Source organism: Chiloscyllium plagiosum, chromosome 15, assembly GCF_004010195.1.
Source record: "Chiloscyllium plagiosum isolate BGI_BamShark_2017 chromosome 15, ASM401019v2, whole genome shotgun sequence".
Lineage (NCBI taxonomy): Eukaryota > Metazoa > Chordata > Chondrichthyes > Orectolobiformes > Hemiscylliidae > Chiloscyllium > Chiloscyllium plagiosum.
The window spans coordinates 60,057,006-60,201,184 of NC_057724.1; the positions used below are offsets into that span (position 1 = coordinate 60,057,006).

A 144,179-nucleotide genomic window follows, 5' to 3' on the forward strand; every position below is an offset into this window, starting at 1 on the left:
CTCCATGCACAAGTTCCCTATGTTATCCCTGACCGGCCCTACTTTCTCCCAGATCATTCTCTTATTCCGGGTGTAGGTTTGCTCGCTGAGCTGGAAGGTTCATTTCCAGACGTTTCGTCACCCTACTAGGTAACATCTTCTGTGGACCTCCAAGCGAAGCTAGTAGGGTGACGAAACTGTTGGAAGTGAACCTTCCAGCTCAGCGAGCAAACCCACACCCAGAACCTCATCCTGAGCTACATATCTTCTCAAAACTCATTATTATCTTTTTCCTCATGCATGAGTAAAATGCCTTTGGGTTTTCCCTAATCCTTCTTGCTTAGCCTTTTTCAAGCCCCCTCCTGGCTCTCCTCAGTAATCCTCACTTCCAAGGTTTATCATATTGACTTCCCAAAACATTGTGCCACATACATCATCTCATAATCTCGTCCTTGGTGGGGGCTTAGAGAATTTTGTTTGGGTGTAGTCAGTATCCCAGAATTTATGAGGAGCCAGCTGAATCAAGCTCTGCCGAGGTCTACCAAGGTAGGTTAAAGAATTTATGTGGACTTAGCCTACTTCAAGTCCTGCTGAGGCGAGCAATGCTTTGACCTTTGTTAGAGTCTTAACTGGTGTTGTGTCAGGCAGCTCTTGGGTCGTACAAAGGACAGTCAAAATGTATGTTACAAGCAGGGGTTTGCCAGTTTTCCCATCATGCAATTATCTGTTCCACACAATTCCACAATATTTGCTCCTAAAATATGAAATCCGTATGGGAAAAACTGAGAAACACGAAGGGACAAAAAACAACATTAGTGTGGGTTGTATATAGACCCCAAAACTCTAGAGGTGATGTTGGAAATAGCATTTAGCAGGATTTTACAGATGCAAGCAATGGACCTTATGGATAACAGATTCGATGGCGGTTATTTTCTAAGATTCTATAGAATCTGGAGCAATTCCTACAAATTGGATGGTAGTTAATTTAACCCTTCTATTTAAAAAGGGAGACAGAGAGAACATTTGGAATTATAGACTAGTCAACCTGACTTTGGGAATGGAGAAGATGCTAAAGTCCATTATAAGTAAAGGAACATTGTAATTGTGTATGACCTTAACCTGCAAATAGCTTGGGTAAATCAAATTGGTAACAATACCATAGAGGAGAAATTTCTCAAGTGTACACGGGACAGTTTCCTGGACCATAATGTTAAGAAACCATCTCGAGGACAGGCCATCCTAGACTGAGTATAGTGTAGTGGGAGAGGAATAATTTGGCAAACTAGTTGTTTGAGACTACCAGGGGATAAGTGACCACAATAATATAGAATTCCTTATCAAGGTAGAGAATGATGTAGTTGATTCCGAAACTAGGGTCTTGTATCTAAAGAGAGGAAACTATAATAGTATGAGGCACCAGTTGATTCTGATAGATTGCAAACAATTACTTAAAGGAATGATGGATGTAAGTTTGCTTGCTGAGCTGGAAAGTTCATTTTCAGATGTTTTGTCACCATACTAGGTAATGTTATCAGTGAGCCTCCGGTGAAGCACTGGAGTTGGTGACCCGCTTTCTATTTATGTGTTTGGGTTTCCTAGGGTTGTTGATGTCATTTACTGTGGTGATGTCATTTCCCGTGGTGATGTCATTTCCTGTTCTTTTTCTCAGGGGGTGGTAATGGGGTCCAAGTCGATGTGTTTGTTGATAAAGTTGCAGTTGGAATGCCATGTTTCTAGGAATTCTCGTGTGTGTCTCTGTTAGGCTTGTCCTAGGATAAATGTCTTGTCCCAGGAACTGACTTCACCAATGGAAATGACATCACCAACCCAAGGAAACCTAAATACATAAATAGAAAGTGGGTCACTAACACCAATGCTTCACCGGAGACTCACTAATGATGTTACCTAGTTTAGTAGTGAAACATCTGAAAATAAACCTTCCAGCTCAGCAAGCAAACTTGCATCCAGAACCTCAACTTGAGCTGCAAATCTTCTCAAAAAGGAATGATGTTTAAAAGCAATGGCAAACATTCAAAGAGTGCACAGGTGATCTGCAACAGTAGTTCATTCCTGTGTAGCACAAAAGTAAAATGGGAATGTAGCCAAATCATGGCTTACAAGAGAAATTAGATTTAATATTAGATCCAAAGAAGTTGCATACAAATTGGACTTTAGAATTGAGGTGAAAGAAATTTCTTCAGCCAAAGCGTGGTGAATCTTTGGAATTCATTGCAGTGGAGGACTGTGGAGGTCAAGTCTTTGAGTGTATTTAAGACCGAGATAGGTAGGTTCTTGATTATTAAGGGGATCAAGGATTACAGGGAGAAGGCAGAAAAATAGGGTTGAGAAACATATCAGCCATGATGGTATGGCAGAGCAGACTTGAAGCCTGAATGACCTACTTCTGCTCCTGTTTTTATGGTCTAAATAAATGCCAAAAATATTGGGGATTACAGGGTTTAGTGAAAGTGAGGTAATAAGTATTAGTCATAAATGGTATTGTGGAAATTGATGGTGTTGAAGGCAGATAAATCCTCAAGGCCCAATAACCTAAAGCCCAGAGTAGTTAAGAAAGTGGCCCTAGAAATAATAGGTTCTATAGAATCTGGAACTATTCCTGCAGAATGGATGGTAGCTAAGTTTCCCCCTTTATTTAGAAAGGGAGTCAGAGAGTTAGGAATTATAAACTGGTCAGTCTGACTTTGGTATTGGAGAAAAAGCTAGAGTTCTTTATAAAATATTCAATTGAAGAGCACATGCAAAACAGTGGCAGAATCAGATGGCATCAGCATGGATTTATGAAAGGGAAATCGTACTTGACAAATCTATCCAAATTCTTCAAAGATGTAATTCTTAGAGTTGATCAGGCGAGCCAGAGGATGTGGTTTATTTGGACTTCCAGAAGGCTGTTGACAAAGTCCTGCATTAATGTGTAAAGTGCATGGGATTGGCGTTAGTGCATTGAAATGGATAGACAATTAGTTAGCAGACAGGAAAGAAAGTGTAAATAAAAGAGTAGTGCAGTATTTAACAGGTACCCGGGTTTGATTTCATCCTCGGGTGACTGTCTGTGTGGAGTTTGCACATTCTCCCAGTGTCTCCGTGGGTTTCCTCCGGGTGCTCTGGTTTCTTGCCATAGTCCAAAGATGGGTAGGTAAGGTGGATTGGCCATGTTAAATTACCCATGGTGTCCATCAATGTGCAGGTTATGTGGATTAGCCATGGAAAATGCAGGGTTACAGGAGTAAGGTAGTGGTTGGGATACTCTTTGGAGGGTCAGTGTAGACTTGATGGGCCAAATGGCTTGCTTCTACTCTGTAGAGATTCTATGATTTTAAATGGGTGTTTTTCAGAATAGTAGGTAGTGACTAGCAGGATACCACAGGGATCCGTGCTAAGATATTGTGGAAATTGATGGGGTTGTTCACAATATGAATTAATGATTTAGATGAGGAAACTAAATGTAACATCTGCAAATGACACAAAGCTAATTAGGAGGGTGAGCTGTGAGGAGGACGCAAAGATGCTGCAGTGTGATTCAGACAAGTTGAGTGAGTGGGCAAATGCGTGACAAATGCAGTATAATGTGAATGCAGGTGAAGTCATTCACTTTTGAAGCGAAATCAGGAAGACAGATTATTATTTGAATGTTTATAAATTGAGGGTGAATGTACAATGAGAACTGGGTGTTCCAATGCATCAGTCACTGAAGGTAAAGTAGGCGGTGAAAAAGGCAAATGCTATGTTCACCTTCATGGCAATATAATTCAAGTACAGGAGCAAGGATGTCTTACTGCAATTATACAAGGCCGTGGTGACACCACATCTGGAATATTGTGCACAATTTTGGGCTCCTTATCTGAGAATTTAGAGTCATAGAGTCATAGAGATGTATAGCACGGAAACAGACCCTTCGGTCCAATCCGTCCATGCCGACCAGATATCCCAACCCAGTCTAGTCCCACCTGCCAGTACCTGGCCCATATCCCTCCAAACCCTTCCTATTCTTATACCCATCCAGATGCCTTTTAAATGTTGCAATTGTACCAACCTCCACCACTTCCTCTGGCAGCTTATTCCAAACACGCATCACCTCTGCATGAAAATGTTGCCCCTTAGGTCTTTTTTACATCTTTCCGCTCTCACCCTAAAACTATGCCCTCTAGTTCTGGACACCCCCACCCCAGGGAAAAGACCTTGTCTATTTATCCTATCCATTCTTGACATTTTGGAGTGCAAAGAAGGTTTTCCAGACTGATTCCTGGAATGATGGGACTGACTGATGAGGAGAATTTGCTGGAGTTCAGAGAATAGAAGAAGGGAGGGAGGTGCTGTCACAGAAGCCTACAAAATTCTAAAGAACTAGACAGGGTTGATGCAGGAAGGATGTTCTTAGCGACCTCGAGTCCAGAACAAGGGGTCATAGTCTAAGGATATGCAGTAAACCATTTAGGACTGAGATGAGGAGAAATTTCTTCATCCAGAGATTGATAAGCCAGTGGAATTTGCTACCATAGAAAGCAATACCTATCAAGGATGAAGTAAACATTTCTGCAAATGATGACACAGTAGAGCAATGACAATATCAGGATCATGGCTATTGCCATAAGGTCAATGATAGTGCAGGATGCCCTTTATGGACAAGATCATGTTCTGCACAGATTGACAGGAGGAGGACAGCAATGGTATTTGCTTTCTCTGATCCTTTGTTACCAATCAATCCCTTCTGGAGATTGAAGTTCTTCCTGACTCTGCCATTCAAATTTGTTACCTGTTGGGACTCAGGCTAGGGTTTGGTCCAGGTCAATGTAGAATGCTTCCCTCATCTCCGTTGTTGCAAGAGGGTATATGCTAATAATAATGATGTGCTGATTCCTCCTTTGGGTGAGTAGGGCAGTCATGGGACACTCACTTATCCTGGGGAGCAGAGTTGGTTGGGGGAGTCACTGAAAGTTCCAAACAAACTGAATGTTGATAGCAAAGCCTAACCTTTACTGTGTGCAGTATTGGTCTCCTTGACTCAAGGAAGATACATGTGTCATTGAAGGAGCTTAGTGGATGTTCACCAGGCTGATTCCTGAGATGGTGCAACTGTCTTGTGAGCAGAGATTGAGGTGACTGGGCCTTTATTCTCTGGAGTTCAGAGGAATGAATGGTGATCTCATTAAAACTTACAACATTCTTGAAGGTACAGAGTAGATTCAGAAAGATTACTCCCCTGGCAGAAGAGTCCAGAGCCAGGTGACACAGCTTCAGGATAAAAAGCAAACTCTTTAGGACTGAGGTGAGGAAGAACTTCTTCGCTCAGAGTGTGGTGAATCTTTGGGATTCTCAATGCCAGAGGGTTGTGGAAGTTCAATCATTAAGAAAGTTCAAGGGACAGAGACTGATAGATTTCTAATTACTAACAACATCAAGGAATATGGGGATATTACAGAAATATGATCAACCATGATCTAAAATGACAGGAAGGCTTGAGGATCTGATTGCCCTGCTCCTGTCCCAAACATTATTTCAATGAATGGGAGATGTCTGTGTAAAAACAATGACTGCAGATGCTGGAAACCAGATTCTGGATCAGTGGTGCTGGAAGAGCACAGCAGTTCAGGCAGCATCCGAGGAGCAGTAAAATCGATGTTTCAGGCAAAAGCCCTTGTCTGTGTATGCTTGTTTATAATGTGGGATCATTGTTACAAGCCAAATACCATCCAGAATGGGACCTTGGTCTGTTATGTTATGTCTCATGGTCTATATGTGAGTACACCTTTAAAAGATATGCTGGTGGTATCTTTGCTGCATCATAGGATGTGACATAGGTGTGTAAAGATCATCCATTTGACTTCACCTTGTATTACTTGAAGCACAATACTCTACTGGAAGGAGATTGCAAATTATTAGCTTAATACTCATCCAGGCATTATGCGCTTGAGGAATGTAATGTACATTTTTAAAATTCATTCTACTGTACCACTACCTCCACCTACATAATAGTTGGTAATAATAGATATTTGTTGAATTATTCAAAACGAATATATTGATGCTCAGTTTCCTATGTTAACAGAGATAACATAAGCATTGCCACAATACCTATTGAAGACTAGCTCACACCATGTTAGTAGAAGTGGTCGTCTGGAAAAGATTCTAATAGCTTGATGGTAGATATTTGGAAAACAAATTGAAGACCAACCAGACAATAGTTGTGGACAACAAGAGAACTTGAACAGTGGGAGAAATGCTCACCCTTAAGCCGCATCAGTTTCTGTGAGGAGGGTTGAAAAGTGTGGTGCTAGAAAAGTACAGAAAGTCAAGCAACATCCGAGGAGCAGGAGAATCAATGTTTCGGGCATAAGCCCTTCATTGGGAATTTCTGTGAGTACAGACAGCTAAACAAGATCTGTAGATAGGGCAATAATCACTTGAAAAACCAAACTAATTTCTCTTTGATTAGAATATAAGTTATTTCAAGACAAAAGATACTTATAATATTGTTTTAATTAAAAGAAAGGAAAGGAAAAATTAAAAGACTGCAAGGACCTTTGAGCTGAAACACAAAAGTCAGCTGGAGGCTAGAACACTCTATTCCTACCAATTGACATGTAATAAACCAAGCTCTCAGACAACAACTTCTGAGTCTTGGCTTAAAAGTATAATTCAGCATTTTTAAGGCAAGACAATGGATAGCAGAACTCTAGTAAAGAATGGGCATCGAGTGATCCTTTACTGAATTATAACTATTCACACAATGTATGCAGTTTTATTTTACAGATCAAGTAATAGATACAACTGAGAAAAGAGCTCTAAAAATCTTGCTTGCACTTGGCCCAGCCATTGTGAATAGTTTCAATTCACAACCACCAAAGAAGATCAGTGATAGGATTTGCAAAAGATCATTATCCAAGGATGCCCTGACAGTATTAAAGAAATACCTAAGAAGATTTATAAATTTTGACCATACAAACTTGATATATCGTGATAAAGGTGAATAAAACCATGCCAAATGTCATGTCATGTTTCCTCAGGGACATTTCAGCATTGAACTATTACAAATGACATAAGAGATACAGTGATAGCATGGGAATATGGCATTGAAGTAGATGATCAGCCATTATCTAGAATCACAGAGCAGGATCGAGTGGTTGAGGAATGTAATGTACATATTTTTAAATTCATTCTACTGTACCACTACCTCCACCTACATAATAATTGGTAATAATAAATATTTGGTGAATTCTTCAAAACTAATATTCCTGCTCTTATGATCTAATATTCCTATCATCCAAACCTCATTTTGACAAATGGAAGATGACCAAATATCATTTGTTTTAATGTAGAGTAGTCATTGCATACCAACCATCATATGACCTCAGCTGAGCAGAGCCTTGGAATCCAGGCTGTTCTGGAAGACATGAGCACATTCATGAATGAAGCTACAACACATAAAATGCAGTAGTTCAAGAAGGTAGCTCACATGACTTTCTCAAGGGATAGGCAATAAATTCTTGCCCCGTCAGTGAAGCCCATTTCCTGTGATCAAGCAAAAACGATTAAGGTTGACACTATTTGCTGCAGGTTGATGTTGGTGTCTCAATTTCAGCTGCTTCAGGCTCTGTTAGTGCGGTGGAGGTCTCCAGCCACTTCTGCTGGTTTGTGGGTGGTAAGAAGAATCATAAAACAGTGGAATTGTTCCAATGGGCCTGTGTCATCTCTTTCAAAGAACAATTCTGTTCATTCCGCTTTTCAAATGCTGCTAATTTCCCTTATCTCAGCAAATGTTTCCTGTCAAGTTTCCTGTGGACGGCACGGTGGCACAGTGGTTAGCACTGCTGCCTCACAGCGCCAGAGACCCGGGTTCAATTCCCGACTCAGGCGACTGATTGTGTGGAGTTTGCACATTCTCCCCGTGTCTGCGTGGGTTTCCTCTGGGTGCTCCGGTTTCCTCCCACAGTCCAAGGATGTGCAGGTCAGGTGAATTGGTCATGCTAAATTGCCCGTAGTGTTAGGTAAGGGGTATGGGTGGGTTGCGCTTCGGCGGGGCGGTGTGGACTTGTTGGGCCGAAGGGCCTGTTTCCACACTGTAAGTAATCTAATCTAAAAGTGTTTATCAATTTCCCTTTTGAAACCTCTTAATAAATCTGTAGCCGCTTGGAAGTAAGTTCCAAGTCCTAACCATTAATTGCAAAGAGAAAGTTCCCTCATGTTACCTCTGGTTATTTTGCAGTTCAACTTTAAATCTTGGTGTCACGGTGACTGAGTGGTTAGCACAGCTGCCTCAAAGTGCCAGAGATCCATGTTCAATTTCTATCCTTGGATGACTATCTAGGAGAAAGTGAGGACTGGAGATCAGAGTCAAAAAGTGTGGTGCTGGAAAAGTACAGCAGGTCAGGCAGCATCCAAGGAGCAGGAGAGTCAATTTTTCCAACATAAGCTATTCCTCAGGAATGAAGGGCATATGTTGGAAATGTCACCTCTCCTGCTCCTCGGATGCTGCCTGACCTGTCGTGCTTTTCCAGCACCACACTTTTTGACTTGGGTGATTATTTGTATGAAGTTTGCATGTTCTTCCTCTGAGTGCTCTGGTTTGCTCCCAAAGTCCAAAGCTGTGCAGGTTAGGTGGATTGGCAACCCTAAAAGGCTTCATAGAGTCCAGGGATGTGTAAAGTGGGTGAATCAGCCATGGGAAATAGAGGGGTGGGTCTAGGTAGGATGCTCTTTGGAGAGTCAGTGTGGACTGAATGACCTGCTTCCACAATGTAGGGATTCTCTGATCTCTGATTTCTGAAAATCAATCCTCAAGCCTTAGAAATCAGTTTTTCTTTATTTCCTCTGTAATGATCCTTTATGATTTTAACTCATCTATTAACTGTCCTTGGAGCCTTCTCTGCTGTAGGGACAACAACATCAGCTTCTTTGTTCTTTTCATCTCACTGTGATCCCTCATCACTGGAACCATTTTAGTAAATTTTTTAGCATCGTTTCAAAAATGTCTGCTGCCTGTCATTTTCAGTGCAGTGTAACAAAACATTCAAAAATGACATTCACAACAATTTTATCACAACAGAATGTCTGTACCATACAAAATAATTGAAGATAATCATGTTGAAACCTCTGAAACAATAGGGAAAGTAGAATTAATAGCAACATACAATGCCACTTGAGAAATGTACAAAGTTAAAAATCACTCAATACCAGGTTACAGTCCAACAGGTTTATTTGGAAACACTAGCTTTCAGAGCACTGCTCCTTCATCAGGTGGTTTGGAGTATAAGATTGTAAGACACAGAATTTATAGCAAAAGTTTACAGTGTGATGTAAGTGAAATTATATATTGAAAACGACACACACACATGCACACATACACATGTAGGTTTGTGGGGTGAACTTGTACTTGCAGGATTACATTGCACTTTGCTCAAACACTGCATGAATCCATGGAAGATGGAAGATTGTTACACTGCACTGAAAATGACAGGAAGCAGACACTTTTGAAAGGATGCTAAAAGATTTACTAAAATGGTTCCAGTGATGAGGGATCACAGTGAGATAAAAATAACAAAGGAGCTGATGTTGTCCCTACAGCAGAGAAGGCTCCAAGGATAGTTAATAGATCAAGGTGTGTGTATTGGGGTGTGTGTTGGGGAGTTGGGGGGCGGGGTTATGAGTGTCTGTGAGAGAGTGTGTGTATGTGTATGTGAGTGTAAACAGGTCTAAGTCTTTGAGGGGGTCTACATGAGTGTATGGGTCTGTAGGAGAGTGTGTGTGTCTGTAGGAGTGTACATGTGTGTAGGAGTGTCCATGTGTCTGTGTCTGGCTGTGAGTGTGCATCTGTCTATGTGTGTCTGTCTGTGAGTGCGCATCTGTGTTTGTGTCTGTCTGTTAGTGCGCATCTGTGTGCGTGTGTGTCTGTGTCTGTCTGTGTGTGCGTCTGTCTGTCTGTGAGTGTACGTCAGTGTGTGTGTGTCTGTCCGTCTGTCAGTGTCTGTATATGTATAGTGCGGTGGGGTCACCTGTAGTATGACATGAACCCAAGGTCCTGGTTGAGGCCATCCCCGTGGGTATCAGCCTCTGCTCGGCCACTTTTCATTGTTCCCTGTCCCCAAGTCCGCCTTGGAGGACGGTCATCGGAAGGTCCGAGGTCGAATGTCCCGGACCACTGAAGTGTTCTCCGACTGTGAGGGAACACTTCTGTCTGTTGATTGTCGTTCAGTGTCCATTCATCCGTTGTCATGGCCTCTGCTTGGTCTTGCCAATGTACCATGCCTCAAGGCATCCTTGCCTGCAGCGTATGAGACAAACAATGTTGGCTGAGTCGCATGAGTACCTGCCACGTACATGGTGGGAGCTGTCCCCACGTGTAATGGTGGTATCCGTGTCGACATTCTGACACATCTTGCAGTGTCTACCGTGACAAGGTTATATGGTATTGTCCTGAAAGCCGGGCAGTTTGCTACGAACATGTCACATGCACAGCTAGACGCACACACACAGACACTCCTACACACACACAGACACAAACACTTTCCTATAGATCATACACTCATGCAGACCCTCTCTCATACTCTCACGCATACACCCCCACACCAACAAACGCACTCTCTCACAGACTTATACCCCTTTACACTCACACTCACACACACACTCTCTCACATACACTCATAACCCCTACCCCCAACAACCCCACCCCCACCCCCACCACACACACCCACATGCACACATACACATATCAGTTTGTAGGGTGAACTTGTACTTGCAGAATTACATTGCACTTTGCTCAAACACTGCATGAAGCCATGGAAGATTCTGTAAATCCGTTTTTTAGATTAGAATCAGTCTGACCATTGTGGGACAGACAGTCTCACACAGGGCACCTCACACCTTCAATGCATTACCTGGGCCGACATGACACCAATTGTTAAAGTTCACTTGAGAATGTAACTTGTAAAAAAGTTTTTCCATTTACATATGAAAGAACTGAAACCAACATGGTCATTCTAAAAGATGAGAGACTTAACAAACAATCCAGGTCTTTTTCAATATATAATTTCAGTTACATCATACTGTAGACCTTTGCTATAAATTCTGTGTCTAACGATCTTATACTCCACAACCACCTGATGAAGGAGCAGCACTCCAAAAGCTAGTGTTTCCAAATAAACCTGTTGGACTATAACCTAGTGTTGTGTGATTTTTAACTTTGTACACCCCAGTCCAACACCGGTATCTCCATACCTGAGAAATGGTGTCAGTGGAATTACAGCACATAGCAGTGGAAACTAATTTATGCTTTCTATTTATAGTTTCCTATATCACTTATAGAGTCATATTTAACTCATCGTTTCAACAGAACATAGGAGGGCCAACTTTAATAAAAAACATTTAACAATGAGATAGGCCAAATTATACACTTCTGTACTGTAATATGATTCTATGAATAAAAAATTATAAAAACCTTTTGTTTTCAATTAGTGACAGTACAATTGCAACATTTAAAAGACATCTGGATGGGTATATGAATAGGGAGGATTTGGAGGGATATGGGCCACGTGCTGGCAGGTGGGACTAGATTGGGTTAGGATATCTGGTTGGCATGGACGGGTTGGATCAAAGGATCTGTTTCCGTGCTGTACATTTCTACGACTCTATGATCATGAAATTTACAGTAGTATATCACATACAAAAAAAGATATACACTTGGACAAAAAAACCCCTTAACACAAAATTGGTCCTAGTCAGATGGAACACAACTTTTTTCTGCTGTTCTATATTCTAAAACATTTCTAAACTTCAAATAAAATTTGAATCACAACAAGAATGATACAGTAATGAAAATTATCCAAACTAGATGCGAGGACTAAAAGATTCATTCTCCCTAAATTACTCATTTGATGTAGGTCAATAAGTGGCACAAATAAACTAACAAATAGATACTCGTGTCTTTTGTTGCTCCCATCAATTGGTTGGCATGAAAGTCATGATCATGTCATCAATAAGAGAACTATTATAAGAGCACACGTAAAGATCTGTGCATTTGATCCTCAGGGGTTTTACCATAGAATCATAGTGTCATAGAGATGTACAGCATGGAAGTAGACCCTTCAGTCCAACTCATCCATGCTGACCAAGTACCCAAAATTAATCTAGTGCCATTTGCTAGTACGTGGCCTATACCCCACTAAACCCTTCCTATTCATATACCTATCCAGTCTTTTAAATGTTGTAATTGTACCAGTCTCCACCACTTCCTCTGGAAGCTCATTCCACAAATACACCACCCTTTGTGTGAAAAAGTTGCCCCTTAGGTCCCTTTTAAACTTTTTCCCCCTCACTGTAAACCTATTCCCCCTATTTTTGGACTCCCCCAACCCAGGGAAAGGCATTGTCCATTTACCCTATTCATGCTCCTCATCATTTTATAAACCTCTATAAGGTTTATAACCTCCTCAGCCTCCGATGCTCCAGGGAAAACAGCTCCAGTCTATTCAGCCATATTGAAGATTTGTTAGAAAATGCAGGTCAGAGTACAAATCTGTATTCAGTCACAACAACTAGTCATCTTCCTCCATTAGTCCCAAATATATTCCCTGATTAAAAGTATAAATGCCTTTCTCATTCTGTATCTCCTCCCATTATGTTCCTAATCAGCACGTTAGTCTATCTTAAAAGCTAAACTAACCATTTCTGCCACATTCTGATTTAATTCCACGTTGACAGCTTTAACTTTCACTCTGGGCTGATAATACCTTCATGGACAATGCTTGCTGTGACACATGGCTCACTGACTGTGGTGCTTCGGTTCACAGTTGCCACACTCAGCCTGCTGCTGGTTGGTTTTAACCTTTTACCATTGCTTGAAACAACTTGTATTTATATATTATCTTTAATTATAATAAACATCTCCCATGTTGTTTGTTGGGACAGAAATTATAACACTATTAGCCATATGAGGTGATTTTAGGGGTGATTGTGAAAGCTTGACCAAAGAGTTTTTTAATAAGTGTCTTAAAGAAGGAAAGTGAGGTAGAGAAGGCTAAGTAGAGAATTCTAGAGTTTATGACATATATAGACAACAGCCAGTTTTGGAGAAATTTGGGAATGCTCAAGATCCCAGAATTAGATGATGCAGATATCTTGGACTGTTGTGGGATTAGAGGAACTCACAAGGCCAGCACTAAATATATAAAGGCTCATTCACCCAGTCTATTCTTTCAACCTGCACTTGAACATTGGCCTAACTCCCACCAACAATCTATGAATCTGTCTTTACATGATCCATTGGGGGGAGGGGGCGTGTGCAGCACCTAACAGCCTTTATGAATGATAAAGTCAAAAATCCTGAGTTTTCACGTGCCTGAAGAACATGAGTGATGCTTGATTTCACTTTGAAACCATCTTTCACAATAAATGTGAGAGAGTTGGCATGTCTGAATATGTGTGTTTGCTAGATGATTAGCGCTAATGCTGGATGAGTGTTTTACTTCTTATCTATTTTGATTTACAAACCTTGGCTTTAAAATGTGAGCTATTTTTATGAGTGTCACTCCTGCAAATGAGCACAGCTCCATTTGTTTAAATGACTTCACTCTCTGTTTTACCAATTGGGATTGAAAAAAAATGATTGTTAACTTTCAACTGTCAAATTGCCAGCTTGGGTTCTTAAAAAGTTATATCCAAAATGGAATGTTAACTCTTTTTCTGTTGCCATGTCATGACCACATCACCAAATTTATGTTATGATTTGGCTGGAGGCCAATGACTTAAAGTAGAGAAAGAATGAGATTCCAGATTTTTATTAAAAGAATAAAGCTACAAAATTTCATGGCTTTTAAACAAATGACAATAAACTTTATAATTCAAAGCTGTAAGTGTAATACAATGTGTAAAATATATGCAGTATTGTTAATACTGTATTGAGATGTTAGAATGAGGCAACAAGGGTGTAAGCTCTTTGCTTTCACCTTTCACTTTAACTTTAAATGCAAGATGTAAGTAAATTGCAATGATAATTGGACATGTTCTGACAGACTTCTAGTAGATGGGACTAGGATGTGGATCTTCTGGCTCAGAGATTAGAACACTACCATTATGTAACAATACCCTCTCAAGTACAATTATATGTTGAGTTGACAGAGCTAGTCTAAAGGTTTACGATCCAGATTAGTTGTAGGACCCTTTTCAGGTGCAGTCGCTTAATAGTTTTTTTTGCCTAGCCCAGAGTTACATTCACTTGAATCATAAACCATATAAACTTTACTTTTAACCCAGGCCATTTTGCTATTCTTCCTCATAAAAGCAAATTTAAATAGAATAAAGTTTAATATTAAAGAAATGGTGGAGGAATCGAATAGGTACTTTGCATGAGTCTTCATAGTGGAAAAAAACCCGAATCATATCAAAACTTCAAGGTGGCAGAGTGAATGTTGTGGCCATCATTAAGGAAAAGGTGCTGGGAAAGCTGAAAGATCAGAAGGTGGGTAAAACACCTGGACCAAATGGACCACACCCCAGAGTTCTGAATGAGATAGCTGAGGTGAACATGGAAGCATTGGTGGTGATCTTCCAGGAATCACTGAAGTCAGGGAAGGTCCCAGAGGACTAGAAAATAGCTAGTGTAATACTCCTGTTTAAGAAGGGAGGGAGGGAGGAGATGGGAAATTATAGCCCGGTTAGCCTGACTTTGGTTGTTTGTTAGATTTTAAAGCCTATTAGTAAGGATAAGATTGTGGAGTACTTGGAAGTGCATGGTAAAATATGGCTGAGTCAACACGGATTTTGAATGAGAGGTCATGACAAAAATCTAATGGAACTCTTTGAGGAGTTAATGAGCAAATTAGACAAAGGAGAGGCAGTGGGTATGAATTTGAATTTGGATTTCCAGAAGGCCTTTGAAAAGGTACTGCATGGAGGCTGCTCAATGTGGTAAGAGCATATTGTGTTAGAGGCAATGTGCTGTCATGTATGGAGGATTGGCTGACTGACAGAAGGCAGAGAGTGGAGAGAAAGGGCTCTTTTTGAGAATGGCAACTGGTGACTAGTAGAGTTCTGCAGGTGTTGGAACAATTGCTCAGTTTGCAGATGGCACAAAGATAGGTGGAGGGACAGGTAGTGCTGAGGGAGCAGGGCGGCTGCAGAAAGACTTGTACAGGCTAGGAGAGCAAAGAAGTGGCAGATGAAATATAATGTGCATTTGGTAGGAAGAATAGAGGTGTACGCTATGTTCTATGTTGATGTGATCTATTTTGACAAGGTTCCACATGGTAGACTCGTTAGCAAGGTTAAATCACATGGAGTACAGGGAGAACTAGCCATTTGGATACAGAACTGACTCGAAAATAGACAGAGGGGTGAGGGGTTGTTTTTGAGACTGGAGGTCTGTGACTAGCGGTGCGCCTCAAGGATTGGTGCTGGGTTCACTGCATTTTGTCATGTATATAAATGATTTCAGTGTGAACATAGGAGGTATAGTTAGTAAGCTGGCAGATGACACCAAAATTGGAGGTATAGTGGACAGTGAAGGACGTTACCTCAGAGTACAACTGGACCTTGATCAGATGGGCCAGTGAACCAATGAATTTAACTCCAGAAGGAGTTTAATTTAGTTAAATATGAGGTGTTCCATTTTTGGTAAGGCTAATCAGGGCATGAGGGATACACACAATGGTAAGGTTTTGGAGAAAGTTGTTGAACAAAATGACCTCGGAGTGCAGGTTCATAATTCTTTAAAAGTAGAGTCGCAGGTAGACAGGATCGTGAAGAAGGCATTTTGTATGCTTGCCTTTACTGGTCAATACTGTCACAAAGCTAGTCCCTTTGTTTTCTAAAAGCTGCTCCTTGGCTCAAGGATACTCTGTTCTTGATATTTTTCAGAGGGGTAATAAACTGGGCTGGGCTCTTATCAGTCTGGTTTGGTACAGGGAAGAAAAGGATTTTGAGAGGCCTTTTGTTTATATGTAAACAGATGAGACTTCAGGCCAATGTGGTCATGTTTTAGAAGTGACCTGTATAAAGAAAGGGAATTGGTCAGCTCTCTAGCTAACTGAGCTGATCAGTTTTAGTTAAGTCTTGAACTGGTTGGATGTTCAACAGGGAGCTGTGTGGAAACTCTCTCTCTCGCTTTTGTCCTTCAACTTCAACCTGTAAGCATGCGTTCCATTTATACTGGTTTTTAAAGGGAGTTTGTTTATTGGGACTGTTGTGTATATTTGGAACAGCATAATTAAGTTGGAGAGGTTGAGTTCTGTGGAGTTCCTTATTCTGTTCTTTGTGTTTCATTGTGTAATTTTGTGAATATATTTTTATCTGTTTTAAAATCTAGTAGTCAACCTAGCTAACTTAATCCAGGTAATTTTCAGTGTACACTTAGGAAAACAAAATGCAAAGTTATGGTCTGAGCTGCTCTTTAAGAATGTTTAGAGTAGTCTGGCTTAGTCCATAACAGATTGGGGGCTCTTTCCGGGATTTTAAACAGTAAGTGGTAGGTGTTAATGTCTTTATTTCAGGTTTTGGTTTGGTTAGATAGACAAAGCTTGGGATAGTAATGGCTCTTTCAGACGACAGAAGTTTTCTGGATGTGGATGTAGTGACTTTGGAACTTGTAAGACCAAGTTGCAAGACTTAGCAGAGAAGCTGGAATTGTAACTGCCTGCTTCTGTGAGGAAAGGAGAGATAATTATAGCAGTAGCTCAGCATTTAAACTTGCTGGAGAAACCATCAGAATCTATGGAGATGGCCAGAATTCAATTGCAAATGAAGCAGCTTGAGTTAGAGACAAGAGATAAGGAAAGGGCAGCAGAAATGCAACAGTTTGAGTTACGATTAAAAGCAGATCAGAGAGAAGAGAGAGCTTTTGAACTTCAAAAAACTGACACTTAATAAGGAAAACCAGCGTAAAAGGCTGGAGGTAAAGGCTGAGGGTAAGCTTAGTGAGGAAGAGAGTGAGGATGAGCAAGCCCCTGATAGTCAGAAGCCTAGTGAGAAACTGTATGTGTAGCCATTGCCTAAATTTGATGAGAAGGATGTGGAAGACTTTTTAATCTCATTTGCTAACCAAATGCAGTGGCTAGTGGTAATGTGGGTTTTGTTGATCCAAATGTAACTTGTAGGTAGGGCTAGTGAGGTATTCACATCACTATCAGAGGAGGTATCTGGGGAGTAAAAGAGGTGAAAAAAGCCATTTTAAGTGCATATGAGCTTGTACCAGAAGCCTATAGACAACGTTTCAGGAATCTAAGGAGGGACCCTAGTTAAACCTATATTGAGTTTGAAAGGATCAAACAGAGTAATTTCGATAGATAGATAAGAACTTTACAAATCAAGCAAACCCTTAGAGAGGTAATTATTTTGGAGGAATTCAAACTTCACTGCCTGAAGTAGTCCGAACTCATGTGGAAGAGCAGAGAGTTAAAATAGCAAGATTAGCAGCTAACATGGCTGATGATTATAAGCTGGTCCATAAAACTCGGTTTGGCTTCCAGAATCAACTTCAGTCCATTAGGGATAGAAACTGGGGCAAAGAGAAATCGTCACGTGGAAAGGGCAAGGTAGATCTCAGTGAAGATCATAAGGAGAACTTACCACGGGTTAAAAAAGAAACCCTTGAGGGGGACAAAGAAGTTAAAAAGCTCCAGTGCTCTCATTGTAATAAAATGGGCCACAAGAAATCACAGTGTTGGTGGGCTAGGAGAAAGTCAGGTGTAGGAAAACCAGGCAAGCCTGGATGCTTTGTTGGACTAGTAACAAAAAGCACAAGGAAAGATAGACAACTGCCTCAGAATGTACAAGTTGATCAGAGGTTGATTAAGGAGGAAGTGCCAAATCTGCTTAAAAAATATACATGCAAGGGTAGGTTTTATTCACATTGACCAGGAGTAATAGGTAAGGAAGGACAATATTAAGGGACACAGGATTCTCTCAATCTGTAAAGCTGAAGGATGAGGAGATATGCACTCCTGAAGGACTATTGCCAGAAAAGGTACTGATAACAGGAATTCATGATGAGACAGAAAGTGCTCAATTATATAAAGTGAGGCTACAGAGTCCAGAGAAGAGAGGAGAATTTGTGGTAGAAGTACTGGACAAACTCTCTGCTCCTGGAATACAATTTGTCCTTGCAAATGATATAGCTGATTCACCAGTAGGCGTGCTGCCTACTCTAGTTGAAAAGCCAGTGGTGACGCATGCAACTGAAAACATGAAGAGTATTTATCCAAAAATTTTCCCTGATTGTGTGATCACAAGATCACAGAAGCACAAGGTGAATCAGGAGAGATCAAAAGGCACAGACAAGGAAGATGACATAACATTATCTGAAACTTTCTTTGATCAGATAAGTGGAACAGAGAGGGAGCAAATAGGTAAACATGCAAATATCTTTAGCTCTACTAAGCTGATTGAATTACAGCAGATAGATGAGGAGTTAAAACAGTTATATCAAAAGGCATTTACTGAGAAAGAGAGCGAATGCATTTCTGTGTGTTATTACTTAACAAATTATGCCTTAATGAGGAAATGGAGACCAGCACACATTCAAGCAGATGAGAAATTGGCAGAGATTCAGCAAATTGTTTTGCTAGTAGGGCATAGAAAGGAGGTGCTGCGAGTGGTGCATGAGCTACCACTTGGAGGTCATTTAGGGGTGAGGTAAACACAGGCTAAAATACAAAGACATTTTGTTGGCCTGGACTACTCAAAGATGTTTTTGAATTTTGCCAGACTTGTCAGACATGTCAGCTAATCGGGAAACCACAGGCAGTAATAAAACCTGCACCTTTAAAACAATTCCAGCATTTGAGGAACCTTTTACAAGAGTCTTGATTGATTGCATAGGTCCCCGACCTCAAACCAAAAGTGGGAATAAGTATTTATTAACAATAACGGATGTGTTGACTAGATTTCCAGAGGCAATCCCATTACACAACATCACAGTTAAAAGGGTTGTAGAAGAATTACTTAATTTTTTTACTAGACACAGACTACCAATAGAGATCCAGTCAGATCAAGGATCAAAATTCACATCCAAACTATTCAAGGAGGTTATGGATAACTTGGGGATAAAGCAATTCAGATCTGTTGAGCACCATCCAGAATTGCAGGGAACGCTAGAGAGATGGCATCAAACACTAAAGACCATGTTGAGGGCTTATGGTCAGGATTATCCAGATGATTGGGATAAGGGAGTTCTGTTTGTACTTTTTGCAATCAGAGATGCATTGAATGAATGGACTAAATTCAGTCCATTCGAGTTAATTTTTGGCCAAGAAGTAAGAGGACTGTTAAAATTGATTAAGGAGAAATTAATAAGTCAGAATTCATTGACCACCCATTTGGACTATGTGTCAAATTTTACAGAACAATTAAATAGAGCTGGAGAGTTGGCAAGACAGCATTTAAACATAGGACAGCACACAATGAAACAAAAACTGCATAAGAAATCACAAATTCACAATTTTGCAATTGGGCTTAAGTTATTGGTGTTACTTCCAGTAACAGGTGAGCCTTTAAAAGCAAGGTTTAGTGGACCATATCAAACTGAGAAGAAATTGAGTGAGGTGAACCACTTCATAAGGGCTCCAGGCAGGAAGAAATCTCACAGTGTGCCATGTGTATATCTTCAAAATGTATTTTGACAGGGAAGGAAAGCAAGAGGAGAAGGTGTTAATGATTACAGCACAGAAGGAAGAGCCAAGCTCAGAGGATTCTGAATTAGACATTCCTCACATCAAATTGGACAATGAGCAAGTTGTCAAAAATTGGGATAAATTATTGAGTTAACTTCCACAAGAAAATCGAAATGACCTGAAAGAGTTATTACTATCACATGGGGAGATATGCGGAAATAAAATGGGAAGTACTAACCTAATTGTGCATGATATGGGAGGTGCTGTTCCAATTAAGTAACATTCTTATAGGCATAACCCTCTAAAGTTGGAACAAGTTCAGAAGGAGATAGAGAGCATGCTCCAAGATGGCATAAACGAAGTGAGTTTCAGTGACTGGAGCTCACCCATAGCCATGGTCCAAAGCCAGATGGTCCCCAACGGTTATGTGTAGACTATCACAAAGTCAACGCCATTACAAAAACTGATACATATCCAATTCCACGGTTGGAGGACTGTGTCGAAAAGGTGGGACAAGCAACTTACATTTCTCAGTTGGACTTGCTCAGAGGCTACTGGCAAGTACCTCTGTCAGAGAGAGCAAAGGCAATTTCGGCTTTCCTAACGCCAAATGGACTATATCAGTTCAAAGTCATGCCATTTGGTATGGAAAATGTTCCAGCCACATTTCACTGTCGGATTACCCAACTATGTGTTGTATGTTGATGACCTAGTGATTTTTAGTCACTCATGGAAGGAACATTTGCGGCATTTATCGGACTTATTCGATTTACTTTGGAAGGCAGGCTTCGTGATAAATCTCGCTAAAAGTGAATTTACCAAAGCCCAAGTCACCATGGGCAAATGGCCCGACGGGATGTGAGAATGAAAGTAATTTGTGAATTTTCCATACCATCGACTTAAAGCGCAGTACTACGGTTCCTGGGGCCGACTGGATTTTATCAAAAGTTTATGCTGAATTTTAGCAGTGTGGCTGTTCCACTCACCGAATTGTTAAAACAGGGCAAGAAGTTTCAGTTGACAGTGGACTGTCAAAAGGCATTTAACAGGCCTAAAATCTGTGATAATGACTGCCCCAGTACTAGCCACAGAAGATTACATGAAGCCGTTCAAGGTGGCTATCGATGGCAGTGATGGTCGGTGCGGTTCTCCTGCTGGAGGATGATGAGGGGGTAGAAAGACCCATCGGGTATGTTTCCAGAAAGTTGAATGTTTGTCAACAGAAATATTCAATGGTGGAGAAAGAAACTTTAAGGTTGGTGTTGGCATTACAACATTTCAGTGTTTATATTACCGGCAATGCAGCTGAGTCAATCGTATACACTGATCACAACCCATTGACATTTGTGGAAAAATTTATGGACAAAAAATGCCAGCCTGTTTAGATAGAGCTTGTTGTTGCAGCCATTCAGTTTGACAATTGTACATGTGGCAGGTTGTGAAAACATGATTGCCGATGCGTTATCAAGGCTAAAATGAGATACAGAGGCGTTCGGTGGTGGGTGTACCACAGCCTGAATTTGCATGTGGTTGTGCATGTTTGCATGTTTATTGTTAGTATAGCGTATATGTGTGTTCAGACTACTAGCCTGGTTTTAAAGGGTTAAAAATGAAGCCATCTTTTGGTATTGATGGTTCTTTATTTTAAGGGAGGAGGTGTCACAAAGTTAGTCCCTTTTTTTTCTAAAAGCTGTTCCTTGGTTCAAGGATATTTTGTCTTTGATTTCTTTCAGAGGGCTAATAAATCAGGCCAGGCTCTGATTTGTCTGGTTTGGTACAGAGTTGAAAAGGATTTTGAGAGGCCTTTTGTTTATATGTAAACAGATGAGACTTCAGGCCAAAGTGGTCAGGTTTTAGAAGTGACCTGTATAAAGAAAGGGGAGTGGTCAGCTCTCTAGCTGAGGTAAGCAGTTTTAGTTCAGTCTTGAACTGGTTGAAAGTTCAACAGGGATCTGTGTGGAAATTCTCTCTCTCTCTCATTACTGCCCTTCAACTTCAACCTGTAAGCTTGTGTTCCATTTATACTGGTTTTTAAAGGGAGTTTGCTTATTGGGATTGTTGTGTATATTCGGAACAGTGTAATTAAGTCTAGTTGGATAGGTTGAGTTCTGTAGGGGTTCTTTATTCTGTTCTTTGTGTTGCATTGTGTAATTTTGTGAATAATTTTTTGTCTGTTTTAAAATCTAGTAGTCAACCTAGCTAACTTAACCCAGGTAATTATCACTGAACACTTACCAAAACAAATTGTAAAGTTATGGTCTGAGCTGCCTGCTTAAGAATGTTTTGAGTGGTCTGGCTTAGTCCATAATAGTACATTGAATATAAGAGTTGGGAGTCATGTTGCAGCTGCACTGAATGCTGGTTAGGCCACGACTGGATTACTGCATTTAATTCTGGTCTCCCCTGTGTAGGATGGCTGCTGTGAAACATGAGCGTCTTCCGAAAAGATTCACAAGGATTTTGTCAGGTTTAAAGGATTTGAGTGATATGGAGAGGCTAAATAGTCGAGCGCTATTTTCCCTGGAGCATTGGAGACTGACGTTATAGAAGTTGATAAAATCATGAAGGGCATAGCTGGGTGAATAGCCAAGGTCTTTTCCCTGGGGTAGCAGAGTCTAAAGCTAAAGGGCATAGGTTTAAGGTGAGAGGGGAAAGATTTAAGAGACCCAAGGGGCAACTTTTTCACACAGAAGGTGGTTTGTGTATGGAATGAGCTAGCAGAGGAAGTGGTGGAGTCATAGAGTCATAGAGATGAACAGCATGGAAACAGATCCTTCGGTCCAACCCGTCCATGCCGACCAGATATCCCAACCCAATCTAGTCCCACCTGGCAACACGTGGCCTATATGCCTCCAAATCCTTCCTATTCATATACCCATCCAAATGCCTTTTAAATGCTGCAATTGTACCAGCCTCCACAACTTCCTCTGGCAGCTCATTCCATACACGTACCACCCTCTGTGTGAAAAATGTGCCGCTTAGGTCTCTTTTATAGTGTTGCCCCAAAGTGTTAGGTCAATTAGTCAGAGGGAAGGAAATGGGTCTGGGTGGGTTACTCTTCGGTTACTCTGGGTCGGTGTGGACTGGTTGGGCCAAAGAGCCTGTTTCCACACTGTAGGGAATCTCATCAAGCACCAGATCCAGTGTGGCCTCCCCTTTGTGGGTGGCACGGTGGCACGTGGGCAGCACAGTGGCACTAGTGGGCGGCACGGTGGCACAGTGGTTAGCACTGCTGCCTCACAGCGCCACAGACCTGGGCTCATTTACCGCCTCAGGCGACTGACTGTGTGGAGTTTGCACGTTCTCCCCGAGTCTGCGTGGGTTTCCTCCGGGTGCTCCGGTTTCCTCCCACAGTCCAAAGGTGTCCTGGTCAGGTGAATTGGCCATGCTAAATTGCCCGTAGTGTTAGGTAAGGGGTAAATGTAGGGGTATGGGTGGGTTGCGCTTTGGCGGGGCGGTGTGGACTTGTTGGGCCAAAGGGCCTGTTTCCACACTGTAAGTAATCTAATCTAATCATATCTTTCCCCTCTCACCTTAAACCTATGCCCTCTGGTTCTGGACTCCCTGACCCCAGGGAAAAGACTTTGTCCATTTATCTTATCCATGCCCCTCATAATTTTATAAACCTCTATAAAATCATCCCTCAGCCTCTGAACCTTCAGGGAAAACAGCCCTAGCCTGTTCAGCCTCTCCCTATAGCTCAAATCCTCCAACCCTGGCAATATACACTCCCTAGGACCTTACAATTTAGTGTATAAGTCCTGCTAAGATTTGCTTTCCCAAAATGCACACCTCACATTTTCTGAATTAAACTCCATCTGCCACTTCTCAGCCCATTGGCCCATCTGATCAAGATTCTGTTGTAATCTGAGGTAACCTTCTTCGCTGCCCACTACACCTCCAGTTCTGGTGTCATCTGCAAACTTACTAACCATACCTCTTATGTTTGCATCCAAATCATTTATATAAATGACAAAAGTCTGGTACAATTCCAACATTTCAAAGGCATCTTATGGGTATATGAATAGGAAGGGTTCAGAGGGATATGGGCCAAAAGCTGGCAAATGAGGCTCGATTAATTTAGGATATCTGGTCAGCACGGACAAGTTGGACTAAAGGAATATGTTTTCATGCTTTACAGCTCTATGACTCTATAACCATGATCAAATGTGAGCAGATTCAATGGACCAAATAGCCTGATTCTGCTCCTATAACTTATGGTTCTAATATAAAATTAATTCCTCACTTGCTTAATCGGGTCACAATAACTGAAAACTAACTCAAACCTAAATAGTTTACGGATTGTGGTTGAACATATCATGTGGCAAATGCAATCAGATTTCACAGATTCTCAGCAATTTTCCTCCTCCCAAGTCAAGGTAAGTGACACTGAAGAACGGCAAATCTCATTCAAATTTGTAATCTGTATTCTAGCACTTGATATCAGGATCAATTCCAACTTTTCAGATAGTTGGTTTCACTAAGTTTGTATTGCTCTTGAAAATTTTTGTCTTTTATTTTTGCTCAGATATGCAAGGTAAATACTACTTCTGAAGTTTTCAGACACCATCCTCCGGCAGAGTGAAGTATTAATTCATTGCAGATTTCTTCTGAGGTTCTCGGTTTCCTGGACTTTCCAGAGCACTAACTCCAACACAACAGACAATAGACAATAGGTGCAGGAGTAGGCCATTCTGCCCTTTGAGCCCACACCACCATTCATTATGATCATGGCTGATCATCCTCAATCAGTATCCTGTTCCTGCCTTATCTCCATAACCCTTGATTCCACTATCCTTGAGAGCTCTATCCAACTCTTTTTTAAACGAATCCAGAGATTGGGCCTCCACTGCCTTCTGGGGCAGAGCATTCCACACACCCACCATTCTCTGGGTGAAGACGTTTCTCCTCATCTCTGTCCTAAATGGCCTACCTCTTATTTTTAAGATGTATCCTCTGGTTTGGGACTCACCCATCAGCGGAAACAGGTTTCCTGCCTCCAGAGTGCCAATCCTTTAATAATCTTATACGTCTCAATCAGATCCCCTCTCAGTCTTCTAAACTCAAGGATATACAAGCCCAGTCGTCCAATCTTTCAACATAAGATAGTCCCACCATTCCAGGAATTGACCTTGTGAACCTACACTGCACTCCCTCAATAGCCAGAATGTCTTTCCTCAAATTTGGAGACCAGAACTGCACACAATATTCCAGGTGCGGTCTCACCAGGGCCCTGTACAGGTGAGAAGAACCTCTTTGCTTCTGTACTCAATCCCTCTTGTTATAAAGGCCAGCATGCTCTGTCCAGGTCACCCTGTAATCTCCGAACATCCTCCTCACATTTCACCCTGCCACCCAGCTTTGTAGCATCAGCAAATTTGCTAATGTTACTATTAATACCATCTTCTATATCATTAATATATATTGTAAAAAGCTGCAGTCCCAGCACTGATCCCTGCGGTACCCCACTGGTCACCGCGTGCCATTCCGAAAGGGAGCCGTTTATCAATACTCTTTTGTTTCCTGTCAGCCAACCAATTTTCAATCCAAGTCAGTACTTTGCCCCCAATACCATGTGCCCTAATTTTGCTCACTAATCTCCTATGTGGGACTTTATCAAAGGCTTTCTGAAAGTCCAGGTACACTACACCACTGGATCTCCCTTGTCTGTGCTGCTCAAGAGTTATCCAATGTTTGTGGGACTTTTCCATGAACCTTACTGTATAGAAACAGCAGCATTCTCAACAACAGATTTCTCATGGAGCCTGCGTTTGGCTCTCTTACTTACTCTCCAACCGCATGTAACTCTTCGATTCTTGGGTCCCTTGAAGTGTTCTGAGTAACTCATTGAAAACCTTGCAATAAACCTGATCTTGTTCCTTGGCAGGACTGAATTTTAAATAGTGGAACTCAAATGCAGTAAGTGCTCATGTCTGTCTGTTCCTTCAATGTTCACAACCTGCTAGGGTTCACTGGGAATAACAGGGCTCTTATGCCAGGACACCCAGGTTTACCTGCCACCTGCTCCAGAGATGTGTCTCTGAACAGGTAGAAAATATTTAGACGAGAAAAGAGGATTTCATCATACTCTCTATCTCTGCAGCTGCTGTCTGACCTTTTTCATTATTATTATTCATTCACAGGATGATGTCACCTCTTGCTTAACTAGCATTTATTATCCAGGGGGCAGTTCAGAGTCAGCCAGATTACTGTTGCTGAGAATTTCCTCTATGTTTTTTGTTGTACATTTAAACATCTTTACTGTGGCAGTAAAAATAATCAAATGCGTTTGGATATGAACTGAAGTACTTTTTTTCAATATCTGCTTTGATTTATTCCTCTTGCAGGGGCAATGAGGCGCTGCCCGGAACCTTTCTCCAGGGGCTGAGCCGCTGCGCTGGGGAGGAATGGTTTCGGTCGGCCGTTCCCACTTGCCGGGGGACAGCAGTAGCGGCGGGACACTTCGCTGGTTTCCGGTTTCCGCTTGTCTCTCCCACTCTAACAATGGTGGTAACGGTGTGAGCGGCCTGACCCGGCCCGGCCTGGCCCCGAGCGGATCGAACTCGACGTGAGCAGGTGAGGGCGCCCGGGGACGGAGCCGGGGAGGGTCTCTCGGGCGGAGCCGGGGGAGGGGGCGCCGGCAGGTCGGAGCTGCCGGGGCCTTCTTCCATTTCTTCCCCGCCCCTTCTGTCTCCTCCCTGTCCCCGGTCGTGCACACCCTGTGGAGAACGGCGGCTGTGAACAGGCCGGTGGGGACCCGGCCTCGGGGAAAGGCCCAGGCTCCGCGGCCTAGTGCTGCAGCCGAGTCCCAGGCAGAAGGGGCAGGGGATTCCGCTGGGCCGGCCAGGGTTTAACCTATCCATCTCTCATCTTCTCCCCCAAACTCCGGGCCGCTCATTCTTCCCGCCGGTTTACAAAAAAAAATCCCCTTTTCAAGAAAAAAAATCAGCACCTTTTGAAATAGCCTCCTTCTCAGCGCAATTGTTTTATATTAAATCACCAGGTGCGTCCATGTTTTTAAAGCTTGATCACTCCCAGGTTTGTTTTTTTTTGGGGGGGGGTCACTTTCTCTTTTGTCTTGATGAAATAATTTGGAGCTAATTTAGTATTTTCTTCAGTGTCACTGCCTGGCCGTTAAAACTGGGAGGGAGTGGTGGAGGGAAGAATGAGTTTTTGTTTTAGCTGGCAGGGTTCGCCAATAGGTTCAGTTTCGTGTCTTAGTGCGAATTTATTTTTGTTCCCTCCTTTTGCCCCATTCTCTATCGCCCTGGTAATAGTCACCAGTTGAACTACAGTTGAAATCTGGTGCATCACGATCTTTGTGATTGCGTAACTGGCTTTATGTGGGTCAGTAGTGTGATATAGCGGAAGATAAAAATGCACTGGTACTTTGAAACCAATAGATGCTTTTGGACGATGTGTTGAAGTTTCCTTCCTTATCAGGTTGGTGTACGTTTTGACTTAATGTTAATGGAGATTAGACTTCTATGAAACAGAGGCATTCGTTACGTTTGGTGCGAAGTTTACTGATATTACGAAATGCATTGCAATATAATTAATTGAGAATCTGTTTGTTTGCAAAAAGAAAACTTCAGTGCAGATTGAGCTATTTTATTGAACTATTTTTCCAAGCTTGAGAATACAGTGAACGGCTAAGATTGATATGTACAAGAAAAGTGGAGCAATTTGGTCATGTACTGTGGAGTATGTCAAACTTCCTGATTGATAGCCTTTGAATTTATGTTAAATGTCTTTTTTAAATTATCTCCCTTTTACACATACTCATTGTTACAGAGGTACCAAAGATTTTTGTCGATTTCTGTTGCCATTTCTTCCATCATAGTTTAGTGGCTATTAACATTAAGTTAGGTAATCAACAGAGGCAGCAGACTTGCACATAGGGTGATGAATATACAGTACTAAAAATTCTTTATTTGGAATAGGTGTAATATACCCAAGTGTGTGCATATTGATATCCTTGTATCTGGTCAAAAATGCCTAGTGATTCTTATTGTTGTAAATCTTTACAAATTTAACAAGCTGTTTTTGTGTCTTTCAGTAGCCTGCAATAAAGGTGCACAATGTTACATGTTATTCATTGGTATGATGTATTACAGGCTTTCTTGACAGGAAATTGTTCATCAAGCCTTTGATTGGTGAATTTTTCTCTGATCTCAGTGACCTCTTCTGATTCTTCTGTAAATCAAGATAATCAAGTGCAGGTGTAAGGTTTTCGTGCTAATTTGTCTGCCTTGGAATTTTTAGCATTCTTCCCATTTCTGTTGAAATAGAATCACTGTCTATGCTGTTGGGTAAGGGATTCTTACAGGATACTGTGTTCTGACGTTTTAATATGAGACAGAATAAAATTGGGAAATGCAACACAAAATTCAATAAATTGGTAGATTTTTCTTCCCTTTTAAAAATGATTGAAAAATTCCATAATTGGTGAACTGCAAAAGAAAATAAAACACTTTATTGCAGATGTCGCAGTTATGAAACAAAAACAGAAATTTTTGGTGAAACTCAGCAGGTCTGACTGATTACAAGTTCAGATACAAAACGTTAACTCTGCTTTCTTCCCACAGATGCTACCAGACTTGCTAGGCTTCACCAGAAACTTCTGGTTCTGAACTAGAAAAGAATTTGGCAGCTAGGGCAATTCAACACTTCAGTCGTAGAGCTATACAGCATGGAAACAGACCTTTTGGTCTAACGTGTCCATGCAAGCCAGATACTCTAAATTGATTTAGTCCCATTAACCAGCATTTGGCCCATTTCCCTCTGAACGCTTTCTATTCATATACTCATCCAGATACCTTTTAAATGTTGTAATTGTACCAGCTTCCATCACTTCCTCTGGCAGCTCATGCCAGACACGCACCACCCTATGTGTGATAAAGTTACCCCTAAAGTCCCTTTTTAAATCTTTCCCCTCTCATCTTAAAGCTATACCCTCTAGTTTTAGACTTGCCTACCTTGGGTAAAACACTTTGGCTATTCACCCTATCTTTGTCCCCATGATTTTATAAACTTTTATGAGGTCATCCGTCAGCCTCCAATGCTCCAGGAAAATTAGCCTATTCAGCCTCTCCGTATATTTCAAACCCTCTAACCCTGGTAACATCCTCGTACATCTTTTCTGAACCCTTTCAAGTTTCACAGCATCCATCCTATATCAGGGAGACAGAAATGCATGCAGTACAGAAGAACCTCTTATCCAGCATTCAATTATCCGAATTTCAGATTATCTGACAAGATTGCAAGGTCCCGATGCTTGGCTAACATTTCATCTGGCATTCGATTAACCAGATGAAATACTCCCTGCCAGTGTCTTTTGGATAATCGAGTTTCCTCTGTATTCTAAAAATGGCCTAACCAATGTCCTGTACAGCTGCAACATGACCTCCCAACTCCTATAGCAATGCACTGACCAGTAAAGGTAAGCATACCAAACACTGCCTTCACTATCCTGTCTACCTGAAACTCCACTTTCAAGGAACTATGAGCTTGCACTCCAAGGTCTCTTTGTTCAGCAACACTCCCCAGGACCTTAGCATTAAGTGTTGAAGTCCTGCCCTGATTTGCCTTTCCAAAATGCAAACTTCACGTTTATCTAAAATAAACTCCATCTGCCACTCTTCGGCCCATCTGATCAAGATCACTTGTACTCTAAGATAACTTGCTTGGCTATCCACTATACTCCAGTTTTGGTGTTGATTTACTTGTGAGGGGTTGGCAACATTTGATTTTGTCCTTTCGTGAGATGGTGAAAACATAAGGATATTTGAGCCTCCTTTCTTGATGGTTATGTGTTGTCTGTGTTCAACAGCTCATGCAACAAGATGCTGAAAGAGTGTATATATTAAAAATAGCTGCTTAGTCCTATGAGTGTGAACTTGCTATTATTCTATGTAATTTGTTTTGAGATGCCCAAAGATAGGAGCTGTTTTCCCTATGGTATATAAAGTTTTGCATCAAGGCAGATTTTGTCACCTGTGGGCCCGAGTTAGCAGAATTTGTTAACCAGTTTCAGCAGGGCATTTCATCCAAGTATGTTGGCATTAGACAGAAGGATTTTGGAAATTGGAAGACACATTCCCAAGGATGTTTTGGTATCAGAAGTGACTGGAGCCAGAAGATCAGCAAGATGCCCAAAGCTGTCCTTTTAGAATTCTTGCAAGTGTGATATGGTGGTCACAACTTGGAGTCAGAGGGAAATGGCAACTTTACTGGTGAGCTAACATATCATGAAGACACAGTGGCTACCACAACTTGGCAACAGGCACCAACACAAAATGATAACTTATTGACACATCTGATAACCACTTCATATGTGGCACTTGGGACAGAATCTGTCTCTTTCAGATTGGCTTCTGCTGCTGTTGACAAAAATATACTGTATAAGGCTACCCCACTCCAACGCTGAATTACTGCATGTCCGTTGTCTTGCGTAGATGGAAGGATGCCGATGGTTACAAAATTGCATTATCCTAATCAGTTTGCAACATTGTACAGAAAGATGAAGTACAAGTGGAGAAGGGTACAGCAAGTCAGTAGAGAATGATGAAATCAGTCCAAAGTAAGAATGAGAGATGCGCAATACGTGGTTGGCTTCCCTTGTGTTGTTTAATTTTGTCGTTGTCCTTGTGAGTCAGGTTCATCTAAGATGCACTGTAGAAAGTCGCAAAATTTCTTAGCCCTTTCCATGCCCACGACTGCCACCATCGAGAAGGACAACGTCATCGGGTAATGGGAATCCCACTGCCTGCGTGCTCCACTCCAACCTACTCTGCTCTGTTTTAGAGCATGGACAAACAATATCTTGTGCTAATTTGGACTGGATGACTGATTACACTTCTTAAGTACTGCTATTTCACCCAACATTGAAATCTTTGGATCTAGTTCTCCAGTTGAAATTTGTCATTGTCAAGAATGGAAACTTCCTGGTTACAGTGTTGGTAATGCTGACTTCGCTTGAGTGATCATATCCTTTATCCTTTAACTACATAGAAATATGTTTTAAAAATTGCAGAGTAACCCATTTGGCTCCTTGAGCTTGCTCCATCACTCAATATGACGACCATAGCTGTTCATTCAACTCTGAACCTTGTTCCCACTTTCTTCCTGTATCCTTTAGCCCTAAGAACTATGTTGCGCAACTCCTTGAAAGCATACAATGTTTAGACTCAGCTACCTTCTGTAACAGAATTGCACAGGCTCATTATTGTCTGGGTAAAGAAACTTCTCCTCGTCGCAGTCTTAAATGGCCTACCCAACATCCCTAAACTGTGACCTCTGGACTTGGGAATATGCTTGCTGCATTTATCCTGCCAAGACCTGTTAGAGTTTTATAGATTTGAGATCCCCGTATTTTTCTAAACTTCAGTGAATGTAGTCCTAACCATTCCAATCTTTCTCCATGTCAGTCCTGCCAAACTAGGAAGAAGTCTTGTAAATCTTCGTTGCAGATAATTCTTCCTCCATAGGGAGACAACAATGCATACAATGCTCCAGCTATAGTTTCACCAGTGTCTTGTACAAATGTAGCAAGGCATCACTGCTTCTGTGCTCGAATCCTCACTATGAAAGCCACCATGCTATTTGCCGCTTTCACTATCTGCTGGACTTCCATGTTTACTTTCAGTGACATGTATACGAACACCAATTGCACTCCCCACCCCCCCCTTCCCTGTTTGCTTTCCTATTTTTATTTCAAAGGTTGATATCATGTTTAGTCACAATGTACTTCATCTGTCGTGCATTTACCCATCTAAATACATTAAGGACAAAAGGGTAACTCGGGAGAGAATAGGGCCCCTCAAAGATCAGCAGGGCGGCCTTTGTGTGGAGCCGCAGGAGATGGGGGAGATACTAAACGAGTATTTTGCATCAGTATTTACTGTGGAAAAGGACATGGAAGGTATAGAATGTAGGGAAATAGATGGTGACACCTTGGAAAATGTCCATATTACAGAGGAGGAAGTGCTGGATATCTTGAAATGCATAAAAGTGGATAAATCCCCAGGACCTGATCAGGTGTATCCGAGAACTCTGGGAAGCTAGGGACGTGATTGCTGGGCCTCTGGCTGAGAAATTTGTAGCATTGATAGTCATAGGTGAGGTGCCAGAAGACTGGAGGTTGGCTAATGTGGCGCCACTGTTTAAGAAAGGTGGTAAGGACAAGCCAGGGAGCTATAGACCAGTAAGCCTGAAGTCGGTGGTGGGCATGTTGTTGGAGGGAATCCTGAGGGACAGGATGTATATGTATTTGGAAAGGCAAGGACTAATTAGGGATAGTCAACATAGCTTTGTGTGTGGGAATTCATGTCCCACAAACTTGAGTTTTTTGAAGAAGTAACAAAGAGGATTGATGAGGGCAGAGCAGTGGACATGGTCTATGTGGACTTCAGTAAGGCGTTCGACAAAGTTCCCTATGGAAGACTGGTTAGCAAGGTTAGCTCTCATGGAATACAGGGAGAATTAGCCACTTGGATACAGAACTGGCTCAAAGGTAGAAGACAGAGGGTGGTGGTGGAGGGTTGTTTTTCAGACTGGAGGCCTGTGACCAGTGGAGTGCCACAAGGATTCGTGCTGTGTCCACTACTTTCAGTCTTTTATAAAAATGATTTTGATGTAAGCATAAGAGGTATAGTTAGTAAGTTTGCAGATGACACCAAAATTGGAAGTGTAGTGGACAGTAAAGAAGGTTACCTCAGATTACAACAGGATCTTGATCAATGGGCTGAGAAGTGGCAGGTGGGGTTTAATTTAGATAAACTGTGAGGTGCTGCATTTTTGGGAAAGCAAACTTAATGGTCAGGTCCTTAGGAGTGTTGCTGAACAAGGAGACCTTGGAGTGCAGGTTCATAGCTCCTTGAAAGTGTAGATGCAGGTTGATAGGATAGTGAAGAAGGTGTTTGGTATGCTTTTCTTTATTGGTCAGAGTATTGAGTACAAGAGTTGGGACATCATGTTGCAGCTGTACAGGACATTGGTTAGCAACTGTTGGAATATTGCATGCAATTTTGCTTTCCTTCCTATCGGAAGGATGTTGTGAAACTTGAAAGGGTCCAGAAAAGATTTACAAGGATGCTTCCAGGGTTGGAGGATTTGAGCTATAAGGAGAGGTTGAATAGGCTGGGGCTGTTTTCTCTGGACCGTCTGAGGCTGAGGAGTGACCTTTATAGAGGTTTATAAAATTGAGGGGCATGGATAGGATAAATAGACAGTCTTTTCCTGGGATGGTGGGAGAGTGTAGAACTAGAGGGCATAGGTTTATGTTGAGTGGGGAAAGATATAAAAGAAACCTAAGGGGCAACCTTTTCACGCAGAGGGTGGTGCCTGTATGGAATGAGCTGCCAGAGGAAGTAATTGAAGCTCGTACAGTTGCAACATTTAAAAGGTGTCTGGATGGGTATATGAATGGGATTGGTGTAGAGGGATATGGGCCGGGTGCTGGCAGATGGAACTAGATTGGGTTGGGATATCTGGTCGGCACGAGCAAGTTGGACCGAAGGGTCTGTTTCTATGCTGTGAATTTGTAACTCAATTCATCCAAATCATGTTTTCGCATCTTTGCATTGTCCTTGCAGTTCAGCTGCCCAGTCAGCTTGATGTCATGTGCAAATGTGGAGATATTACATTTAGTTCCCTCATCTAAATTATTAATATTGTGAATAGCTGGTTTCCACGCATTGATCCCTGTAGTACCCACTATTCAGGGTTTACCATTTAGAAAAAAATGTTTTGTTTCCTGTCTGCCAACCAGTTTTCTATCTATATCCATACATTAGCTCCAGTTCCCTGCACTTTGATTTTATGTGCTTATCCCTTGTGTGGAACCTTATCAAAAGCTTTTGGAAAGTCCAAGTAAAGCACGTGCACTAGCTTCTCCTTATCAATTCCAATGCTTACATCCTCAGAAAATTTTCAGTAGCTTTGTCAAGAAGGATTGCCCTTTTCATAAATACATGATGACTTTGTCCAATCCAGTCACTGTTTTCCAAGTGCTATGCTATTAAATCTTTGATAGTGGATACTAATATGTTCCACACTACAAATGTCAGACTAACCCATCTATAATTCCCTGTTTTGTCTCCACTTCCTTTTTAAGTTTTGGGTTTACATTAGTTATCCTCCAACCCATAGAAACTGTTGGAGTATATAGAATCTTGGAAGGTAAACACCAAACGCCCACTGTTCCTAGGGCCATTTCCTCAAGAACTCTAGGATATGGATTATTGGTCCCTGGGGATATATCAACCTTTAATCTCATCAATTTTCCCAGCATTATTTCTCTAATAATATTTATGTCCATTTGTTCACGTGTCTTACTGGGTCCTGCGCCCCCTGGTACTTGTACAAAGTGTAGTTTTGTGAATGCCCGCCATGAAATTAGGTTCAGATTGCCCAAAACATATTTTACTTAACAAAGTTATACTCATTGGAACCTTCCATTGTATTCTACTTGGCTAATTTATTGTTAACATAAGTCTGGAAGGTGAAAGGGCTTTGGGTTGGATATCCTATTCTTTTGATGCATTGATACATTTCTTTGGAAATATTTTGTATTCTGTTCACAGCTTGCTTTCCAAACTTTTTTGTGTCAACAGTAAATTTGCCTATGATACAAATTGTTTCTTTGTCCAAGTTATTAATAGTTTGTAACTAGCTGAAGCTCCAGCACCGAACCTGACTCAGTCTTACTGACTGCATGATGCTTTTGCATTTGCTTGAAGCTCCATTTATAGAGATTCGGGACCTGTAGACAAAAGGAATTTGCACATACACCACAACTGAAAAGAAGGGTCATGGATTTAGCTGAATCCGCACTGCATCCCCATGGCAACACCCTGACCAATCAGAATCTAGCTGACATGTGAACGAAGATTGACAGCTAACTGTTTTTGCTGCATCTCCAAGTCAATGATGGCCCAAACAATCAGGTGCCCTCATACTGTAGAATGTCCCTTATTTCAAATTTACTTCTTGTCCTAGTTCTGATGAATGCAAGATAAAAAGCTGCAACTTGTTTTCTTTTCGCAATGTTTGAGTCTACGAGCAAGCAATTATTGACATTGTCTTTTAAAGTAAGCAATACAGAAGCTAACCACTAAAGACAACACACAAATACAAAAGATAAGTCATCCACAGCTTACAATTAAGACTTTGAAAACGGTCTGTGTCAGAAGAGCTGTCCATTTTTTCTGGATCAGAACTCTATGTACATTTCTGGAGATTATCCATAGTTCACACCAAGCCAAATAATCTGGTTGAATAATGGCTTGTGATGTTACCTAAGCTGGAGGGAAAATCTTAAACTATGAGCACTGTATTCCATCTTTTATATAGCCACCATTTTTTTGATACATAAACTGGAAAAAATAACAATTCCTTTAAGGCAAATTCCAAAGTAACAATTAAAGTCCACAGCTTTGCAACGTGAAATTCACAGAAGATTTGGTGACTGAGCTATTTACATATTAAGAATAGAGAATGTCGTTGCTGTTCAGTTTCTTCATTGGTTGGGGTTCACTTAAACATAGTAGACAGCAAATAAAATGAAACTCCCTGTTGCGATTTTAAATACAGGTACAGCCAGCATGGGTGATTATTTCCTTGTAAGCCGAAGAATGTGCTGTTGTCTGTTACCAAAGCAGTTGTGCTCATGTGCTGCTTCTGCACTAAACCTTTCTGAAATGTTGCTTCCATGAGATCTATGGCTGTTCAATGCAGGGTTTGGGGAGGGGGAGGTGGGGGAAGAGAGAGAGAAAAGCATAATTTTGATTTTTCTCCTTTCTGAAAACAAAATGGGAAAAAATACAAGTGCCAGTAACCCCCTTGTATTGCACCCTAATTACCATTCTTCAGATTTTTGAATCTAGATGGTGAGAGTCACCATCTAGCTCAGTCCTTATACACATCAATGTGCTTATTGGCTGGATGTCATTCGGACTCTGACTTGAGCTTTTTAAGTAAAAAGAAAGAACTACGAATAATGGAGTTGGAAAGAAAGGTCATATCATATTTAAAATGGTAACTTTGTTTTTCTCTCCACAGATGCTACAAGACCTGTGTTTCTCCAGCTCTGTTTTTAATTTAGTCACTTTTTAAATGTTTATCAGCTTCAGTATACTGAGACACACCTCCATAACTGCTAGTCCCACAGAGATATCAGGTACTTTAACCTCCAGAAAGCCAACCCAAGTTGATAAATTTTTACTTATTTTTCCTGTTAGTCTGTCAAACTGTTTGTGAAATGGGAAGGGACAGGACAGATTTCAGAATGCAAGAGTATGACAGGCACATTCCCCCTCAACTTCTCAAATAGACCACAAAAGATTGGCACGTGCACAGATATCGTAGTGAGAGTGGGAAATTGAAGCATTTGATTTAAGAAAGTGAATTTGGGGAGAAACAGAATCTGAATAGTGATTGCAGCTCATCTAAGCACAAGTTCCCTTGCTCTCATTGCTCCTCCAGCCATGCAACTTAATAATTGAAGGAGCAGCAAAGGTGTGCTAGAGGAAACCTGATTGGAGTTCAAGGAAAGATTATCGTGAATATCAATTCCAAACTAAATAAAACCCGAAAGCACTGCAGATATTGGAAATCAGAAACAAAAACAAATTTGTTGGAAGGGCTCAGCAGGTCTGGCAGCATCTGGAGAGAAATCAGAGTTCATGTTTTTGGTCCAGTGACCCCTCCTCAGTACTCATATCTACCCCATTTTAATTTCCCGTAAATCATGTGTTGGTGAGTGAAGAGGCGATCTTAGTTTATTTTAATTAAGGAATTGCATTTGGGTGATTATGAGCAGTGATTTTTATAAATAACAACAGGCCCAGGTATAGCTGACCATATCAGCAATGGTGATAATCTGGAACCGTTTCTACAATTAGGTTTGTAGAATCAAAGAACCTTAAGATCAGACTTGCTTCTTAGATGGCATGATCTCTTTACTAATAATTACAACTCATTTTGGTGTGTTTTCCAAACTCTGCAACATATCTCTTTCTGAAATCATGATCATCATCACATTCTGTCCTCACCTTTTGAAGAAGGAGCCCTCAATGGAATGAAGCTCAGTAGTTTTCTTTTGCTCAAGAAGAGCCCTTAATAATTTACTTTGATCCTAGGTTAGGTGAGAGCCAAAGTCGTTGATGTAGAAGTTTTTTTTAAAGATGACAAGGAAGGAAAAGAGAATAACTTTCAGGAAGTGTTTATAAGTGCAGAGATGTTGGCTCTCATTTAGAATGGGGGAACAACATTGAGCACTAACCTGGGTGGATTGTGGTAGTAGTAGATTATGGATGAATCCAATAGCTAGAGGAAATTGTGGTGAGATTTGGTAACAAAGACAATGCATTTTAAAATCAACACAAGATAAAGGTGAATAATGGATTCAGAAAGGAGTGGTGTGTTAAATGAAGGAGGATACAGTTTTTATGAATTAAATTGTGAAAGAGGACACTCAACAGGGTAATGCATTTATGATGTTGCTTTAGATGCCTCATTGGTTCCAAAGTGTAAGGAAAGCTGTAGGAGTATGAGCTAAGGGTTTGGAAGTGGAGAATGATATTTTGTTAACTATTATAATTGTTAAGAGAGTCAAAATACATGGTGCTGATAAAGCACAGCCAGTCAGGCAGCATCAGAGGAGCAGGAGAGTCGATGTTTCAAGCATAAACTGCTCATCATTCCTGATGAAGAGCTTATTCTCAAAACATCAACTCTCCTGCTCCTCAGATGCTGTCTGACCAGCTGTGCTTTTCCAGCACCTCACCTTTTGACTCTGATCTCCAGCATCTGCAGTCCTCACTTTCTCCTAATTGTTAAGAGAGCTCAGGCTCAAGTTGCTGATTTTGTGTATCACTGTATTCAGTTCAAGCAGGTGGGTGGGGCGATTTTTGAACAGGAACTGAAGAAACAAGTCCTGACATGATTGAAATGGGGTGTCAGTGATCCTGTTGACATGAATATTTCAAAACGTGGTATTGACTGTGCGTTTCATGGCTCAGTGCTTATAGATGATGACACTAAAGTGTAGCTCAGTGTTGAAAGTGGAAACCAAAGCTAAAGCCCAGTTATGTTGCAATGGCCATAAATGCACAGATGAAGTCATTTGAGTTGGTGTGACTATAAGAATAGCGAAGAATGGCTTTAGAACATGTTTTACGAAAGTGGAATGTTGGGTATAAAGGGATAATCAGTGGGGAATGTATTGCAAACATAGAAATGATTACCAATGAGAGCAATGTTCCCTTCTCAGTTTCTGTTTCTTGTGACTGTTTTCAAATATTTCTGTGTGGCGACCTCCCAACAATTTGTATACCTCAATGACCAAATTGATACATTTATACATTTCCAGGAGTCCTCTTCTCCTAACTACCAGGCCAGTGTTTCCCGTAAGGAGGAAAAGCTGCCTTAAGTTAATAAATATAAATTTTGTCCTTGCTTAGATTAGATTACATTACATTACATTACAGTGTGGATACAGGCCCTTCGGCCCTTCCACACCGACCTGCCGAAGCGTAACCCACCCATACCCCTACATTTACCCCTTACCTATCACTACGGGCAATTTAGCATGGCCAATTCACCTGACCTGCACATCTTTGGACTGTGGGAGGAAACCGGAACACCCGGAGGAAACCCACGCAGACACTGGGAGAACGTGCAAACTCCACACAGTCAGTTGGCTGAGGCGGGAATTGAACCCGGGTCTCTGGCGCTGTGTGTAACTTATAAATGTTTGCACACACAACCATTTTAATTCAAATGCTGATGATTGAGTCATGGGTTACCTGTGTTCAGTATCTGCTTGGCATGATGGGTAAACCAGAAATTGTTATTGAATGGTCTGCAGTAGTTTGGAGCTCTAAATTGTAAATGTTGTCAGTGTCCCATTCTCTCCTGGCAAACCAAAATGAAGGTACAAGGGCAATTACGAATTTTATTAAATTATCTATTGGAAAGTGCAGAAATTAGACAGATTTGGGGAGTTTCTAAGTTGGTAATTTCGACCATTTTTTTTTGAGGATGCAATTTTTGAATCTGCTAGTTAAGGTTACCTGTCCCAATTACTTATGTGATTTAAGATTTTGCTGCATTTGAACAATGGTGTCTGAATCTATGTTGTATGAACTGGAAATGCTGAAAAGACACAGTTTAGTCAGGATCTATGAAATCCCAGAGAATGGTCAAATGTAGAAGAAAGGAGTGGAGAGTCAACTGGCAAACAATTTGCCAGTTTTACATTGTCTGCAGCTTGACTTTGTTTTACTTTCTTTTCCTATTTTATTTCACTCTTGTTGGTGTGGTTGTTTTCAGTGTCTCTGCATTATGATGATCTTTTTGTCTTTGTTTAACTGATCTTTTAACCTTACATTAAACAATTAACAGATTATTCAAATTATTTACTCTGTCTTGAGATTCTGGTATCGAGGAGAAAGTGATGACTGCAGATGCTGGAGATTAGAGTCGAGAGTGTGTGCTGGAAAAGCACAGCAGGCCAGGCAGCATCCGAGGAGCAGGCGAATCGATGGTTTGAGCATAAACCCCAATTCCTGAGGGGGAGGGTTTATGCTCAAAACATCGATTCTCCTGCTCCTCGGATGCTGCTTGGCCTGCTGTGCTTTTCCAGTACCACACACTCGACTCTAATTCTAGTATCTGGTGATTTTCACTTTGTTAAAATGGTTTTATCAATGTGCTTGTCTTTGATTTTGTTAAAGTGTTCATGTCCAAAAAAATCATCATCAGACAATTGTTCATTCTTGATGCAAACTAATCTGCAGTGTATTTCTAACATCTGTGGTTTTGCTTTATAGTGATTTGTTATTTTGCTTTGTATTTAAGTGCCATTTCTGTATCTTTGGTATTGCAACCCCTGTAGAGACTGATATTTGGTTAAAATATGACCTCCGTCAAGTCAGTCAATAAAAAGATAATAAGATTTAAGGCTTTGTGCAGGGAAGGTCATCTGCCTCAAACTTGATTGAATTGCTTGAGGTGGTGAAAAAGATAAGATATATGGTCTTAAGGAAGGCCTTTGACAAGGTACTATTAGGTTCTTTTCCCAAGGTTTCACACATGAGATGCAATTTGCACACACCAACCTCTGCAAAGAGTTAAAGTTTATTAAAGCTTGTACGAGCTAGGTGACCCCTTTGCAGCCATGCAAGGTTGAGTCAGCGAGGTCCTGAGCAAAGAAAACACATCCCCTTCATACAGGTCAGTTGGCCTTGCCTGCAGGTCCTCTGGCCACTCCCCACAGTCACATGCCACTAAAGACAATCACCAGTTACTCAGTCACATGTTACCCCCGGTACAGTGGCAGGATGAGATCATCCTCCGAGATAATGCTAATGCCCTAATCCTGGGGAATCGTTATGCAGATGATTTCCTGGCTTAGTGATTCCTCAAGACAATACAAGCACGACATACCTTTGGCCAGAAAGCATTCCTGGATGGAAGAGATTGATTTAGAGTTTAACTTGACAATAGCAAATGACTGTCTAGATGAAGTGTAAATTACAATGAATAGTCATCCACGTTCATTCATGATTGTAGCAAGTTTTGAGAAGATTTGTAGCTCAGGTTGCGGTTTTGGATGTAGGTTTGCGTGCTGAGCTTGAAGGTTCATTTCCAGATGTTTCGTTATTTTACTAGGTAATATCTTCAGTGGGCCTCAGGCAAAGCACTGCTGAAAATTCCTGCTTTCTATTTAATGTTTGTGTTTCTTTGGGTTGGTGATGTCACTTCCTGTTCTTTTTCTCAGGGAGTGGTAGATGGGGTCTAACTCGATGTGTTGGTAGAGTTCCGGTTGGAACACCATGTTTCTAGGAATTCTCATGCGTGTCTTTGTTTGGCTTGTCCTAGGATGGATGCATTGTCCCAGTCAAAGTGGTGTCCTTCCTCATCCGAATGTAAGGATACTAGTGACAGGGTCATGTAATTGGAAATGACTGCCAGACTATTCGGACCACTTGGCATCATGGTAGCCCACAACCCACCAACAAACTAAAACAACAACTAAACTTGAAAGACCCTGTACAGACAACAAGCAAAACTAATGTCATTTACAAAATTCCGTGCAAGGACTGTAACAAACAAGCAGAAAACTGGTCACTAGGATACATTAACACCATCTAGTCACAAAAAGACATGACTCTCTCTCACTAGTATCCTCACATACGGATGAGGAAGGACACCACTTCGACTGGGACAACGCTTCCATCCTAGGACAAGCTAAACAAAGACATGCACGAGAATTCCTAGAAACATGGCGTTCCAACCGGAACTCTATCAACAAACACATCGAGTTAGACCCCAGCTACCAACCCCTGAGAAAAGGAGCAGGAAGTGACATCACCAACCCAAAGAAACCCAAACATACAAATAGAAAACGGGAATTCTCAGCAGTGCTTCGTCTGAGGCCCACTGAAGATGTTACCTAGTAGGGTAACGAAACGGCTGGAAATGCACCTTCAAGCTCCGTGCACAGACCTATATCCAAAATTCATGATTGTCCCACCCAAAGACAGTGTAGTTTAACCCTTTAATGTACCCCCGGAGAAAAGGAGCAGGAAGTGACATCACCAACCCAAAGAAACCCAAACATACAAATAGAAAACGGGAATTCTCAGCAGTGCTTCGTCTGAGGCCCACTGAAGATGTTACCTAGTAGGGTAACGAAACGGCTGGAAATGAACCTTCAAGCTCCGTGCACAGACCTATATCCAAAATTCATGATTGTCCCACCCAAAGACAGTGTAGTTTAACCCTTTAATGTTACATTGATGTCTAGAGAGGTTCCCATTTTAATCTTTTAACGTTACAGTACCTCATAGCAGGCAGATACAAAAATGAACTTGCATAGCAACAGACAGAGAAACAGCACAAGTCAGGCAGCATCTGAGGAGCAGGTGAATCGATGCTTCGGGCAAGAGCCCTTCATCAGTATGCATGGGCTCTTAGCCGAAACGTCTGTTCTCCTTCTCGGATGCTGCCTGACTTGCTGTGCTTTTCCAGCATCACTCTCTCTGCTCTGATCTTCAGCATCTGCAATCCTCCCTTTCTCTGAGGGAATAGAGGGATCTGACAGCATGAGATAAAAGGATTTTAGTTTAGGAAGGCATTATGTGTCAGTGCGGTCTTGGTGGGCCAAAAGGCCTGTTCCTGTGCTGTACTATCCTTTGTTCTATCTCTGGATTTCCTAGTGCTACACATCAAGGTGAGAAGGCAAATCCTTCACAGTAATCTCAGCTAGTACGGGAATTGAACCCACATTATTATCATACTTTGCATTGCAAGCCAGTCTTCCAGCCTAGGAAGACTGTGCTGAGGGGTGTTGATCTAAAACTAACTTTAAGAGGTTGTGAACATCAGGAAGAAATATCAGAGGAAAAACATGGTGCTCAATGAACTAGGAGAGACAAATTGCACTAGTTCAGAACTAGGAGGGGTCAGGCAGATTAAGATCCAAGTGTATTTGTGTAAGTGCAGTTAGTGTAGCAAATAAAATTGCTAGAAAATAGGCGTATGTCACCGCATTGGTCTGTATTAGAATGGGACAAGAGACCTGATTTCACCTCAAACAGTCCATTGAAAATGTAACGTTCCTCGATGTCAAGGCATTTGGGAAGACTAGGTTAGGTAAAGAGAAAGTTGCATTCTACTGTGGCAGGGTGAGCAAGTCCTGGCAAAATATTTAAGGGATGCATCAATGTTTGAAGGACCCGTAATGGAGCACAGTAACTATTGGCAAGGACAGAATTGCGGGCTAAAAAACATTAGGGGAATACCACTGCCAGATGACCTGTCATGGATCAGATAATAAAGGAAGGGAGGGGTCAGGCAGAAAAGTAGCTTTAAGTCTACAATCCGATCTGCCCTGACCTTATTGAATGGCATAGCAGGCTTCAGATGCTGATTGGCCTCCTCCATATTTTGTTTCTTGTTTTTGATGTCTTTTGCTTTAATGATGCCAGAGAAAGCTTTGTCAAAGCAGAGAGATTGGACAAGATAACATTGTTTACTTTGGAGCAGTGAAGGTGAGGGGAAATTTGGTAGGTCGTCATCTTGAAAAGCTCAAATGGAGTAAATAGTGAGTAGTTCTATCCACTGTAAGAAAGGCTGTCAGCAAGAGGATGTGGGTTTAAGCTGATTTACAAAAGAAACAGAGTAGCTGAGGAAACAGAGGTGATGATAAATTAATGGCTTTTTCACTGATTCCAAATCTCATAATGCCTTTTCAAAATCAAAATCCTTGACTATTTTAAAAACCTTTTAAGTTGACCTCAATGGACATAATCTCAATTTTTGAGAGCACTCGTCAACTGTAGTTGCTCGTCTGAGATACCTAAAACATAAATCTTCTTGTTTTGGTGGCGCTGTTGAGTGAGATGATTGACCAGGATCTTGCAGAATTCACTGCTAGTTCTCACATGTTGCAGAGGTATCTTGAGCAAATGTAAGAAGAATTTGTTTTAACATCTTAACTCCAATATTGCAGCTCTTTTTCTAAATTGATGTTGTAGATTATTGTTTTAAGAATCTGTGTTGAGCCTACACCCAGGACCTCTTGACTCGGGTGAAACCAGTATCAATTAAGCCAACTTGGTACTTGAAGGATGTACACACCTTGTGTTATTTCTCCAATTGGCTAATTAAAATGAAATAAATATATTTGCAACTTTTAGTGGAGTACATTCAGGACATCTTGATCGTCTTTATTGTCTTGAAATCATAAAAGAAATTCCTTCATTTTTCTTGAACTTACTACAGGTTTTTGCTTATTGTCTTATTGGAAAGGTTTGTTAAGGCTTGATGGTCTCTTCTCACCTTTTATCATCTGCTTATCAGTGGTGCGCAGTGTGTTCAAAGGTATATTGACAATTTCAAATTATAAACCAATAAAACTTGTAGTATCCTAAAAAAAAGTAGTATCTTAATTGAATAAGGTAACCTATGTATTGCTGTGATTGCGAAAGGCAGTTACCTGCTGGCTTGTTTTCACCAAGTGAAGATGCTAGTTGCACTGTTATTGACAATGCTTGCAGGAATTAAACAGTTGGAAAGAAAATCTTGTAATTTAAGCTTCCATTATTTGTCAATTCCCTCCACAAAAATCATGCTCCAGATGTCACAGCTGACAGCAACTTCACTGCTGCAACTCAATAACTGTTTTCGGTGTCATTGGCACCAACTTCCTATTTTATTCTTGTAGACCAAGATAGGGGCAGCCAGAAGATCTAGCTTATTCAACATACAGAAATTGTGGCATTTTTGATAAAACTGTTCTAACATTGACTTTTATTGTGTTAGATATCTTAGTTCATAGGTCAAATTGCTAATAAACAGAACTCATCTTTTTGCAGCAGAGGAACTGTTAATCTTTGTTTGTGACTAGCCCCATTCATGTTATCAATGATCAAGCTGGTGTTTGAGGTGCGCCTGAGTTGTCTCAGTATCAACCGAAAATATTTCTTCATGTCTATTATGAAATGTACTCCATATAATGCAGCATTCTTTTGCACACCCTAAAGTCAACACAATTGCCAGCAGCATTTACCCATATTAATACACTGCATACAGCAAAATGACACATTCTGATGTGTCATTCTAATCTGGTGACATTCTAATCTGGATATAAAAACAATTTTTTTTTGTGTAGTTATAGTTGACTAATGTCAATAGAGTACTTAATATATAAATGAAATTTGTATTGACAGTTTTGATCACCGCTTCTGGCATTTTAATATCATAGAACCAGGAGCAAGTGAGCCATTTGATCCTTTTGAGTCTGCTCTGATGTTCAATATGATCATGACTGATCGTCTATCCCAAACCATTTTCCTGATTTCTCCAAAATCCCTTGATGCTTTTAAGATCTAAAAATCTCTCACTCCAATGGTTGGTTTCCACAGCCTTTTAAGGTAGAGAATGCAACAGGATCGCTACCTACCACTGCATGCGTGTGCACACATTTCAAAACCCCCTGCCCCGTAACTTGAGATTGTCACCCTGGTTCAAGACTGCCCCAACCAAGAAAACATCCTCCCAGCCTATAGTGTGTCCAGCCTTATTAAAATTCTACATGTTTCGATCAGCTCTCCCTCATTCTTCTGACCCTTGCTGATTTCAGACCCAGTCGAACCAATCTCTGCTCATAGGTAAGTCCTTCCATCCTCTGTATCAGCCAAGTGAATTTCTGCTGCATTCCTTTGTTTCTTCGGTGGGAAGACCAAGCCTGCACACACTATTCCAGGTGTAGTACTGCAGTAAGATATCACTACTTCTGAACTATTTACCTTTTCTAATTGCTTACTCCACCTGTCTGAATACTTTTATTTGACTGCAGAAACACCCAGATAGATCCCTCTATATGTCCACCCTTCCCAATATCCCATCACTGAAATAATACTCTCCTTTCTTTTTAACATATATATAACTTGCCATTGTATTAAATCTGCTACATGATTTGAGCAAGTGGGCAAATACATGGAAATCTCCTTGCATCCTCCTTTGATCTCTCCATTGTGTTTGAATAGAAAAGATTCATGAGGATGAGTTCGAAGTTACAAGAAAATTTTGCATGAGCTTGGTTGTTTTTAGCCTTAGTATCTGGAAGGCAGTGTTGTAAATAAGAGTAAAAATGTTATTGCAGGATAAAAATAGAGGTTAAATTGTTTAAACAGTGAGAATAGGATTTGTGTGCTGGCTAGTGAAAGGCAAGTCCAGAGCTGATAATAGGCATTCTTCAAGAGCACTTCAAACTATTAATGCTGAGACTGATTAATTGAATTGACCAGTATGCTCCTATGTAAGTTCAATGTATTTTTGAATGTGGTAATCTACTCAATATACAGACATAGAGAAGCTCGCAACAAAATGCATCTTTGGGCCTTTTACCTGGAGGAATTGTTCCCATTACCGCAAATTAAACCAAGTTTTTAGAAGATATGAAAACCAGTGCAAAGCTGTCATGCACTGTTGCTTACAGCAGTTAAGATTTTATCCAGTTGCTCTTTGCATTTGTAGAGCCTATTTGAATGTAAATTTAGGCTAACTACTTTGACTTCAATTCTGAATTTTCTACACTCCTGAATTCCTAACCAAGTTTGCACTCGTTACTCAGTGGTTCATCTCCCAAGATCCTTAAGATATGAGACCTGCAGAATTTACTACTTAATTCTTCACTGTAAGCAATTATTTCAGTAAATAATATTTGAAGAAGCTTGTCCTGACTTAACTGAAGAATACATATTATTTTCTGCTTCGTGTTCCAGAAAATGTAGAAATTGGCAAATCATATTGAAGACTGTTGAGTCTAACTTGCATGCCAAGCAAGATGGTTAGAATTTTTGAGTGGAGCATGAGGATATGCATCAATTTTGAAAAAAAGTGAAGTCAGGAGCAAACACTAAGAGCACAAAGTGATTGGGAGCAAGACCAGTACTCCTTGGACAAGATGAGACGAGGAAAATTGATTTTGACAGAAATGTCTCATTTCAAATAATCTGTTCTGTAAATATTGCCTAAAACCCAAAATAAATTATTTGGATACCTGTTGCTTCAGAATTTCATATACGCTAGAGAGTTCATAAGATTGATCTTTAAGTGTGGCTACAGTAGTCTAGACTGAATGTTATGCATAGTGATGGATGAGACGACTTGACACAAAAGTTTCATTTTCTGGTTTGAGGTGTCTAACCACAAACATAAAGCTATGTGATATGTAAAATGAAAATAATAGACTTGTGCAGTACAACTAATTTATGTAATATTTCAGACAGTCATTGTGTTTTCTTTTGATTTCAATCTGAAGTAAGTAAGTTTTGGTTACAAGACTGTACAGTGACCGATCAAGATATAATGCTAGGCCATTCTTTTTGAAAGCAAACCCATTTTATCAGCTGTAAGACACTGGGGAGTCCTGATCAAAATTCTTTCAGGTAGACGTTCATACACAATTGCCTTTTATATGGACATCGATCAACAGTTTTGAAATACAAAATAAGTGAAGGGGGAGGTTTTGATCTTGATTGGTGCATTCTCTTCGATTACTAATGGGAGCTTTTGGTCAGAACAAAATAACCTTTTGCTCTTATCACTGAAATGTGAGTGATCAGTTTTGGATGCATTGAAAATGGAAACATTGCTAACATTGCTGCTTTAGTTTATACTAAATCAGTGCATATACATTCCCAGAGGACACAGTTTAAAAATAAGGGGTAGACCACTTAGAACAGAGTTGAGGAGAAATTGCTTCACCCAGAGAGTGGTGGGTGTATGGAATGCTCTGCCCCAGAAGGCTGTGGAGGCCAAGTCTCTGGATATTTTCAAGAAAGTGTTGGATAGCGCTCTTAAGGATAGTGGAATCAAGGGTTATGGGGCTAAGGCAGGAATAGGATACTGATTGAGGATGGTCAGCCATGATCATAATGTATGGTGGTACTGGCTCGAAGGGCAGAATGGCCTACTCCTGCACCTATTGTCTATTGTCCAACACTGTTAGCCTGCAAAGTAGTGTGGAGTTCATATTTTGTAAAATCTTAAAATCCAGGCATTTTGAGGATTTCTTTTTGCGAATGATGCAGTTTGTTTTCTAGTCTCAGATATATCATGTAGCAAACAGATCCAGAAAGATGTTCAGTACTGAATAGTTGGTGTAAATAGAATTCTGAGGGTGAAGATGGATTTGAAAGAAGGGGTCTTTGGCAAATGTTGAACTAAATTGCAAACACCAGCTACAAGAGTTTCTTCTTGGGGGGGGGGGGGGGATCCCTTTTCTAGAAAATATTCTTTGCTTTGCTTTGAAAGGAGATTCCCTTGCTTTTGTTGCAGCTTGATAACCCACACTTTCCCCTTTTATGTTGGATAGTTGTGTGGCTAATCAAGTGAAGTCCAGACTATGAATTACATTCTTTTTGAAAGCAAACCCTTTTCTAGAAAATATTCTTTGCTTTGCTTTGAAAGGAGATTCTCTTTGAAAGGAGATTCCCTTGCTTTTGTTGCAGCTTGATAACCCACACTTTCCCCTTTTATGTTGGACAGTTGTGTGGCTAATCAAGTGAAGTCCAGACTATGAGACACTGTTTCCTATCTTTAAACACCATTGAGCTGCTTAGGTCTTTAACAATTTGTTGGCTTCTTGTTTTCCCCTTGTACTAATTTGTTAGCCCATGAAAGTACTGTGACATTAACTGAATTCTACTTAATTATTTCATGGGATAATTGAGAGCTTCTCGAATTTGCTACTCCAGAAAGTTGAGGATGAATATATCCAAGACTGACATTGGTTAGACTTTTGAGCACTAAGGTAATTGAGAATTGTGGTTAAGGTGGGCGAATGGGAGTTGATGTAGAACTTCAGCCATGATCTTATCAAATGGCAGAACATTCTCCTATATGGCCTACTATTTCTTATGTCCTTATAGTAGGATTTGAGTTGCTCCAGTACCATCACTACCTGTAATTGTCAAATGTATATTCCTGCACATTCTCCACCATGCCATGCATTCAGATATCTAAAACCCAAGGTATATATCCTTCCCCAAAGCTCTTCACCACCACTTTCTGTCTTTGTGTATTGTGCACTTTCTCTCTCAATTGCCATGCACTGAATGGGCATTGGTGACTTTGTGCTTCTGTATTGGTCCAAGATTGGCGAGGGACTACAGTAGCTTATCATTGTTTTTGCAGGTGGCTGGTCTGGAATCTCTTAATTACCAAAGCCATATCAGAAGATTTTACAGGTTGATAACCTGTTTGGCAACATTATTAACTCTGTTTTTGTGGCTATTAAAGCCCTGAAATGTAACTTGAACCCAGTGCTTATGATCCAGGAATACTACCACTGCATGACATGAATTTACCCACAATATGGGATTTAAGTAACGTGATGTGAACGTAGAGTAGAGTGTCTGTCTGTCTCAGGAAATGTGTATACTATATCACTAAATCAAGGCTGGAGTAACAATTACATTGCGAGTACTTGGCTTTGTTTTTGTGTTTTATAGCATTACTAGGGAATTAAAGTGCTGACAGGAAAATGTGAAATTGATAGCTGGGATCAAGTATAATATTAAAACATATACATTACAACCCTGTTTTCACACCGTTCTCTCTAGGTAAAATCTGTTTTATCTCATTATGGAAAATGCTGCTAATGAAGATGGAGGAAATGATCAGGCTGGTACTCAGTCTTCTAACGAAGATCAGCGCAGGCGTCAGTCAGACCGCCTGGATCGGGAGGAAGCCTTCTATCATTTTGTCAATAACCTGAGTGAAGAGGAGTACAGGCTGATGAGGGATAATAACCTGTTTGGTACACCAGGTGGGCAACCTTAACAAAAAATGAATATCCGTATTTTCTGAGAAAGCTTATTGAAGATATAAAAATATGTCACTGCCTCACTGGGTTTTGTGCTGTACAGTGATATCCAGGCAGGAAATGTAATTTTAGATTTTGTTTTTATTGAAACACTCAATGGAGGTTGAATTTCCTCTATTATTGAATTGTTATCTTATATTAAGGAGGTTTAAGTATAGGCTGGTACTCTTGTTACAATAGAAAGAATCACTCAATCACTTTGTGAATGCTTTTGTTAATGGTCAATAGATGTTGAGAGTAGCTAGCTTTGTAGGTTTGCATGTGTTCCTCGCAAAATTGTAGGTTTTTTTATCAGTAACAGATTCAATTTTGAATACTTTGAATAATCAAAAAGTTCTGAGAATTTTCAATTGGAAGTTGACTTGTAGAATGCTTTAAAATTTCATAGTTTTGAAGGAGAGCTGGTACACTGCATTGGTTTTTTTATCAGTAACAGATTCAATTTTGAATACTTTGAATAATCAAAAGTTCTGAGAATTTTCAATTGGAAGTTGACTTGTAGAATGCTTTAAAATGTCATAGTTTTGAAGGAGAGCTGGTACACTGCATTTTATTGTCGTGTCTCCCCCCCCCCCCCACAAACCAAGTATTGATTTGTGAATGTACAATACCGTCATTTCCAAGCTGGCTTTCCATGCCATTGCTTGTGTCAGAGTGAACATTGCAAAGAAAATAGTAGAGGTTGGATAAAAAGGAGATATAACTGCTGGAGAGTGATTTTCCTTTTGTCTGGAAAGTAGTGTTAATGGAAGGCAATGGCCTGGTGGTATGATTGCTAGAATGTGAATCCAGAGACCCAGGTAATGTCCTGCGGTTCCAGATTCGAATCTCACCACAGCAGATAGTAGATTTTGAATTCAATAAATTCTGGAATTAGGAGTCTCATGATGTCCATGAAACCATTATCGGTTGTCAGAAAAACGCATCTGCTTCACTGATGTCTTTCAGGGAAGGAAACTGCCCTCCTCACCTAGTTTAGCCTATACGTGACTCCAGACCCAAAACAATGTGGCTGTCCTCTGGGCTATTAGGGATAGGTAATAAATGCCGGTGTAGCCAACAGTGCCCTCATTCTGTGAATGAATTTTTAAAGTATTTTTCTTTTATACATTGCAGTTAGATAGACCTAAAATCATTTTGATGGCTTCGACCCAACAATTGCATAAAAAATCTGCAGAATTGGGAGACAATACTTTCACTAAAGATTGAGCATTTGCTGTTCTATAACTTTGCTAATATGTTTCCATTTCTTTTCAAGTTTTTCTTTCATACAAAGGCTCTTACACTCAAAATTGAGTTGAGTGAGTTATTAGCTGCAATGGAATAACTTTTACTATTGTTGCAAATATTGTTTTGTCACAGCCAAGAAATCATAACAGTTAAGAGATCAAATTGATAACCATAAATTGTGTCATCCTCAACCTACACCGCCAGCTGGCTGTAGCTATGTTATCATTTAAGGCATGATGTTTAGCGTAGAGGTGCCCAACTTAGTTTGCAGATGACATGGTCCTCCAGAGTGTTTCATACACCCTGACATCTGTTTTGACTGATAGACTAATTTACAGCCCATTCATAAGATTCTCTATTATTAATTGCATGCCCTTACGTGAGAAGGGTAATAATCAGGAAAATAATGATTTTAAGTGAATGTTAATTGTTCTTTGCATTGTTTTTTTCTGTCTTGTGTGTTGTTTTGAAGCCAGAGCATACTATAGATAAGAATGTGTGGAGGATTTTGCAAAGTGCTGCTGCTCCGATCAGATGGCCTTTCCCTTAATGTGCATTGTTGCAGGCTTACTGGTAAACCTATCAGGAGCAAAAATGGGAGAGAATCTGTCTGTGATTAGAGGAGCAGTGAGCAACCCAAAGTGTTGATCAATGCTGTTAAATCTGCTGTTAGGTCTGGGAATGGGTGACTCTTGAGGACTTTTAAGGAAGATGGGAAGGTGATGAATGTCATATGATGTGGAAAAAACAATGACCGTCTAATGGCAGAGGGATACTACGATTGTTCTGTGTATAGGACGTTGTATACCTGCTACAGGTATATCCTGTAGACAAAAAGCAGGACAACGCCTACCTAGCCAATTACCATCTCTTAATCTGCTGTCAGTTATTCATAAAGTATTCGAAAATGTCATAGTGCTATCAAGCAGCACCTGCTAAGCAATAACCTGTTCACTGACCAGTTTGGGTTCCACCAGGGCCACTCGGCACCTGACCTCATTACAGCCTCTCTATAATCGTGGACAAAAGAACCGAATACCCAGGGGAGATTAAAGTTACTGCCCTTGCCATCAATGCGGCATTTGACCAGGTCTGACATCAAGGAATCCTACCAAATTTGGAGTTAGTAGAATCAGGAAAAATTCTCCACCAGTTGCACTCATACCTAGAACAAAGGTAGATGGGTTTTGGTAGTTGGTTAATCATCTCGGCTCCAGGACATTTCTGCTGGAGTTGCTTAGGATAAATATTTTCTATTCAGCCCGTTCAAAAATGTTATGACATACTACTGGAGTAGATAAAAGTTGAATGTACCCTTCCTGGCTCAAAGGTAGGGACGCTACCACTGTGCTACAGGTGCCTTCAGTTCAGTGGTGTACATATTGTTAATCATCCTGTTCAGAGGTACTATTCACATCTAGAGCAGATGGAACCTGAACCTGAGCTTCCTGGATCACAGTTGGGAACACTACAACTGCACCACAAGAGCTCTTAGTTCCTCAGCATTGTGTCCTAGACCCAACCATCTTCAGCTGCTTCATCAACAATCTTCTCTCCATCATAGGGTCAGAAATCCAAAGATGTGCAGTTTTGGTGAATTAGCCATGCTAAATTGCCCATAGTGTCCAGGGATGTGTAGGCTGGATGTATTAGTCAGGGGTAAATATAGGGTTGGGGAGTGGGTCTGGGTGAGTTACTCTTCGGAGGGTCGGTGTGGGCATGTTGGGCCAAAGGGTCTATTTCCACATTGTAGGGGTTCTAATTCTAATTCAAGTGGGATTTTTCACTTATGATTATGGAATGTTCAACACCGTTTGCTACCCATCAGATACTGAAGCAGTTCATGTCCAAGCTTGAGCTGAAAAGTGGCAAGTAACATCTGTGCTGTATATATGCCAGGCAATGGCATCGCAGTTAAACACAACCTAACCAATGTTCCTTGATATTTGGCATTACCATCATTGAACACCCCACTATTAACATCCTGGGGAGGGGGGGTTGCAATTGATCAGAAACTGAACTGGACCAGCTATATAAATACAATGGCTGCAAAAGTAGGTCAGAGGCTGGGCATACTCCAGCGAATAACTTATCACCTGATTCTCCACAGCCTGTTGACAATTTACAAGGCACAAGTCAGAAGTGTGATGGAGTGCTCTTGTTTGGATGTGTGCAACTCCAACAGAATTTAAGAGACTTGGGAGCAAGCAGAACAAAGCAGCCAACTTGATTTATACCACATTCACTTCCTCGACTGCTGACACTCAGAAGCAGCATATTCCATTTACAAGATGGACCGCAGAAGTTTACTAAAGCCCTGAAAATAGCACTTCCAAACCCATGACCACTTCTATCTAAAAGGACAAGGACCAAAGATTCATGGGAACCATGCAACTTCCCCTCCAGAGCCACTCGCCATCTTGGCTTGGAAATAACTCATTTGTTTCTTTAATATCACTGTCAAAATCTTAATGCCCTCTCTCGTGGCATTGTGGGTCTACTGACAGCCCTTGGACTGCAGCAGTTCAAGAAAGCAGCTCGCCACTCTCTTCTCAAGGACGCTTCGGGGTAGACTAAACTCTGACCAAGCCAGTGTTGCCCATATCCCAAGTGTGAATTAAAAGAAAGTCAGGCCATGAAGGTGAGCAGCGTAGGGAGAAATGATAGTCAGGCCGATGGGTCTCTGCCACAAATTATTCTTTCTATCTATTAACTTTTTTTTTAAAATAGTTAAAGAATAATTATTAAGTCTATATTTAAATATAGTTTTGGTGGATGGGGATAGTGTGATGTTTGAATGTGGCTTGGTCAACCACTTTACCACTTCACCAGTTGAGATTAATGATGGAAATATTTGAAGCACAGTTCCCCATGAATTATTTTCTTGAAAGTTAAAGGAGCAGAATAAGCCATACAGAAAGAGAGGCATAAGTGCCTGTGTGTTAGGAGGTGGGGTGGGGGTGGGGTGACATGTAGAAGTGAGCGAAAGAGAGGTAAGTGAGAGAGAAAGATTAGATTACTTAGTGTGGAAACAGGCCCTTCGGCCCAAGAAGTCCACACCGACCCGCCGAAGCGCACCCACCCAGACCCATTCCCCTACATTTACCCCTGCACCTAACACTACAGGCAATTTAGCGTGGCCAATTCACCTAACCTGCACATTTTTGGAGTGTGAGAGGAAACCGGAGCACCCGGAGGAAACCCACGCAGACACGGGGAGAATGTGCAAACTCCACACAGTCGGTCGCCTGAGGCGGGAATTGAACCCGGGTTTCTGGCGCTGTGAGGCAGCAGTGCTAACCACTGTGCCACCGTGCCGGGGGAAAGGAAAACAGACTTGAGTGAGAAGGAAACCCTGGACTGAAATTCAACTCTTCTTTAACCTCCACTTATCTGTGCATTCTGCAGAGGCCAACTTGAAATGTGCCCTACCAAAATCGACCCAAGGTCAACATTTTTTTAAACCTAACTCCTTAGCTCAACCCCAGTCAATGTGCTTTCCCTCGTGATCATGGCAGGGCTGTTTTGTTTTTCTCTAGCTCAGCGTCTCAACGAAAAAATAAAAATTCACTCTTTTTATTGAGCTTTTTATTGAGCATTTCCAATAATTATTCATTTAAATGATCAATTTATTATTGTTTTTGAATTTTTTGATGAAATTTATGTTTAATATTGTGACAAGCATTATCCCTCTGAAATTTGTTCACGCGCCATTGTCGGAAGAGAAAAATCAAAATGTGACCGTCCCCACAAGAATCGCCCTGTTCTGGAATTAGGTCAGACTTCTATATCTAATTTCTTATGTGCAAAATGTAGATAGTCCCAAAATATATTGCTAACTTAAATCTAATAGCCACTGCTAAATGTTATGCAAGGAACACAGCTACTTCCCAACAATCCTTTTTGTTATAATTTGAACAGCTTTCTGTTTGACTTTTTGTTTTAAAATATTTCCAGGTATTTGGGGATTTCTTCGCTTTTGGTAGCTTGCCATTGTTGAGGGTGATGCTTATAAATAGCAGGTCTTGATGGGCTTTGTGAATGGCCAATCTTGCTGTCAGTAATTAAACACCAAGTACTGGGATTTACAGTAATATTGGTTTGTATTTTAATTTTGGCTTTTATTCAGGTAATAATCACTGTGGAAAGTTCCATGAGCTTGAGTCTTAGTATTCCCATGAGGGCCTTTGGACTCTGACAACACTGACATTTCAAGCAGAGCTTCACAGTTACCCATTGTGAATTTTGCCATTTTTATAATGTGTTGCAAGAAATATTCCAATTTTTTAACTGTTTATGCAGAAAGTGAAACATGGTCGAAATCATTTGCAAAAATATTTGAATTGATATTGTTTCTTTGTTTTTTTTTATTAAACTGGTTTTTGCAAGGTTTGTGAAGGTTTGTAGCTCAGGTTGAGGTTTAGGGTGTAGGTTTGCTTGCTGAGTTGTAGGTTTGGTATCCAGACGTTTCATTACCTGGCTAGGTAACATCATCAGTGGCGACCTCCAAGTGAAGCGAAGCTGTTGTCTCCTGCTTTCTATTTATATGTTTGTCCTGGGGTTTGCGGTGATGTCATTTCCTGTTTGTTTTCTGAGGGGTTGATAGATGGTATCTAGATTTGTTTTCTGAGGGGTTGATAGATGGTATCTAGATTTGTGTGTTTGTTTATCGGCGTTGTGGTTGGACAATTCCTAGAGGCCTGGCACTCCAACCACAACGCCATAAACAAACACACAGATCTAGATACCATCTATCAACCCCTCAGAAAACGAACAGAAAATGACATCACCACAAACCCCAGGAACCCCATCCAGGACAAACCTATAAATAGAAAACAGGAGAAAACAGCTTTGCTTCACTTGGAGGTCGCCACTGATGATACTTAGCCAGGTAATGAAACGTCTGGATATCAAACCTACAGCTCAGCGAGCAAACCTACACCCTTAAACTGGTTGTTGGCTCCTTTTTGATTTGATCCTTTTAATAAGCCAATCTGGTAGCATCTTGATCTGTGTATAACAGACTGATGTGCAGAGCATACGTGCATGTATTGATGTTGAAACTCTTTCATTTTAATACAGAAAACTGTAAGATTTTCATGTATCTGAGTGTAAAATATCTCTCGTTCTGCAAGGTCTACTAGTTGGAAGTACTTACCTTGTTTTTAATTATACTGAGCTGTTTGTAAGCTTATCTGCACTGTGAATTAGTTCTGCAATTTGGTATCACTGGGAAATTGTGAAATTCATCAAACTACTATATTTGTGCTGAAATTTGGCAGCAGTAGGATAGAGATAGTGGGACATTAGAATGGAGAGAGGGTTTTCAGCTATTTGCAGGATCAAAGAGCCTTGTATTGCATAGAACTTTTAAGGCCTAACTGATTTAAAAAAAAATGCTTTTCATCCAACAACTTGAGCTGAGTTTGTAAATGCATTTGGTGTTGATTTGTGGATTCTTCGAGCTTATCAAGTACTGTCCAAGCTTCGTAGCACGAGGTTGTGTTTTATTTTCATATGGGATGCTGGTTGACCAGCATTTATTGCTATCCCTAGTTGCCCTTGAGAAGATAGTGAGCTGCCGCCTTGAACTGCTACGGTGTACGTGCTGTAGGTAGGCTCACAATACCATTATCGAGGGAATTCCAGGATTTTGACTCAGTGACAGTGAAGAAACAGTGATATAATTCCAAATCAGAATGAGAAGTGGCTTGGAGGGGAACTTGCAGGTGCTGGGGTTCCCATGAATCTGCTACCCTTGTACTCCTAGGTAAAGGTACTATATAAGGATCTTTGAATTTCTGAAGTGCATCTTGTAAATAGTACATATTGCTTCTGAGCATCAGTGGTGGAGAGAGCAGTTGCTTGTGGATGTGCCAATCAAGGGTACTGCTTTGTTCTGGGTGATGTTAAGCTTCTTGGAGTGTTATTGGAGCTGCACACATTCAAGCAAAAGGAGAATATTTCATCCTACTCCTGACATGTGTCTTGTAGATAGTGGACAGACTTTGGGCAGTCAGAAGGTGTTACTCACTGCAATGTTCCTAGGATCCTTGCAGATATTAAAATCACTGTTCTTGTGTATATCTATGTCTTGAAGCTATCATACGTAGGAATGTTTCCAGTTATCAACAAAAAAGTTAAGGATCGCCAGTTCTTCTTTGTCTGACAAGCTTTTGAAAATCAACTTTTAATCTGAAAATCATGTATGGTGACAGGATACAGTAAGTCTGGGGTCAGGCAAAGTGTGTGCTTTCTCAATACGTAGGGCAGTTTCTGAAATTTACACTCTGAGAAAACTGCAAGAGTGTAATTTGTGCAAAAAAGTACACCTGAATGAAACTTGAAATTTGGCCCCTGAGAAATGGTTTTGAAATAAGCTGGTGCTAAGACCTTGAAGATAGATGGCTTTACTTCCACTCCTATGTCTTATGGTCTTCTATCCAATGGGCATGAAGTATGACAAAAAAAACAAGCTTCTCAAAAAAATTAGATCTTTTCTTTCTCTTTCCCAATGTTGCTCACGTGTCTGAGAATACACTTTCTATTTTTGCTTTTTGTTTGTGTGTGCTGCTTTCTTCTTGCAGCCATCCCTTTTACGTGTGCTAGTTTGCTCTTTTTATCGGCTCAGCTTTTTGTCTGTTTTGTTTCCCTCTGTCTCTGTTCTCTGATTCCCTCCACAGGGGGTAGCTTTTAGCTCACAGATCAAGAGAGTGAGCTGACCAGGGCACAGTTCAACTTTCAGGTCGTGTGAAGAGTCTGGCCAGGGCAGTGGGTCAACACTGGATAGTGGGAGGTGATCAGTATGATACCACAAAATTTTAAGTCAGGTGGCTGGCATGTGGAGCACAATATGATATGTTGAAGAGTGAGAGGATTGAAAGGTAAATATGTATGGTAAGTATGCATGCTGACATCTGAAAGGTTTAAGAGTAATCTACTGGATGTAAAAACTTGAAAGTAAAAGCATTTCATGCAAAAATTTATGTACTGATCTCTCATTCTGTTCTGTATTCTTCAGTGTGATCTTTCATATGCTTGGTGCTGCCAGTGGAGGCAAGGAAGAATATTTACCCCTGCATTTTTAAAGGGAATAAAGTATATTCTCTTTGGGAGACTACAATCTTTATTGAGGTTTCTACTGTCATTTGGAATGTTTTGGTACATTGGGGTAAAATGAATTGTATGCTTGTGTGTTAAGTGTTAGTCACTGCATCAAAGTCAGTTGGTCTTTAAATTTGAAGAGGTGATACCCTCATTGTCTATAATATTGTTTTGGTGCCTGACTAGGTACTATTTTACAGCGAAAGTAAAACTTATTTCTTCATTCACCATTTGTGGTGAGTGTTTGAAATGCTGGAATGACTACCTCAATTCTGGCAGGACAACAGACACTAGCTGCTTGCAATCTACAGAATGTGAACCAAAATGTTAACTGTGTGAAGTAGCATCAAGTTTATTCTAACACATAAAATAATCCATTTGCAGTCTTTGATTTTTAGCCAAGGCATATTCTTTATGAAAATGTAAGAATGTTGTGTGAGATTATATCTGTGTGCAAGCTGCTTTAACATCATTTGCTGTAGACATAATGCTTGTTTTCACAAGGCAAGCCTATTTTCTAGAGTTTCCAGTGTATGTAGTTATGATGAGAAGTTTTGCCTGGGACGGTACTTGTTAGAGCAGAAAGATTTAAGTGGCTTAGAGAGATATTTAAACGTTGAAAGAGTTTAAATGGGTAAGTAATAAAGAATGGCATTGTTGATCAGTGAATCAGTAATGTTGAGTGTTCTTAGGCTAAGGATTAATATGACAACCAGTAGTTAGAAGTGTATTCTCAAAAGATCTTACTAGAGTAAGATTAAGGCCAATCAAAGATAGTTGTGTATGGAATCTGATGACATAGGGAAAGTGCTTAATGAATACTTTTCGTCAGTATTCACATTAGAAAAGGGCAATGTTAGTGAGAATACGGTGATGCAGGCTACAAGATTAGATGGGATTGAGGTTGACCAAGACGAGGTTTTAGCAATTTTGGAAGATCTGAAAATAAATAAGATCCCTGGGCCAGATGGGATTTAACCTCTGATTCTTTGGGAAGCCAAGGAGAAGATTGCAGAGCCCTTGACTTTGACCTTTGTCATCATTGTCGCCAGAAGACTGGAGGATAGCAAATGTTGTTCCCTTGTTTAAGAAGGGGAGTCGGGACACCCTGGTAATTATAGGCCAGTGAGCCTTACTTTGTTTGGGGGTAAGGTGTTGGGAAAGATTATAAGATATAGGATTTATAATCGTCTGGAAAGAAATAATTTGATTAGAGATAGTCAACACGGTTTTGTGAAAAGTAGGTCATGCCTCACTAACCTTATTGAGTTCTTCGAGAAGGTGCCAAAATAGGTTGATGAAGGTAGAGCTGTTGATGTAGTGTATATGGACTTCACGAAGGCATTTGATAAGGTTCCACGTGGTATGTTTTTGCACAAAGTACAGAGTTTCGGGATTGAAGGTGATTTAACTGCTTGGATCAGAAATTGGCTAGCTGAAAGAAGACAGGGTGGTGGTTGATGGGAAATATTCATCTTGGAGCTCAGTTACCAGTGGTGTGCCGCAGGAATCTGTTTTGGGGCCATAGCTGTTTGTCATTTTTATAAATGATCTGGATGTGGGCGTAGAAGGATGGGTTAGTAAATTTGTGGGTGACACTAAGGTGGAGTTGTGATAGTGCCAAAGGATGTTGTGGGTTACAGAAGGATTTAGGTAAGATGCAGAACTGGGCTGAGAAGTGGCAAATGGAATTTAATGCGGAGAAGTGAGAGTTCACTTAGGAAGAAATAACAGGAATAGAGATTCGGCTAATAGTAAAATTCTTTGCAGTGTAGATGAACAGAGATGTCTGTGTCCTGGTGTATAAATCCCTAAAGGTTGCCACCCAAGTTGATAGGGTTGTTAAGAAGGCATATGATGTGTTGGCATTTGTAGGGGGATGGAGTTTCAGAGCCACGCGGTCATGTTTCAGCTGTACAAGACACTGGTAAGGCCGCACCTGGAGTATTGCGTGCAGTTCTGGTCACCGCATTATAGAAAGGATGTGGAAGCTTTGGAAAGTGTTCAGGGGAGATTTACGAGGATGTAGCCTGGTATGGTAGGAAGGTCTTATGAGGGAAGGCTGAGTGAACTAAGGCTGTTTTTGTTGGAGAGAAGGTTGAGAGATGACTTAATTGAGACGTACAAAATAATCAGAGGGTTAGATAGGGTGAGAGCCTTTTTCCTCATGGTGAAGGCTAACACAAGGGACATAGTTTTAAATTGAGGGGTGATAGATTTAGGACAGATATTAAGGGTGATTTCTTCACTCAGAAGAAACAGCGTGGAATGGCCTGCCTGCAACAGTAGTAGACTCGTGAATGTTAAGGGCATTTAAATGGGCATTGGGCATAACATATGGATAATAATGGAATGTTGTAGGTTAGATGGGCATCAGATTATTTTCACAGGTTGACGCAACATCGAGGGCCGAAAGACGTTACAGCGCAGTACAGACCCTATGTTCTATGATGTGGCTACTGATGTCTAATCTTTTGAGAAATTTTAAATTTCACAAAGCTTAGTTCCTGTAGCAGAACATAATAAAATGTGTTCCTGAGATGACTCTGTTTTAAAAAATTTCTGTTCTAGTTAGAGTAAGAAAGCAGAAACTAGAAGGCTGCTCAGCTACCCCTCTGTGTTAATCCGAGTGTCTCATCTATGATTTTCTGCAAAGTCCCATTGATGGGATTAATACCAATCATCCACCATTTCCCAGAGGTGATTAGACTTGAGTAATTCATATACAAAGTTTCCTGAAAGAGAGGCTTGAAAGGACTTTAATAATAGAAAATATCATTCAGCAGTAAAAGTGCTTAATTTACTTATTCAGAATGCATTAATTCTGCCCTGGTTAAGAAGGAAGATTGTTCTCTGGTTATTTGGTGTGTTTGGAGAACATCATTGTATTATGCACGTAATAAAAATTAGATTAGAAATTGTTGGAAAAGCATGTGCATTGGTTACAGAGGCTTAGTGATTAAAATCTGTGCCTCTCACAATGCAATCCATAAAAGGCCTGAGGGTACCAGTTTTAATTCCCAATCTACGTTAATTAACTGATCTCAACTGGGGAAGTAATTACATCATTGCGATTGGCCTTGGTACCTGTGTCCAGAAAGAGTTAAGCAGTAAGAATTGCCAGTGCTGCTTGCCATATAGACCATCTTGTTGGTTAAAAAGTGTGCATGTGTTTAGATGTCAGGCTTGTCTATGGTTCATTTTTTTTTAGTTGATTAACGCAATGCTGTTATGGTTCAAATGAATGATTAGTTAGCAGAGTTGTTGGATCCTGCACCATTGTAACCTATTAAGAGACAGTGCTTTCAAGAACAGAAAATGGATGCTCAATTTTGCTGAATCACAAATGAAGAGGCAGTTTCTTCTCAGTGACTGTGACTCCTGGGTATAAGTCAGTCACCAAAATGTATGTTCCAATTTACTGGCAGTGTTCATGGTACTTGTCCTCATTGTATTTTGAAGGGGAAGTTACAGAAGAGGAACTTAGCAGGCGTTTACAGCAGGTGAAGGACGGCGTTATTCAGAACAACCCTGATACTCGGAGAAGTGAAGGTTCTGGTGACAACAGAGGTAGGCAATTAAATAGTGGTGCCACCTGTGTGGTGTATAAATTTAATGTAAGAACTCTGGCAGTTTTCCACTTGCCCTGTCTTTGGAGTCAACATAATATGCACATGGGCATAGAAGAAAAATATGTTAGCAACATTATTTAAGCTTACTGATGACAATACATTACTCAAATGTTACAATCTGATGCTTCTGTTTCCCTGGCAGGGCTTAACCATAAAAATTTTCATCCTGGAACCCTGTCCCTCTTCCTCCAGCTTGAAGTAGAATTTGGACAATTAACCTTTTTTGACAATTTCTGTGTTCAGGACTAGCTAATCGGTTTTGTGGTCAGGCTAAGTTTCCCACCAGTATCCATTCTTTCCTCTGATAACCTTTTGTTCTTCAGGAGTGCAAGAGCTGACACTGTCTCTTGCTCACTGTTCAAATTCATGCAATATCCAGAAGAAAAAGCTAAATTGTACCATCTCTGAACTGGCCATCGCATCTATATTCGTGCTTTCAAAATAAGATGTTTCACTTGAGTATCCTCCTCATTTTTGTAGGATTAATGCCTGGCTGGATTGGATGTGGAGGATTCTTAATTTATTAGCACATGGAAATTGTGACAATGTAAAGTAGATATTGCTGCCTCCTTTGAAGTCCCATCTTAAACCACTGAGCCTATTTATTTCACCATGGTTACCAAGGCTATGTTGACTTACTCTTTTTATGGTGTCCTTGCAAGTGGGCAAAATGTTTAGCTTTTCCACAAATAATTCTGATTAGTTTTAACTCCTAAGTTGTTTTGGATTTCCAAAAACGGCCAGTCCACGATTTCTTTTTCAGGATTTCCTCTCTGGAACTTTCTAAGGAATTTAGCTTTCTGGATCAGTTGGCAAAATCTGAGAACAAATGTTAAGGGAGTAATATTGTCCATCTTGGTGCACGTCTGACTTAACAAAATGAGTTAATTGAAGATGTTGGCCTGTTCACAAACCTGTTTACAAGCAGGTGTTCATCCGGTCTTAAGGCAACAGTTATCATTATCCAAATCTCCAAATGGCTAAATAGTTATTTGAAAAACACACAAAAGAGAACTGGGGCACAAAATTAGCATTTTAGCACAGATACAGTTGAACTACTGTTGTCATTTGTAAATATACTGCAACTAATACTTTCAAAGGACTTCTTAAGCAGTGCTGAACACTATTGATATCAATGTTTGCCAGAGGCTGAAACACTGTGCAGAATACATCAACCCACTAAAATCGCAGTGATCTGTATGATTGGTAATAGAAGACTGAAAAAAGAAATCCATCTAACCACATTGAACAACAACATAATTTGCCCAATGCTGTTGAGCACAAAATTGATAGGAAATGCTCAAAGATGACAATTTTTAGATGAGAGTCACCAATCTTACAGTACCTTGTCCAGTCATGCAATATTTAAGATTTATCAACTTTTAGTTTGGCACTGGGGGCTGTTTGCTTGTTATTACTGTTGAGACATCAGACACCTTTATAAAGAAACAATATTTATCAATGTAGTTTCGCTCTGATTCTGGTCATTTCCAGAAACTTATCTCTAAGCTGCATAGATACCAAAAACCTTTCATGCTATGCTCTTACCTGGATGATCCAGTGTGTTCCATCAAATACTGTTCCCCAGTTGTTAAAAGCTGATGTCTTCACTCCTAATCAACCGATCTTTGAAGATTGTATCCTTGTGAGCTACGAATTTCTATCTCCTCACGCTAAAATCCTTGAACATGATGTTTGTTTCCTATCTGATGTGTATCTTAGAAAGCAAGGTTTGAATGCCCCCAATCAGATTTTTGTTTTTTTGCTACGTATAACATGACTCTTATGTGGGGCAAATGACATCCTATGTCTGATGAGTGAAAACAATCTTCCTTCTGACCTTCTCAACTTTATATATAAAAACCTTTGACATGATAGGCCTCTCCACCTTCCTCACCTAGAGGAGGCTGCATTTACTTGTTTCCATTCCTCTCCAGCTCATCACAGGGAGAAAATCGCCAGCAGTATCATCTTTCCCTATTCACCAAGTTATCTTTGGTTTTCCCCAAGGATCAATCCTTGGCCCCATCTTGTTTCTCATCCACATGCTGCCTCTTCACATCATTGGAAAATACGGTGTCAGTTTCCACACTCAGTTCTACCTCACCATCACTTTTGATAGCTCCTCTCTCCATTTTTAAGGATTTTGTTTACATCCAGTAGTGGCTAAATAGAAATTTTCTTGAACTAAATATTGAGAAGACGAAAGCATTTATTTTCAGGCCCCACTATCAAACTCCTGTCATTGGTGATTTTGAGCCTGAACCACATTGTTCACAAACTTAATGTCATTTTTGATCCTCTGACCACCTCCTACATCCACAGCACATTAAGATAGCCTGTTTCTAGCTGTAAAACATTGTCCAAATCTGCCCTTCCATCACTCATCTGCTACATCCATGTCTTTGTTAGCTCTGGAATTGACTACAGAACACTCCTGGCCACCTCCCATTTTCTGCCTTCTGTAAATTTGAGATTATCCAAATTCTGCCCATGGCCTATCTTGCCCCATCCTATTCAAGCATCTGTACTTGTTCACCTATGTGTTTCCTGGTTCAAAACATTTGTTTGCAAAACTCTCATCTTGTATCAGACCCGTCTATGATGTCAACTGCTCCATATCCATAATCTCCTCCAGGCCAAAGATCCTCTTGAGTATCTGTGCTCTTAATTCTGAACTCTTGAGCATCCCAAACTTTAATAACACTATCTTTGGCATCTGTGGAAACTCTGGAATTCCCTCCGTAAACATTTGTCTTTCTCCATTTTAAGATCCTCCTTAAAACTACCCAGTTGACGAAGCTTTTGGCAATTTGTTGTTGTGGTTCTGTTCGCCGAGCTGGAAGTTTTTGTTGCAAACGTTTCGTCCCCTGGCTAGGCGACATCATCAGTGCTTGGGAGCCTCCTGCGAAGCGCTTCTTTGATGTTTCCTCCAGTGTTTATAGTGGTCTGTCCCTGCCGCTTCCGGTTGTCAGTTTCAGCTGTCCGCTGTAGTGGTTGGTATATTGGGTCCAGGTCGATGTGTTTGTTGATGGAGTTTGTGGATGAATGCCATGCCTCTAGGAATTCCCTGGCTGTTCTCTGTCTGGCTTCCCCTATGATAGTAGTGTTGTCCCAGTCGAATTCATGAGCAAAACTAATGTAGTGTACAAAATACCAAGCAAGGACTGCACTAAACACTATATAGAACAAACAGGAAGACAGCTAACAATCCGCATACAAGAACATCAACTAGCCACGAAACGACACGACCAGCTATCCTTAGTAGCCACACACGCAGACAACAAGCAACATGAATTCGACTGGGACAACACTACTATCATAGGGCAAGCCAGACAGAGAACAGCCAGGGAATTCCAAGAGGCATGGCATTCATCCACAAACTCCATCAACAAACACATCGACCTGGACCCAATAAACCAACGACTACAGCGGACAGCAGAAACTGACAACCGGAAGCGGCAGGGACAAGCCACTATAAACAGCGGAGGAAACATCAAAGAAGCGCTTCGCAGGAGGCTCCCAAGCACTGATGATGTCGCCTAACCAGGGGACGAAAACATGTAAATAAAGTGTGATTTGGTGATGGGATACTGGCCCGTGTGGAGTGATTTCAACCTGCATGAAGATATTATGATTTACCATATGCTCATGGTCCGTTGAGGAGCTGGGCTTGCAATATTAGTAACATTAAATTCCATCTGGTTCATTAAGGCAATGCTTATCTTTTCTGATCGACATGCCCACAGCAATGGGTTAACTCATATCCCTCTGAAATGCTCCTAACAAGCACCCAGTTCAGGGACAAATAAGGGTGGACAACAAATGCTCCCTTTGTCAGCGACTCTTGTGGTGGAAACAAAGAGCAGCAGGAAAATGATTGCAAATGGAAATGAAAGAAAACTTCATCAAAAACTTGAATTCAAACAGAAGGTGGTGGAGGCAGATGTAATAGCAACATTTAAGAGGCATCTTAACAGATACATGATAGGTAGGGAGTAGAGGGATATGGACAGTATGGAGGCAAATGCTTTTTAGGTCAGAAAGGCATTATCTGTTGGCATAGCCTTGGTGGATCAAAGGACCTGTTCCTGTGCTGTATTATATGTTGTTAAATAATAAACAAACACAAGTGAAAGCTCTTTCTATTTTCTGACAGGTGGAGAAATGGAAGAAGTCGAAATCAAAAACATCAAGTTTGTTTCCTCGCCGTATGCAATCGATTTATCAAAGACCAGCGGTTACTTCATCCCAAAAGTTCCATTCACTGTGTTGGTATGTACAGCCACAGTGGCTCTGTACATAGTGTCTGATATAGTACAGACCCACATGGGTATATCCAAAACAAGGACAGAAATTACTGGGAAAACTCAGCAAAATCTGGCAGCATGTGGAGAGAAGGCAAAGTTAATGTCTTGGGTCTAGTGACCCATCTGCAGAGCTGCTAGCAACTAGGACAAGGTGGTATATATGCTGAAGGCAACGTGGGGTGGGTGGGGGAAGGAGTGAGGGGACGCAGCCCAGAGAGAGAGAGAGAGAGAGAGAGAGAGAGAGAGAGAGAGAACAACAGTTAGGAAAAGAGATGGATGCTAGTACCTGTGGGAAACAAGAAAATACCAAGGAAAGGAGATGGCTTAGTGGTATAATCACTGGACTGTTATTCTAGAGACCCAGGTAATGTTGGAGGGATGTGATTTTGAATCCCACAGATGGTAGAATTTGAATGCAATAAAAATCTGGAATTGGGAGTCTGATAATGAACAATCGTTGGGGAGCAGAGGAGGGGGACAAACCTTTCTGTTTCAATAATGCCTTTTACAAAGGGAAATCCTACGGAAACCCTACCTGGTCTCGCCTGCTTGTAACTCCAGACCCACAGCAATGTGGCTAACTGGGTGGATAACAAATGCTATCCTAGCCAGTAGTGCCCAGATTCCATGAATTTAGAGAAAACAAGCTGGTAACACGTTTTAAAATACTTGTGGTCCCTACTATCAGTAATTCACTCTCACCAGCCTGTTATAATCCATCCCTTTGTCTGCTCAACAGCTGTTGTCTCTCTGGGTTCCATCTCCACCCAATTCCCCCACCCTCCTTCCTCTGTTATTTCCGCACCCAGCCTTCTTCAATCTGACTGAAGGTGTGACGCTTGCCAGTTAAGTGGCTGAGGGCTCCCTCCTGTTCTGCAGTCTGGGAGAAAGCTTTGTGTGTGAGGGCGGTGGGGACAAGATTTGAACAAGGAACAAATCCCAGCTTAATTAGTGTTAAATAATGCTTATCCAGAAATGCTCTTGTGTTCAGCAATGTGCGTTCTTGTCCACTGCACATACCCCATTACCTCAGGTACCATTATGCTGACGTTTCCACCAGAAATGTCATTGTCATCAATCTGTCAGCAATTTGGTCAAAATCCCAGCTGCCCATATGGCCTTGCTTCAATCCTTCCACAGTAATAATTACAGCAGGAAATCTGGATCCATCGTGTTATCAGGGTACATTTGTACATCTGCTTTAACAAAAAGTTAAATGATGAAGTATGATACTTTACAACACCATTGTAGGGAAGGCAACACTTGCAGGTTTCATTAAAGGGATTGATGGTAGTCCAGCAATGATGGGCAAAGTACTTAGCTGGTGATCATTTAATGAGGTTGAAACCCAGTGAGATAAATCAATAAACGATATAAATGGAACACGAAATGACACGACCAGCTATCCTTAGTAGCCACATACGCAGACAACAAGCAACATGAATTCGACTGGGACAACACTACTATCATAGGGCAAGCCAGACAGAGAACAGCCAGGGAATTCCTAGAGGCATGGCATTCATCCACAAACTCCATCAACAAACACATCGACCTGGACCCAATATACCAACCACTACAGCGGACAGCTGAAACTGACAACCGGAAGCGGCAGGGACAACAAACTCCATCAACAAACACATCGACCTGGACCCAATATACCAACCACTACAGCGGACAGCTGAAACTGACAACCGGAAGCGGCAGGGACAGACCACTATAAACACCGGAGGAAACATCCAAGAAGCGCTTCGCAGGAGGCTCCCAAGCACTGATGATGTCGCCTAGCCAGGGGACGAAACGTTTGCAACAAAAACTTCCAGCTCGGCGAACAGAACCACAACACTTGAGCACCCGAGCTACAAATCTTCACACAAACTTTGAACTTTTGGCAATTTAGACAGCATCCTCCCTTGTATGGTTCAGTCATTTTGTTTCTCGATGCTCTGTGAAGTGCCTTGAGATGCTTTGCTGAAATAAAGGTGCAATGGAAATGAACGTTGTTGCTCAAGGCAGTATCTTTAAATCTAGTCTGTCTAAGCATGTGTGGCCTGTTAATTTTGCCCTCAAATGCAAGGTTATTCAATTTTACTTATGTTTATTTATCCCTTAATGTCAGTAAAGAGCCTTAAAGGTTCTTGACAATTTTACCTCATTTGTTGATCGTTAGTCCATCAAAAGCTTTTTTTAATTCTCAAAACTGTGTACTTGAATAATTCATACAGATACCTGCGCATACCTGCTGTAAATGACTATAATTCTGCTTTATTAACCATGCTTACTGGAACAATGCTCTTTTTTTGTCAATGTATCTTCAGAGCTTCCCTTTTCAGTTTTGCTGCAGTGGCTTCTCAAGTTTATCTGTTGTACCCAAATTGAGTGTTTTTCATGTACCTACAGCTGTTTCTTGATCATCTTCCCAACTACATTGACCACATGGATCTATCGTTCTGTTTTATTCCATTAACTTTACTGGTCATGGTCCAGGTCTTCACTTCCACAGCTACAATATTGTTTATTATTATACTTTCCCACTCTGCTAGCACTGACACCATTGTGCATCTCTACTTTGCTCTTGAATGATCATCTTTTAGTTTCTTCTTAACTCTTTTCTCATCCCTTTGATTCCAATGGCAGATCTCCAGCAGCACAGATATTGATATTCTGCTTCTAGAATGTCTACTGTGTCCACTCAAACTTTATAACTATCACTCAAGTTGAGCGCTCTTTTTGTGAGTGCCCATAGCTGTCTTCAACATGGCTACATCATCATCCTTTCACAAGTACCTCAATTTACTTCTGGGTTTGCTCTTCTCTGTCATCTCCTCCTTGTTCTTGACTTATGAGTAATATGTTTCTCTTTGCATGAATAGCTGAAAATGCTTTTATGTCCACCTAAAAAGGCAGTCTTACACAAAGCTGTTCCTAATCACCTCATTGTAACCCTCATTAATTGCCTGCAATTTGTACAAGGTGTGCAGGAGCAGAGAGTTCTTGTGGAATGTGCAGAAGTATTTGTACCTGAAGGGGCAAGATAAGAATGCTTCTTTGCACCTTTGAACTAATTTATATTGTTGAGACCCATATACAATTCCCTTGACTTCATTTCTATTAAACTGCTGATCAACAATTTCTCCCTCTTACCCCCATACTAGTTGGCGTTGTAATTGTTTCCTTTCTTTGAATGCAGTAAACTTTGTCTCAAGCTTCCCATTGATGCCTATTTCTCCGAGAAAGGCCCTTGATTCTTGCAAATTACTGAGGAGAAAGTGAGGACTGCAGATGCTGGAGATCAGAGCTGAAAATGTGTTGCTGGAAGAGCGCAGCAGGTAAGGCAGCATCCAAGGAACAGGAGAATCGATGTTTCGGGCATAAGCCCTTCCTGAAGGAGGGCTTATGCCTGAAACGTTGATTCTCCTGTTCCTTGGATGCTGCCTGACCTGCTGTGCCTTTCCAGCAACACATTTTCAGCTCTTGCAAATTACTGCCCTGTTCCCAGTCTTCCTTTCCATTGTAAAATCCTTGTGTGTTTTCATCTCCTAGGTCCATTTACAGTATTATGGTTAACTGTAACTAAAAGTTGCAGAGGATTGAGAAAGAATGTCCTGAAGTCAAAGAAAATACTGTTTGTAACTTTGATTAGGGACATTTCAGATGCCTTGTCATGGATGGTGACTTGATTGGATGAATCAAACTTAGCGTTGCAAGAAGAGCAGAAATTTGGGAGGCAATAGTGTGTTCAAGAACTTGGGGAGGAAAATATGAAAAGAAAACTAGCTTCTACATAAGCTAGATTGGACTTGGTAGAAAGTGTGGGAGTATGGTTAACTGCATCCAGTACAGTGTTCTAAATTAATTCCTCAAAACATTTGAGGTGGTTACAGTTCTTGAGATTATACAGGCAATAGGAGACAAGCTAGCAGCTGTGGATGTGAAAGATGACTAATTTTATATCGCTATTTAGGAATGTCATTGGAGATTCTGGTTCAGTTTCAAAAGACAAAGCTGTCGGTATAAGGACATGCCATTTGGCGCCAGTCTGGCACCCAAGGTTTTACAAAGTGTCTGTCTGTACTCACAACACATCAAGGATGCCCACGTTTATCTGCATTGGATGACAGATTCATCAGAGCACCTTGGAGTCCACTGGCATGGCCATGCAGCAGGTAATCAATACAGTCCAGGAGTCATAATCAATTAATGTTCTTAAGAGCATTATCTTGAACTATCTGGCTGGTTTGTGCTACTCCAATTTGGTTTTCATTTTATTGAGATAATTGGTTTCAATGAAAAGCTGTCTACAAATGTTTGGCTGCCGTTTCTGTGGTTCTCAAACCTTGCTTGCAAGATTCCATCAAACTGTTCAACCAGTGAATGTCCATTTCTCAACAGGTAAGGATTGACCAAGCCTTTGCTCTTGATCTGACTTGGTGGTCACAATGATAATGATTATGTCCCTGTCTGGATGGATGGCCCAGTTATAAGGGATTGGGCTTATAGCAGATGGATAACAGAAAAGTCCACTGAGCACATCATCCTTGGGATTTGGGATGATCAGGTTGACTATGGAAGACTTCCAGTTTTTAATATGGGGTAAGTTAATATATGCATGACTGGACAATGTCACATCATAAGCAAATAGGGAAAAGCCTTTCAGTATCCCTGCTTAGATGCAAACTGCAAAGGTTTTTAAAATTAATTCACAGGATTTGGGCATCGCTGGCTAGGCCAGCATTTATCGCCCATCCCTAATTGCCCAGAGGGCAGTTAAGAGTCAGCCACATTGCTGTGGGTCCAGAATCAAATGTAGGCCATTCTTCCCAGGTAAGAAAGGCAGTTTCCTTCCTCAAGGACATTAGTGAACCAGGTGAATTTTCCAACAATCGACATCAGTTGCATGGTCATCATTGGATTCTTAATTCTAGGGTTTTTAAAATTAAATTCAATTCCTCCATCTGCCATATCGGGATTTGAACTCTGGTTTCCAGATCAATACTGAGGTCTCTGGGTTAAAAGTCTAGTGAAGATAATGCAAGGCCATTGTCTCCCCCTAAGTAATGCTCATACACTTAAATTTCTTACTTCATTGTAATGAATCAGTTTGAAGGTTTAATGAAATGCAAATAGAAAACACTTAGAGTATTCAGTCTGACAACACCTATGGAGATCTTCACCTAGTGAAGCTATAGTGCAGGAGTACGTGTACTAAGCAGCAGAGGATCTTCTGCAGTGAAAGCCGTATTAAGTAGAGTTAAGTCATTCCAAAACCACAGGTCAGAGTAAAACTTATGAATGGTGGTGGACAGTTAAACAACTAAGTGGCAGCAGAGGCGCCATAAGTATCCGCATGCCCAATGAATGGGGAGCCTAGCACATCAGTACAAAGGACAGAGTTGAAGAATTTGCAACAATGTTCGGGCAAAAGTGTCATGTCTCCTCATCCTTCTGAGGTTTTCAGCATTACAAATGCAGCCAATTTAGTTCACTCGATTAATGTCAAGAAACTGCCAAAGACATTGGATATAAAGCAAAGGTTATGGATATAAAGGAAAGGTTATGGGCTCTGATAGCATCGCAGCTGTCATACTGAACTTTGTGTTCCAGAGTTAGGCCATGTCCCGAGCCAATCTGTTTGAGTGACATTTGCCTGGTAATTTGCAAAATTGCCTAGGTATGTCATTTCCTTAGAAGGACAAATTTAACATGGTCAGTTACTGCCTCATCTGTTGACTCGAGTCATCCCCATCATCAGTGACATCAGGTAGAATTTGCACAGCAATAATTGACTCGCTGTTCAGTTTGAATTCTTACACGGCCATCTGGCTCCTTACCTCATTACAGCCACGATTTAAACTTGAAGATCTGAACTCTGTAATGTACGAGTGACTACCCTGACATCATAGATGTACAATATGCAAATTGGGTGCATAAAGTAGGCCACTCAGCCTTTCAAACCTTCTGTTCCATTCAGTAAGACCACAGCTAATTTACATATTCCACATTTCTGCTAGTCAAGAATCTGTCTACAGCTACTTTAAAAATATTCCTCCGCCTTTTGTTCCATAGACCTGAGACCCTCAGGTATACTTTCTCTTAATATTGTCAGTTGTAAATCGACAACCCTTTATTTTTGAACTGTGGCCCAAATTTTAGTTACTACCACAAGGGGAAATATCTTCTGCACATCCCATGTAACCAACACCCTACAAGATGTTGTAAATTTCAGTAAAGTCACGTTTTACTCTTGTAAACTCTGGCAGAAACAAGCCTAGCCCATCCAACCTTTCCTCATAAGACCAGGTGTTGGTATGGTAAACGTTCTCTGAACTGCTTCCAGTGCATTTACACCCTTTCCTTAAATATGGAGATCAATACTGTATGCAGTACTCCTGATGTGGTCTCAACAATGCTGTACAGCTGAAACATGAGCTTCTGATTTTTATTTTCATATCCACTCGTGACAAATAATAACATTCAATTAGTTTTCCTAATTATCTGCTATGCAAACATATTAGCATTTTAATTCTGCCTGCCAAAATGGCCAGTTTTACGTTTGGTCATATTGTACTCTATTTCCTAGATCTCTATTCTTTTGTAACTTCTAAATGTCCTCTTCACAACTTATGTTCCTGTCTCACATACCACCAAATTTAGCAACTGTACATTTGGTCCCTTCAACCACCTCATGATTCATGTAATACAATTCCCAATTGCATCTTTGAGAAAGTGACAACAGCAGATGCTGCAGAAGTCTGAGTTGAAAAGTACAGCAGGTCATACAGCATCTGAGGAGCAGGAGAGTTGACGCTTCGGGCATAAGCCCTTCCTGATGAAGGGTTTATGTTTGAAACATTGACTCTTATAGAGTCATAGAGATGTACAGCATGGAAACAGACCCTTCGGTCCAAGCCAACCGAATCTAGACCCACCTGCCAGAACCCGGTCCATATCCCTCCAAACCCTTCCTATTCATATACCCATCCAAATGCCTTTTAAATGTTGTAATTGTACCAGCCTCCACCACTTCCTCTGGCAGCTCATTCCATACACTTACCACCTTCTGTGTGGAAAAGGTTGCCCCTTAGATCTCTTTTATATCTTTCCCCTCTTACCCTAAACCTATGCCCTCTAGTTCTGGACTCCCTGACCCCAGGGAAAAGACTTTGCCTATTTGCCCTATCCATAATCTCTATAAGGTCACCCCTCGGCCTCCGACGCTCCAGGGAAAACAGCCCCAGCCTGTTCAGCCTCTCCCTATAGCTCAAATCTTCCAACCCTGGCAACATCCTTGTAAATCTTTTCTGAACCCTTTCAACTTTCACAACATCTTTCCGATAGGAAGGAGACCAGAATTGCACGCAATTTTCCAACAGTCGCCTAACCAATGTCCTGTACGGCTGCAACATGACCTCCCAACTCCTGTACTCAATACCCTGACCAATAAAGGAAAGCATACCAAACGCCGCCTTCATTATCCTATCGACCTGTGACTCCACTTTTGAGGAGCTATGAATCTGCACTCCAAGGCCTCTTTGTTCATCAACACTCCCTGGGACCTTACCATTAAGTGTATAAGTCCTGCTAAGATTTGCTTTCCCAAAATGCGGCACCTCGCATTTATCTGAATTAAACTCCATCTGCCACTTCTCAGCCCATTGGCCCATCTGGTCCAGATCCTGTTGTAATCTGAGGTAACCCTCTTCGCTGTCCACTACACCTCCAATTTTGGTGTCATCTGCAAACTTACTAGCTGTACCTCTTATGCTCGCATCTAAATCATTTATGTAAATGACAAAAAGTAGACGACCCACTATCGATCCTTGTGGCACTCCACTGGTCACAGGCCTCTAGTCTGATAAACAACCCTCCACCACCACCTCTGTCTTCTACCTTTTGAGTGAGTTCTCCCTGTATTCCATGAGATCTAACCTTGCTAATCAGTTCCCACGGGGAACCTTGTCGAACGCCTTACTGAAGTCCATATAGATCACAACTACCGCTCCTCATCAATCCTCTTTGTTACTTCTTCAAAAACTCAATCAAGTTTCTTCTGCTCCTCTGATGCTACCTGACCTGCTGTACTTTTCCAGCACTACCCTTTTCAACTCCCATTTATATCTTGTCAACTAGAAAAAGGTCCAGTTATTTCCTGTTAGCTAGCTAGCATTCTATCCATTAAGACCATAAGAAATAGGAGCAAAATTGGGTCATTTGTCCCATCAAGTCAGCTTCAATCATGGCTGATGTGATTTCTGCTTTATTCTGCTGCCCTCTCCCCATAACTCTTTATCCCCTTATCAATCAAGAACCTACCTATTTCTGTCTGAAATACTTTCAGTTACATGGCCTCCACAGCTTTCTGTAGCAGTGAGTTCCACAGATTAACCACTCTCTGAAGAAATTCCTGCTCATTTCCTGAGGCTGTGTCCTTGGGACCTAGTCTCTCTAGTAGAAACATCTTCTCCACATCCACTCTATTCAGGCCACTCTGTGTTCGGTCAGCTTCAATCAGATTCCCCCTCATCCTTCAAAAGTCCCAGAATCCTCAACCACTCCTTATATGGCAAACTGTTCATTCCAGGATCGTTTTTGTAAACCTCAGCTAGACCCACTCCACAGCCAGTGCATTCTTTGTTAGCTACAGAGCCCAAAACTGCTCTCTATTCCAGATAGTTTGTCCAGACCCTTAAACAGTATCAAAACGACATGTCTGCAATTGCATTCTAGCCTTCTTGAAATGACTACTAGCATTGTATTTGCCTTCCTATCTGCCAGCTGAATCTTCTTAACTTTAAGAGAATACTGAACTAAGATTCCCAAAGTCCCTTTGTGCTTCAGATTCCAAAGCTTTTCCCCATTTAGCTCTATTCTACTGACCAAAATGAATAACCTCTTACTTTCCCACATTGTATTCCATCTGCCACTTCTTTGTTCACTCTTCGAGCCAGTGCAAGTTCTCCTACAGCCTCCCTATATCCTTAACACTGCCTTTCCATCCACCTCTCATTGTGTCATCTGCGAACTTAGCAACAATGCCCTCTTCTTTCATCCAGTTTGTATAATGTGAAGAGTTGTAGTCCCAACACAGAGCCCTGTGGAACTCCACGTGTCATCGGCTGTCATTCTGACAAAGACTGCTTTGTCCCTACTCCCTCCCTCTGTCAGTCAGCCAATCCTTTATGCCAGCACCTTGCCCCTAACACCCTGGGCTCTTATTTAGCAGCCTCCTGTGCAGCACCTTGTCAAGGGCCTTCTGGGAATTCAAATAGATCATTTCCACTGGCTCTCCTTTTGTCAAACTTGCTCATTACCACCTCCTAACAGATTTGTCAGGCATGACCTACCCTTGATGAAGCCATGCTGACTCAGCCGATTTTTACCATGCACTTCTAATATTTTATACTTTAATCATTAATGCTGTTCTTATAATTTATCACCTCTACCTGATATATTTTCTGAACTTGGATCATTTATCTCTATTGAGTTAATGACACCAATAATTAATATAACCATCCCTGTACTGTTTTTTAGCCTCCTGTTCTTTCTAAATGTCCTGTACCCATCAAGCTTCAGGTCTCAATCTATATCATCATGCAGTCAACTCTGTGCAATGGATATCTGATAGCACAACAGAAATAAGTACAATCAGTTCTTCTGTCTCATTTTGAATGCTGTTAGTAGATATTGAGCCTTTAATTTTGCTATTTTTATTATTTTTATCACCTGGCTTTTGATTTACATTAAGATATATACTCACTGTTTTTCCATCACACTCTAAATTTCCCATGTTAATACCTTGCCCTCTCTCGCCTTTATTCTTTGGTTTACCAAATCTTCCCAAATTTAATCCCTTGTCCTCACTATTTTGTTTTATGCCCTCCCTACTGACCTCGTTATGATGCTTGCTAGAGCACCTGTCCCAGTACAATTCAGTTACAGATTGCCTAGCACTGCAGATTCTCTGTGCCCAGACCCCACAAACCTGAACCTATGTCTCCCCCACCAGTGTTTGAGTCATGCATTTATTTCTCTAACCTTATTTCATCTCCCCCAGTTGCTCGTGGCTCAGGTAATCATTCAGAGATTCTTTTCTTTGAGTTCCACTTTTTAATTTGGAGTCAAGTAATATCTCCCACTTGAGAAGCAAGATTAATGAGAGAGATTAATGATGATGGTGAAACTGTTTTTGATTGTTTTAAAACCCCATCTGATTCATTAATGTCCTTTTAGGGAAGGAAATCTGCTGTCCTTATCTGATATGGCCTGCATGTGACTCCAGACCCACAGCAATGTAATTGTCTTTCAACTGCCCTGTAAAATGACCTAGCAGCCCACTCAGTTGTATCAAGCCATTGCAAAACCTCAAAAGGAAGAAACCGGGCAAAGTGCCTCACATTGATTTAAACATTAGAAATGATAGCAGCAAGTTCAGCGATATTGATCCAAAGTCCTGCTGACTAACATCTGAGGGCTAGTGCCAAAATTGGGAAAGCTATCTCTGTCTAGTAAGCAACACCTTAAAATTGACTAAGATATGATTCCATGGCTGTGATTATGCCCTCGTCATCGCCATTGCCATCCCTGGATATGCTTTGTCCCACTGTCAGGAGAGACCCAGCAGAGGTGGCAGCATAGTAGTATACAGTTGGGGTTTCTTTGGGAGCCTTCAACATTGACTTCAATCCCTGTAAAGCTTCATGGCACCAGGTCAAACGTTGTCAGTGGAATCTCCTGATTACCAAGTGTTGCCATCCCTTAGTTGATTAATCAGTAGTCCTCCAACTGAACACTGCTTGGAGGATGTCTGTCATCAATGGATCAGATCTAAATTCTGCGTCCTGCCCTAACACGTCCACTTGTGAATGATGGTGGGCAATTGAACAGTTCACTGGAGGAAGAGGCTTCACAGATATTCTTAACCTCAGGAATGTGGGAGCCCAGCAATCAGTGCAAAAGATAAGGCTGAAGCATTTACAACAATCTTCAGCTGGAAATGCCAAGTGAGTCACGTTGGCATCTACCAGAGGTTCCCAGCATCATAGCTGTCAGTCTTCAGCCAATTTAATTCACTCTACATGATATCAAGAAACTACTGAATGTACCCTGACAATATTTCAGCAATAACTTTGAACACTTGTGCTCTTGAATCTTCCACACCCCATTTGCTGAGTTTTCTGATAGAGCTACAACACTGGCATCAACCTGGCAAATTTGTTCAGATACATCCTGTCTCCACAAAGGAGGGAAAATTCAATCAGACTAATGGCTGCCTCATCAATCACGTTTTGATTAGTAAAATGATGAAAGGATTTATTGACTCTACTATCAAGCAGTACTTAACAACAACTTATTACTGATGGGCAGATGGATTCTGCCAGGGCCAGTCAGCTCATGGTCTCATTACAGCTTAGTCCAAGCATGGACAAAATTCCAAAGATGAGATGAACGTGACTATCCTTGACGGGCCATGTCTGAACACGTGTGGGATCAAGGAGCCATAGCAAAATTACAATCAATGGGAATTATAGAAACTGCTGTTGGCAGTCATGCTCAGCAACAACAACAAAAACTCCCATCTTCCTTTGTGGAGATTTGTTGCTCCACAACATCTCTGCATCTTCCTCAAAGTAATGTCTTCGGCACAACCATCTTCAGCTGCTTCATCAATGACCTTCTGTCCGTCATAAGGATAGAAATGGGGATATTCATTGATGATTGCGCAACGTCCAGCACCATTCATGACGACTTGTGCTGACGCAATGTGTTCAAATCCAGCAAAACCTGGGCAACATCCAGGCTTGGGCTGAAAAGTGGCAAGTAACATTCACACTGCACAAATGACAATGACCATCTCCAACAAGAGAGAATCTAGCCATTGTCCTTTGGCATTCAGTGGCATTGCCATCACTGAATCTTCCACTATCAATATCCTAGGAACTAGCAATGACGCGGCTTGTGTAGTCTCAACTTATTTAATTTTTAATAAATAAATACTGCTACTCAAACTGTACTGATAGTAATGAAATCTTACATTTTGCAATAAATGTCCTGGGTTTTAAAAGATAAGGTGATTGCACGTAATGTTGCCAAGTCGCCAATTATCTGTTTCAAATAATGTCTCCAAATGTTATTACTATAATACAATTTGAGGTTTGGTGTGCTCAGACCTGACCTCCCGCAGGTTCTCTGTCACCCCCTGTGCAGACTGTCGTTTTCCTTAATGCTGATAAAGTTAGAAAAGGAACAGAGCACTTCATTCCTCTCCTCATCTGACTTCCTGACCAAACTTGGTTTTGCATACACTCAAGGCAATATTTGACCAAACGTGACCCCTCTTAAGCCTAGCAAAATTGAAGTAAATGGAAATTGCAGGGTGGGGAACCCTCCACTGGCTGTAGGCATATCGAGTACAAAGGAAGATGTTTGTGGTTGTTGGAAGCCAGCCATCTCAGCCTTAGTGTAAAACTGCAGGAATTCCTCCGAGTAGTGTCTTAGGTCTGACCATCTTCAACTGCCTTATCAATGACTACGCTTGCTCCTTTAATAATTAGAACGTACTTTTACAGTTCTGCAGTGTGAATATGAATGCCCAAATTAGGAGCAGAAATAAATGATTTGCCTTTTCAAACCTGCACTACCTTTCAACAAGATCATGCCTGATTAGTTTGTGACTCAAATTCCATATTCCCATCTACACCAAGTAACCTTTGATTCACTCACCTAACAAAAATCTATCTACTCCCTTAAGAATATTCAGTGATCCTACTCTCATTTTTTCTACGATGGTTCCAAGTTCACAGAACCTTCTGAGAGAAAAAAGACATTTTATTAATCTCTCCTGAAAGGATGATAAGCAAAACTCCTAGTTCTGGGCTTGCTCCCACAAAGAAAACACTGTTTCAATATCCACCTTTTTGAGACTGTGGTCACCTGTCACTCTTTATGTCAGTGAATGCTATCGCAATCTGTCCACCCTTTCCTCGTAAAACAACTTATTCATTCCAGGTGTGAATGTGATAAAATTCTTTTGAACCTACACCAATTCATCCTTCCTTAAATAAAGGCACCAAAAGTACACACTGTATTCAATGTGTCATCTCACCAATGTCCTATGTATAGCTGAAATGTAAAATTTGCCCTTCAATGGTCAGTTCTTGTGATAAAAGACAGCCACCATTAGCTTTCTTAGTTATTTGCTGGTACTTCATTACATCCTGTTTACAATATAATTTCCTTCTTATCTATTGTCTCATCTTCAAATAGTTGCCATGCCTTCTGTCCCCTCATTAACTGCAGGTGTAAGGTGGTGGTGAGCAGGTAATGTTATTGGATTAATAATCCAGAGGCCCAGGCAGATGCTGGAAGATAAATTAATAAATCTGGAATTGAAGTCTAATCTAATGCCAACTGTGAATCTGTTGATTAGTTATCCGATGGGTTCTTGCAACAAAGTGAATTCTGCTTTCCTACCTGGATGGTTCATGTGACTCCAGACCCACAGTAATGTGGTTGCCTCTAAAAGCCCCCTAAAATTGTCTAGCAAGCTAGTCAGCTGTATCAAACTGGTAGAAGGCCTGAAAGAAAGGAATGAAAGTGGACACACTGACTGGCATTACTCCAGGTGAACAGGAAATGGCAGCAGCAAGCCCTTGGCTATCTTTTCTGACTAACGTTTGGGACTTGTGCCAGAATTGGTTGAGCTGTCCTACAGAGCAGTCAAACAGCAGCTTGACGTTATCTGTAGGATGGGATTCCTTGTGTGTGATCGTATCCAAAACATCATAGCCGTCCCTGCAACTGTCCTGCCACCAGTATAACCCATCAGAATTGACGACATATTCAGTCGAAAAGGCTTTGCCACAGGAGTCCTCAACATTGACACCAGGCCCCATGAAGTTACATAGCACTGGGGCATGAAAACCTGCTGGATACCACCCACCATCTACCTTCGGCTAATGAGTCTCCATATTGAAAACAACTGGAAAGAGTGTGAGGGTGACAAGGGCACAGCATGTACTCTGGGTTGAGGACGTCAATGTTTATCATTGGGATTGGTTCAGTAGCACTACTACTTACTAAGTTGGCCAAATCTTAAAAGTGTATCCAGGTAAGTGGTGAAAGAACCAACAAGAGGAAAAATCTTAGCATGATCTCATCCTTACTGATCTATCTTTCATAGATACATCTGTCCATAACAGGAGTAACATTGCACACTTCTTGTAGAGATTATCCTATTTTTATATTCAATATACTCTTCCATCATGTAGGGCCCCTGAGGTAAATGGGACAGATCTCTATTCAGGAACTCAAAAAAAAAACACTTCTGAGGCACTGTGAACTATCAGAAGTAGATTTGTATTCAACTACAAATCTGTAATCTCATGCGCTAGCCCACCTCCCCCTATCACTTGCTCAGCAGTAGCCTGTTCATTGGCATTTAGTTTGCATTCCACCAGGGTCACATCATTACAGCATTGATACAAATATAGCTGAACTCCCAATGAAGAGATGAGGTGAGAATATCCTTCACAGTAAGGCAACATTTGACAGACTGTGACATCAAGGAGCCCTAGCAAACTGGTATAAATGGGTATCAGTGGGACAGCTCTGAAAACTGTTTGTTTGGAATAATACTTTGTGAAGAGGTCAGGGAAGGAAGGAAATCATTGTGGTTATTGGAGATTAATCACCCCACTTCCAGTCATTGCTGCAGAAACCTTTCAGGTAAGTGTCCAAGGTCCAAATGTCTTCTGCTTCAATGAACATCCTTCCACCATAAGGTCAGAAGTTGAGATGTTCACTGGTGGCTGTAAATTGTTCAGTTGCAAATGATCATGCTGAAGCTGTCCATGTCCATATTCAGCAGGACCTGAAACATATCCAGGCATAGATTGGTAGTATTTGTGCCGTAGAAGTACCAAGCAACCATCATCATCAATGAGAGAATCTATCCATCAGCCTTGAACATTCAGTTGTATTGCCATTGTTGAATTCCTCATAATTAGCATTCTATGCATTACCATTGACCAGAAACTGAACTGGATTGGCCATATGAGTGCCGTGGATGTAAGACCAAGGGGGAGGCTAGGATTTCTAGGACAAATGACTTCCCATACCCTGTCCACCATTTAAAAGGCACAGATCAGGAGAGTGTTGGAACACTTTCCATTTCCGGGATGGTTGTAGCACACCACCCAAGACAAAGAGCCGAGACCCCATCCATTACCTTTAACATTCATTCTCTTCACCATTGATGCAGAAACCTGCCAAGGTTCATTTGACAATACCTTCCAAACGTGATCGGTATCACCTTAAAAGACAAGGGCAGCAGAAATGTGTGCAGTACCACCTGCAAGTTCTCCTCCAAGCCACTACTGTTCTGACTCTTTATCGCAGGGTAAAAATCATGGATTCAGTATTACATGTGTACCTGACTTTCCTGGATTGCAACAGTTTGTTATCACCTTCTCAAGGGCAACTGGGATGTGCAATAATTGCTGACTTAGCCAACAATGCACACAACATGTAGGTAAACTTAAAAGAAAAGAAATCTGCTTTGTATCCTAATTAAGGAATTTTTGCACTGTTTTGGGTTTGCTATCAGTTGCTCCTTAAGTTTTTATTTTAAAGAGGTTTTTATTATTGACGTGCCAATCGAAAGGATGGGTTAGTATTTTCTAAGTGCTAAGAAGGTCCCAAATTACTGTGCTGCAGAACAATTTCTAATTGTAACCTGTAGTGCAAAGACCCAAGGTCAAGAGAGTATAGGTGGATAGTTTGATAATTGAATGTAGTTTGTGAATAGATAATGTTACAGAGGAGTATCCAAAGGCTGAGTGTAAATGCTTCCGTCCATGGCAGCTTTCTGGACAGTTCTCACTGTATTATGCTGTTCCATAAAGGTTCCTGAATCTTCATTTCTGTTTTTTAAACTCAGCCATCCCTGTAATAATGTAGACTTTCAAGATTAGATATTTACGTATTGATCTCTACATTGCAGAAGCTGAGCATCAGCTCTCTAATACTACCACCACCTATCTTCCACATCAGTCACTGACCTCCTTTAATCTGGCAACTTCTTTCACCCCCTCCATGGCCGCCTAGCTGATAGTCCCCCAGCCCTGAACAACTCGCTTCTACCTCCTGAAAATCCACAAACAGGACTCCCCAGGCAAACCCATTGTTTCAGCCTGCTCCTGCCCCACAGTCACAGAACTCATCTCTTCATACCTTGACTCGTGTTTTCTCCCTGGTCGCATTCCTGCCCACATATATCCGTAATTCCTCTGCTTTCTGCCAGTTTTGGAATTTCCAGTTTGCGAGCTCCAGCTGCTGCCGCTTTACCATGGATGTCCCTTTACCCCACTAGGATGGTCTCAGGGCTCTCTGCTTCTTCCTGGAGCAAAGGCCTGAATTGGCCCCACCCACCACCACCATCCTCCTCCTCTTGGCCGAACTCGTCCTCACCCTGAACAGCTTCTCTTTTAACTTCTCTCATTTTCTTCAAGTCAGAGGGTTGGCCAAAGGTCTCAAAGGGTTGGCATAGGCCCCAGTTATGCATGTCTCTTTTTGGTACATGGAACATTCCTTGTACCATTCCTGTTCTGGCTCCCACCCACAACTCTTGCTTCATTATGTTGATGATAACATTGGTACTACTTCCCCTTCCCATCTGGAATTGGAAAAGTTAATCAATTTTGCTTCCAATTTCCACAGTGCCTTCACTTTCACTTGGTCTACCTCTGACTCCTCCCTTCCATTCCTCAACATCTCCATTTCCATTTCTGGGGCTAGATTAGCCACTAGAATGCACTATAAACATACCGACTCCCACAGCTACCTGGACTATACACCCTCGCAACCTGTTTCCTGTAAAGACTCCATTTCATTCTCCCAGTTTCTTCATCTCCGTCATGTATATTCCGATGAGGGCAACTTTGACAAGGGAGCCTCCGAAATGTTCACTTTTTTCCTCAACGGTGAGCTCCCCAGCACCATTGTCGAAAGGGTCCTCAGCCAGGATCTGACCCATCTCCTGCACTTTAACCCCATGCCCCTGTCTTCCCTTCTGCAATAGTGATACGGTTCCCCTTGTAATTACCATCCCAGCAGCTAGATGCCACTATCAGACACTTATTCTCCTCCCATATCCATCTTCGGCAGGGGCTGTTCCCTCTGGCACACCTGGTCTATTCTTCCTTCACTCCTTAAAAAAAAAAACCCTTCACGACACCTTCCCCTGCAACCGCTGAAGGTGTAATACCTACCAATTTACCACCTCTCTCCTCAGTGTCCAAGAGTCTAAACATGCCTTTCAGGTGAAGCAGCACTTCTCACAATCTAGTCACCTGCATTCACTGCTCACAATGTGGTCTTCTCTACATTGGGAAAACTAAGTGTAGACTGGATGATCACTTAGCAGAACATCTACATTCTGCCTGCAAAGAAGACCCTGAGCCTCCAGTTGCCTGCCACTTTAACACACCACCCTGTTCCCTGGCCAGCATCTCTGTCTCTGGTTTGCTGCAAGCTGGAAAAACAGCACCTCGTTTTCCGCTTGGGGACCCTGCAGCCCTCCAGATTCAATATGGAGTTCAATAATTTTAGGGCCTGAACTCCCTGCCCCCCCCCCCCCCCCAAATGTCCCAGCCCCCTACCCCACACACCAGGTTTTTGTCATTACGTAGTCTGCCATTGCACACCTACCTATTGTTAGCCACAAACAGTCTCTGTTAACAGCTATCAACCCTCCCAGCCAGATTGGTACCGACCCCTTTGTCCAACTGTTGTTCTCTTTGGTTTCTGTCCTTACCTATCGTTTACTCCTTACCCCCTTCCCCACCCTCCCTTCTGCATATAAACCAACATTTTCCTAGCTACCATCAGTTCTGAGGAAGGGTCACCAGGCCCAAAACATTAACTCTGATTTCTCTTCACAGATCTGCTGAGCTTTTCCAATACTTCTGTTTTTGTTTCTAGTTTACAGCATCCGCAGTTCTTCCGGTTTTTATTTTAGAAATTTGTTAATTCGTTTGAAGTGTACGAAACTTGAGGTTTCTTGTGAGCAGGCATTTCAGAATTGGTGGAAGAGGAGTGGTGATAAATTGGGAGGAATTATCTTAATTGGGTAGTAACTTGATAACTGGAAGGGATAAATAGAAGGCATTTACCAAAAGAATGAAGAAGTAAATGATTTATTTATTTTTACAAGCGTGTCAGTAAATTAAATAACTAATATTGAAGGCACAATCCTTAAAGGGCTCGTGGATGTGGAAAGTGAAGAATATGTGGCAATGGAACTGATCAGAGAGCTGTTTGAGACAGTTTGTACAGATGACGTAATCTTTCTCTACAATTCTAAATAATCATGCTAGATTTTATTCCAACAGTGTGGAGGGTTCATATCATTCAGTGTATCAAAAGGATCCTGCAAGAGGGATGTACTAAATTGTTTAGTTACTAATGAATTTTTTTTGTTTTGCACCATAGGTACTGAAGGTTCAGAAGAAGGATCAAGTGGAGATTCTCTTCTCGAGTGGTTGAATGCTTTTAGGCAGACGGGGAACACAACGAGAAGTGGTCAAAGTGGGAATCGTTCCTGGAGAGCAGTCAGTCGTACAAACCCAACAAGTGGTGATTTTAGATTCAGCTTGGAAATTAATGTCAGTCGGAGTAGAATTGACCAAAGTGCTGAAATGGAAAGTGAGCAACCTATGGACACTTCAAATGTGGAAGCGACAGTACCTGCGGCAGAAGAAGCAGTGACACAAGTACCATCCGGAAATACAAGTGCACCCTCCCCAACAGCAACGCAACCATCACCACCTGTAACAGATCCACCAATGGCTATGGCAGAAGACGATGTTCAGAGTGAACCTGAAAGATCTGCTTCCACTGGAACAAGACAAAGTCGAGGACCAAGTGGAGAGCTATCTTATGAAAACAGATATGAACTTTTGAGACATGAGCTTGAAACCCAAGCTCAACATCAAGGTCGCCCAAGAAGTGGTAGAAGTAGGAGTCCAGAGCGCCGGAGGTCATCTAGAACAAGGAGCAATCGAAGTCGGTCACCCTTGCATCAAGTCAGTGAGGGGACGAGTAGATCACGACGTCAGGGACTTTCCCAGAGGTCTGATAGATCTGTTTCAGAAAGTGGAACAGAAGGAAGTTCCAGAACTAGACAGCATGTCATGTCCAGACAGAGTCGGGTTGGAGATGGGGTGCAGTCTGAAATAACAAATCATGTTCCTGTTCTTGAGCCAAATGAACCTAGAGAGACTTCCCAGGAAGCTGCTGACTCTTCAGAAGCCGTCGTCAGTGATCCCTCTGTAGCTGGGCGCCGACCACCGACAATTATGTTAGACCTGCAAGTGAGAAGGGTGAGACCTGGTGAAAATGCAGATAGAGATAGCATAGCTAACAGGACCCGGTCACGATCCCAAACATCCGACAACACTGTTGTATATGAAAGTGAGCGGGGTGGCCTCAGGCGCACATTCTCCCGCTCAGAACGAGCAGGGGTGCGAACTTATGTCAGCACCATTCGTATTCCTTTTCGCAGGATATCTGATTCAGGTCTTGGAGAGGCTGCCTCAGTTGCCCTCCAAACAATACTACGCCGGATAATGATGGGTGGGGAACTGAGTTCCTTTGTGGACAGTGACAGCGATTCTGAATCTAGCAACAGGGGCCAAAGTCAAGTGCAGGATGTTTCTGAATCGCAAGACAGTATAAATGAATCCCCAGGCATGGCTTCTGAAGGCAGAACGGGTGAGCAACAGGCAGGGGAGCAGCGGAATGGCAGTGAAACAGATAGCATAACTGGAGCTAGGAGAAGAGAAGGTCAGCAATCTCGAGGCTTATTTGGTCTTGAAGAAAGTGGTACTTTGCCCATACTTAGGCTTGCTCATTTCTTTCTGCTCAATGATGAAGATGAGGACGATCAGCCCAGGGGACTGACTAAAGAGCAGATTGATAACCTGTCCACGAGAAATTTTGGAGAAAGTGATGCGATTAAAACCTGCAGTGTGTGTATTAGTGAATACACAGCAGGAAACAAGCTGCGCAAGCTACCCTGCTCTCACGAATATCACGTTCATTGTATCGATCGCTGGCTGTCCGAAAACTCCACATGTCCCATTTGCCGTCAGGCTGTTTTAGTTCGCACCACTGGTGAAAGTGTTGGCTAGGGTACAACCTCCATCAGTTTGTGCTCCAGTATTGATGTAACGTAGAATTAGCTAGCTGTACCAAACAGTGAACCATATAAAATTGTACTTCAGAATGTAGTGGGGAAATTCAAAATAGCCATACCTAATACGTTTACCTGGTCTATCCTTTGTGTAAGGAAAGGCTTTTCTCTTTTTGCTAATCTTTAGTGAGGATTTGGGCACTTCTTAAATTCCTTCATTTGTGAGTGTGCAACATTGCACTGTTTAAAGACAGGAAATTTTACCATGCTTCGAAACTAACTAGCGATCCTGCATTTAGGACACAGCTTCTGATATTTGTGTGTGTGTTGGTGTAACCTACTTTAAGGATGTGTTCTTAGCATGGTAAATAAGTAACTTAACCTTTAATGCTTTGCTGCATCCTTCACTCGTTTTCTAAAAGTTAACTTCTTGCCCTGATTTCTTTCATGTTTGTGCTTCATTTGGGTTAGCTATATTGACTTTCAAGGTTTTCATTTTTTGTAATTTTTTTGATCAATGACATTTCCTTTTCTGATGTATGATTTATGTGCACACATAGTGTATTTTAGCAATTCAGGATATTTGTTCAGGTTCATTGCAGGATTTGTGTACTTGCGAAGAAATTGGTCACTTTAAAATAAAAAATTTGCAATGTAAATTGTCACTACTCGTAAAAAACTGTCTAATTTACTGAACATCTTTAATGGACAGATTGCCTTATTCTACAATATATATCAAGTCTATGGGACAAATTGGAGACATACAGTTAAGTCTTCGGTGCAGTAGAGTTATTTATTATCCTTTTTTTAAAAAAAATTCAAATGTATTTCCACCTTTTTATGGAGTTACTCTGGGCCTCCCTTTTATTGATTTTTGCCTTTCCACCTTTCATCTCCAGGCTTTTAAGACTATTTTAAAGTGTGGAATGGCCCACTAGTCCAATGATGCAGGCTTGCACTTTTGCTTTTGGGAAACTGGCTGTTTTTGATTTCTCTACAGTCAATTGGAACAGCAGCAGAACTGTGGATGCGCTAGCCGCTGGCCGCATTTCTGCCACTTTCCGAAACTGAGCTATGTAATCTGTGCCTAATAAAAGACCTGTGACTTCACAGCTTGCTGCTTAAATGACATTTTGGTATTGTTTCAACCCTACAGCAGTATGTCTGTGGGCAGGCTGTGTGGCACATCTGAAATCCTGATGGAATATTGGTGACTTCTGTACTTGCAGATCTGGTCTGCAAGCAGTGTAAGCTCCAGTGTTCAGTCAGATGAAAATGTTGCATTTATAGGATGTATGGGGAAGGATGTTGCAGTGTGATAAGACACACTGGAAATTGCAGTTTTGTAACCATGAAATTAAAATATTGCAGTTGTAATATAACTGATGTAACTGAATTGAAGAATCATAGGGCTTTTTTTTTTAGGGAGGATAGCTGTTTTTCTTGGATACAATTGCACAGGATAATGGAAAGTAATGTCCTTACTTATTGTGTTGCCTATCCTGATGTGTATTGAAGACCCATTTTTGTACAAAAATGACAAGATATTAATGGTGTCCTGTATAAATTTTAAATGCCAATATTGTAATGTGCATTTGCATTACCAAAATAGTTTAGTTCCACAGAACAAATGTTATTAGAAAAGAATGATGCTATGACACAAAATAGGAATCCCACAGACTGTGATCAATCCTGCATAAGGCGAACTGTATAATAAAGATTCAAAGCAAATTAGGAGACATGCTTTAAGAAGTCCAGGGAGAGTTCTTCCTTCAGCTGCAGGAGTCCTACCAAAGTGCATATACTTTGGTTTACTGTACAGGGCTTGTTTAAAGTGATTTAGTTTATTTATGTAATCTGTTGTACCAATTTTTGTAAATTAGTAACTGAGTTTTCATGCAAAATTGCAAGTTTTATTATCCAGTCATCATTGAACTTTTCTGGGAGAAGAAACATCAAATGCAAATAGGCATTATCTTTTGACATTGACCATTTTGAAGAGTTGGGTTATTCATAAATGTTAATAAAATATTGCACGAGAAAACAACTGGCACTGTTTGTCTGAGATTTATTCCTTTGCTTTCCTGCTCCTTTTGATTTTGGATTTCTGTTTGGATGATCAGTTATTCATGAACTAATTTGTCTGTTAATATTACTGTTGTTAAATCTCTCAACACTATTCATGTTCCAGAACATTGCACATTTAATCTTTGCATTTATGCGTTAATTAAAGAACCTTTTTTAAGGTTTTTGTGAGATCAACATCAATCATCAACTGGGCAATTTTATTGCAATGCTTTTTTTTCATCTTACCAGATTAACGTTAAGATACACTAAGCCATCTGCAAAGAGAGTGTTAAAAATCTTACAACACCAGGTTACAATCCAACAGGTTTAATTGGAAGCATGCTAGCTTTCGGAGCACCGCTCCTTCATCAGGTGATCACCTGATGAAGGAGCGTCACTCCGAAAGCTAGTGTGCTTCCAATTAAACCTGTTGGATTATAACCTGGTGTTGTCATTTTTAACTTTGTGCACCCCAGTCCAACACTGGCATCTCCAAATCATCCAAGAAGAGAGGCATCAAAATAGCCATAGAGTATTACAACGTGGAAAGAGGTTCTACAGCCCATTGTATTCGTGCTACTAATGGAGCACCTAACTACTCTGGTTGCATTTCCCAGCCCTTGGTCTAGGATCCTGTATGCTATGATGTTTCAAGTCTTTATCTAAATGTTATAATGATTCCTGCGTCTACCATCCTTTCAGAGAGTCCAAAATACCTACCACGTCAGTGAAACATTCTCCTAAAATCATTCCAAATCTCTTGTCTGTTATCTTAAATCTGTGCCCTCCGATAATTGTTCCCTGTGTTCAGAGGAAAGGTTTATACTCATTCTATGCTCTTCATAATTTTGTATATCTCAATCGGGTTAATGTTTGAGTTTTTAACTGAAGTGCGAATGTCATCCTCTGCCTGTTACATGCCTCGTTGTTAGAAGGCAGCTATTGTGACAATTAACCACAATTTCGTAGAACAGTTGGAAATAAAGGCGATTTACAGGGTTTCTTCAGCGTTTTTAATCATTAGTGGCAAGCTGGTATTCATTTGATGATGAAAGAATGAAGTGATCTGCCTTCTTGAGCTGCTATAGTCCATCACGTGTAGCTACACCTACGGTGCTTTAAGATGTAAGTTTCAAAATGTTGACACTTGAAATAGTTCCATATCTGAATGGTGTGAGACTTGGAGGCAAACTTGCACGTGGTACTGTTCCCATGCACCTGCCGCCTTTATGCAATGGATGTGGAGGTTCTCATTCAAAGATGCAATTTGAACTGTGTAAACAATTCCAGAATCTATTCATTGGTGTTTTTGCAAATTACAGTTCAAAGCAATAATTTCAAATTATAAACATTTTCAAATGTGCCTTTAAGTTTTTTTAATTATTCCAGGTAATATTTTCTTTTAAAATAAAGATGGCTACGTATTATAAAATTAGAGCAACTGAGGGAGAATGAAAGATATAGGTGCGAATGTATGATGGAGCATTTTTGTGCTAATTGTTGCCTCAAATTTGTTCCTACCTCCTTTGTAATAGATTAATTAATCATGTCTTGCATGAAGTTAGTAGACATTATGCTGCATCCATTTTGGTGAAGTTGCCTTGTAATCCTGCCTGATATTAAACTAATATTGTAAATTACGTTGTGTAGAAATCCAGTGTTAGAGGAAAATCCATTTGGTGGTGGTTAACTTCGTACATCACTCAGTAAAGCTCAAATTTACTACACTAGGTGGTGAAATTTGCTTGTACGTGATTCTGGATAGTCTGAAACTCAATAATAAAAAATATCAAGTATTCCTTTTAATGAACACATTCAGACTGTATATGCCAATAAAGTTTTCATTATCTTCAGTAAAAAAAGAGCTTTGGATCATAGCTTTGCACATTCAGCAGTGCCAACGTTGATTCAAGTATTCAGAAAAATGGTGCAATTCTTTCGCTTAATGTGGTTTAACTCTACAGGTTAGTGTAATTTATGAAAGGTGCTAAATAGTTGCGTTTATTCAAATTCCCTGTCTGTGTAGGAAGTATTTTACTTGAACATCTGCACTTGAATTAGGATTACAGAGCAGGAGAAAGAATGAATGGATACATTGTGCATCTTTCTTTAGTTTTGGCTGTTGACATTGAGAAAGTTACTGTCTGGATTAGAGCCCAGGAGTATTACCATTTCTACTTGATTTGTGCTGTAACTTGCTGGAAAAGTTAATCATGCCACCGTGAAAAGCAGCGAAATATCAATAACAAAGAATATCTTCTGAAACAGTGGAATTTAAATATTGAGCGAACAAAAATCACTTGGAGAGAGTGAATTATTGAGAGAAATAAAATATAAAAAAGACAAATTAGGTTAATGGCAAGGAAAAGACAAAGTTTTTCCCCATTTTAATAAAATTGCATTTTTTTTTAATTGTCTGCATATATAAATGAGATTGAATTAGGAACATCTTAAATTCTTCAGTCTGAGAAGATTTGAATTTAATTAAATGTGATTTTTTAAAATGTCTTTTGTCTTTAGAAGTTATAAAATTCAATTGGGATGAAAAGGGCAAGTTGTCTTTTGTGCAGACTAGCCTATCTTGAACGGCACGTTTAGTGATTTTTTTTTATCAAAGTGTATCCCATAATGTATTTTCCTCTTGTCCAGTGAGAAGTAATGTGAGGTACTAATCTCTAATCCTGACTTTGCTCTGAACCACCGTAATTCATTCAAAGTTGTTAGTCGGTATATTTTGTCAGTTTAGCTGTAGCAGCATTGTCCATGTGATACTTCAAAGCAAAAGCTGTTAATGGTAATATACTGGAAAGATTGTAGTATAACTTATTGAACGATGAATATGTTGGTGGAAGGAAGCACCTCACATTTTAAAAATTAGAAGTATCTCAGACAAAAAACATTGGTTTTGCACAGTTGGGAGAACAAAGATATTAAATAGAAAATGGCATTTAGTAAGTTTGCAATGCTATTTCCCAAAGAAGCTTGGCTGGAATGCTTATGTAGTGACCCACTATAACATAATGATCAATGTAATCTTAACTAGAAAATGGCAGCACACATGATCCAACTGTTCTAAAATGAATGCTCATTTTAAATTAGAATATGGCAATGAAGTTAGGAAAAGGTCTTGTGAAATCTTATACAGTCAGAGTCTGCAAATCATTGAGATCATTGATAAAGGGGAATAGTGACATAACATTTACAGAAATTTTGTTTTAAAGTGACAGATATGGATATTTTACATTTTAAATTTATCTCTGCATTTATAACAGCTGTCATTGTAAATATATGCGCAATATCTCCATTGGGAAGGTACCATGGCATGTGGGATGTTTACAGCAGTATCTATTGTAAGTGTACACAAACGTCCATTAAAAATATGCACAGAAAATATTGCTAGGGTATGCACAGAAATGTATGATTGTAATGTAGCAGATATAGATCTGTTCTTGTGGACTAAGACTTCCTAATAAGCTCATGTACTGCTTATAAACTTTTAGGTTAATTTATTTTAAAATTTGTATTTTTTAAAATTTAAAAACTTTTGCATTAAGGTGCTATGTTCAGAAATGTACATTATCTATATGGAGTTTATATACTTGTTCATATGTTGTGCTAGTACTCAGATTTAAGTAAATATAATACACACACAGGCCAAGGTCCACTGCTATCATTTGGATGATGGTGTTGTGATCTCTTTAGACTGACTGTCTGTTTCCTTACGCTCTTGCCTCATTTACTAGGTCCTCTTTCGTAATTAGTCATGCTTCACGATTCATCCCTTTATTTTAACTTCATTTGCTGTGGATTTGTACTTGCCTCTTGATTGCACTCGTAACACTTGCATTCCGAGTCTACGCATTGTCTAAGCTGACAGATCAGACTTGATCTCAGCATTGTATTTGAAATCTGTTCTTTGAACTAATTGCTTCCAGTGTGATTTGAGATTTCTTTTATTTTCAGTATTTCGTTCTTAAATATTTCATCACGAATGTTGACTGTTTTAATTACAAAAAAAATTACGGGTTACTACATACAGTAAAAGAAGCCTCTTAGCATGTAAATAAACTCAAGCTATTTTTTTTCAGATGTACAGAATATCATTTGGCATTGCAGTCACACAGGTCAGTGGTCTGTTTTGCACACTAGGAATACTCTCGTAAAACTGCAAACTTTTTTAAAAGTGAAACTGACTCTTGTTTTCAAAATCTGTTTGCAGTGTCCAAAACAGTTCACATTCGTTAATTGATCCACAGGCAAAAAAAGACTTTTTACAGGATGCTGTATAATCTGGAATGCAAATAAGCTTTTAAAAGTTGTGTATTCCATCCTTGGAGACTGAAGTATAAAGGACACGCTCTTGAAACCGCATGTTTAACTGAAATGTTTCTCCCCCAAGATTTTGGGAAATCAACACTGGGAAGGAGTAACACAGAGTTTTGCAACACCCTTCGTACCAACCAATCCATGCTGAACATAATCCTAAACTAAATTAGTCTCACCTGCCTGCTGCTGGCCTACCTCCCTCCAAACTTTTGCAATTCATGTACCCAGGTGAAAGCGCAGACTGCAGATGGTGGAGATCAGAGTCGAAGACTGTGGTACTGGAAAAGCACAGCCGATCAGGCAGCATCCAAGGAGTAGGCAAATCGATGTTTTGGGCATAAGTCCTGCATCATGAATGAGGCTTGTGGGCCAAGGGGGCTGAGAGGAGGTGGTAGCTGAGAATGCGATAGGCAGATGAAAGTACCTATTCATGTACCTATCCAAATGTCTTAAATGTTGTAATTGCATTTGCTACCACCACTTTCTAAGGATGTTCATAATAACATGTGAACCACCCTCTGTAAAAAAAAAAATTGCCTCACTGGTCTATTTTAAGTCTATCTCATCTCACCTTAAAAAAGTGCCCCCTAGTTTTAAAAGCCTCATCCTGGGGAAAAGACAGCTACTATTTATCTATACCTCTCACTATAAACCATGCTAGTGTTTTACTTTCCAGCCCAATAGAACTAAGTTAGAGCAGTGTCCATGTGCCAGACTTGAGGCTCTTGTGGTGTAATGATAGGCCAGAACACTTAAGATTCTGGATCCGCAGGTTTTACAGTTCCTGCGGTGGCAGGGGAAAGTGCCAGGATGGGAGGGTTAAGAGCTTATCTGACCCAGACTTGAGTGATAGTATGTCTGAGCAGGTTGATTAGCAGAAGTGTTCGTCTGATGAAATCAGTTGTTGAACAGAACCTTCAAACATGGCGGGCGAAGGTTTATTGTGAATCAGTAACATGCTCGTGCATGAGTGAAATATTGATGAGGTTTTTAAAATTTAGCAAGCACCACTGCTTGATCTTGAGACCTCAGGAGCAAGATTTTAATGGCCCTTTGAGGAAAGATCATGACTTTTTTTTTCTCATTATAAATTATCCTTAAGTGTTGTTTGTGATTTTAAAAAATTGAGCTTTTCTTCCAAAGATGGGGAAATTGTTTTGTATCATTTAAAAGTAACACCAAACAATTAACTCAATTTGGATATGCATTGTATCCTACCCTGATGGTCACTAGAAAGAAACTGCGATTGCTGCATAAGATGATTCACATGTTGCTCTGACTTGCTCATTATATATTGCTTTTGTAAATTTGTTTTTTTTTTAATTCTGTAAATTATTTCCACTTAAATGATTTGCTTTGTTCAGAAGCTTGGGATGTACCTCATTAGGTGATTGAGGGTAACTAAATGGTGCTGACAACATAGACATGGAATGTTATCAGGTTGATTCCTAGGATGGCAGAACTGACATGGAAAGACTGCATGCTTAGGACTATATTCAGTGTCGAGAATGTGGTGCTGGAAAAGCACAACAGCTCAGGCAGCATCCGAGGAGCAGGAAAATTGACGTTTCAGGCAAAAGCCCTTCATCAGGAATGAGCCTTTGCGGGGCGGGAGGGGGGTAGGGATGGGTGGAATGATAGCTGAGATTGGAACTATATTCACTGGAGCATAATGAGGTGTCTCATAGAAGCACAAATCATGCTAACAGGACTGGACAGCGCAGACGCAGGCACAGTGTTCCTGATGACTGAGTCATAGTCATAGCGATGTACAGCACCGAAACAGACCCTTCGGTCCAAGACTGGTCATAGAAGAGCTAATAGTTAAGGAGCAGTGGGAGAAGGGGTTAGTTATAATGCTTCAAATCCTCTCGAAATGGACGTTACTGTGACTGGTAGCTGTTTGCATGCCTGTGCTTTGCAAATAACATGCAATGTGAATGTGAATCCAGCACTGACAGGGTGTGACATTCAGTAATTACCAAGCTAACTGGTGTTAATTTTTTTTTGTGTGTGCAGTGCCTTGTACTTCATCTTAATGCTACTTGTATTGTTGCTGCTGATATGATGCTGTTGTTGCCATGGTCACAGTTGAATATATGCTTGCTGGTTCCAAGCCACAGAGCGTTCCTCAGACACGTAAAACAAAAATAAATAAAAGACCTCCTGGCTAGGAAAGCAGCTACAATCTGTAAATAGCAACCATTGTACTGTTCCTGTTAAACAAGATAAAAACCAAAAGAATTGCGGATGTCGGAAATCAGAAACGAAAACAAAAATTGATGGAAAAGCTCAGCAGTTCTGGTAACATTTCTGAAGAGAAATCCGTGTTAATGTCTTGGGTCCTTTGAATCTCTCTCCTTTTCTGAGGAAGGGTTACTGGACTATAAATGTTAACTGAGTTCTTTCCAGAGATACTGCCAGACCTGCTGAGCTTTTCCAACAATTTGATTTGGTTCCAGTTACGCAAGGTTGTGCCACAAGATGGAGTCCTGACAATACTAATGGTGCATTCAGTTTCAAAGACACAAACTTCAGAATCAAATAGCTGAAAGATTACTCTTTTATTAGCATAATTTTAGTTTCTTGGAGACAGAATTCCATGTGGTCCCATGGTCAAGACTCCAGCATTGCAAATGTATCTCATAGCGGCTGCACACATGAAAACAGGTGCAGAGGATGTTTAATTCTCAGTGAAACATTTGAAAGAATGCCGTGTAGGAGATGCCTCAGAAGGTTGCTTGTTACAGTGCAGCTGGTATTCTTTTTCAAGAACTGGTTTTCTTTTTCAAGCAATGTGTTGGTTTTTACCAACTGCTGTTGCATACATCTTCGTCATTACAGTCTCCCATACTTGCCGTGGTTTGTGCATTCCTTGTTGCATGGGCAAAGGCGGATGATTTAGATTTTAGTTCTATACAACATCTATGTACAATCATGAGCATAATAACAAACAGTATTTGAAGTATTGAGTGAATTCCTTCAATGGACTTTGGTGATCATAGATTTTAATTCTAAGATCATGTTACAGTTTGAATCCCTACAGCCCTACAAATCTCAAATTACTTCTTGTCAAATGACACTCATGTATATAGGCTCAACTGAGTTGCTATATTCTTGGCACAAGTCCCTCCTGGGAATATATTGACAGCTAAAGGTTGGACTGTTGCTCCATCAAAGTTTCTGGTTATGACAGTAAAGTGGGAGAATCCCATTGAAGTTTAGGATTTGAGCATTAATGAAACTCGGAAAAACATTCCACCAAGCCATGCCTATTCCAGAGAGTCAGGTACTCTTGAAATTCTCTTCAACTTTTGAAACATTACCTGATTGTGTAATATCCCAGGTCACCTCGTCTCCATGTGGCAAAGAATGTTCATTGTAATGTCTATTTTCCGGTCATATGGTGTTTTCTCAGCTGGCCACAGTTGGCACCTTACGGTATTACAGACCTCCCAGTCTGTAATAATGGGTAACAGTTGTTAAGGTAGTTCATGGTCAGTGATGCTTCCTTGGGCTCATCTGATGATGACATGTAGAGGAGAGAGCACTTTAGAGTACTTGGGTAACTAGCTTTATTGCAGGATAGCAATAGTTCCATACAACTCCCTTCAGCTTTATGGAAAATGAGCAATCGATATATGGATCATTGTCTGACCAAATTATTCCTGTTGAAGGCCCTTATTTGTACCCATTGCCCATGGCACAACTGTCATGCATGGTGTCTTCTATATAACAAGTAGCCTACTGCTCCAAATCAAACTTTTATCTTTTGTAGTTCATTGGATTGAACTGTGGAGTTGACATCTTTGATAGAATGGGGCATTGAGTCTCTCCCCATCAGTGATTCTACAAACCACACTTGGAGTGAGGTCAACCAATAGTTTAACAAGACTATGTAATAATCTGCATTTTTCTTCAGAAGGGGCTTAAACATCTGGCCCCCCCACATTAGGTTTCCCCATTTGACTTTGGTTGGGTCCCACAGTAATAATGAAATGTTCATTTCAAATCCAGAGCTGGCTGAAAGTGAGCTTTGAGGGAAGCCTGATTTTGAATAGCATATACTTTTACTATTTGGCACTCTTTGTACCACAGCAATGTTTCAGTAGTTTATTTGTCTGGCAGTCTTTTAAACGCTGTAATACTGGAATAAATTAATTAAAGTTTAAAGTTCTATTAACTACCTGTTTGGTAGCGATTTACTGCTTCCAAGCTTTGTAAAATCTGGTCGTTTTCATTACAGTATATTTTTCCCACCTTCATGGTCAAAACTGACTTTTTAAGGCTTTACCCACCTTCTGCAACCAAAGTGGAGTTTCCCCATTTCTTTCCAGACAAAACAAACATTTTCTGTGCTTTTCACAGTCCATAACACACAGAATGATTTTAAACTTACCTGGCATACTTATCTGGTGATTTTAAATTTATAAACTTATAAATTTTCCCACAGAAGTTGCATGACTGAGTCCCAGATCTTTTCTTAAATCATTAGTTTTTCCTGACTTTTTTTTTCTTCCAGACTCTTTCACTAGATTTCTCTAACTTTAACTGAGTCAATTTTTAAATGAAGTTTGAGGCTTATTTTCCTGACTCTGTAGCCCCAGTATAAGTTTATTTGCTGGTCTCTTGCAGGTGTGTCTGTGGAACTGAATTTGGATGGCAATAATGCTTATTGTGAGAGATGAAAACACTTTTTTCCCCCTCCACTTTGTTGCCTTCTCATTCTAATCTTTATGCTGTTTTCAGAAATGTTTCTGCTTTTCCACTAGGGATATCTAACTTTATGCCAGTGTCCTCCTTGCTGGTCCTTCACTAAAGCCTTTATGTTTTCCTAAGTGTGGCTAACTTTTTGCTCTAACCCTAGACCCTACACTTTTTCATGTATGTCTTAGCTTTTTTGGTGAAGGTTTGTCTTTGGAGTTTTGAGCTTATTGCTGCAATTTCACTGTAGGTAATTCAATTCAATTTGGATCAGTGTGGTGCTGGAAAAGCACAGCAGGTCAGGCAGCATCCGAGGAGCAGAAAAATCAAAGTTTCAGGCAAAAGCCTTTCATCGGGAATAGAGGCAGGAAGCCTCCAGGCTGGAGGCTTGTTTCGGATATTTCTGGTGTTGAATCCCCAGCGTGCACCCCCCAACCATTTTTCTCTCTTCCCCGAAACGTCGATTTTCCTGTTCCTCGGATGCTGCCTGGCCTGCTGTGTTTTTCCAGCACCACTCTGATCTAAACTCTGGTTTCTAGCATCTGCAGTCCTCACTTCTGCCTAATTCAATTCAACTGCTGACTAAGCTGTGTACTCTTAAAATGGTAATGTTCATAGACTATTAAGCTCACTTGTTTGAGTTATTATTTTCTCCTAGGTCTTCTGGATTTATTCTCATGGTGTGGGTCAGATCCTAACCATTGCAGTCACTTATTTTCCAAATGATAACTGGGAATAACACCTTGTGGAATTGCCATTAATGCCAGTATGTGGTACTGGCTGGTCATTATTTGAGGCAATTTGCTGCCACCAATCCATCTTTGTCTTTGCTTTATCATGGGTTTGTCTAATGATTAAGGTAGAAAATAAACCAACAGAGAATACATAAAAAGAGGCACTGTTCTTAGATAACAGGAAGAATTATTGCATGATGGCAGTAAGTGCAACTATGATTAGTTGAGCAGAAGTACGAGGACCTTTTTATGGTCCTGTTACAGATACATTTGCTGCCTCCCAAATCTAGAATATACATCACTGTCTCTTTTTGCAGATGGTGGAATTGACTGTGACAAGAACATTAATTCCTTCAGAATCATTATCTTAAACATCAAGTCACACAGCTTAAGTAAAGCCAACATTCAAAATAAGTGGCACCAATTCCGCTGATGGCCTCCGAAATAACAAGTTAGTTTTATTGCAGGTAAATGCAAGTAATTAAAATGGCTGACAATGTTGATAATGACAGCTTACATTATAATGGTTCCCTTTGTGTAGTCAAAAATCCAGGGCAGTTCATGAACATTATTTAACAAAACTTTTTTATTGTAAAGTATAGGGATAGGACCTCTATCCACAATCATTTTAGATAGTTAACTAGATAAAATATCCAAACCCTTAAAAAGCAAAAGATTACATTTGACAAAAAAAAGTTTTGCCCTTGAAGTGAGCATCAGTGTAGCCAAGTTAAAACATTTAGTTTATTGATTTACATTCCTTTAACTTGGAGCCTGTAACAGATACAGAATAAAGCACAAATCATCTTTCAATCAGTGAAATTCTATTTATCCTCTCATGCTTTGTTGGGCAGTAATGAAGAAATGATCTGGAAATGGCACAAGTGCTCCAAAGTATGGGCAGAGCACAGTGGGCATTAGCTTAAAAGACCAATCTACTCACCCAGTGACCAGCTATGGTATTAGGTCTATTTTCAGCTCGTCCCCCTCCACTATCCCATCATCATCCATATGCTTATCCAAGGATTGTTTAAATCTTCCTAATGTGGCTGAGTTAACTACATTGGCAGGCAGGGCATTCCATGCCCTTACCACTCTCTGAGTAAAGAACCTGCCTCTGACATCTGTCTTAAATCTATCACACTTCAACTTGTAGTTATGTCCCCTTGTACAAGCTGATGTCATCATCCTAGGAAAAAGACTTTCACTGTCTACCTTATCTAATCCTCTGATCATCTTGTATGTCTCTATCAAATCCCCTCTTGGGTCTGTTCTCATTGGAAAGAAGAAGCCTAAGTCTCTCAGCCTTTCCTCATATGACCTTCCCTCCAGACCAGGCAGCATCCTGGTAAACCTCCTCTGCACCTTTTTCCAATGCTTCCACATCCTTCCAAACTATGGCGACCAAAACTGCACACAATATTCCAAGTGCGGCCGCACTAGCGTTTTGTATAGTTGCAGCATGATATTACAGCTCCGGAACTCAATCCCTCTACCAATAAAACCTAACGCACCGTATGCCTTCTTAACAGCACTATCAACCTGGGTGGCAACTTTCAGCGATCTATGTACATGGACTGCAAGATCGCTCTGCATATCCACACTACCAACAATCCTCCATTGACCCAGTACTCTGCCTTCCTGTTATTCTTGCCAAAGTGCATCACCTCCCATTTATCTGCATTGAACTCCATTTGCCACCCCTCAGCCCAATTCTGGAGTTTATCCAAGTACCCCTGCAACCTGTAACATTCTTCCACTACTCCACCGACTTTAGTGTCATCAGCAAATTTACTAATCCACCCACCTATGCCTGCATCTAAGTCACTTATAAAAATGACAAACAGCAGATTCTCGTGGCACACCACTAGTAACTGGACTCCAAGCTGAATATTTTCCGTCAACCACCACTCGCTGCCTTCTTTCTGAAAGCCAGTTTCTAATCCAAACTGCTAAATCACCCTCAATTCCATGACTCTGCAATTTCTCCAACAGCCTACCATGTGGAACCTTATCTAAGGCTTTACTGAAGTCCATGTATGCCATGTCAACTGCCCTACCCTCATCTACATGCTTGGCCACCTTTTCAAAAGCTCAATGACATTTGTGAGACACGACCTGCCCTTGAAACCATGTTGACTATCTGAAATCAAATTGTGACTTGCTGGATGATTATAAATCCTAACTTTTATAATCCTTTCCTACAACAGAAGTAAGGCTCACTGGTCTATAATTACCTGGGTCATCTCTACTGCCCTTCTTAAACAAGGGCACAACATTTGCAATCCTCCAGTCGTCTGGTACTAAACCTGTAGATAATGATGACTCAAATATCAAAGCCAAAAGTTCTGCTATCTACTCCCTAGCTTCCCAGAGAATCCTCAGATAAATCCCATCCAGCCCAGGGGACTTGTCTACTTTCACTCCTTCTAGAATTGATAACACCTCTTTGTAACAAACCTCGATCCTTTCTAGTCTAATATCTCCTATCTCATTCTTCTCCTCTACAATATTCTCCTTTTCCTGAAATGTTCATTTAGCACCTCTCCGATCTCCACAGTGTCTACACCCAATTCCCACTTCTGTCTTTGACTGCCCCATTCCTACCCTAGTCATCCTTTTATTCCTCACATACCAATGGAAAGCTTTAGGGTTCTCTTTTATTCTATTTGCTAAAGACTGCTCGTGTCCTCTCTTTGCTCTTCTTAACTCTCTCTTTAAATCCTTCCCAGCTGATCTGTAACTCCATAAGCCACCTCCTTCCGCTTAACAAGAGATACAATTTCTGTAGTAAACCATGGTTCCCTTCCCTTATCACTTCCACCCTGCCTGACAGGGACATACCTATCAAGGGCACCCAATATCTGTTCCTTAAACCAACCCACATTTCCATTGTCTGCATCTCCTGCATTTTGCTACCCCATTTTATGCATCTTAATTCTTGCCTAATCACATCATAATTGCCCTTGCCCCATCGATAACTTTTGACCTGTGGCATGTACATATCCCTGTCCACTGCTAAACTAAGCGTAACTGAATTATGGTCACTGTCTCCAAAGTGTTTACTTAAAACTGGAATAAAAGAATGACGAGAGTAAGATGAGGACCAATCAAGGATAGTAGTGGGAAGCTGTGTGGAGTCAGAGGAGATAGGGGAAGCACTTAATGAATATTTTTCGACAGTATTCACTTCAGAAAACGACAATGTTTTCGAGGAGAATACTGAGATACAGGCTACTAGACTGGGTGTGATTGAGGTTCACAAGGAAGAGATATTAGAAATCCTGCAGAGTATGAAAATAGATAAGTCCCCTGGGCCAGATGGGATTTATCCTAGGATCCTTTGGGAAGCCAGAGAGGAGATTGCCGAGCCTTTGGCATTGATCTTTCAATCATCATTGTTTGCAGGAATAGTGCCAGAAGACTGGAGGATAGCAAATGTGGTTCCCCTATTCAAGAAGGGGAGTAGAGACAACCCAGGTAATTATAGACCAGTGAGCCTTACTTCAGTTGTTGGTAAAGTGTTGGAAATAGTTATAAGCGATAGGATTTATAATCATCTAGAAAATAATAATTTGATTAGGGATAGTCAGCACGGTTTTGCGAAGGGTTGGTCGTGCCTCACAAACCTTATTGAATTCTTTGAGAAGGTGACCAAACAGGTAGATGAGAGTAAACTGGTTGATGTGGTGTATATGGATTTCAGCAAGGCATTCGATAAGGTTTCCCACAGTAGGCTATTGTACAAAATGCGGAAGAATGGGATTGTGGGAGATATAGCAGTTTGGATCAGTAATTGGCTTGCTGAAAGAAGACAGAGGGTGATGGTTGATAGGAAATGTTCATCCTGGAGTCCAGTTACTAGTGGTGTACCGCAAGGGTCGGTGTTGGGTCCACTGCTGTTCGTCATTTTTATAAACGACCTGGATGAGGGCGTAGAAGGGTGGGTTAGTAAGTTTGCAGACAACACTAAGGTTGGTGGAGTTGTGGATAATGACGAAGGATGTTGTCTGTTACAGAGAGACATAGATAAGCTGCAGAGCTGGGCTGAGAGGTGGCAAATGGAGTTTAATGTGGACAAGTGTGAGGTTGATTCACTTTGGTCGGAGTAACCGGAATACAAAGTACTGGGTTAATGGTAAGATTCTTGGTAGTGTTGATGAGCAGAGAGATCTCGGTGTCCAGGTACACAGATCCTTGAAAGTTGCCACCCAGGTTGACAGGGTTGTTAAGAAGGCATACAGTGTTTTAGCTTTTATTAATAGAGGGATCGAGTTCTGGAACCATGAGGTTATGCTACAGCTGTACAAAACTCTGGTGCGGCCGCACTTGGAGTATTGTGTACAGTTCTGGTCACCGCATTATAAGAAGGATGTGGAAGCTTTGGAAAGGGTGCAGAGGAGATTTACTAGGATGTTGCTTGGTATTGAGGGAAGGTCTTACGAGGAAAGGCTGAGGGTCTTGAGGCTGTTTTTGTTAGAGAGAAGGAGGTTGAGAGGCGACTTAATAGAGACATATAAGATAATCAGAGGGTTAGATAGGGTGAACAGGGAGAGCCTTTTTCCAAATATGGTGACTGCGAGCACAAGGGGGCATAACTGAGGGGTGATAGATAAAGGACAGATGTCCGAGGTGTTTCTTTACTCAGAGTAGTAAGGGTATGGAATGCTTTGCCTGCAATGGTAGTAGATTCGCAAACTTTACGTACATTTAAGTCATCATTGGACAAGCATATGGATGTACATTTAATACTGTAGGTTAGATGGGCTTCAGATTGGTATGACAGGTCGGCACAACATCGAGGGCTGAAGGGCCTGTACTGCGCTGTAATGTTCCATGTTTCATTACCAAGCACAGTGGCTAGCACTGCTGCCTCACAGCACCAGGGTCCCAGGTTCGATTCCAGCCTCGGGTGACTGCCTGTGTGGAGTTTGCACATTCTCCCTGTGTCTGCGTGGGTTTCCTCCCACAGTCCAAAGATGTGCAAGTCAGGTGAATTGGCCATGCTAAATTGCCCCATAGTGTTAGGTCAATTAGTCAGAGGGAAGGAAATGGGTCTGGGTGGGTTACTCTTCGGAGGGTCAGTGTGGACTGGTTGGGCCGAAGAGCCTGTTTCCACACTGTAGGGAATCTCATCAAGCACCAGATCCAGTGTGGCCTCCCCTCTTGTTGGACCTTTGACATGCTGTGTCAGGAAACCCTCCTGTACACATTGGACAAAAACTGATCCATCCGATGTACTAGAGTTAAAGCATTTCCAGTCAATGTTGGGGAAGTTAAAGTCCCCCATAATGACCATCCTGTTCCTTTCACTCCTATACAGAATAATTTTGCCAATCCTCTTTTCCACCTCCCTGGAACTCTGCGGAGGTCTATAAAAAGAACTCCAAGCAGTGTGACCTCTCCTCTCCTCTCTATAATCTCAGCCCACACTACCTCAGTAGACAAGTCCTTGACAAAAGTTCTTTCAGCCACTGTTATATTATCCTAGACTAACAAGGCCACACCTCCCCCTCTTTTACCACCTTGCCTGTTCTTAATGAAAGATCTAAACCCTGGAACCTGCAATATCCATTCCTCATCCTGCTCTATCCACCCATGTCTCCGAAATGGCCACAACATCGAAGTCCCAGGTACCTATCCATGCTGCAAGCTCACCTACCTTATTTCGGATACTTCTGGCTTTGAAGTAGATGCACTTCAAACTAGCTTGCTGTCTGCCAGCACATTCCTGTCCCTGTCCTTTCTACTCTCATCCTCCTGTGCACTGCAACTACACCTCCGATTCCCATCCTCCTGCTGAAGTTTAAATCCACACGAATAACACCAGAAAATTTCCCACCCAGGAGATTAGTACCCCTCTGGTTCACGTGAAGACCATCCTGTTTGTACAGGTCCCACCTTCTCCAGAATGAGCCCCAATTATCAAAGTACCTGAACCCTCCCTCCTGCACCATCCTTGCAGCCACGTGTTCAGCTGATATCTCTCCCTATTCCTTGCCTCGCTATCACATGGCACAAGTAACAAACCAGAGATAACAACTGTTTGTTCCAGCTCTCAACCTCCATCCTGCCTTACATCCTTATCCTTCTTTCTACCTTTGTCATTGGTACCTACATGGACCATGACGTGGGGCTGGTCACCCTCTTCCTTCAGGACACCAAAGATACAATCCGAGACATCACAGACCCTGCCACCTGGGAGGCAACACCCCAACCGTGAGTCTCGTTCGTTCCCAACAAACCTACTATATGAGCATCTAACTATTGAATCCCCAGTGACTAACACTCTCCTCCTTTCTCTCCTTCCCTTCTGTACAACAGGGACAGGCTCTGTGTCAGGACCTGGGCCCCACTGCATACCCCCCCCACCCAACAGATCCAAAATGGTATACATGTTTTTCAGGGGAAGATTGACAATTAACAGAACCTGCTGCATGTCCATGCCAACTATGATCCAACTAATTGGCACCCTGTTCTCATGCTGCATAAATTGACATTCCCTTCATGCATCTCGTCCACATCCTGCACCTGCACCCTCAGACCCCACCCCTCCAACCGTAACAAGGACAGAACGCCCCTGGTGCTCACCTTCCACTCTACCAATCTTCGCATAAACCAAATCATCCGCTGACATTTCTGCCACCTCCAAAAAGACCCTACTACCAGAGGTATATTTCCCTCCCCACCCCTTTCCGCCTTCCGCAAAGACCGTTCCCTCCGTGACTACCTGGTCAGGTCCATGCCTCCCCTGCAACCCACCCTCCCATCCTGGCACCTTCCCCTGCCACCGCAGGAACTGCAAAACCTGCGCCCACACCTCACCTCCATCCAAGGCCCTAAAGAAGCCTTCCACATCTATCAAAGTTTTACCTGCACATCCACTAATATCATTTATTGTATCCGTTGCTCCCGATGCGGTCTCCTCTACATTGGGGAGACTCGACGCCTCCTAGCAGAGCGCTTTAGGGAACATCTCCGGGACACCCGCACCAATCAACCACACCGCCCTGTGGCCCAACATTTCAACTCCTCCTCCCACTCTGCCGAGGACATGGAGGTCCTGGGCCTCCTTCACCTCTGCTCCCTTACCACCCGACGCCTGGAGGAAGAACATCTCATCTTCCGCCTCGGAACACTTCAACCCCAGGGCATCAATGTGGACTTCAACAGTTTCCTCATTTCCCCTTCCCCCACCTCACCCTAGTTCCAAACTTCCAGCTCAGCACTGTCCCCATGACTTGTCCGGACTTGTCCTACCTGCCTATCTCCTCCACCCTCCTCTAGCTTATCTCTCCACGCTTCAGGCTCTTTGCCTTTATTCCTGATGAAACGTCGATCTTACTGCTCCTTGGATGCTGCCTGAACAGCTGTGCTCTTCCAGCACCACTAATCCAGAATTCCCTTTCAAAGTTTTGTTTCTTGCAATACCAGTGCTGAAAGTACAAAATGAAAAGTTTTGGCTACATGTCTCATTTTACCAAGTTTAGCTATTGTACTACCAAGCAATTAACCAATGGACGTGTGTATTCAAAGTAGCCGTTTTAAATGTTTGTCATTATCAAATGTCAATGCCCGCTTAGCAGTTACTTGAAGCTGTGGAATAAAACAATTTCATTTCAAGCTTTTCAAAGTCTATTTTGTATTTTATCTAAAATCATCCTTACATTGATTTGATATGTCATTCACCTCTCACTTATGTGTAATACTATTGGTGAACAATTTTCAACATGAAAAAGCGACACAAATGAACTTTTTAACATCAGATTGTTTTGATAAACATTAAAAGTATTCATGTTCATTTCTAATGAGAATAGCAGGAGGTGTATAAATAATTGACATTTACCTTTTTTTGCTACAGTTGGCCTATTTTTGACAGAGCTATAACAGAATAGATTTGGAAAAATAGTTTTATTGCTTGTCAGCTAAAAGGTGGAACTAACTGGAAAATGATATCTTGAATTGAACTAATTACAAACACCGATATTATTTTTAAAAGTTATTGAATGGTTGTTGATTTACACAACACTGTCTTTATGTTAAATTAGGGTTTTAATAAAATCTGAATTAATATAATTGTAAACTATCCAAAAAATGTTGATAAAATCATAAAGTTATGGTTTAATGTTTATAGTTTACCTTGTGCAGTGATAGTCTAGAACCATTTTAAGTTTTGGAAGGTGTAAATACTATAATTTGTTTTGCAGAAAAGTTAGCTACAATATATAACAAACACTTTGAGGAAGCTTTCATTTATTAAGTTAGAACTGTCTGCTCAGTGAGCTTCCTCTGTCTCATTTCAGCTCTGATGAGGCATAGGTGAAAATTAACAATGTTTTATTGTGGTAAGTGAGAGGGATCTGTCAAGTCCTCGAGCAACTGGTATCTGTGCTTTTAAGTCAAGATGAATGTAGGAATCAAAGGAAATGGAGGAGTGAAATATCTCAAACAGGGGAAAAGGAAGAAATGAGTCCTTGCAAGCCAAACATACCCAAAGGAGGGAAAAAGAAGCTGACACAAAGCTACTGGACAGAGAGTGAGGAAGATTCCCTTATTAAATATTATGTGAATGCCTTTGTGAGTTCACCTGAATAAAGCTCGCTCTTCCTGCATCCTCCTCAGGTTTTCTACACCATTGTCCAGCTGGAATTGTCAACTATAAGATGGAACTAATTGGAAAATGATACTTTGAATCTAACCAATTACAAAACTTATGTATTATTTTGAAAGATTATTGAATGGTTGTTGATTTACACAAGACAATGTCTTTTTGAAATGTTATTAAACATATCAAAAACATACAGAGTAAGAGCAGAAGTAGGCAGTTGGGCCCTTTGAGCTGCTGCACTACTCATTAAGATCAAGCTCATGGCTGATCTGGTTGTGTTTTGAATGCCACATTCCCATCTCCTCCTTCTGACCCTTGATTCCGTCTGCCTGACCAGAATCTATGGACCTCTGTCATAAAAAAAATTCAGTGATTCCACCTCTGCCTTCTGAAGAAGAGTTCCAAAGTCGCACAACCCCCATCTCCAGTCCCTAAGTTTGAGTGTTCCTCCACCCCCATTCCACACTAAACTACAAGGTAAAGCATCATCTCCATGTCCACTTTGTCAAGATCATTAAGGATCTTATGTACTTCAATCAAGTGACCCCTCACTGTTCTAAACTCCAGTGTAAACAAACTCAGACTGTCCAAACTATCCTCCTAAGATCACCCACTCAGTCTGGGTATCAGCTTAGTAATCTTCCTCTCACCTGCCTCTAATACATTGCATCCTAAATTAGCATTGGGAAGATGGAAGCAAAATCATAAAAAATACTATTGCTCAGTTTAAAACAACAGATGCTGTCATTGTCACCTGTGCCACTAGACTGCTGGTTTGGATAGATTACAAAATGGTACCAAACCCTAAACTGCAATTTGAGTTTGTGCTGAAGGTCCTTCAATGGAGGTAACATTTAGGAGCTCTAAGTCAAAAACCCAAAGTACAACAAAAATTTCAACAGCCTCAACATATTTGCACAAATACAACTGGCAAAAAAACCTTATTGTTTCCACAAACTGCAGGTAAATTACTTCTAGTAGAGGAAAGTGAGATTGGAGAGTGGGAGGGATAGAATAAATTCAATTAATTTCAGGCAATGAGTTAGAGGTGGAAAGAGGAAAAAAAAGGACTTTTCACACCCCACTGTACATCTCAAATTTCTTCACAGCCAATTCAGCACTTGTTTTTGAAGTGCATAAAACAGCAGTACCAAAAGTGTGGTGCCGGAAAAGCACAGCCGGTCAGGCAGCATCCAAGGAGCAGGAGAGTCAATGTTTCGAGCGTAAGCTCTTCGTCCTGCAGCCAACCTGCACTCAGCCAATCTCTTACAAACAGCAATGTGCTGTTGACCAGATAATCTGTTTCATGTAATGTTGGTTTAGGGATAAATATTGGCTAGGTCACCAGTGTAACTACTCTGCCTTGCTCTTGGTCCATCTTGTGTAATGTGATCTTTCACATTCAGCCATGCAAATGATCAGGCCGCTGTTCGAACGTCTCATTTGAAAAGATGACATCTCCAATGGTTCCATGCTTCCTCAGTACAGCACTGGAGTGTCAGTCTTGAGTTTTGAACCCAAGCGCTGAATATGGGACTTGGACACAGAATCTTGGGTTTCACAGGGGAAGATGCTACCAGCTAAACCATGGTTGACTCACAATTTTCAAGCTCAAGCCTGAAGTGGAAGCTAATAGAGCTTACTGAATACAGGATTATTTTGACTGCAAAAGACAGTGAGTGGAGGACAGATGCCTAATGCAAATTAGATTTGTAAAATCTATCCCCAGATATTAACGAGAGTGCAGTCTCTGTGTATTATTGACAAAATTAAGCAATCATCTTGGTTCTGTCTGAGACCTGTAGTTTCACAATATGCAACCAAATAAATATACATAATTTCCAAAATTAAAATAATTTTTGCAACTCCTTTTACTATCTATTCTTACTGTTGTTCTTGCTACTTGTTATATAAAGACAAGACAGTCCTGTTCTCTCTATAAAGCAGTGTGCTGCGGTTGTGATTTCACCTTGGAGTGGAGAGGGAAGTGGCTGCCTCCACTTACTACCCTGCCTCTCGTCAACAATGTCAACTATTAGGATCCTTGCAGAAATTATAGAGGGCACAGGAAGGATCTCGTGATGTCTTTTATGGCACAGTGGTGCTAGTACCTGTACCTAATATTCCCAAACACTTTTTTTTCATAGTGTATGGAAAGATAAAAAAACTAAAGTCAGTTTGATTGGCTACCAGGGTCTGGAAAGTGCTGTAACATTATGGTGGTAAGTATGAGATGATTAGGTACATTTTGAATGATTAGATACACTTAAAGTCTGAAATATAAATCCAATCAATTTCCACTCATCTTCATCTACCAGAGGAAAACCTATCAATAAAACAGCACAAATTACTTTCTTTGCAAAAACTACTTTTCATCAGAGTTATCTGCCAGTCGCTATGAAAGACTAAAGGAATTTAAAAAACAGCATTATTTTCTCCAATTTTAAGATTTGAAGTAGTTGAATTTTGTCATTGATAGGCATCCTTCTTTATTTAAATACAGTCTGTTTGCAGAAAGACACTGAGTAGGTTTAAGGCATGAAAACAAATAACATTATGTGAAAAAGGCGATAAAACTGACTGAGAATTGCTACCAATCTCTATTTTGCACAGGAAACTTAATTATGTGTCTGTTTTGAATGCAGAAAGGATCACAGAGTTCTAATAATTCAAAATTAGAAAGTAGCTCCACTTAATTGCAATTCATATCTGGGTTCAATCAGTACATTCCTGTTGATGCACTGCATATCATGTAACATTCAGATTAATTTACCATGGAAATGATAAATCAAGGTGCTCCTGTTTTCAAGTATTCATTAAAATCTGACTTGAAAAGGTAATGTCATCATCAATACAGCTAGACTTGAAAGTGCAATTGCTTCATTGTAAATCCTTCCTTGATTACAGGTTCAAACATCAAGATTAAAAATCACTTTCTCCCATATAGTAAAATTACAGATACTTTGTATGGTGCAGTATGTGGAATGTGTCCATTGTAACACAGAGAGACAGTGTATTCAGTTTTTAAATTAGATCATGCCTGACATGTATCCTGATTTCATTTACCTGCCTTGGTTCCTGAAAACTTAATGCTCATGCCAAACAAGAATACCTATCAATCTCAGCTTTGTGAAGCGAGAGTCCCAGATTCCTACTGGCCATTGTATGCAGAGGTGTTTCTTGCATCACGTCTGAATGGCCAGTCTCCAATGGGAAGCTTATGTGCCTTCTCTCTTGGTGCCACTACCAGAGGTAAGGACGGATCTCCATATAGTACAAAATAATAGTTCTGAAAGGGTTAATATTGAAGTCAGCATTAGGTACTGCCCAATTTGATGATGGCATGTTATTCCGAGTGGAGAATCAAGTCCAGTTGGTGATCCCGTATGCTGGAAAACAGGGTTGGTGTCCATAATTGGCTCTAATGATGAGCTGGTCATGGTTGGTTCAGCAGACATACGATAGCCACCTAAATCCTTGAATGTGCTTTACAACTTCAATTAGATCGTGCCTTTAAATTCGATAATGAAATACACACCAGCCCAATCTATGTTTTTAGTCTATCTGGTCTAACATTTTAAGCTAGCATCATTCTACACTGCATGTCCTCCAATGTCAGTGCATCTTTCCACTGCAGTTTTGGTGTCGAGAACTGAATACAGTACAACAGATGCTGTCTAAACAGAGCTTTCATCCAAACATAGCATAACTTCCATGTCCAAGAATTCCAAGCCTGTTTGTTGGTATGTAGATCATGAATATTATATAAGATGAAAATAAGTGCTTTGAAACAAAATACTGACACAAGCATTTCAATTACAAAATAAAGATTTTCAAATACATAATTAGGTACACACTCCGTATAGGGAAGGGGGAGGAGACTGTTAAAATCTACAACAATTTGAATAGCTTCTTTTGTTTCATACAGAAGTTATAATGGCTAAGGAATACATTATTACCCATAGCCATTTGCTAGCTCACAATCTGTTGTTTGGGGGAGATGTGAAGTTTTGGTATGTGGAAGAAGTGTACGCTAGTTAGATCTTTTATTTATTCTTATGTTCCACACACTGGAGGAGCCATAACAGTAGTTGCCTGGATCAATTGGCATTATTGGTCAATATGATGCAATCAAATGGAAGCAGTAATGCTTCATCGATGTGCCCAGTCCTCTGAATGCTATCCCTTAGGAATTGATCACCACAAAGTAGGCAGAACAATAAGCATTTGACTAAGAGTCTTCAATGATCAAATTTTACTATTTTTAATAATTTTGCACTGTTGCCGGTCTTAATCCTAAAAGTTGGGAAGGGATATCACCAATTCCCAATTAAGGTAAGACTATTTTTATTTTCATTCAGCTTTTCCTTGTGTACAATCGTGAGCACTTGTTAATCTTAAAAGCTCCTGCTAAAGAGAAAAGGACTGAATTTTTTTTTATGATTATGCACCAATGACATTAAAAGGAACTAGGTGATTGTAGCTCTGTAAATTCTACACAGATTATCATGTACTTGCCTAGTTGAAATTATTGTGTTGAAATGCAATCAGAGCAACTGGTCTATAACAAAATTTGATATGGCACTTTAAGATCCAGGCACAAACCTGTACTGACTGAAATGAGGTCAGCCACATAGACCTCATAAAATATGAGTTGCCTGATTGGGACTATTGCTTATGTCCAGTCAGGAAGCCCTGACTGACATATAAACAGGAGTTGTGGGTTAAATTAAAAAAATTAAAAATAAAAAAAAGAGTTGTCTCTGGAAAAGGAGCACGCGGTCTCCACCAACACCCTGTTCAAGGAGTGCATTATTTCCCCCTCCAACTCTATTTTGATTTAGTCCCTGCCCTCCCCTTCACTGTTTGATCACACAGCATTGCCCTTTGATGTGAAGAGCACTGCTTGTCACTAGCCACTCGGGTGTTTTCCTATCTTCCTGGTGGTGGAAATTGAATAAAGATGCGTACACCTTGCGTCTCTCACTGTGTCTCACACATGCACACACACAACATGGTTGCTGGGGAAAAAATAAGCACGACTGCAGTTAGGTGGTAGTGTGGGGGGGAAAAAGCCCAGGAGATTTGGGTGCTGGGAAAAAAATAAGCCAAAAATAAATAATTAAGCGGTAGTGTGGGGGAAAAATAAAATAAAAAAAAATAAACAGGAGTGTCAGAGAGCTGGCTCGGAGGAGGCTGGACGAGAGAGAAAGTGTGTGTGTGTAAATAAAGGGTGACTTGGTGATGGGAATCCAGACTATGTGGAGTTACTTCAAAATCTAGCACATTATCTTATTCTAAGAACTCATTCTAATGTTACACATGTGCAAAAAAGTGGTTTTAAAGCATTCAAATGAGGTTTTTGAGGAAGTAACTAAGATTGATGAGGGCAGAGTGGTAGATGTTGTTTACTTGGAATTTAGTAAAGCCTTTGAAAGGGTTCCACATGGTAGATTAATTAGTAAAGTCAGATCACATAGAATTGAGGGAGATCTTGCCACTGGACACAAAACTGGCTTGACGGCAGGAGAGAGATTGGTGGTGGAATGTTGTTTTACAGATTGGAGATCTGTTAACGGCGGTGTTCCAGAGGGATTTGTGCGAGGTTCACGTTTGTTTGTCATGTATACAAATGATTTACAAGAGAATACAGAAGGCATGGTTAGTAAGTTTGTGGATGACACCAAGATTGGTGGAATGGTGGACAAGGTTGCAAAGGGCTCTTGATCAACTGGGTCAATGGACTGAGGAGTGGCAAATGGAGTTTAATTTGAATAAATACAAATAAATGAATTTTGGTAAAACAAACACAGGCCATACTTATACAATTAAAAGTAAGGCCCTGAGCAGTATTGTAGAACAGAGAGACCTAAGGGTTCAGGTACATAATTCTTTGAAGTTTGTATCACATGTAGACAGGGTGGTTAAGAAGGCATTTAACACACTTGCCTTCATTGCTCATACCTTTGAGTATAGGAGATGGAATATTACGGTGAGGTGGTGAGGCTCTTCTAGAGTACTGTTTCCAATTCTGGTCACCCTGCTTTAGGAAGGATACTATTAAACTGGAGAAGGTTCAGAAACGGTTTACCAGAATGTCGCTGGGAATGAAGGATTTGAGTTATAAGGAGAGGTGGATAGATTGGGACTTTCTTTTAAATGGAGCATAAGAGGTTGAGAGGTGTATAAAATCATATGTATAGATAAGGTGAATAGAAAGTTTTTTTCCCTAGGATGGAGGATTTCAAGGCTAAGGTGAGAGGAATAAGATTTTAAAAAGATATGAGGAACTTTTTTTTTTACACAGACAGTGTAAATTGTGTACGGAATGAACTTTCAGAGGAAGTGGTAGATGCAGGTACAGGTAGACAGGGACATTTAAAAGACATTTGGATAAGTACATGAATAAGAAGTGTTTGGAGGACGTGAGCCAAGCACAGGCAGGTGGGAGTAGTTTAGTTTGAGATTACAGTGAGCATGGAGTGGTTGGACCAAGGGGTCTGTTTCTGTGCTGTAGGCCTCTATCACTGTTTGTGCTGGTAAGGATCCATACTGGAATGTAGGAGAGAACAGCATGGCGACATTGTCTATGCAGACACTTCTGCATTTGAGTTGCTGGGAAGCATGTCCCCGTTGAATACGTTTTCAGAAGCTAACAACATCCTGTCAGTGCCGGGCTCTTCTTTCTCTTGCCTCTTGCGAATTCGGTTGTGGATTATAGGGATAAAGAACAAGACTGATCCCCCAATAATCGGCGGAATTCCAGCTAAGTAAAAGGCCATTCGATAGTTATGAAAGTGATCATAGAGAATTCCTGCATGGAGTAAAAAGACCAGAAGTTAGGTGTATTAGTATTAAACTCCCACTATCAAAGCTGCAGCTTAAATTTAATATGCCATTACTTGACCTGGAAATACATAACTTTGACAATACTTTAGTCAAGCAATTTCTTTAATGCTTGAGCGGAAGGAACTTGTAGAGATCTAAATTAATATTAATATGAATTTCCCATTTCTCTCCATAGTGCTGAATTGGATGTAAACAGACTGACTGATTTTCAATTTAATGCAAACTTCAGAAAATGCATCTGTCGAGCTATAAAGATTTTCCAAAAAGCATGATCATATTCATGCAAGACAAACACCTTTTTCCATGGACTAATTTGGTCAATAATCTCAGCTCAATCTAAAATGACTTGAAACAGTCTAACCACACATTGTTTATAATAGTATACATTATAATCCCATGTAAAAGGTGAAACAGCCTCAAAGGAAACATAAGTCTTCTGGAAATAGAGTTTTGGGGAGTGGCTCATGTGATTCACCTAGTAAGCCCCACCAGGGAAGTTCCCAGACCATATTCTGGGTTCCCACTGCTTACAGTTACATGAGTATTAAAACTATACAGCACTGGGAACTCCCTCCTGCAATTTAGGTTGTTTTTGCCCATAAGATGAATTCTAAATTAAACTAAAGGACTTTGCATGGAGGCTAGTTCTTTCAACAAACACAAGGAGGATGCATGGGACATTCTGTCCATTCCTCCACAGGTCCAACATTAGTTAGTAAATGTTCAGGCAGGGTTGGAATTTTAAGTGCATCATACACTGAAATGTTCAGTCTGCCTGGACTCATACACAAAGTACAACACCTCGTCTATCGAGTAGGTCCCAGTGTTCGTTTCCACAAAACCATTCCCATCGCCTTTGCTGTTCCTCCATTTTAACTAACTGTGTAATTTTCAAGAAGAATCTGGAGGTTTGAGTGGGAGTTCTGTTTTCCATAGCACACTGGAACAGAGTCTGACCACCACTCCAGCTTGGAGTGTGTGTATATTTATAACATCTCTGGACATTCAATTAGAAATTCTTGGCAGTGGTGAAGAATGGACAATAGGAAATTGGCAATTTGTTTAATTGTTAAAATAATCTCCTGAAGCAATTCATTTGCTGAAGTGACAAGATTATACACAGAATTATTTTAAATCACCCTATTCAGACACAGCTCCAGGGCAAGTGGGACTTGGACCCAAATTTCCTGGCCTGGACGTTGACATCCTACTGCTGTGCCATAAAAGCTCCTGAAAGCATTTTTTATATAAAACTGGAACTTTACAGCGAGACCTCTGGAATAGAACGGACCTTGAACACAACCCTTCCAGTCCTGAGGTAGGAACACTTCTACTCCACAACAGTACCCTCCTTTCCCATTCAAACTTTAGTATTTCAGCTGAGAGAGGTTGACAAGCAGTTATTGATAAAGTGCTCATAGTGAATCTCATGATAATGGCTCCACAAAGGTAAGGGAGGAGAAGGATTTCTCCACTTAAAGGCAATTTGTACAGTTCTGTTTTAACAATACTGATGAATAATTATTTTTTCCATTGCAAAGCCTGTTTGCTAATTACCATTCTGGTTTAGCAAGACTTGTACCTCATTTCTTTAGTTAAGTCAGGTATAAGTCGGTCTTAAATGATGAAACTCTGACAGTTTAGGTTCAGCCGTCATTATCTGTTTATTTCCAACCATGCAACAGAATGACATTGGATCCACTTTCTGCCAGCCTCATTTCTACTGATTTTACTGTGCACTTTGGAAGGGATCCAACTCCAGTGTACCCAACCAGTGCCCCAGATTCTGCCCCTCTCTGAAAATGCTTCACTTTTGTCACAACCATGGAATTTCCAGCCCCAGAAAGCTGAACCATCGTTAATCTGATTCAAGGAAGACAGTTCCTTACGAAGTTGTAAAATAAAACAAAGAACTGTGGATGATGGAAATCTGGAATAAAACAGAAATAGCTGGAGAAATTTAGCAGGTCTGGCAGTATCTGCGGAAAGATTAGTTATGAAGGGGGGTCACTGGACCAGAAAAGTTAACTCTGCTTTCTCTCCACAGATTCTCCAGCAATGTATGCCTTGGTTCCTTACAGATTTGTCTATATCAGTATTCAACTGTAAATTAAGTTGCAATTTAAAAATAATCCAGTTGCAGAACTTTGAAATATAATTGTTTCAATCATTCTTTAAATAAAATGCAATTGGCACTTAACATAAATCAAAAGTTTATAAAAATCATTTAACATATATTTTGGTTACATGGATCTCTGAGCATCTGGCTGCTTACAGGGTTCAGGGTTTACTTGTGTTTTTCTTGGAGCAGGTTCACTTTTGGTTGCAAGGCTGGAGTGTTGTGTGAAAGGGTCTTCCTCACCATGCCTCTCCATAATTTCAATTATTCTTAAATTTAGTAAGCTTTTCAATAGCAAATAGAATGTGTGTTTGAGCAATTTGCACTGATCTCTGTTTGTTGTAAAATTATAAACATGTTCTTTCCCTACATTTTTACAATGAATATCAAATGCATAACATCTCCCCTGCCAGAATACCTTTAGTTAAAGATTTACCAACTGATTTGTGAATTAATAACTGTGTGAACAAATGGGGAATAGTGCCCTGGAATCTGCGCTAATAAGATGAAGGATCCCACCTCAAATTTAACCAAAGTTTTCCTTTTCAGAAGGTGAGTGGCACTTTCTGATTCTATTTAAGATGTAATCTGATTTAATGATTAATAATGTGAACAAGCAATGTGCAAAACACTCAAGTGGTTTCAAATCTTGCTCTGGTCCTTTGCCACTGATTTGTATCAATTGTGGAATAGGTTGCTTTTCAACCAGAATCTGGGAATTCTATCACATATGCCTGGGAATTACTGGATTAAATAAACAATATCCAAAGATATTATTTAAAGTTTTAAAAAAATGTGGATTAAGAACTTCAAACATATACTAGTAAATTTAACATACTGTTTTTCTAATCCATGATCTCAATTTCCCATGATTTTTAATCTCTATCCAGTAATAAACATTAAACAAATGTCATTCGTATTTGTCACTAACCTGCAATGGGTGGTCCTGCAGTCATGGGAATGGCCATAAGTCCCAGAAGGAAGCCAATGGCTTGTGATGCATCTTGAGGTCCAACAAGCTCAAAGGCAATAGGTGCCATAATGGTGATGAAACAGCCATCACAGAATCCCAGGAAAATACAGACAATAAGTACATGTTCAAAACCTTTGCACAGTGGTATCATCATGGACATAATCCCCAATATCCAAAAGGATGCCACCTAAAAGTTGGAACACAATAGCATTAATCTCCTGGCTGAGAAAGCAAATAGTGTACTGCGGGTGGATTCAAGTTTGTAAGGCAAGAGAGTGGGTTAACTAATGGGCCTATTTTTGGAAGACCCAGGGAGGGCAAAAGAGAGAAAATAAGGAACATGGAGAAGGAAGTGAGGGAAGGTTTGAGTGTTGAGAATGAATAGAGAAAGACTCACCTTCCAATGGGCAAGAAAGAGGTCAGTGCAGGGTTAACCTGTATATATGTAAATACACTGAGTATCGTGTACAAAATTAGGGAACTGGAAGCAGAAATTGCTCTGGGAGAATGTGACATAGTAGCGTTGATAGAAACATGGCTGAAGCCAGAGCAGGACCAGATACTTAACATGCTGAAAATGTGTTGCTGGAAAAGTGCAGCAGGTCAGGCAGCATCCAAGGAGCAGGAGAATCGACGTTTCGGGCATGAGCCCTTCTTCAGGAAGGGCTGCGCTTTTCCAGCAACACAATTTCAGCTCTTATCTTCAGCATCTGCAGTCCTCACTTTCTCCTAGATACTTAACATGCCAGGCTATAAGGCTTTTAATAAAAACAGGGTGGGTAAAAAGGGAGGAGGTTTAGCATTCTTGGTTAAGGGTAATTTCATTGTCCTGGAACGAGATGCAGTTCCTGAATTAGAATCTTTAAAGTTAAAAGTGGAGAAACAGGAAGGGTGTGGTGACCTTGTCGCATATTTATTACAGACCTCCAAATACTGGGGAGGAAGTAGAAAATTCTATTTAGAGAAACCTATGCCCTCTAGTTTTGGAAAACCCCACCCTGGGGAAAAGTCCTTATCCATTTACCCTATCCATGCCCGACATGGTTTTATAAACCTCTATAAGCTCACCACTCAGCCTCCAAAGCTTCAAGGAAAATAGCCCCATCTCTAGGTAGATTATGGAAATCTGCAGGAGAAGTAGGGTTGTGATAATTGGGGTGATTTCAATTACACTTGGGTAGACTGGGAAAAAGGTAAAGTGCAGGGCACATAAGGGGAGAAATTCCTGCAATGTGTGCAGGAGAACTTTCTGGATCCTACCAGGGAAGGAGTTATGCTCAATTTGGTCTCAGAAAACAAGGCAGGCCGAGTGGAGAACGTCAAAGTGGGAAGTATTTGGGAAATAGCAATCGTAACATAATAAGATTTCATATTGAATTAGAAAAGGAGAGAAAAGAAATCAGTCAATGATTAAGATGTCAGACTGGAAAAGGGCAGATTTTTAGAAGCCCAGAAGTTGAACTGGAGCAGGTTGATAGGAAACATATTTTGGTGAAAAATGGGTGAATATCAAAAGAGAGATAAATGCATGCATACACATGAGAAATAAATACAAATTATCCAAAGCTGAAGTGCCCTGGATGACTCAGGATATCATAAGAAAATAAGGAAGAGAAAGGAGGTATATGACGCCCACTGGAATAATAATACAATAGAAATCAGGAAGAGTATCTCAAATACAGGAGACAGGCTAAGGCTGGAGTAAGGAAGGTTAAGAGGAAGCATGAGGAAAGGATGTAGGCTGCACTAAAACAAACAGTAAGATTCTTCAAGCATATTATCAGTAAAACATTAATGAAGGATAGAGAGAGGCCCATAAGGAACAAGCAGGGTTACGGTGTTAATTGAAGCAAAGGGTAGGGCAGAAGTACTAAATGAGTACTTTGCTTCTCAGAACAAAGGACAAATAACAGTGCAGCACAAGGACAGGCCCTTTGGCCCACCAAGCTTGCACTGGCACATGATGCTTTTCTAAACTACAAACCTTTTGCCTCTGTGCTATCCATATCCCTCTAATCCCTGCCTATTCATATCCCTGTTAAGATGTCTCTTAAATGTTGCTATTGTATCTGCCTCCACCACCTACTCTGACAATGCATTCCAGTCACTCTATATTAAAAAAAACTTGCCTCTTACATCTCCTTTAAACTTTCCCTCTTTTATCTTAAACCTATGTGCCTTAGTAACTAACATTTCTACCCTGGGAAAAAGTCTCTATCCATACTATCCATGCCCATCATAATTTTGTTAACTTCTATCTGCTCAGCCTCTGATGCTCAAATGAAAACAAACCAAGTTTGGCCAATCTCTCCTCACAGCTAATACCCTCCAAACCAGGTAACATCCTGGTAAACCGTTTCTGCACCGTCTCCAAAGCCTCCACATGCTTCTGCAGGTGTGACAACTGGAACTCTACACAATATTCCAAATGTGGCTCAACTAAAGTTCTCTGCAGCTGCAACATGACTTGCCAATGTTTATACTCTATGCCTGACCAATGAAAGCAAACATGCCATATGCCTTCCTGACCACCTTATCCACTTGTGTTGCCACTTTCAAGGAACTGTGGATCTGTACACCTACATTTTTCCACATGCTATCCCTAAATCTTCTCCGATAATTTCCCTACCACTGATGTATTGATGGTACTTAGGGTTCTGCCTTTATTATATAGTTCCTTCCTGCATTAGACTTTCCAAAAGGCATCTCTTCTCATTTGTCTGCATTATATTCTATATGCCATTTTTCCATCAAAATTTCCAGACTATCAATATCCTGCTGTATCCTCTGGAATCCTCCTCACAATCTACAACTTCCCCAATCTTTGTGTTGTTCACAAATTTACTAAGTAGATCACCTACATTCTCTTCCAAATCATTAATATCTATTACAAACAACAAGAGTCCCAGTACTGATCCCTGTAGAACACCACTGGTCACAGATCTTCAGTCAGAAAAACACTCTTCCATCACAACGTTCTGTCTTCTAATACTAAGCCAGTTCTTTATCCATCTTACCAGCTCACCACGGATCAAATGTGACTTCACCTTCTGTATCAGCTTGCCATGAGGGACCTTGTCACAGGCCTTGCTAAAGTCTATATAGACAACATCCAACCCCTGCCCTCATCTATCACTTCCTCAAAAAACTCAACTTTTGTGAGCCACAACCTCCCTGCACAAAGCTAAGTGGCCTTACAATAAGTTCACATTTTTCCACACGCTGTCCTTAAATATTCTCCAATAATTTCCCTATCACTGATGTAAGGCTCACGGGCCTGTAGTTTTCCTGATTATCCGTATTACCTTTCTTAAACAAAGAACAACACCAGCTATTCTCCAGTCCTCTAGGACCTCCCATTTGACGAAAGAGAATACAAAGATTCCATACAATGCCCCAGCAATTTCCTCCCTTGCCTCCCCCATTATTCTAGGATACTTCCCATCAGGTCCTGGGTATCTACATTAATGTTTTTCAAAATACCCAACACCCTTCCTTTTCTTTATTGAACATAGCCCTCTCTAGACTCACCATCCACCATGTCCTTCTCCTGTGTGAATTCTGATACAATTCTAGCTCCACGCATAAATTCCCTCCTTTATCCTTGAGGGGACCTACCCTTGTCCTGGTTATCCTCGCTCCTTATGATCGGATAAAATGTCTTGGGATTTTCCTTAATCCTGTCTGCCAAGGAAGTCCCCTCTCAGCCCTAACTCCTTGTTTAAGTTCTTCCCTTCATTAAGTTCTATTTTATTTATATTCTTTGGGGGTTCTGTCTGACTTCAACTTCCTAAACTTCATGTATGCCTTTTTCTTTTTGACTAAGCTCACAATTTCTCTTGTCATCCAAGATTCCCTAATCTTGTCATCCTTCGCCTTTGTTTTGACTGGAATATGCCACACCTGAGTTCTAGTCAACTGGCCTTTAAATGATTCCCACATGCCAGATGTGGACTTATCCTCAAACTGCCACCCCCTCCACCCCTCCCTCTCCTCACTTTCTATATTGGGTAAAAACAATGACTGCAGACGCTGGAAACCAGATTCTGGATTAGTGGTGCTGGAAGAGCACAGCAGTTCAGGCAGCATCCAAGGAGCTTCAAAATCGACGTTTCGGGCAAAAGCCCTTCCTGATGAAGTGCCTACCTAATATTGTGATAGTTTGCCTTCCCTCAGTTTAGTATTTTCACCCAAGGACTGCTCTTATCCTTATCTGTCAGCGACTTAAAATTTATAGACTTATAGTCACTGTTTCCAAAATGCTCCTGTACTGAAACTTTGATCACCTGACCAGGCTCATTCCCCCAATATCTGGTCTAGTATGGCCCCTTCCCTGGTTGGGCTATATACATACGTTTCAAGAAACTCTTTAGATGCACCTAATAAATCCCACCCCCATCCCTGGCACGAAGGTGGTCTCAGTCAACACAGAGGAAGTTAAAATCTCCTACCACAACAATCCCGTTGTTTTCACATTTTTCCATATATGGCCTCACTGGATAAGCCTTTCAAGGTGTACAGCTGTGACATTCTCCCTAATCAGTATACTATTTCCTCCACCTTTCACAAATCTCTATATTTCACCTGAAACATGTAAATCACACAATGTTAAACTGCCAGTTTTGACCCTCTCTCTACAGCATCTCTGTAAAAGCTCTGTACTCCTCACATGAAAACAAATACACTTCAGCTGACCAGTCCTGCTGTGTTCAATAATCTCTCTGTGTCTCTTCTTCCTCTTCGCCCCTTACTGGCCTTAATCTCTAACTCCTCCTTGGTCATCTCACTTGCTGATCTGTCTTTTGTCTTTACCATACTATTCCCTGAAGCAACATTCAGCCACCAGACTCACCACACTGGCTTTAAAGCTCTAACATTGATTTAGATTCCGGAAGGAGTTTGTGTTAAATCAATAACTGAATCTAGTCTTGCTTGAATGAGTCTAATGATTGGCTGTTAAATTGTTTTTAAAATCACTAAACCATTGAAAACTGGAACTATGCATATTCAGACACTTCCCTAATGCTTAGGTCACAGTGTTATATTCTGTTTGTTCTGAATACACAAAGAACAAAGAAAATTTACAGCCCAAGAACAGGCCTTTTGGCCCTCCAAGCCTGAGCCAATCCAAATGTACTGTCTAAAACTGTCGGTCAATTCCTAAGCATCTGTATCCCTCTGCTCCCCACCTACTCATGTATCTGTCCAGATGCATCTTAAATGAATCTACTGTGCCTGCCTCTACCACCTCTGCTGGCAACGCGTTCCACCACCCTCTGTGTGAAGCACTTGCCGCGTGTATCCCCCTTAAACCTTCCACCTCTTACCTTGAAAGCATGACCTCTCGTTATTGAATCCTTCACCCTGGGAAAACGCTTTTCTCTATCCACCCTGTCTATACCCTTCATGATTTTGTAAACCTCAATCAGGATCCCCCCTCAATCTCCTTTTTTCTAGTGAAAACAAACCTAACGGACTCAACCTCTCTTCATAGCTAATCACATCCAATGCAATGAAGGGTGAGTGTACTCCAAGCCAGCACAACAACAATTCAGCTATGAAGAGATACTAGAGAGGCTGGAGGCTTTTTTCAAAAATATACTTTATTCATAACAGGAAATCTTTATGTAAATGAAGAGTTAATGAAGCCTTTCAGGCTGGAATTGTTTTCCTTAGAGCAGAGAGAGCTGATTGGTTGAAAGGAGACTCGCAGTTAGATAGGATAGTGAAGCTGGTGTTTGGTATGCTTTCCTTTACTGGTCAGTGCATTGAGTATAGGAGTTGGCAGCTGTACAGGAATTGGTTAGGCCACTTTTGGAATATTGCGTGCAATTCTGGCCTCCTTCCTATCGAAAGGATGTTGTGAAACTTGAAGGGGTTCAGAAAAGATTTACAAGGATTTTGCCAGAGTTGGAGGATTTGAACTTTTCCTGAAGCATCAGTGGTTGAGGGGTGACCTTATAGAAGTTTATAAAATCATGAAGGGCATGGATAGGGTAAATAGACAAGGTTTTTTTCCCTGGGGTCGGGGAGTCAACAGGCATAGATTTAGGGTGAGAGGGGAAAGATTTAAAAGGAACCTAAGGGCCAACTTTTTCACATGGCATGTATGGAATGAGCTGCCAGAGGAACTGGTGGAGGTTGGCATAATTACAACATTTAAAAGGCATCTGGATAGGTATATGAATAGGAAAGGTTTAGAGGGATATGGGCCAAGTGCTGGTAAATGGGACTAGATTAGGTTGGGATATCTGGTTAGCATGGATGAGTTGGACCCAAGGATGTATTTCTGTGCTATACACCTCTATGACTCTATGGTGAGGGGAGACATTAACTGTGGCATAGATAAGGTACAAAGGGAGAACATTTCCCCTCAATATAAGGCTGAACAACCAGGGAAAGTAATTTTAAGTTAAGGAGCAGGAGGTTCAGAGGAATTTGAGGAAAGGTTTCATGACACCAAAATTGGAGGTGTAGTGGACAGCGAAGAGGGTTACCTCAGATTACAACAGGATCTTGACCAGATGGGCCAATGAGGTGACAAGTGGCAGATGGTGTTTAATTCAGATAAATGCGAGGTGCCGCATTTTGGGAAAGCAAATCTTAGCAGGACTTATACACTTAATGGTAAGGTCCTAGGGAGTGTTGATGAACAAAGAGACCTTGGAGTGCAGGTTCATAGCTCCTTGAAAGTGGAGTTACAGGTAGATAGGATAGTGAAGGCGGCATTTGGTATGCTTTCCTTTATTGGTCAGAGTAATGAGTACAGGAATTGGGAGGTCATGTTGCAGCTGTACGGGACATTGGTTAGGCCACAGTTGGAATATTGCGTGCAATTCTGTTCTCCTTCCTATCGGAAAGATGTTGTGTAACTTGAAAGGGTTCAGAAAAGATTTACAAGGATGTTGCCAGGGTTGGCGGATTTGAGCTATAGGGAGAGGCTGAACAGGCTGGGGCTGTTTTCCCTGGAGCGTCGGAGGCTGAGGGTTGACCTTGTAGAGGTTTACAAACTTATGAGGGGCATGGATAGGGTAAATAGGCAAAGTCTTTTCCCTAGGGTTGGGGAGTCCAGAACTAGAGGGCATAGGTTTAGGGTGAGAGGGAAAAGATATAAAAGAGACCTGTGGACAACTTTTTCACACAGAGGGTGGTATGTGTATGGAATGAGCTGCCAGAGGAAGTGGTGGAGGCTGGTACAATTACAACATTTAAAAGGCATTTGGATGGGTATATGAATAGGAAGGGTTTGGAGGGATATGGGCCGGGTGCTGGCAGGTGGGACTAGATTGGGTTGGGATATCTGGTTGGCATGGACGGGTTGGACTGAATGGTCTGTTTCCATGCTGTACATCTCTATTAATCTATGACTATGATCTGGAGGAGGCCAGAATTGCACACAATATTCCAAAAGTGGCCTAACCAAGGTTCTGTACAGTTGCAGCATTACCTCCCAAATCCTATACTCAAAGCTTGGTAGAGACAGGACCCTTAAGGTATTTGAGAAGTATTTAGATGGACACTTGAAATGCCATAGCAGAGGCTATGGATCAAGTGCTGGAAAATGAAATAACAATAGATAGATGTTTGAAGACTGGCGCAGCATGATGGGCCAAAGAGCCTCTATTCACATTGTGATGTGACAACAATTTCTTCCTCTTCACTGAGTAACTGTCCTGTTTTAGTCTTGGGAGGTGTAACCCTATTACACTTTTGACCTGACTGATTTAACAGACAGTTGCTGATGTGCCTTCAACTTGGGCCGGTTTAATAAAAAGGAAAACGCTTTTGTGCCATTCCATAAATACATAATTAATTCATTTAATTACCAACAGGGAAGTGTGGACAGCACCCTAAGGATGGGACATTGGAAAAAGATACAACTTCAGAATAAAACACCAAACTCAACCTTCTCCCCAAAAATGGAGCTTTTGGCTTACATTGATTTACCTGCAGGAAGATCTTCTTAGGTCCAGGGATACAGTCACCAATCTTCCCAAAGGTCAGACGTCCGATACCTGATGAGGCTCCAATGCAGACTAGCAGGATCCAATTTCTATCAGTTTCATTGAACTCCTTTTTCACAAAATTCACCTACAGCCAAATCATGTGCTGAATGTTAGAATGAATAATGACAAGATAACACGGGGCATCTGAAAAACGGAGTGACCATTTTTGTCAGGAAGATAAAACCAGTGTGGGTGTTCCCTCAACCTCCTGCCTCAAACTTGCAAAATTATTTTAATGGCTGTTTCCACCAAACTGGAAAAAATGTGGAAGATTTTTAAAAGTACACAGAATTCCCCAATTTAGCTGTCTTTTAGATCCAGATTGATGGAAAGCACCAACGAGGTTTCTCCACTTAACAAGAATTACTATTTATTACAATTTACTAATTGTACTAATTTACAGCAATTTACAAATTGCTATTTATAAATGGCTAATGTAAACAATTATCAACCATCAGCCTATAACTCTACTAGTTAAATCTCTAATTTTTTATGGACCTCCCTGTGTAAACACACAAACAAAATGGGATTATTTATGGAGGGAAAACTGGGAAAGCAGTTAAGTGGTTCCTGTTCACAGGATCTGATGAGATCCTTCCTTGGGCTAATCAGAAAACTGATTCTTAGTCTTCCTTCTCCAGAAGCTGTCACTGGTTTGGTGGTTGACTCAAATTTATAAAATCTATCTGGCTTATTAGTTAAAAGTCGCAGCTTACAGCAATTGCTGAAGGTAAAATAAACTGGCTTTCTTCAAACTCAAAATTAGCTTTTACTGTAGACAGCAGACAGAGCTCCTGAGCTGGTGGAGACCTAAAGGTTTCTCCCTATTTGGTGGCACGATGGCTCAGTGGTTAGCACTGCTGCCTCACAGCACCAGGATCCCAGGTTTGATTCTGGCCTCGGGTGACTGTGTGGAGTTTGCACATTCTCCCTGCGTCTGCGTGGGTTTCCTCCCACAGTCCAAAGATGTGCACATTAGGTGAATTGGCTATGTTAAATTGCCCATAGTGTTAGGTGCATTAGTCAGAGGGAAGTGGGTTACTCTTTGGAGGGTCGGTGTGGACTTGTTGGGCCGAAGGGCCTGTTTCCACACTGTAGGCAATCTAATCTTGTTCACATCCCCAAGCTGTTCAGCAACCTCAAAACCAATCACATTTTTGTTCACAGGCCTTTGTTATTGATAGCTGGGCACAAGTCCATAGACCAACCAGCTACTTGTTGCTGGCTGAATCTCCATTTGTTCACACCCTTGGTTCTAGAGTGTCTGCACTTTTTCCTATTGCTGCTTGAACTGGCAGCTGTGTAAATAATCCTTACAATGACTGTCAGGTTACTTGTATTCAAAAGCATGCAGTGATCCTTCAACAACCTTTAAAACAGTTCTTTTTTACCCATGTCAGTCCACAATCAAAAATCCAATCTTTCCATTAAAGCAAACCCAACAACAGAGATACCCAAAATAAAATAAAGAACTGCAGGTCTGAAACAAAGACAGAAATTGCTGGAAACACAAGGCAGGACTGGTAATATCTGAGGAGACAAGAACAGTTAAGATTTTGAGTCCAGTGAACCTTTGTGAGAACTGGGTTTTAGTTTTGGGGTGATGCTTTAGCAAGGATAGAGGAGAGGCTAACGAACAGGAAACTGAGATTCACGATAACTGGATCATTTTGAAGTTGACAAGCTGGAGTTAATGGAATTATTAGAATGCTACAGGGATCAATGTTGGGGCCTCGACAATTTACAAATTGTATGAATGATTTGGCTCATGGCACCGACTAGTATTGTCAAATTTACTGATGATATGAAGAAAGGGAGCAAATTAAGTGCGAGGAGGATACAAAGGAGTCTTCAAAGAGATCAACATTTCTCCTTCAACAAGCACCACTAAAAGAATATTATCTGATCAGTTGTCCCAATGATGTTCTGACACTTGCTCTGTGTAAAGTAGCAACTGTGTTTATTAAGCTACACTTGAAAAATACTACTTTGGCAGTAAATGTATTTTGGGGTGTCCTGAAAACTTTTGAGAGCTGGCATTGTTAGCACAATGGCAGACTCAATGGGCTAAATGGCCTAATTCTGCTCCTTCGTGTTACTGTCTTATTGATAACATTCTGTCCTCTATTCTTGACATGCTTATTAAAATCTTGGCCGTTAACAAACAACCAAAGGAACAGTTACCAACAAATGAAGGTTTCAAAGAGTTTGCTTTGGACCTGCTGGAGGTTTACTGCGGCCAACGCAAAGTCAAATGGTGTCACATAATTTCTGTTGCAACAAATCCCCATTTAGATCCATTTTGTGCTGTGGTTTCTTTGAAATGAACCATACTTTCACAATAAAGTCTCAACTCCATTGACTTGCGATGCGAGCCATTCATCTCATTTAGCAGAAGAGTAGCAGTCCTGTGCCCGCAAACCCATTTTTGAAAAGATTATATACTTTATTACAGAAAAACACTGGCAAAGCTGCTGCACTTACCAAGTGAACATATGGAACAAAGTAGCCCAAGACAGCAGTGGCGATCCCGAAGGCCCAAATCCTGTACGTTACCTTCCTGAACACTCTCAGATTTAGGTATTTCTTAAATCGGTGAACGCACTTCAGTTCTTCTGTTTTGCCAGGCTTACTTCTTTCTCCAGCAGAGGGCAAAGGTAAAAGAGGTTTATACGTCAAGGATAAAAATATCTGTATGAACATGAGTACACTGAGAATCTGCAGTGTATGAGCTAGACCCAGTGTGTCGCCAATCTTCTTTAAGAGAAAAGGCATAGTGACAGAAAACAGACTGCTACCAGCTGTCATCACACCATTTGCAAGGCCTAACCGACTTCTAAAGTAATGGCCAAGGATGACTAATGAAGGCTGGAAAGCAAAAGATGATCCACATCCAAACAGAATTCCATAGGTGAAATATCTCAGTTCCAGGGACCTGTTAAAGACAATGGAATGGTGTGTTACAATAGATCATTTGACTTCTCACATTGAAAGATCTGCTCTTTTCCAAGTTAAGAACTTCCCCAGATGAACTTACATAATCTCCAGAATTTAATTTTTTAGAATTACTTAAATGGAAAAATCCAACTTAAGAGAAAACGAGGAGACTGATACCATTGATCCTACTCCTGTTGAACCAGGAATACACAAAATGGGGAATTCATGTAACTTTTTGACAAAATCCCCAAATTGGAAACATCAGTTCAGGCACTTAAGCAAAGAAATGATCAGATGTTGCTTTCACTGTGTACCCCTTAACTGCACCTCACAATCACCACTGACTCCAGCACAGGATAATAAAATCTACAATCCAGAGTAGACAAAGCAGGTGAAGACATTAAATGATAGCCAATGTACTAAAATATTTTGCTGTGGACAGTGATTTTTTTCATTTGCCATCAGAAGCTCCTATGATGAGAATCCTCTAAACCTGCATTCCCTGGAACATGAATCGGAAAACCTTTAATTCCCAATGTAAGTGGCAACGTCTAAAATAAAACAAAGGCAAGGAGTGGTAGACCAGAGTCAGGAGAGGGAAATGCTGGTTTATGAAGTTTACAAATTCTTAAATGGAATAGGTAAGGTATTTTGATCTAGAATTCTAGGGCTAAAAGGAAATTATAATAGATTAAAACTACTGAAAAATAAATTTAGTGTATATTTTAGGTGGTACTCATTATCAAATGGTGAAAATATTTAGAATAATCTGTCCATGAGGTAGTGAAGACAGATACAATCGGAACTTTCAACTTGGAGGCTGCACTTGAGGTGAAAGGGGTCTTTCCCTTCTTTAATATTTCTTGTGTTCCTGGGATTGTTTTATTCTGCTGGATTAATCACTATTCCATTCAGCATTGCTTCTTCCGTACAGAAGAACTGGAAACACATTAAAGTCTCTTTGGTGAAGAAGTGAGGGAGCTCATTTAACTCTACGGATAATTAACACCTCTGAGTTAATATTTATCCTGAACTGTAATTTTTAAATTTCAACAGCTGTCCAATTTTCTTGTTTGGGAAAAGAAAAAGAAAAAGGAAAAAGTGTACATGGTTAGGAGCAAGCTGACATTCTCTGAGTCAGTTCCAGGCACATGACAGAAATTCAATTCCAAACATCTGCAACCTCCTTGTACCACCCAAGATGTGAAGATAAATCACATTCCTATTCTTTAACATGATAAACAAATACTATCTTAAATCATTTAGTTATAAGTCTTAGGGTGTCCTAGGATAATCCTAACCCAGTATTGCAGGATAAACTATCCTTCAAGATGCAAGTAGAACAAAAAAGTTGTTAATTACTGACAGATGAACATCCTCCTGTACTTATTTCATTGAACTTATATTCATTTAAAGTGTTAAAGAAACTGCAGTATCCAATGTCCTTAAAGTACGAGTATCCTAAGAACACTGGGGCAGCATGGTGGCTCAGTGGTTAGCACTGCTGCCTCACAGCACTAGCGTCCCATGTTCGATCCTTGGGTGACTGTCTGTGTGGAGTTTGCACATTCTCCCCGTGCCTGCATGGGTTTCCGCAGTCACAAAGATGTGCAGGTCAGGTGAATTGGCCATGGTAAATTGCCCATAGTGTTAGATTCATTAGTCAGAGGGAGATGGGTCTGGATGGGTTACTCTTTGGAGGGTTGGTGTGGACTTGTTTCCACACTATAGGGAATCTAATCTAATCTATTAAATAAAGTGAATGATGAATCCAAAATGTTAAGATTGAGTTGAGTACATCTAGATTGAAATTTCAGATCAAACTGAGGAAGTGCTACACTGTTAGAAATTCTATCTTTGTCTGCATTCCCAGGCAGATATGTAAGACCCCATGATACGATTTTGGGGAACACCTGGAGAGTTTTTCCCACTGGCTGATGTTTATCACAAGCATCACCTAAGAATAGATGGACCCAGCAGTTATTATATTGTTGCTTAAATGACCCTGTGTGAACATTGGCTGCTCTATTTCCGACATAATAATTTGACATCCATGATAACCTTGTATATGGTTATGGCACTTAGTTTACTAAGAATTGCTGATAAATAAGATACATCAGATTGGGTTAATGGTGAACCTTCTATGTTTCAGTCTGGACAGAACAGAACATATTTCCTCCAGTCACTAAAGCACTGTATCATCAGAAGCTAGTGCTATCAGACTGAAAGCAACAATGTGATGTTCTTTTTAATCAATGCATGAGATACCCTTTCATAATACTGTAATTTGAAGAAATCATATAAATTCATGTCCACCATTACAGTCACTCAAATCCCCTTGGAATATGTGTAGGTGAAGGGAAAAATGTAGCATTAACTACATCGACTACAACACACCCCTAATATAACAACTTATGTTTATGAGAAATCTTTAATGTAGTAAATGTTCCAAGCTGTAATCAGACAAAACTTAACACTGTTAAAGCAGGATTATGATTCTTATCATAACCTAACAAATGAGCTATAATTTCTGAATTTCCTTCCTTTAGGATGATGACAAGTTGTATTCTGCAAACGTATTTACAAATGTTATCTCAATATCCACTGGCTTTGGGGTCTCCTGCACAGCAAACAAGTCATTCAACCTTCATTCTGCAACATACCTTGCGCCCTGTTCTTTTATAAGCAGAGGTGAGTCCTTCAGATCACTTTTGCCTCACCCTTTGAAGCCCAAATACTTGAATTTTTGGTCAAAAACAGAAAACAGTAATTGCCTCAACAAGAAGATTTCCACCTGTATGCTTCTTCTTGATCTATTCAGAGATTGGCCACCATTCTGTCTGATGCTCTAATGCCATTCCTCAGGGATGAGTCAGTACCCCTCTATGTTGAGCACCCATCATCGTGAATGTTCAATAACACCAATATTAACTGAGCTGGCTGACTCCTGAAGGACATTGCTGAGTGTCTGAAGTTAACAATTAACTTGTGGGTATTTCTGTAGCCTTAGTGGTTTATTTTAAAAATTTAAGCCATGTAAATTGTATAGCTACAAGAGCAGGAAATTCTGTGACAATAACTCACCCCTTGACTATCCCATGCCTCCACCATCTACAAGGCACAAGTCAGGAATGAGTTTTGTTTATTCATTCACAGGACATGGACATCACTGGCTAAGCCAGAAATTATTGTTCATCCCTAACTGCCTCTTGAACGTGGCAGTGAGTTTCTTTCTTGAACTGCAGCAGTCCAGGTGCCTCACTCTTAAGAAAGGAGTTCAAAGGACTTTAACCCAGTGCCAGCAAAGGAACAACAATATAGTTCCAGGTCAAGATGATGTCTAGCTTTTAGGTGGTGGCGTTTCCATGTATCTGTTGCCCTTGTTCTTCTAGTTTGAAAGATATTGGTAGTTCCTGCAGTGTATCAAGATGGGCCAGAAAATTATACAATAAAATAAAACAAAGAACTGCAGGTGAGTCTCTGTACGCTTTCTGTTTTTGTTCCAGAAAATTAAACACAACTTTATATTGACAGAATTACCAAACTACAAATTTGTTTCATTACAGAAGGATGTCATTCAGCCTATTGTGTCTGTACCAAATTGAAGTGTTTTGCAGTAGTGCCCTGTCCCTGTAATCCTGCATAATATTTCTATTCAGGCAATCATCCAATACCCTCTTCAATGACTCAGTTGAACCTGCCTCCAGCACATTTTAAGCAGGGCCTGCTAGACCCTAACCACTCACTGGATGAAGACGTGTTTTGTCAGCTTGAGTATGTTTCTTTTGCAAAATAATTTAATCTGTGCCCTCTGGTTATCCATCCTCTACCAAACAGGAATGGTTCCTCCCTTTCTCCTTTGTCCGAACCCCTTATGATTTTGAAAGCATCTAGCAGGTATCCTCTTTGCTTTCTTGTCTTCAAGGAAAATAGTCCCTACTTCAGGTGGATGATAGGACTGACATAAAGTGAACTGGCATAAAAACATTCCCACACTAAATGTGCATTCAAATAACTGAAAACGACAAATCGTTTCTTCCTTTATGAAAGACAAACCATATTAGGAAATCAGAAAATATTAAATATCAAAACATTACTTGAGTTATCAAGGTAACATCAACTTTTGTGCAATCTCACCTCAATGGAAAAAGGTAACTCTGAGTTATCTCTGAGATTATTAAGTAACATTATGGTCTATGTGGTTGAGATTGTATTCCAAGAGGTAGATTTTCTTAACTCCAAACATTTCTTTTAGTATGCTCCACACTATTCTTTTCTTTAAAAAATAAGCTTACAAAAAGAGTTATTAATGTCTACATTAAATAATGAATACAATCTAAATTTAAATTTGGACTTCAGTGAGGCGTTCCACAAGGCTCCCCATGGAAAACTGGTTGTCAAAGTTAGATCTCATAAAATACAGGGAGAACTAGCCATTTGGATACAGAAGTGGCTCAAACGTAGAAGACAGAGGGGGGTGGTGGAGGGTTATTTTTCAGACTGGAGGCCTGTGACCAGTGGAGTGCCACAAGGATCGGTGCTGGGTCCAGTACTTTTCATAATTTATATAAATGATTTGGATGTGAGCACAACAGGTGTAGTTAGTAAGTTTGCAGATGACACCAAAATTGGAGGTGTAGGGGACAATGAAGAAGGTTACCTCAGATTACAATGGGATCTTGATCAGATGGGCCAATGGGGTGAGTGTAGCAGATGGAGTTTAATTTAGATAAATGTGAGGTGCTGCATTTTGGGAAAGCAAATCTTAGCAGGACTTATACACTTAATGGTAAGGTCCTCGGGAGTGTTGCTGAACAAAGAGACCTTGGAGTGCAGGTTCACTGCTCCTTGAAAGTAGAATTGCAGGTAGATAGGATAATGAAGAAGGCATTTGGTACGCTTTCCTTTATTGGTCAGAGTATTGAGTACAGGAGTTGGAAGGTCAGGTTGTGGCTGTATAGGACATTGGTTAGGCCACTTTTGGAATATTGCATGCAATTCTGGTCTCCTTCCTATCGGAAGGATGTTGTGAAACTTGAAAGGGTTCCGAAAAGATTTACAAAATGTTGCCAGGGTTGGAGGGTTTGAGTTATAGGGAGAGGCTGCATAGTTTGGGGCTGTTTTCCCTGGAGCGTGGAGGCTAAGGGTTGGCCTTATAGAGGCTTATAAAATCATGATGAGCATGGATAGATAAATAGACAATGTCTTTTCCCTGGAGTGGGGAGGCCCAGAACTAGAGGGCATAGGTTAAGGGTGAGAGGGGAAAGATATAAAAGAGACCTAAGGGTAACTTTTCACACAGAGGGTGGTGCATGTATGGAATGAGCTGCCAGAGGAAGTGGTGGAGGCCAGTACAATTGCGACATTTAAAAGGCATCTGGATGGGTATATGAATAGGAAGGGTTTGGAGGGATATGGGCCAGGTGCTGGCAGGTGGGACTAGATTGGGTTGGGATATCTGGTCGGCATGGACGGGTTGGATTGAAGTGTCTGTTTCAGTGCTGTATATCTCTATGACTCTCTGACTCTAAGTACATCAGAAAAAAGGTTTAAAAAAATTAAAATTATTACCAGTGTGCAGCACTTCCTCTTAACGCCACTTGGTGTCAGTATAACAAAACCAAAATTGGCTGTTTTTTGTTGAGCCATTCCTCTGACAGATGTTTTCAAAATGTAAAAGACCCTGTTTCTGTAGGCACCTAACTGACCCTGTATAGAGCAACACAAAGAAAAAAGTGCTTATGCCTTTTAACATTCAATGTGTTTGTCTGTATCAGAGACTAGGAATACTGTGGTGACTAACTCAATTCCCGACTCCCCCAAGCCTGACCATCGTCTACAAAGCACAAGTCAGGAATGTGATGGAATACTCCCACATGTACCTGGATGGGTGCAGCTTCAACACTCAAGGTTGATGCCATTCAGGATAAAGCAGCCCTCTTGATTGGCACTTCATCCACAAACATCCATTCTCTCCAACACTAACACTCAGTAGGAGCAGTGTAGTAGCAGCAGCACTGCAGAAATTCAAAGAGCCTTAGCACCTTCCAAACCTGTGTCCACTTCAACCTAGAAGGACAAGGGCAGCAGATACATGGGAACACCACTACCTGCAAGTTCCCCTCCAACACACTCACCATCCTGACTTGGAAATATAATCGCCGTTCCTTCACTATTTGGGTCAAAACCCTAAAATTCCCTTCCTAATGGCATTGTAGGTCAACCCACAGCAGTGGACTGCAGTGATTCAAGAAGGCAGCTCACCACCACCTTCTCAAGGGCAATTAGGCTTGGGTAATAACTGCTGGCCCAGCCAGTGATACCCACATGTCACAAATGAATAAATAAAATCTACTGCAATTTCACACAATGTAATCAATTTTCCAATGAATACTGGAGGGGCAATATTTGAATGGTTCAGGAATTTGCATAGTATATTCAGGAGGAATTTGCTTAATGACAGTGCAAAAGCAACATCATTCAGTCTGAGCAAATGAGGCTTTGCTGTATTTATCTGGCAATCATCCAGGGATCTTTGAATTGGGAGACAAATAGAGAAGTCAAAAAACCATCCTTCGGTCATACCTGTGGTGGATTACTGTGTAATAGCCCATGCCAGACGACACTGGAAGCCCATGTGTGTGGCTTTCTAGTATGTATAGCATTGGGCTCAGTCATGATAATCCCTCTAGAGTTAAGTATTGTCCTGGGTCACATATAAACAAACACCAGTAGGTCAATAGGTAGTCATCTGCAGAACAATATCCCCAAATGAATTCATGTTTCCAAATGAGCAGACATGTAGAAACCATGCCTCCAAATGCTAATCTTTCCCTGACTCTCCAGACTGCATTACAACATGATATTTGGTAACATACCATTACCAGCACATCTGTTTACTGTGCTACCTTCGCTAATTTCAGCTTCACAGGCTGTAGATGGCAGAACAAATTTTTCAAAAGAAACTGATCTATTTTTGTTATTTCAATCGTTTCAAAAATTTCTCGAGTTTCGTCACATTGTATAACTCAGCTGCAATGTGAAAACATAAGAGTTTTTATCTGCTTCAAGACCGAACTGCGCCGTACTGAGTTTGAGATTAGCTTGTGCCCTGAGCTACTTTGTATTCCAGTGTCCGGAAGCTGCCTCTCAGGTGAGGAGAGTTGTAGAAGTGTGGAAAGGCAAAAATACTTCCCTAATCAATCTACCTGCTCCCTATCCCTACAATACATCTACACCTCATGCTGTCCATACATAGTGAACAGCCGTACCATTGGCCAGTAAGCTACCATCTTCCTAGAATTGTACTGTGGCCCATGTCTTCCAGTTTGCGGATAGCTGGAGACCAGACATACTCCCAAAAGTATACTTTGGTACCCCTCAAAAGTCCTGATACACTGACTCCATGGGAACTATACAGAAAGCCTTAACTTTGAATGGGCAATTTCTCCAGGACCCTGTGCAAATGTTTGCTGGATAGGTACCCAGGTCATGTAAGGCAAATTAAACCTTGTGTAACTATGAGGTAGTTATAATACTGACCCACGCCCAACCCAATGTCCAACACAATGGCCCCAGCTCTCACTTTATGTACCTGATTCATTCTCACTGAGCTTCTGACTCCATGACCCTCTGACCGTCAGGACCCTCTCACCATCTCCAACCAGAAACTCCAAAAAAGGAATTGTTGGCCTATCCCTTGAAGTGTTCCTGCCTCCCTACACTTCGACTCAAGGCAGGCTCCTTCCAATAGTTAACCACTTGGAAATTAATTCATTAATTAAATGAACACCAAGTGAAGGGATAAAAAGGTAACTCAATGGTATTAAATTGCACAGGTGTTCTTAAAGCGCTCTTCTTGCTTGGTTGATGCTCTGTAACTACAAAGCTGGAAAAATGATTCATTTTATTAAGAGCTTTCACTTATCAATCCACATGCAACAACCTGTTATGAATATCCTGCTGGTATTTTGGTAGCTCTGAGAAATTCCCCGACAGCAGGTGAGGGAATGCACCACATTCGAAATAAAACAAAATCCCACAGTCTTAAAATAAAAGTCAATTTACCCTATCTCCCAGTGTTTCCAGTCCTTTAAAACTTACCCAATCCAAATCCATATCTTTGCCTAAAAGTAATTCGTTCTTTGTGAGCCGAACCCTATCTATGTACTGGGTTTTGTCAAAATCCCTCCATTAGGTTTTGAAAGAGTTTAGCCCAGATTTTCCAATGATCAGATAATCATTATGAGACTAGGGGTCCTTGCAGAATGGCTAACATAGCAAATTATAGGAATTATAGTGATAATTCTGCTGGCCAATTCTCCTATTCATGGAACCTTCCACAACTGGCCATTTATATTGAATAACCGGGGAGATTCTGCTGTCATTAAGGAAGCACGGTGGTTCTGTGGTTAGCACTGCTGCTTCACAGTGCCAGGGACCTGGGTTCGATTCCAAACTCAGGCGACTGTCTGTGTGGAGTTTGCACATTCTCCCCATGTCTGTAGGGTTTCCTCTGGATGCTCTGGTTTCCTCCCATAATCCAAAGATGTGCAGGTTAGGTGAATTGGCCATGTTAAAATTGCCAGGGATATGTTGGTTAGGTGCATTAGTTGGGGATAAATGTAGAGTAATGCGGAATGGCTTTGAGTGGGTTACTCTTCAGAGGGTTAGTATGGACTTGTTGGGCCAAAGGGCCTTTTTCCCCACTGTAGGAATTTTATGGTTCTGTGAAATTCTTGAGTGGGGGAAGCCATTTAGCCCTCAGTTCATCAACATAATGAAATCTTCTGAATGAAAGATGTTGTGAAAGATGTTGTGATAGGGTTCAAAAAACATTTACAAGGGTGTTGCCAAGGTTGAAGGATTTGAGCTATGGGGAGAGGATGAATAAGCTGGGGCTATTTTCCCTGGAGTGTCAGAGACTGAAGGGTGACCATATGGAGGCTTCTAAAATAACCAACAGCATGGACATGGAGAGTGAACAGCCAAGGTCTTTTCCCCAGGGTAGGGAGTTCAAAACTAGAGGGCATAGGAGAAAGATTTAAAAGGGACCTAAGGGGCAACCTTTTCAAGCAGAGGGTGGTGTGTGTATGGGATGAGCTGCCAGAGGAGGTGGTGCAGGTGACTACAATTACAACATTTAAAAGGCATCTGGACAGGCATATGAATAGAAGGGTTTAGAGACATATGGGCCAACTGCTGGCAAATGATATAAGATTAATTTAGGATATCTGGTCGGCATGGACGAGTTGGATAGAAGGGCCTGTTTCCGTTCTTTACATCTCCGTGACTCTATGACACAGCAATGCCACAGTGTCACACATCATCAGAGAACTGGTGCTGTCGTGGCAATACCATTGGATTAGTAATCGAGAATCCAAACTAATATCCTGGAGACAGGGGTTCAAATCCCATTATGAGACATGGTGAAATTTGAACACCATAAAATCTGGAATTAAAAGGTAGCCCAGAGGTAATAATTGTTGATGGTCAAAAAAAGCCTCTCAATTCACTTTTGGAAGGAAAGTCAGTCACACCTGAGCTGGCTCCAGGCTCAAAGCAATTTAGTTGATTCCTAAACTGCGCTTTGAAAAGGTCTAGCAAGCCACTCAGTTAGAGAACAGTTAGAAATAGGTAATAAATGGTAGCCTAGTCAGCAATAACCACATGTCATGTCTGAATTTTAACAAAAAACTGTCAACTCAGAAGGGTTGAAATTAAAATGGGAAATTACAATTGCTTAATGGGAATTCATGTCAATAAAGGAGCAAAAGTGGTAAGGCTAAAGCCGGGACTAATCAGATCCAAATAAGAGGAAAGAGCAACATATGTAAATCCTGGAGGGAGAGGCTAAAGGATTTTACTCGGACAAATACAGAATGTACAATAACAGGATAACAAAGTGAACAGAGTGTCAAAGAACCACCTATAAAAATATAACAGGAAATTCAAAACAACTAGATTAGTATTTCACAAGAACTACAGGAAACAATTAGATGTGCAAAAAATAGAATCTGAAAATGCACCTAAGATAGTCAGTATAATAAGTGATGCCTTTCCAAGTAAATGTAAGGGGAAAATATTGAACACCATGCTCTCCCTCAAGGACAATAATCCAACTAAAGCCAACTACAACAAAAATCAGCTGGAAACTTGAGATAGACTAAAAGGACACCAAAAATCATTCTCCGTTATTAGGTTTCTTCTCCAAGAGCAGTGTGATAAGCAGGGGAGTAGATATGTGAAGCATCAATAGTCATTATCAAGCAAGTCTATTCGGCTCAAAGGGTGCACTGTTCAGGCTACCAATGTTCTTTTTCTCTTTCTGCTCTCGATTGTGTTGCCGTCATCATCCACAATTCGATGGTGAATGTGGAGGCAGGCCATTATTTGGCTGCCTCCTGTATGATTATTCCAAAGGACCCATTACTAACATGCTGAAGGTCTAGATCCAGAAATGGACCCGACACCCATAAATTTAAAAATTAGAACTAAACAATGGGGCCAAGGAGTCAAATTTAGTAGGATGCGGTAATTTGAATAGTAGAGCCAAGGCCAAAGAGAAACAGATGGTGAAAATTCAATTGGATGTTGACAGGCAGCAATAAAGTACTTTAATCAAAAAGTAAACCAACAGCTAGGACTAGAATTTACAAAAAGAATAAAAGGAGAAAACTAAAGGTTCTGTATATGAATTGTTGTGGGTAAATCACCACAGGTTACCTTTAATTTGGCTACTTATTAAGAAACCTCGCAAAGTGCTGAAACAATGATTTAAACTTTATTGTATGTAGCAACCTAAATAAGACCCCGCAAGGAAGTGACTTAACCCTCACAATTCAACTTGGCTATCATCCAATAACTGGTGGAATTTAGCTATGATTCCATTATTTGTTTCTGGAAGCGTCCACAGTTTGATCCTTGTGCAGTGCTGTTCTTCAAAATTCTGCTAATGAAAGGTTCTGGTGTTGGATAATTATACAGATTTTCATCCTTCAGGGATGATGTTATTGATGATTCTTCAGGGTCTTTACATCCAAAATATTGCAATTCTCTGGTTTGGTTTCTTATCAGAAGTAGCTTCTTTGTTTTTTATAACATTTGGCATTAACCATCTGTTTGAGCAGTGTTCCTGTCATGAACTCCTTAAATTATTCTGCAGAGCAATCAGTTGTCCTTGTGGCACAAAGTAAGCAGTTTATCAGGCAGGTGTCACAGCAGGTTTGTTCACGTAGCTTTGACTTCTCCTCTTCCCAGATGTGATTAATTGCCTTCAAATCCTATATAAGTTTCTCCTTGACCCTTGATAGCAAAACCCAGATTGAGTTATTACTGAACCCCTTTCTGTGTAACAGTGTATCTTTGTTGATTCTTTCAATCCGTGAACAGTTATTAAAGTTATGAAGTTTGTAGTATCATAGAATGCACACAGCAAACCAAACTTTGCAAATGGTTCTGCCTTAGTTAGCTAGTTATTCAGGAAATGTTAGACAATTTAAAACCATGTCTAAATCCTGGATATCTATAAAACTGACACGTCCCAACTTACTAGTGACCAATCCAATAATCCCAAGTCCCACCTCTGACCCTTGCCAACATTCAATGACTTCTTATTCCTCCTCCCCCAACTCTGAGCAAATACCATCCCCCCAACCCCAACTTGAAAGGGGAACTGTTGACCCCTGATGTGCTCCCACCTTCCTGCACTTTGACTGGAGGGTGGCTCCTTCCATCGGCTCATTGTCCAGCAGCTAATTCAGGTAATAAAATGAACAACTTAAGAAAGCACTCAGTAGGATGCGTACCTTTGATAAACTGTCTTAATCCAACATTATTACCATTATGCTATTCTTCCTCAAGGCAAAATGCAACAGGTAAACTGAGAACGCAAATAAAAATAAACACATATGATCTGGTAGCCATTACACCACATGATTATCGGATGTCATAGACTAGAAACTGGGTTTGGAAGGGAATGAGACGTTTCGGAATGATAGGAAACTAAGAAGGAATGATAGGAAACTAAGAAGGCATGGAGGAGTGACTCTGTTAGCTATTACTACAATAGAGAAGGTTGACCTAAGTTCGGGAAACCAAGATATAGAAACAGTTCAGATTGAGATGAGAGATGGTAAAGGAAGGCATCACTTGAAGCAAACAGGTTCCCTAACTGCAGCTGTTCAAGAAGGTAGCTCACCACCACCTTCTCAAAGGCAATTAGGGACAGGCAATACATGTTGGCCAGCCAGTGACACCCATGTCCAATGAGTGAATAAAATGAAACTGCCATCTGATCTCCTGTCATTTCGGGCAAAAGCTTTTGCCCGAAACGTCGATTTTGCCTGTCCTCGGATGCTGCCTGAATTGCTGTGCTCTTCCAGCACCACTAATCCAGAATGATGGAAAAGTCAGATGAGTCAAGACAGCCTAGATGAGAAGTTTGCAAGGAGACAGGGTTAACTAGTGGAAGTGTAATTGTGAAAGTGCCCCAGGTAGCAGCAACCATTATATAAGTTTGCAGTTAGTTTGAGGCAGAGACAAGTGAGTCTGAGACTACTTCTTATTCAAATAACAGAATTATGAGGGTATGAAAGCAAAGATGATTAAAAGTGAATTGGTAAATTAGGTTAAAGGAATAGTCAATAGAGATGAGCCAAAAGGCCTCTTCTGTACTCATTCTATGATTCCAACTAATGATTAGACGAATATTTGGAGTAGATGGGTTATCTTATGAGGAAAGATTGGACAGGCTAAACTTGTATCTGCTGGAGTTTAAGAGATGACTTAAATGAAACATCTAAGATCCTGAAGGATCTCAATGCGGTTGACGTGGTCATGAGGTAGTTTTCTCTTTATTCGAAAAGTCTAGAATTAGGGGTGACTTTTTAAAAATCAGGGGTTACCCATTTAAAACAGAGATGAGGTCATTTTGTTCTAACAAGGCTGAGAGTTTTTGAAACTCTCTCCCTGAAATGACGATGAATGCAGAGTCCTTGCATATTTTTCATAGAATCCCTATAGTATGGAAACAGGCCATTCGGCACAACCCTCTGAAGAGTATCCCACCCAGACCTATTTCCCTATCCTATTACCCTACATTTCCCATGACTAATGCGCCTAACCTACACTTACTTGGACACTATGGGCAATTTTAACATGGCCAATTCAGCTATACTGCACATCTTTGGACTGTGGGAGGAAACCAGAGTAGACACAGGCAGAATGTGCAAACTCCACACAGACAGCCGCATGAGGCTGGAGTTGAACCCGGATCCCTGGTGCTGTGAAGCAGCAGTGCTAACCACTGAGCCACTGTGCTGCCCCAAACGACAGAGTGGAGAAATTCTTGTTATGCATGGGGGGGTTATTAGAGAAAGGCAAGATCATGCATCTGAAGTTACAATCAGATCAGGCATGAACTAATTGAATGGTGGTGCAGAATGAGGAATGAACTGAATGGAAATTCTGAATGACCTTCTGTTTCTAATTTACATCTCCATATGTTGAATTCCAGCTGTTAATGCTTTTTCTTTGCCCATTAATGCTGCCTGATCTGCTGAACATTTCCAGCACTTCCTGTTTTCCTACAATGATGGCAATATAAATAAAGAGATAGACCCCTGACAGGCAAAGAGGAACACAAATAAAGGCAAAGAGGAAAGCAGAAAGAAAGAAAGAAGCAAAGAGACACACACACACAAAGAGAATGTGTCTCACATGACATGCTCTCACAAGAAAGGTACAGGGAATGGACAATTGTGTGAGGGATGATAAATTAATTTGGGACAGATGACTGTCTGTATGGAGACAGTGAGGTCTGCAGATGCTGGAGGTCAGGGTTGAGAGTGTGTTTCTGGAAAAGCACAGCAGGTCAGGCAGCATCCAAGGAGCAGGAAAATTGACATTTCAGGCCAAAGCCATTCATCAGGAATGAGGCTGGGAGCCTCGGGTGGGGGGGGCGGTGGACTGATAAATGAGAGGAGGTTGGGCTGGGGAGAAGGTAGCTGAGAGTGCAATAGGTGGATGGAGGTGTGGGCAAAGGTGATAGGTCGGAGTGGAGGGTGGAGCGGATAGGTGGGAAGGAAGATTGACAGGTAGGACAGGCCATGACAGCTGTGCTGAGCTGGAAGGTTGGAACTGGGGTAAGGTGGGGGGAGGAGAGAGAGGAAATGAGGAAACTGGTGAAGTCCACATTGATGCCTTGGGGTTGAAGGGTTCCGAGGCGGAAGATAAGGCGTTCTTCCTCCAGGCATCGGGTAGTAAGGGAGTGGCGATGGAGGAGGCCCAGGACCTGCATGTCCTCGGCAGAGTGGGAGGGGAAATGTTCAGCCATGGAATGATGGGGTTGGTTGGTGTGAGTGTCCTGGAGGTGTTCTCTAAAGCACTCTGTGAGAAGGCGTCCAGTGTCCCCAATGGAGAGGAGACTGCATCGGTAGCAACGGATACAATAAATCTCATTTGTGGAAGTGAAACTTTGATGGGTATGGAAGGTTCCTTTAGGGCCTTGGATGGAGGTGAGGGGGGAGGTGTGGGCACAGGTTTTGCAATTCCTGCGGTGGCAGAGGAGGTGCCAGGAGGGGAGGTGGCTTGTTAGGGGGCGTGGACCTGACCACAGAGGGAACGGTCTTTGCAGAAAGCGGATAGGGGTGGGGAGGGAAATATATCCCTGGTGGTGGAGTCCATTTGTAGGTGGCAGAAATGTCGGTGGATGATGTGATTTATGTGGAGGTTGGTGGAGTGGAAGGTGAGGTCCAGGGGGGTTCTGTCCTTGTTGCGGTTGGAGGGGTGGGGTTCGAGTTTTCACAGAGTTAATAGAGTAAAACTGATTCCGGTGGCAGAAGGTAACCTAAGGACATATATTAATGTAATGGACAAAAAAAAAGAGATAACATGAGTTCTTTTTTTAATGCAGCATGTTGATTTAATCTGGAATGAACTGAAGAATGTGGAGACTAATTTAATAACAATTTTCAAAAAGGAATTGATATATACCCAAACAGGAAGGATCTGCATTGCGATGGGGATACAGGGTGTGTGAATAATCGTATTGCTCTCTTACAGAGCCAGCCTCGCTGTAAAGGGAAGAATGATCTCCTTTTGTGTTGTAACTATTCTGTGATTCTAGAATTTCAATCAAAGAAACAATCAGTTCAGGGAAACTATATCTTTATACAGTTTTCTCTAAGTTTATGAACCATGAGATTAGCAAGAAGGTTGAGGAAAACTGACAGCTCAAGCAAAGAGCATCAATTCCATCATGGCCCCTGGCTCTATTCAATGAGCTTGAACTTTATTGGAATGTACTGTTATTCAGTCTCTGTAACCTACATAAATAGGTCTATCTTTACTTTTCTTTCTGTGCAATTGATTGGAGGCTCTGTAAGCTTGAATATTTTATTTAAGTGGCTGAAATCCTATGAAAGAATGTAATTAATTCTTTCTTTAGAGTTCAATCAATTAATCTAAATACTGTTGATTTACACAGCAATGACAGGGATTTGACAACCATGAGGACATGCATTACCACTAACAGCAACTGAGCGCTGGAAACAAAATTCATAAGAATAAATTATTTTGCCTAAGTTGTGGAAATTGTTTCAAAGCCATTATTTATTGCATGCACTGACATGTGGGAGGTAAAACCAATGCTGTCTTATTGCCAGACTGTTATCTTATTCTTTAAAGCAATACATGTCTAGCATTTGCTCCAGCTCTTTGGCTGATACTGTTGACCATGGAAGAAAATGAAATATAAGTCAGTTTAAAAGTACCAAGTTTAGAGAGGCACTGACCTAGAACAGAGATCCCAACTCACTTGTTCCATGTATAATAAATGGTTTCAAAATAGACCAATTCTGCTGGCAATGTCCCACATCCTGAAAGCACTTGAAACACATCATTATTCTGTCTTTATACACATCTGTCATTATACCATATCAAAACATATTCAGATGTCTCTACAGCCACCTTAAATACATGTTGGTTACCTTGTCTATGTATGGATGAGGATCAATGTGTGCACACAGATCCCTCTGCACAGTTTGTGGGCACATGGGGTAATGGTTTTACAATGCCTGTTGCAGCCTTCCTGTGGCTATCAATGAAGAGGAGGCTTTTAGTTTTCACTTTATGCTGTATGATCCCTGTTCCATAGCTCCCCTGAGGAACGCTTGGAATTTCTTGACTAATAACATACTAATATGGAGTAATTACTACAAATGCCAAAATGGACATCCAACATGTCCTGATGGAACTATTGATGGCAACTATCCACAACAGTCTTCAGGAAGGATTCATTGATGCATGCATTGCTGGCATCATGGTCTGTGCGCCATGACATCAGCACCAATGTACGTGCAGATTGTCGCAGTTTTAAAAAGTAACAACCAATCACCCATGTAAGCTTGGTCACTTCTCACACTCCCAGCCAGATCATGCCACATATTCAATCCTGGGCAGGGGAAGAAAGGGATTACCCCGAAGAAACAGACGCCTCGATTAGCAAAGACCCCTGTGTGTGTAACCATGTGGGATTATTTCACAGAGTGCCATGTTTGGGACAGGCAGTGGCTGTTGTTCTATTGCTGGAGAGTGATGCCACTCTGCATGGCTGTGTCCCAGCACTCGCACACTCATTACTCCAACTGGGGTTGTGGTGTTCACAATAAATGCAACCATGATAATATCACAGCGGGTAGGCACATATTAAATGACCACTAGCCAGTGGTGAGTAAGTGTTTGGGCTTATCCACTAAATTTACACTGGCTCTAGAACTAGACCCATTATCTTAAAGTGTCATAACATTTAAGGCTATGGGTGTAGTGCTGGAAAGTGTGTAGATTAAGTAGCAATGCAGACTCAATGGGCTGAAGGGCCTCTTGCATAATGTACGAGTCCAAATTTTAAGTGATAAAACAAAGCATGGTGCAGCTGAAGTCAACTTTAACAAAGTGTGTCACTTGTGTTTGAGAGAAATTGAAAACCTGGAAAAGTTACAATTCCGAAATAAAGAGCAGCAGTGCTGGAAATTTGCAAGTTAAAAAACAACTGAACGTGCAAGCTTGGGTAATGTAACATCTGGGATCTTGATCAGTCCTGTTGAGGAATCCGTCTCAAAATATTAACGTCTCTTTTTCTTTCCAGTGCTGACTGGCCCAATGTATATTTTCAGCACTTTACCCTGAACCACATTGTAGAAATTGTAATGGACAGTACCACTTAGTAAACGGCTATCATGTTTATGTTGGATCATCAAGTGATGCTCACCAGTACATGCCTGTAAACCCAAACATCAGCATTTAGAGCACCAAAAACTGCAAGTGCCTGGGAGAAAGCACCTCAGGTCAGCAGGAAGGGTTTGTAAAAGTTTGCGAGTGGTTTGTATATGCGCTTCACA

General features: G+C 40.9%; 2 protein-coding genes and 1 long non-coding RNA gene across 4 annotated transcripts in view; 2 read left to right on the forward strand and 1 right to left on the reverse strand.

Moving 5' to 3' along the window:
* The first annotated feature begins 25,853 nt into the window (after positions 1-25,853).
* On the forward strand, positions 25,854-87,504 carry rlim (ring finger protein, LIM domain interacting). Of its 2 annotated transcripts, XM_043705004.1 has the most exons (4): positions 25,854-26,165; positions 48,731-48,936; positions 60,790-60,897; positions 83,756-87,504. In XM_043705004.1, the coding sequence occupies exons 2-4, from the start codon at positions 48,753-48,755 to the stop codon at positions 85,453-85,455; spliced, it is 1,992 nt and encodes a 663-aa protein (XP_043560939.1). In that variant the 5' UTR covers positions 25,854-26,165; positions 48,731-48,752; the 3' UTR covers positions 85,456-87,504. The 2 variants fall into 2 exon arrangements, with proteins under 2 accessions (XP_043560939.1, XP_043560940.1); XM_043705005.1 differs by lacking the exons at positions 25,854-26,165; positions 48,731-48,936; positions 60,790-60,897 and adding an exon at positions 69,240-69,432.
* A 24,819-nt stretch (positions 87,505-112,323) lies between these two features.
* Positions 112,324-144,179, reverse strand: part of slc16a2 (solute carrier family 16 member 2) — an 89,462-nt gene continuing 57,606 nt past the window's right edge. Inside the window, exons 3-6 of the mRNA XM_043705006.1 lie at positions 126,328-126,778; positions 123,785-123,928; positions 115,796-116,024; positions 112,324-112,710 (exon numbers count right to left, since the gene is read on the reverse strand). Of these exons, the coding sequence (XP_043560941.1) occupies positions 112,484-112,710; positions 115,796-116,024; positions 123,785-123,928; positions 126,328-126,778 (1,051 nt within the window). The 3' untranslated portion in view covers positions 112,324-112,483. The remainder of the gene's footprint in view (positions 112,711-115,795; positions 116,025-123,784; positions 123,929-126,327; positions 126,779-144,179) is intronic.
* The window catches only part of LOC122557368, a 26,054-nt gene continuing 11,263 nt past the window's right edge, over positions 129,389-144,179 (forward strand). Inside the window, exon 1 of the long non-coding RNA XR_006313813.1 lies at positions 129,389-129,471. This is a non-coding gene — a long non-coding RNA (uncharacterized LOC122557368). The remainder of the gene's footprint in view (positions 129,472-144,179) is intronic.

Bases quoted from the DNA above. Each gene is read 5' to 3' on its own strand.
- rlim (XM_043705004.1), top strand. From the start codon at position 48,753: ATGGAAAATGCTGCTAATGAAGATGGAGGAAATGATCAGGCTGGTACT. The intron at 48,937-60,789 runs GTGGGCAACCTT...TGTATTTTGAAG, and splicing joins TAACCTGTTTGGTACACCAG to GGGAAGTTACAGAAGAGGAA. The intron at 60,898-83,755 runs GTAGGCAATTAA...TTTGCACCATAG, and splicing joins AGGTTCTGGTGACAACAGAG to GTACTGAAGGTTCAGAAGAA.